Here is a 142,239-nt window from a genome sequence, read left to right as displayed (position 1 = left end):
GAATAAACACATTACCCTGCAGTTAAAAAAAAAAAAAAAAAGAATTCTGACGCCAGCCACAACACGGATCAGCCTAGAAGATATTATTCTAAGCATGGTGACAGACACAAAAGGACAGATACTGTATGATTCTATTCATACGAGGTCCCTAGAGTAGCCAGATTCCCAGAGACAGAAAGGAGGATGGTGGTTTCCAGGCACTGGGGAGGGGGGCGGGAGTCCGTGTTTAAAGGGGATAGAGTTTCAGTTTTGCAAGAGGAAAAGCCCTCTGGAGATGCTGCTGCTGGCGGCAGCGCACAGTGTGGACGCACATCACAGTTCTGAACCGTATGTTCAGGAAGGTTAAGATGGTGAATTTTGTGTTATGTGTATTTTTACCCCAAATTTTAAAAGGTTGGGGAGCACGTGAGACGAGAGGGGGATGTCAAGGTCCGGTCGTCCCATGTGTCTGTTCACGGGTGGCGGAAGCTGAGGTCGGTCCTTCCCCAGGTGCCTGGTTGGTTAGCTCATAGCTGAACTCGTCGTCAGGGCTCTTTCCTCTGAACCCCTCTGTTTATCGTTGTCCTCCTGGCTAACAGGACAGACACAGGTGACAAGGGCCGTCAGTTCAGGTGAATGTCACAGTGTCACCTGTACCCCTGTCCAGGTCGTTACCACCTGAATCCCTGGTCCCCCGACTCCTGCAGGTGGAACACGTCCGGCAGGTACTGCTACCCCGTGGCCCTACCCACACCCCGGCCCCCAAATTGCCCCTGGGTTCCCATTTTCAAGAGCAGAAGGGACAAGAAAGGGTTCAGCTTCAGTGCAACTCGGTCAACCAGGAAAGGACACGCGCTGGTTCACGTCCTCCCGGAAGCCGACACCAAGATGGGATCAGGGGTCTGGGAGGTTTGGGGGAGAACTACTGGAAGGTGGGGGGGAGCAGAAGTAGGTGGGGAGGCCTCTGATCACAGTGCCCGTCCGACACCTGGAAGAGGGAGGGAGAGAGGCGTGGGAGGAAGAGCCTCAGACCTCCCAGCCCTGAGGGTCCCAGCCAGACTGACCAGGAGTCTGAGGGCCAGCGCTGCCCAGAAGAGAAGCCCCCGAGGGCGAGGGAAGCCCGTTCCAGTCTCCCTGCCACGCGGAGTCACTGGCCAGGAGCAGCTGGAGGGGGTGCAGCGGGTGTGAGCGCCTGGAAGCACCTGAAGGTGCAGCCGCGGGGGTGTCAGTCAGCTGCGCTCCCCGCAGAACCCTCTCCTGAAGGCAGAGCTGAGTGGGCACCTCTGTGGCTGCCACAAAACACCCACATCTTTGTGTTTGTTGGCTGAGACGCATATGGATTCTGAGGCGACACTCAGGCCAGGAAGAGGCACCACAATCGATCACTGGTGTTGCCCTGGGGGGGGGGGGGGACGGGGGAGGGGGCGGGCGGGCAGTGGGCAAGCGGTGGCCCAAGAGCGCCCCTTCTCCTAGCTGACACTTAGAGACTGTTCCTCTATCTGCCAGTCAGGATCAACCTGGTTCCTGTGCCCACAGAGACGCTATGTACCCCTCAAGGCAAAAGCCAGCTCCTCCTTGGGTGTGGAGGACAGGGAACCTTCCTACACTGTTGGTGGGGATGTAGTTTGGTGCAGCCACTATGGAAAACAGTATGGAGTTTCCTTAAAAAACTAAAAATAGACTCTCCCTATGATCCAGCAATCCCACTCCTGGGCATAGATCCAGAGGAAACTTAATTCAAAAAGACACCTGCACCCCAATGTTCATAGCAGCACTATTTACAACAGCCAAGACACGGAAACAGCCTAAATGTCCATCAACAGGTGACTGGATAAAGAAGAGGTGGTCTATATATGCAACAGAATGTTACTCCGCCATAAAAAGGAATGAAATAATGTCATCTGCAGCAACATGGATGGACCTAGAGATGATCATACTAAGTGAAGTAAGTCAGAGAAAGACAAATGCCATATGATGCCACGTACACGTGGAATCTAAAAAAGACACCAATGAACTTATTCAAAAAATAGAAAGAGACTCACAGACACAGAAAACAAACGCATGGTTACCAAAGGGGGGAGTGGGGGACAGATAAATTATGAATTTGAGATTAATGGATGTACACTAATATATAAAATAAACAAGGTCCTACTGTACAGCCCATTATCTTGTAATGACCTATAACAGAAAAGAATCTGAAAAAGAAGAGATGTATATATGTATATATACATGTATAGCTGAGCCACTGTACTGGACACCAGAAACGAACACAGCATTGTAAATCGACACTTCACTTAAAAAAATAAAGTAAAAACTCCTAGCAACACGTAAACAGTAGATATGTAACATCCTTTCAGGAATAAATAAAGCGAGGAAGGCCACACTCGTGGAAGGGGAGGGGCAGTGAGACTCTGAAGAGGGAATTAGCCGCTCGGTGGTTTCGCCCTGGGCCGGCGCCGGCCCCAAGACGAACCCCAGGTCACTGAGGCTGGAGGTCGTGGCCGTTCAGCTCCATCCGCTCTTGCTGTTCCCCTGGGGCTCCTCACGGCCCTCCGCCTCCCTCCGCCCCAGGTCAGCCCTCCGAAGGGAAACGCAGTGGACCTTCCTAAATGCGCAGAACTGGGCGCAGTGGGCTGGCGACTTGTCCTCCCTTTCAGAGAAGGAAAGGACAGGCCGAGAGGAGCCAAAGAGGCAGAGCCGCTCAGGGAGACGCGCGCTGTCTGCGCGGAGGCCCGAGACGGATTCCAGAAATAACCTCCGGAGAGGAACTGGGACGCCTGCCTTAGTCACAATATTTGCTGTGCCTGAAAACACGCCGTCAGGTGAGGCGAAAGCAGACGGTTGTTCTCTGAGGGAAAAGCAGAGCTTCGTGAACAGGAAAAAGATTTTTTTCTGGAATTTTCTCTTTTTTTTTAATTGAAGTATACTCAGTTTACAGTGTGTCCATTTCTGGTGCACAGCCTAATGTCTCAGGCATACATATACATACATATATATTCATTTTCATATTTTTCTTTTCTTTTTTGTTTTTTTAATGGAGGGACTGGGGATTGAACCCAGGACCTCGTGTGTGCTAAGCGCGTGCTCTGCCCCTGAGCTACACCCTCCCCCGTATTCTTTTTCATTATAGGTTGCTGCAAGGCACTGAATGTCACCTTCTTTGCAAGACAGAAGAAACTTGTTGTTTATCTATTTTATATATAGTAGTGAATATTTACAAAACTCCAAGTCAGTTTATCCCCAATTTGGGGATAAATTGGGGAAAAGATTTTTAAATGATTTATTTTTAAGAAAAATTAGGCTCTCCTGATTTGTCATTGATCTTACTGGCCTCATTTGCTCCAGTGAGACATGTGGGGTGCTCATGGGGATTCCCCTTCCCTGCCCCCAGGCCAGAATCACCCGGCCAACCCAGCCTGCATCTCTGACCTGGTGACTGTTATTTGAGAAGGAGGACAGAGGAGGGAGGCTGAGGCCCAATCCCAGGAGCCCTGCCTCCCGGGCTGGGGAGGGGGGGGGTCCTCTCCCTCCGTCTCCCGGGGCCTCTCCTGCAAAGGCTTCTGTAACCTGTGGCTGGGACCCTCATAATAAGCAGGTGAAAGAAACACGGATTTGTTGGGACAGTTGACAAGTGGCCCCTGCGGAAGCGATTCTTAGGTGAGCTGGCTTTCAGGGGGTGGCTTTTCTGTGAAGAGCCCGGAGCGGGACACCTAGTGGCTTAGACTTTGGGATCATAGAACCAGGGCTCCAGAAAGCCTTGCGGCCCAGCTGCGTTAAGGTGGGGCTGATAGCAAGGTTTGCGGTGAGTACCGAGTCACACATTTGGGAGGCAGATCACCTCTCTCTCTCTGTCTCTTCCCTCTACTCCCTCCCCTGCTCCCGCCCCCTCCTCCTCCTTTATGTCTCTCTGTGTCTCTCTCTCCATGTATCAGGATCATTGTAAAACAGAAGGCAAACGCCCGCGTCCCTAGGTGACGCTGCTCCTCCTTTCTGACTTCTGGTAGCCCATGATTGTGTTTAGGAATCAATTCAGCTCTACAGGATGATGAAGATGTAATTTACAGACGAACAAAAAGGGAAATCGAATCCTTAAGTAACATCTCCACAGACGCTTAAAAGACACAAGACCCCTTTCCCAAAGATGTGGGCACCGACTTCCCCTCGTAAACCCCCAAACCCTTGCCCTGAGCCAGACGGAGTCCTCCCGGGGGCCCTCTCGGTCCTGACAGGGTCACTGGGGCCTAGGGGAGCCCTGCTTCATGGACTCACTCCTTTCTTTTGGATAAATCCCCAGGGGTGGAATCGCTGGGTGACTGGGGTATGTATGTTCAGCTTCATAAGAAACTGGGACGCTGCTTCCAGATTGTGTGCCTGTTGGCCACCTGTACATCATCTTTGGGAAAATGTCTTTTAAAGTCTTCTGCTCATTTTTCAGTTGGGTTGTTTTTTTTTTCATATTGAGTTGCATGAGCTGTTTATATATTTTGTATATTAACTCCTGTCAGTCATATCGTTCGCTAATATTTTCTCCCATTCAGTAGGTTGTCTTTTCATTTTGTTGATGGTTTCCTTTGTGGGCAAAAGCTTTTAAGTTTGATTAGGTCCCATTTGCTTGTTTTTGCTTTTGTTTACTTTGCCTGAGGAGACAGATCCAAAAAAAAAACATTGCTCTGATTTACGTCAAGGGGTGCTCTGCCTGTGTTTTCTTCTAGGATAATCTTTTACTTTTAAATAGATTATTTATAGTTGTTCCATAATTTGTTTCAGATAATCCCAGTGTTTGAAGTCTTTGGGGTATAAATCTCTTTGGGGTTGTCCCCTCTGACTCTCATTTAGGGAAGCCTGCTTCCTCGTGGTTTTGATATATTTATATATTTTTAAATTGTGAGAGCTTATTTGGCTGAATTTAATCTTTAGAAGATCTGAGGGCCTGAATCTGGGATGATTTCCACTAAAAAAAATTGTATTTGATTTCACTGGGTACCCGAGGTTGCTACACTTGGAACTATTTTAATTTAATTCTAAAGTAATGTTTCTCGGGCCATCAGGGAGTATAAATTCAACAGCTGAGCCAAGCGAAGCAAGGCCAGTGTTGGGGAAGTCTCAGGGCATCACTGCTGGAGTATTTCCCTCCTGACATCATGCTGGAGACAAACGTGTTTCCTGAGTGATTCCCTCATCTTGGGCAAGTGGATTTTTTAAGCTAACCCTTTCACTAAATATGTGGCACTCTGAGACCCCTAGCTTCACAGGGAGAGGTCCAGTGGTCCTCCTACCTCGCCTGTGCCCTGGGTCTCCCCCACTCCCCCCAGGACAAGCTATGAGTACTCAGAGTTCTAAGTTCTTGGGATCACCGTTTGCCCTAGAACATTCCCTCGTTCACTCACTCACTTGTTCGACATACATTTACTCAGCACTCATTCTGTCCCAGGCTTTGTCTCAAGGCTTGTGCTCCATCAGATGACTGGATAAAGAAGATACAGTACATTTATATACGGGAGTACTACTCAGCCATGAAAAAAGAATAAAATAATGCCATGGTCCTGGAGATCATGATTCTAAGTGAAGTAAGCCAGAAAGAGAAAGAAAAATACCATATGATACCACTCCTATGTGGAATCTATTAAAAAAATAAAGAAAAGAAAAAAGAGGACACTAATGAACTCATCTACAAAACAGAAACAGACTCACAGACATAGTAAACAATTTTATGGTTACCGGGGGAAATGGGGTGGGAAGGGATAAATTTGGGGGTTTGAGATTTGCAAATGTTAGCCACTATATATAAAAATAGATTTTAAAAAACCAGATTTCTTCTGTATAGCACAGGGAACTATATTCAACATCTGATAACATGAAAAACAATATGAAAGTTAATATATGTATATATATGCATGACTGAGACATTATGCTGTACACCAGAAATTGTAACTGACTATACTTCAATAAAAATTAAAAAAAAAAGAAAGAAAGAAAGAAAGAAATCAGACAGTCAGAAGTCCCTGCCTCACAGAGCTACATCCTAACGGGGGCAGCCTTATTTCCACCTTCACTGATGACACTTGATTCAACTCTGCATTTGCTGCGGGAGGGGGAGTGTAAGCTAGACTTCCGAGCTCAGGGATTCCACATGGTATTTTAAAACGTTTAAAAATGTACCCAGCATCAAGATGTTTTTCCATGGGATGTTTTCCAGAATATCTAGTCTGCAATATTTCTGGAAGCAGTCAAATATTTTATTTTAAAACCTCAGTAACTGCAGTTGGTTTTCATTATTCCACCTTCATGGTTTGAATATCCTTTCCCAGCTGCTTGAAGGTATGTATAAGCTTATTCAAATGTTTTGCTCTGGTTTACTGTGTGACTTTATGGTATTTGCATTCTTTAATTATCTCATCATTTGTTCCTCTGAACTTGTATTTCCTTGGTTCTGTCAAAGCTTGTCGTTGACCTCCTACCATAAACAATCAGAAAACTGGAAAACGAATATATTAAACAAGTGTTTTCAAACACTGGGCAACAGGCGGCGCAAGACTGAGCCCTAGAGAGAAGGAAGCGGTGATGTGAATCCTGCCGCGGTACCAGCTCTCGGCCTGCAGGCCGTTTGCAGGCGAGAGTGCGGGGAGGGCACCCGGGAAGCCCAGCAGTGTCGCTGCGCGGAGACGAGACCGGAGTCCGCGGGGAGGAGGCGGCGAGAACCGGCTGCACCGACGGCTGCACAGGAGGCGGCCGCCTGGGGCGGGAGCGCTGGAGAGCAGAGGCGTCCCCGTCCCTCGAGTCCTGGATGGCACAGGGACCTGCGCGTGTGTGGGAGAGCAGCGGGCCCAGCGACTCCTGGAGTCCCTGCGGGGCTGGGAATCAGGAGAGGCCGAATACAGAGCGCGCGTAAGACGGGGAGCTGGACAGAGCTGTTAGAAGGGCCCCCGGTGCGCAGCCGGGCCGCTCCGGGCCCCGCGGAGAAGCAGAGAAGCAGACCTGCGAGGGAGCCCGCAGTCCCCCTGCAGGGGCTCCGCTGCAAGCCGAACCCAGAGCGACGCCCCGTAAAGGAGCACAGCAAAACCCAGCACTCGCCACGCTGCAGTTCTTGCTGGTCAACATTTCAAATCTGTTTACAGTTTGTATCAGTCAACCTTGCTTGAAATCGTACATCTTGAGTTAAAAGTCAGTAAGACCAATTTTCTCTGCTAGAATCTGATCGATACAGAAGAAATGTAGAGATTAGGTGCCAAAATACTCAGCGCGATACTTGGATGTTCTAGTGTCACACATCCCAGGAGCTAGGAACAATATTCCAAGCCCGGGCTTCTCAATTACTTTCTTCATTATTGTCCCCCTAAGGAGCCCTTTTAAAAACGTTTTAAAATAATTGTTTCATGCCCATGAAATTGTAATACCACTGTCACACTGACACCTTTTTATATACCAGTGTGTAAATGTGTATATATAAAACACTAAAGTAGTAAAGTTTTTCTCCCTCCTTGGGGTCAGTCTCACCCCCGTCGAGAAGGCATCTTCAGACCTTATGTGGTGTGTTCCTTCAGTCATTTCAGGCATTGAAAGCAGCACCTTCATGGTTATTTGCCTGCATTGCTATCTTGTAGCAACTATAAATTAGAAATTAAAAAAAAAAAAGTCAAAGCAGTTATAGTAACATCTAAAATCATGAAATATTTAGGGATAAATCTGACAAAAGTTGTTGAAAATTTGGAACACTGGAAACTATAAAACATTGCAGAGAGGAATTTAAGATATAATTTCAATGGAGAGGTACACCATGATCACCCATAAGGAGATTCCAATGTTATTATGACATTAACTCTCCCCAAATCAATATATGAATTCAATATAACTCTAATCAAAAGTCCAGCAAAAATTTTTAGTAGAAATTAGCAATCTATTTCTAAAATATATATGAAAAATAAAAAATCTAGACTAGACAAAACGATTTTGAGAAAGAACAAAGTTGGGAAACTTACACTGCCTAATTTTAAGACTTAGTACAAAGCTACAATAATCAAGACATTGTGGTAATTGTGTGAGGGTAGACATATGGATCAGTGGAACAGAATAAAGGGTCTAAAAATAGACCACACACATATGGTCAACTGCTTTTTGGCAAAGCTGCCAAGGTATTTCAAGGGAGAGGATAGTCTTTCCAACAAATGGTGCTGGAACAACTAGATATCCATATGGAAAAACACAAACCTTGACACCTTATACCATGTAAAAAAAAAAAAAATCAACCCCAAATGGGACATACACCTAACTGTAAAAACTAAAACTATAAAATTTCCAGAAGAAAATCTTTGCAATCTTGAGTTAGGTAGAAAATTCTTAGACATGACCCCAAAAAGACACAAACATAAAAGAAAAAATGATAAATTGGACTTAAAATAAAAAACTTTGAATCCTTGAAAGACACTGTAAAGAAAATAAAAAGACTGAGAGAACATATATGTAATAAAGTACTAGTATTCAGCATATATAAAGAATTCTTGCAACTCAATAATAACACAAACAATACAGTTAAAAAATGGGGAAAATATTTGAGGAGTGCCTTCCCCAAACAAAATATACAATGACAAAAACACGAAAAAGATTCATAACGTTAGATCACTAGGCACAAGAGAAATGCAAATTAATGCCACAGAGATATTAACACATGCTATTAGAATATCTAACGTTTAAAACACAAACCCTGACCACACCAAGTGTTGACTAGAATGTGGAGAACTGGAACTTGCAGACGTGGCTGCTGACACTGCACAATGGTACAGTCACCGTAGGAAGCCCTTTGGCAGTTTTTTTAAATGAAGTTAAACCTATATTTTTCATATGACCCAGATTTCTGGCTCCTAGGTATTTACCCCCAAAACGGAAAACGTTGTACCTAAGTGCTTATAACAGCTTTGTAAGAGTCAAGATTTGTAAACAACTCCAAAGCCCATCAACTGAATGGCTGGTCAAATTCTGGTCCGTCCATACAGTGCAAGATCCCTCAGCAGTAAAAAGAACAAACTACCGCCATCCTCGAGGACCCGGAGGAGCCGCAAAAGCATTGATGTCAGCGAAAGAAGCCAGACCTGAAGGAAGCCATACCTCCTGATTCTATTTATGTACGTTGTAGAATTACAGGAAAGGCAAGACTACAGAGAGCAGATCTAACTTCCGGGGCTGGGTGCGAGGGGGACCGGAGGCGGGGGAGGATTCGGTACAGGGTCAGTGACGAATGTTTCGAACAGATGAATGTATTCCAGATCTTGATTGTACTGGCATTTACACGAATGTCCCCATTTGTCAAAGCGTCAGTAAATTTTATTTGATGTAAATTGTACGTTAATAAAGCTGATTTAAAAAAAAAAAAAAGGCCAAGGCCCTAGCTTTTGTGCCTCTTCCTAAATTTAGGAATGAGTGGGTGGAGGTAGGGGAAGGATCTGTTTTTACAATATGGGTTCAACAACCCCTCCCCAGCTGGGAGGGCACTTCTGTCTCCCAAGAGCTGCCCGCGGACAGGGCGGCAGCCAGTGAGGAGGACAAAGCAACGCTCCGGAGGCTCCTGACCTCCAGCTGCCGTCACTCCTACACTACTCGACCCACAGGCTCTGCAGCTTCCTGCTCTCATCTCCCACCTCTGTCCGGCTCTGAGCTGCGGCTCATCCCCCATAAAAGTGTGGGTGGTGCTGGAGAAGAGAAGGGGCGGGGCGTGACTGGTGGGTGGTGCTGGAGACGAAAAGGGGCGGGGAGTACCTGGAAAACGTGCCCACGGCCCGCCCCCCGCATCCCTGCTCTCCCGCTCTGGGGCCCCACGGCCCTGGCCGCTCTGGTCCTGTCTCCCCGGGAGTGGCTCACAGTCTTTGCTCTCAATTCCCGGAACCATCAACTCTCTTCCGGCCTTGGAGAGAGTCCCGGGGAGACAGCCGGCAGCCCGTGCTCCTCCGTGATCATTGCAGTCAGCAAATTTCAGACTGATTTTTGGCCTTGAATCTTTTTGTCGGCGTAAAACCTGGATTTGGGTTATAAATACATGAAACAGTCCCTGGCAGCTCTGCTGGAAGTCGAGGTGGGGCTGGGTCTCGGTGCGCTGCCGCAGGGGCAGAGTCCAGCAAGGTCCAGAAAGGAAGAGGAGACACCCTGGCTCCGAGAGGGGTGGCACAGAGGTGCAGGGACAGAGAGGGGTGCGACGTGCCCAGCTGGCAGAGCAAGGAACGGGGATAAAGTTGGGAAGCCGGGAGGGGGTCAGTTCAGGGGACTTTAATGACAAGGTAGGAATGCCGGCAGCTCAGAGCACTCGCAGGAGCCACAGGCTGTGGACCCCCCAACCCCTCTTCCTCCAGGCAGGGGCTGGCCCCAGGTCACAGTGAGTCAGCCGCGGGCCTGAGACCAGAATTCTGCTCTCCCGACACTCAGACCAGTCTCCCACGATGACAGCAAGGCCTTCTCATGGTTGTGCAGACTGGAAGTAGCCAGTCCTTCTGACGAGGTCTGTAAGTGGAGGAAAGGCTATGAAACCATCAGATCGTGGGGAAAGAACACCCCAGTTGGGTCTCTGCAACACCCAGTGTAAAAGAGGCTTCTCCGATCAAGTGGAATCACCCATTGCCTCTCCAACAAATTCTTGCACAGGCTTCAAGAGAGGACAGTCAACTTGGTCACTTCTCCCAGCAAGCAGCTTCTTGCCTCAAAAGCAGGTGAGCATCCAGCCAGGTAAGCACTTCGGCCCTGAAATACACAAACACTGGCTCGACCTCTGGTCCCTGTTTCTGTTTGTCAGGTTTAGTTGATGGTGCAAAGAACACACTTTCCACCAATCTGGCAAAAGATAAACTGCTCCAGGGGAAGACTTTCGAGGAGTCTTTGTGGTCTGTGTCTCTACTCTCTGACCATTAACTTTTTTAGGTCACAAAGAGGGAGAGGGAGACAGAGAAAGAGATTAAGAAATTGTTTTTCATTCTCAAACTGGGAGCCAAGAAACTTCTCTTACTAATTGTTCTGAAACATTTCATGCTGCCCTTTCTTTTCCAACACAACCACCATTAGTCACAAATCATTCATTGTGACCTGCAGAAATTACGCACCAAGGCCATTAGTGTCAAATAAGAGACTGTTAATAGACTTCTATTAATTGAATGTTTAGAGAAGAGGCCAAGAATCCTGGCTGGGTCTCTGCAGGTCTGCTGTGGAAATGAGCCTGGAGATGGAGCAGTCTACGTCTTCATTCTCAGCCAGACACCTGATAAATGACCGCAGCAGACAGTTAGCTTTTCATCTCCGTTAACAAATGCATCTCCATTATCTGCTCATCGATCTGATATCAACGTTAAAATAAAAAAAAAAAAACTCTCCTAACTCAAAGTTTTACCATTGACTTTTTCAAATCTTTGGACTGATTGGAGAAATCAAAATAAAATTTATTTTGAAAGCAGTTGGTATGAATGGTGTGGGGAGGGTACATGTGCACTAGACTTATCAGGTTAAAAAAAAAAATGAGCCCAAGTGCACTTTGTTAAGATTTGCTAATCCCTGCCCCGCCACCCACAACACACTTTTCCCCAACGTGAAACCTGAAAATATACAGTGTAAATCACCCCGGAAGTGGCTGGCGGAAAGAAAATGTACACTCGGGTGAAGAAAATCAACACACGCTGATTACTGTTTTCTACATGCTTGTCAGTGCTTTGCCTTACTTCCATCTAATTCAGTACCTGAGTTAATGACACGCCCAAGTTCCCTCTGCTACTGAAGCACCTCAATGCCTGAACATTTTTGCTTCCTTCAAGATGGGCGTGTCTGCTGCAACAATTACCAATAAATCTCTCCACATGAGAAATATCAGGGCTGATCAGCTCTGAGACAAATAAAGAGGGTGGCTGGCTCCTCTCCATTCATCTCGATAATCTGCATTGCTATGTCAACAGTGAGGTGTGATTCACATTGAGGTCACTTCTGAGCTCAACACTGATTCCAGAGAAATTCTCCCTAATAAACTGTTTAATTAGGGCTGAAAGGCACCAGCAAGAACAGTCTCCTAAGTGAGTGTGTGTGTGAGTCAGAGAACGATGGATCTCTGTGTGATAAGACCCTCGGACCAGTGGATCTAGTAAACAAATGCCCTTCTGAGAATGGTTAATCACTTTTAATTCTGCTTATCAGAATCCAGGTTAACCTGAGTTAGCAGACACCAGATATAAAAAGTAAATTCCAGATCTGGCTTTCCCATTTTAACATCCTAAAACTTACAAAAATTAAATCAACGGGATCCCTGGAGGGCTACTGAAAGGCAGGGGTTAGGTCTAAAAATATCTACAGATGGGGTCATGTTCCCAAACAAGTCCAGACGTCTCTCATCTCTGCCCAGTTGGAAGAAAATCCTCAGTGTAAGGAAACAATTCTCAGGCTGGCACCTGGAGGAATCTGAGATTGCCAAGATGTTTCCAGCGAACCGCTCTGCCTCCCAGGAGAGATGTGATGTCCAAATGCTAGAGATCCTGCCGACCCGATGAGATACGCCAGTCTGTTTCAAGCCCAGAGGAAACCAGACACTCCCTGAGGTTTCTTCCCTCCAGGGCTTCATCGGTTCTCACTGTATGGGGTTATTTTTAAACATTGGTGTAAAACGAACTATCTCCCAGCTGCTCAGCATCACAACCAACGTAAGGTCCATTTTATATAGTTGCTCTTCCTTGAAGAGCTAAGTTAAGTGACCCAAAAGGCCAACTTCCCCCGCTAGTAAAGGTATTTGTTCTTGGAAAGCTGCCGCTTTTTGTATGAAACCTGTTTCACTGTTTTACTAACGCACACTCGGAACTTTGGCGACACTGGTGGGTTTAGGTTTTATACTCTCGGAGCTTGGATTATGAAGTATGGACACAGCTCGATTATCCGCAGAAGTCAAATCCACCGAGAATCCCCAAATTGCCCAGAGCCTGGACTGACTCAAGCACACATCTTTTCAACGTGCTGTGACATCGTTAAAATGGTCAGAATTAGCATCTCACCTGTGAACTGGTCAAAAGACGGGCTGTTGCAAAATAAGACGCTGAGAAGGGAGGGACCCTGCATAGACCAGGGAGCCAGCCTCCCACAGGTTCAAAGCCAAGTCCTGCCGTGGACTGGCTTCGCCGAGTGTGCACCTCAGCCCCGTCCACTTGCCGGGGCAGGACCCTGACCGGATGTTGTGAGAACTGGATGAATCGCAGCACAGGGTGCTGTAGGAGGCGCTGCCTGGCACCTGCCTTGGGCATCACTGCAAAGTGGCAGGTGCTCGTTTTTGTGTGTTGATTGTCACCAAATTCCTGTGGAGGAAGACTCATTTTATAGAAGAAACTGAGGCTTAGAAGAGTTAAGTCATGTACTCAAGGCGACACCATTAGGGGGGAAGAGCCGGGCATGTGGCTGTGAAGTCCCGGGCCACAGAGCTGTTCCACCCCTCTGCTCTCCCGGGCTGACCAAGAGGAATCTTCCTGCTGCTTTGAATTATCCCTTGTTCTCTCCTTCCTTTCATCCCTTTCTCCTTTCTTCCCAAAAGTATATTTTTAGCATCTTCCACAGACAGAAATCCCTCCTGATCCTCAGGAGACAGTTATGCATCATTAAAACGCCAAAGGAAGCTCCCTTATGCCTGTGTCGCCCAAGGGAGACAAGGCCCTTCCAGGGGTGGCCACAGGAGCCCCCCACTTCCTCGATGTGGCAGAAAGCTTTCAACTCACTTTTCCTTGGGGCTCATTCAGTGGTCCCCCCACCCCAAGGTGCCCTCCCTGGACCGTCAGAAACACTGAAGTCACACATTCATTCGCCTGCCCACAAACGGCTCAGAAATGAAGTTTTCCCAACTCCCTCTTCTAAAAATGGGCCCCCTGTCTTTCTGAAGACACCCTCCCCGAGTTGGGTTCACCCCCTAACGAGTGTATCATTTCAACGAGACACAAAACCCTGCAGCACTGGCAGTGGCTCAGAGGCACCGAACATTCTGGAATTCCCCCAGACAGTACTGATGTCTGTGTCATTTTGTAACCAAGCAGGACCCTCTGGGGCCTTCCTGGGACAGAGCCCTCCCCATGTCCTCTGCTGCAGCTCCTCTCTGAAGCACCCAGGTAATAGTATCTCATGCAGAGTTTTTCAGATGCTACAAAGGGAAGAAATGAACTACTTGATAATCATGAACACGTGGCCCCCAGACCCACTGGCACCCAGGGGTTGATAGTGTTGACCCCCTGTTACCCCAACATCAACCAATCAGGGGATAGTGCATGAGCTGGTCACGTGCCCTACGACACCCCCCCCCCCCCGGCCTTTAAGTATTCTTTGATGAAACCCTCTGGGGAGTTCTGGGTTCTGGGGGCATGAGCCCCTGTCCTCCTTGCCCCGCCCTGCAAGTAAGGATTTCTCTGCTCCAAACTCCAATGTTTCAGTTTCTTGGGCCTCATGGTGTGTCAGACACACGAACTTGTGTTTGGTAACAATTTTATTCTTTTTGAGAAAGACAATGCATTAAATGTGAGCCCAAATGTGATTTTTAACGATGTGTAACTGCTACCTTTTCTACAGAAAAAAAGAAGAATGTGAAAAGCAACCCCTCCCTAGAATGTGATCGGGGCGGAACCATATCCCTGTACGACCAGCAGGGCGGCTCCAGGACCAACCTGGCCCCGGAGCCTAACCCCACAGGCCCGCGACGTCCGCGTGGCCAACGTGGCTCAGCTCGCTTGTTTTATTACTGCATGTGCGCATGCGTGTGTGCGCGCGCGCGCGCGCGCGCGTGTGTGCTTGTGCATGTGTGCGTGTGAGTGTGTGTGTGCCTGCGTGCTCAGTAAGTTTCCTCCCGGGGCAGGGAGCTGCAGAGACCTGTCTTAGAACAGAAAACACCTGGGTTCTCCCAGGTTGCAGGGCTGGACGGGCCGTGCTGGACGCGAAGACGGCTCCACGCGCGGATGGGGTTAATGAGCTCCCTTAGGTGACGTTTCCCGCCCGCCCGTGTTCTCCAGTAACAGCAGATGCTGTCTGACTCAGAGGCCTGTCACCTCCCCGGGGCCTCCAGCAGGGCTGGCGGGGCTGAAACCCGGAGGAAACTGTAACAAGGAAGAACAAATCTGACTTCGTATTTGATCTGTCCCTTTGGCGCTAACCCTGGGCTCTGTTTCCTGTGCTGAGTCACGCTGGTTCTGCACCTTTTGTAAAAGAAAGTTGCCTCTAGCCTGAAACACACAGGACAGCCCGTTCTCCAGGCTCTGACCTGTAAGGGTATAGCACCTTCCCCTTCATATAGAGATGAAAAGTCGCATGATGTTCTGAAGCTTATTTTTAAAAGCCCCTGCTATTGACCTGGGAATTTTATGCGTAACTCTGACAACTGTCAGCAAACTGTAGCCCTTGCAAGGAAATGAAGACAGAGTAAAATAACTGTCTTTGATGGTTTCTGGGTGGACACTCCACACCAGGGCTCATTCCTTCAGCTAAAATGAAGCGTTGAGTGGTTGTGAAGGGGCTAAATGTGAAATCAGCCCTGAGCTCTACCTGTAGTGCCTTAAAGTCTTTACAGTGATGAAATAAGTATTACTAACTCTACATACTCATATTATTACATTATAGCTATGATTATTATTAAATTTAATAGACAGCTATCAAATAAATTGCTTTATAAAGGCTTCATAATTATGGCTGTCATAACCATTAATGTAATTTATGAAATGGCAGAATCTACTGCAGTTTGCTTGATTCCTTAAAAGCGCAGGAAATCGGTAGCGAAGGCCCAAACCCTGTAATGGTGTTTATTTCAACCCAAGGAAACAGTGGGAGTATTGTCGCCTGACATTTAAATGAGGCAAATAAAGTCAGTAAAGAATTCCTCTTCATTTACAAAATCATATTTCTTCTGATTGTAAAAATAACACAGGGTCCTTGTCAAAATATAAAAATGTGAAAAAATAAAAGAAAATGAAAGCCAACCATAATCCTAAGAGCCAAAGATAATTATTACAAACATTTTGATATATTTTTCATCTTTTCCTATAACTAAATATATGGGTTTTTAAAACCAGATTTGGGATCACATAGCACGTAACACTTTGTATCACCAGTTCTTTTTGCTTACATTGTAATTAAGGTCTCCCAGTATCATTAAATATTCTTCAAAAACATGGTAGTGCTCGTTTCTCTTTAAATCCTTCTTCAGTAGAAATATTGTGGTGAGTATAAAATATATTGTGTATGTGCTCAAGATACCTTTAATTGTACATTTAAATGCAATCATGGAAACTGAACATTCTTATCTCCTTCTTGTCTCTTTTATGTAGATCTTTCAATAGACGCTGTCTTAAACGACCTTCAGTTACCTAACTTGTCGGATTACCCAACCCTCCGTTTACTCTTCCCATGGACAAGCTGACTCTTTGCAGCTAGTATCCAGCGGTGACACATGGATTAATAGGTCCCTGTGACACACAGGTTAGTAGGTCACCATGACCCATGGACACACCTCTGCCCTCACCAGTTGACATGTACGCTTACCAAGAATTTGTTCAGCTTATTCCCAAACCTGTTCATGTCAATTGTACATATGATATATAAAGAGTTCTCAAAATTCAAGCATAAAAGAGAAACAACCCAATAAACTAAAATAGGTGAAAGACATAGACAGACACTTCACCAGAGAAGCTATAAGGGTGATAAATGATCAGGTGAAAAGATGGGCAGCACCAGGAACCACTGGGGAAACCCAAATGTAGGCCACGAGGAGACCGCACCACACTCCTACTAGAACAACTAAAATTAAGAAGACTGACAATGCCCAGTGCTGGTGAGCATGGGCACAGCGGAACTCTGATGTGTCACTGAGGGAAACAGACTCAGGAAGCTGCTTTGCGAGTTTCTTACAAAGTTAAGCATGTATGTAATGTGTGGCCCAGCAGCCCCGCTCCAGTGTATCTCCCCAGAGAGACGAAAGCTGATGTTCACACAGAAACCTACACACAAACGCTTACAGCAGCCCTGTTCATAGCAGCCCAGGCTGGAAACGACCCAAACGCCCTTCAGCGAGTGACGGCATAAACAAGCTGCGGCACAGCCACACTACGGAGCATTGCCCGGCACTACGAAGGAGTGCCCTGCTTATGACACGGGCAACAGCATGCCTGAATCCGCTGAGGGAAAGAAGCCAGGCTGCAACGTTGGCACAGTCTGCGATTCTGTTATGAAACGTTCTTGAAGACAAACCATAGTGCCGCTGATCAGATCAGTTGTCAGGGGCCATGGGGCAGGGGATGGAGTCACACCCTGAAGGGTCAGCAGGCTGGGACGTGTTGGAAGGTAGAACTGCTGTGTACGCTGATTACGGTGAATCTATACATGTGTTACAATTTACAGAACTGTATACACACACACACAAAAGGCTAATTAGAGGAACTCTAATCTGACAAATCTAGACGCCTTCTGCACGCAGGTGGTTTTGAAACTGCTTTAAGTTCTAGCTCCACTTAAAGGTTGCTAAAAATGCATTATGGGCAGGGTTTATTCAAGAAAGGTAATGAGGAACTCCAATCAGCAGACCATGCAGAGAGAAACGATCTTGGCCTTACATCGAAAGATTACTGAATGAATGTTTACGTATGTTTAAATTAGATTAGAGTGTGGTCGCTCTCGTGAGTCCCTGCAGATTTTCCTTGACCGCCCGACGCAGGTCATGGTCTCACTGGATAAGAATTCTGTAAGAGACATTTTATAGCATTTATGTACTTTTTAAAGTATCTAACTCTGAGTCTATTCAAGTGAAATACTTTATTTTGGAATAAATTTGCTTAATTGTATTTTGTTACATCTTACCCTGCATCTTAAGACAAGGAAATGTGGATTTTAGGTGGGTACCACATGCCCTTGCTGCAAATGGATCGTGGGTAAGACTCAATACTATTCAGGGCTGTAAAGCATGGGCTGTGGGAGATGGTCATGGGCCAGTGCAGGCTCACGGATTATAACAAACGAACCAGATGTTGGCCACGGAGGAGACTATGTACGTGAGGGGCCGGGGGAAATGAGAACTCCCTCTACGCTCCATGTGATTTTGTAGTGAACCTTAGATTGCTCTAAAAAGTGAAGTCCATTACCAAAAAGCCTACCAATATATGGACATACATACATAAAATATGTCAGTTCACGATAAGTGTTATAGAAAAAAATTAAGCAGGAGAGAGAAGAGGACAGTCAGGGAGGCTTGTTTGGATAGCTCGGGCAGAGACGGCCTCTTTGACAAAGCACATTTGAGCAGAGGCCTAAAGGGGGTGGTGAGGGAGTGAACTGCAAGAATGACAGAGGAAGAGCATTCCAGGCAGAGAGAAGAGCATTCCAGGCAGAGAGAAGCGCAAGTGCAAAGGCCCTGAGGCAGGAAACCAGCTTTGAGTGTTCCAGGGGCAGAGAGCATGGCTGGGCGGAGTGCGGAGAGAAGTCACAGAAAATGAGTCTGCAGAAGCGAGCAGGGGCTCATCGCGAGGGAGCCAGCTCCCAGGCCGCGGCGAACTTGGGATGAACTTGGGATTTCATTCTTGTCTTGATTATTGTAAGACATTCTTTCCTTAGTTAACACCCAAGCTCAGGCTTCCCTTCCAAAGTGCTCTGCAGTTCAGCTCTGACTCGTTATACCTATAAAAGGAGGGCTAGTCTTATCTTACTCTCAGAGATCAACTCCCCACCATCCACCAATTATAGGCTGTGGGAAAGAGTAAATAAGAGAAATCTGTGCAAATATAGATTATGGTCATTGTTGGAATTACGCGCGTCGATTTGAAGAAGCCAGTAGGGTTTTTATTTTAATTAGCAGAGATAAGTCATCATTAGCCGGCTGAGAGTTCAATAACCCTTTTCAGTCAGACTGTTGCAACAGTTTGGAATTAATTCTCTGAAAGCTGAGATTTTTAAAAGAAAAAGGATTTCCTTGGCTCCAGGCCGCTATTTCCTGGGTAATTTAGTGCAGTCTTCTACTGGTTCAAAATGTTTTCAATTAAAAAAGACAAAAGCTCCCTATCCCAGATTAATCAAAAATCACTTTAAGTGGCTTAATTTAGCAACAGGAAAGGAAGCTTCATCAACTTGAAAATTAAACTAAGCAACATTCGGTTTATTATTTAGAAGTACCAGTCAAAGGAAAATGTAATAGAAATGTCTTAATGAGACAGCATGTGCCTTAACTTTCCTGTGGCAAAGTTCAACAACACGCGTCGGATTAGACTGTGTGCCAGGCGGCACGGTTCGGAAGACCCCTCTGAGAACATCCCTGGGTTCCCGAGGGAGGCAGACGGGTCCTGATGGTGCCCTCCTCCTTTGTCTGAGGAGGGATACAGTTCGCTATCTCCCTGTGCAAGCTATTTTAGCTCATTGCCATGGGTTCCTCCCCACCATGTGGCTTTGCGCATGCTGCTCCCTCCACCCAGGACACCCTTCCAGCCTCTCTTTATTTGGTTCCCTCCTCCTTGTCTTCACATCTCAGAGCTTGTCACATCCGCAGGAAGGCTCCCCCACTTCCCAGACCACAGCGCATGGTCCCTCCGTCCACTGCACTGGCCGAAGTGGCATTTGCGGGCAGGACCCCCTGCCTCCCCAGCACCAGGCACCCTGAATGCGTGAATGACAGGAGGAGTCTGCACAGTCACTGGAAGGGCAACTGCTTTGGGAGCACTTGAACTAGAAGATGCAGGTGCTTATCTGGGAATTCCGCTTCATTGTGATTAAAGCTGAATCCGCAACTTTTCCCCACTGCCCAGATGATTTTGGTTTTCCTCAACTCTAGATCCAAGGTTTGATGCTGTCAGAGCGAGGGAGAAACTGCTGAGGGCACCTCCTGTTCTGGTAAAACTCCTGACAGTATTTAATGATGCTGTAATTTACTGGTAAAAATTCCCGACAAGGTAACGGGGGCTCCACAGTGACCTCGGACACGTCCATCAGCCCGGCCAAGTTTCAGATCAGCAATTGGGGGGCCCTAAACCCACAGTTCCTATTTGCTTCTACATTTGGCAGCAGCTGTGATCCAGGGAGCCCCCCCAAAAGCACTGGTTCACCTGAGAGAGACAAGAGAGGAGGGAGGAAGGATGGGGAAGAAAGGAAAGATGCAGGTAGGAGGGTTATGACTACCTGCAGCTCCTCCCAGAACGTCTTGCGGAGAAAAATGGATACACAGCCACCTCCTCATCTGTTTCCTTTGTACACTTAGCCCTTGGCCCAAAGAAGCTCTCCTTATAACTGTTACTCTCTTAAATGTTTCCAAAGGTAATTGTGAAGAAAAGAGTGTGAACTCCCTGATAATTAAAAAGATGTTATGTCTATAAAAATAAATGGACCGCTAAAGCCAACCAGAGAGAACGAATTTAGTATCAGAGCTGGAGCCCATCAGAGACACCTGAGGCCAGAAGGCTTCTATCTGGTCCAGCATTTTCCCACCTGGAGTCCCACCTGGAGTCCCACCTGGAGTCCCACCTGGAGTCCACAGACCATCGGCATCCACAGCCGTGGGGAGATATTAGAACCAGAATTTCGGAGAGTTGCCCCAGTGGTCCTTGCCTTCCACAGGCTGCCCGGATGATTCTTGCGAACTGTTCTGTGCAGGGGCAGAACCACCGGCCCCTTGCTTTGTAGGTGAGGGCGACGAGGCACGTCCCGGGGTCACGCGGCTGCTGGGCAGTAGGAGGGAGGCAGAATCCGGGATCAGCATCAGACACAGAGCTTTCAGCCAGGCCGCCTGGGCTAAAAATACAGGTGTATTGACTGCAGACCTGCGGGGTGGCTGCTTCCTGTTCTGCCCAGTTTGGGGTCCCTGGGATGGTTAACGTCTTGACCAGCGGAACTCTCGGCACTGAAGGCGCAGCTCCGAGCCGCTCTGCAGGGAGAGGTGACTGGGGGCGTTGACAGCGTGCTCCCCTAGTGCTCCTTCATGACCCAGGACACACGAGTGGGGCGGGGGTGACGCATGGGGGCGGGGGTGACGCATGGCAGCGGGGACCCAATTCAAGAGAGCTTAAAACACCAAGGATGCGGGCAGCCCCGGGACAAACAGGCCTTTAGCAGCGATTTCCCTATCAAAACAGCTTCCACCTCGTCCCTCAGCCAAGAATGTTTTCTCAAATTTACTGCGAATTTTCACAGCCCGCCTGGAATGTCACTAGCGTTCCAGAGGCTCAGGTCCTGTGATGTGTTTGCGGTGGGCCATCCTCACAGGGGTCATCCTGTTGCCCTTTAGAAAGCAGCTGGTCTTCTCCAGACCAAGAGCCACGTGCACTGAGCATGACGTCCTGGGCAAGAGGATCACTGCTCCATCGTGGGGCTCAGGGAGGAGGAGGCAGTCATTACTCAGAGCAACCTTCCAGGCTCGACCAAGACTTACTGTAAAGGATGAACTTGAGAAGTGTCCCCTCCGGGAGCGGAACCATTCCTGACTCCAGAAAGGGGGCGGGCACCGCACACGCCACCGCTGTCCCCGCCTGCCCTGTGACCAGTGCGGACGGCCCAGTCACCCAGGGCCCGTGGTGGCGGGCCGCGAGGCCGCCCACTTGTTTGGCTGAGATGAGAGGACGCGGGGCGGGTAAGTCCCCCTGGAAACTGGTGAGCAGCCCACGCAGGGTGGGCGGGGCGACCCTCCTCAGGGCAAAGGCTGCCCAGCTCAGGGCGGCCCCCAGGCCGAGCATCACTCACCTCCTGCCTGGGAATGAATGTGCCTGGGGGTAACAGAGCTGACCTTACCCTCAGGCTGGGCGACTGGACCTGGAAGCCAGTCGCAGGCAGGGTCAGACGTGAGGTTCTGCGCACATCACCCCAAGGACCCAACCTCCCCTGTCCTTTCCCAGTACTTTCATTTTTTGTGAAATCAGGTTAAGAGGGACACCCAGAGTTCAGAGAGAAAAGTTACTGCTTCTTGCAACTTTAGCTGGTATTGAATGACCTTGGATGCAAGGTCCTAATCCTAATGAGAAAGTGTTTTCATGTTCTTTCTGGTACGTGATACAGTCACATACGTGTAAAAGTGGGTTTGCATGTTTAAGTACAGCTTCACTGATACACTGTGACTCTGCCAACAGTCACACCGGACGAGGCAGAACCAGAACTCAAACCTGGGTCTTCCCAGTGCAAGCCTGTTGCTGAGAGAAAGGGTGAGACCCTGAGATACAAAAAAGCTGAACATCACCGCAACTCCACACCCTGAGAGGACGAGAAGAGGACAAGCCCCCTGAGGGGACCCGTGGGCCCTGCCTGGGAGGCCCAGGGGCCTGGGGAGAATGTTTCTGTTTATCCCTGTGAAGGTCATTGTGGTTTTGGCTCCAGGACCTGGGGGTTTCCAGGACAATGCAGTTTGGAATGTCGGGGAAGACTGCTTCATTGTCAAGCTGCTCGGGTCTGAAATACACTCAGACAGTTGTGGGAGGGAACCATCCGCACAGAGGACTCGCTGATCTGATGAACATCCTTATCTTCACACAGAAGCTGAAAGCAGACTGCCTATGTCCGGAACAAGCCTCATTTCAGGGAATTCCCTACCTGTTTATGATAAATCCTATGGCAAGCAAAACGCAGCTTCAGTGAAGCGCAGTTTCCCTGGGGCCACTCAGTCCAAGTGTCTCATGCAGCCGGCTTTCGCGGTGGAAGGCTGGCCCTTCGGTAATGCATTGTTTAAGCTAAATGGATTCTGAAGGCCTTGTTAACCTCTTGACAACTTCCTTTCACCGAGGGTGGTGATGGTTACATGGAGATTTGAAGTGATCTCAAAATTACGATGCAGATAAAATATGACAGAACACATGGAGACGCCCTCTTGTCTCTGGAACTGTTATCTGAGCACAAACAGGGTCCATTAACAGGAGACTAATTATTTTTCTCCATGGAAAAGAAATGACAGCTATAATCCAAATGGTGGCACCTGGATCAAGACGTTCAATTTTTTGTTTAATTTTAGCATCCCACAGTCAAAATCAAAAACTATTATCTGAGGGGGAGGGTTAGCTCAGTGGTAGAGCGTATGCTTAGCACGGCCACATTCCTGCGTTCAGTGCTCAGTACCCCCAAGAGAGAAAGAGAGAGAGAGAGGAAGGAAGGAAGAAAAGAGAGAGAGAGAGGAAAGAAAGAAAAAGAGAGGGAGGGAGGGAGAGAGGGAGGAAGGAAGGAAGGAAGGAAGGAAGAAAACTATTATCTGAGAAGAGATTAAAAGGCACAAAGTGGCGACAAGAGAGGAAGGTCCCAAATACCCTGTTCTCAGCATTTTTAATGTAAATGTCTCCATTTTCTTTCATGGTTTTCCACCTTGTTATATAAGGCCATAGGCGTAAGATACAGAAAACAAACTTACGGTTACCAAAGGGGAAGGTGGGGGGGGGGGGATAAGTTAAGAGTTTGGGATTAGCAGATACAAACTACTATAAAATAGATAAACAACAAGGTCCTACTGCACAGCACAGGGAACTCTATTCAATACCTTGTAATGACCTATAATGAAAAAGAATATATACGTATATGCATAACTGAATCACTGTGCTGCACACCTGAAACTAACACAATATTGTGAATCAACTATACTTCAGTTAAGGAAAAAAAAAGACCATAGGTGTAATTTAGCTCTTTGTTGATGACTCAGAATTCTTACCCAGATTAAGTATTCTGAATTGAGATACAGAGATGACTTTGGGAGCAAATGAGGCGATGAAGGTGGTCCTGCCCCAGGGGCTTCCAGTGGGTGGTGCTCTGAGAACTGCTGGTGCCTCAGACAGGTTCCAAGTCTGAGCTAATCGTCTGTCTGCACAGCACCCTCCCTTTCCACCCGGCGGTACCTTTGCTTCTCAGGGCAGACAGATTCTGTATCCTGATTTATCAGATGGAGCTGGGCCCAGGCAGCTGAGTTTCTGGAGAAAAACCACAGGCTTCCCCGAGGACATTATCTCGTCTTGCCTCATTGAGAAAAGGTTAGAGAATGTGGCCGGGAGCCTCTGGACCACAGAGAAGCCATCTGTAAATACAGGGGACCAGGAAGGGAGGCCTCAGGGCACCCACAAACCCTTTCTCTCTGGTCCGAGGCTCCCAGACCACGACCCCGACAGCCACACCTCTCGGTCCCTGCAGCATCCGCTGGCCCCGTGGGAGGGACCGAGGTGAGAACAGCTGAAGGCAGCGACTCCTCCGAGAAGAAATGATGGGTCCCGCAGCGCCCCTGCACCCCGCACCCCTCACCCTCTCGGCCCCACGGCCTGAAGCGGCAGGCTGCTCCCTTCACCTGGAGCCAGGTTGCCGGGCTACCGGGGCACCCCTAGGGTTAGGTGATGGAGGGACACCTGTGCACCGCTGCCCGCACGGCAGGGACAGGAGTGGAGGACAAGCTCCCCCCACGATACGGAGCAGGGGTAGGGGTGTCTCTTGTGTCCTGGGATCCACAGCAGGGGTGGACAGTAGTGGGGAGGGAGGGTCCCTGAGAAACTGACCAAAGCAACCCCGCTCCCAAAAGAACGGCTCTGAGCATCTTCTCAGGAGGACTTGGGGGCAGGGCGAGCCGCGATTGGTGGAAGTCTTGGTCCCTCCTCCCGGAGGCGGAGCCTCGACGCTCCCTCCCCGGCACAAGGTGAGGAAGGGAGACACTCCCAGGCCCCCTCCACTGCGCGGGCTGGGGAGGGGCAAACATCACCTCCGAGCGCAGCCTGGAGTTTTACACATCAGACAGCGTCTTGATTATGGAATGAGACTGTTCTCCAGGCACCAGAAAAGGACTGGGACCTGGTGCGACTTTATCCAGATCCCTGGAAAGAACCAGCCCAGAGAGGGGCTTCAGGGACCCTGTGGGAAGAGACCAGTCCTTGGGGACAGTGGCCTGTGGGGTCCAGCTCCTTCCTATACCAGATGCGTTTATCCATTTCTAACATCCCCCCAACCACCACCCTAGAAGTAGGCTTTCTTCTCTTGATAATCAAAGCTCACATTCTTGTGCATTTTACTATATTCCAGGAACTGTGCTGGTCCTTGAAATGTACATTTTTAAATTTAATCCTCAAGCAACCCCATGAGGTGCCATCATCTATTTTACCAGCAAGGAACCTGACACTGTTATTCAGTTACTTAACAGGACAGACGGCACAGCTGGATTAGAACCCGGGCAATGAGTCTCGAGAGCCTGGGTCTTGAGTCCTCTGCGACCGTGGTCCTCAGCCGGGGCAGGTTTCGCCTCCCCCAGGGTCAGTTGGCAGCACCTGGAGAGGCCCTCGGTTCCCATCTGCGTCTGTGGCGGTGGGCTCCCAGCACCTGATGGGCCAAGGCCAGGCCGCGTCTGAACATCCCACAGCACACAGGGCAATGCGGAACTCTCCAGCCCCAAAAACTAGTGGTGCGGGAGTTAACATTGCCTTTGTCTGTTATTTGACTGCCCAATGGAAATCATTTTATTTTTCTGATTATGTATCATTACTAAAAACTCAGTCAATTCAGAGAACCTGACATTAGAACATGCAAATGGGGCCTTTAGGTTACTCCTTTTCCACACGTGGAATCTTACTACAGACACTGATCCTGTGCGGGTCCCCTTAGCCGGCACTGTGCTGAAATACACATGGTAGGCTTTTTTCCATGTCAGTAAACACAGGTCAGTGGTGACAGGTTCTCAAAGAGGTCACTCCGCCCCATAGCCAGAGTGTGATGGAAATCGGTGGGGGCCTTTTACGGGGGGCACCTGGCATTTATGGGTGCGGAGTATCCTACACTGTCAATCCCCCACGGGGAAGAGCACCCCTCAGAATTTTGAAACATCACTCCTGGACATTCATGTAGTTGAAAAACTTGTTTGGAATCATCTACGATCCACACTTCACTTTAAATTAGACACAAATAATTCCCTCGTGGTGTTAACGTGTACTTCAGACGCCAGGAGCATGAAGGGATGTTGAGGGTAGATGGCACCCCCGTGTTCATCTGCAGAAAGCCCACCACCAACAGTAAGGAAGCCAGTGAGACAGGACCGTCCCGGCGTGCACGGCTGGCGGGTCCGCCTCCCGGCCCGGGTGACCCATGGGGATTCGCACAGGGACCAGCCCTGTCACGGGTTTCTGAGATGTTCGGGAATCTGCAGCCACTGCAACGGGCACCCCGCTGTGACACCCCAGCCCCTCAGCTGCCAGAGCTGCAGGCAGAGCCTCATCATGCTCGCAACCCGGGGCCCCGACTCCCCAAAGAAGCAACAGGTGGGAAGGGATGAACCCCCCTCACTCGTGTGCGGCTGTACTAGTCCCGGTGCCGCCCCGGGAGGAGGCCTGGGCCCCGAACGCTGCCTGCGCCTGCATTTCTTACCCTGATGTTTCGGGGTGTCGGGTCAGGCGAGATGAAACAGGAGAGAGTGATCGGTGGGGTGCTGCTGAGTGACTTTTCTCTTAAATGTCTCCTCTTGTTCATCTTGCTAACATCCTGACCTGAAAGGAAACTTCTATTTCTCTCTCCTCCTAATGAAAAGTGGCTGCTCGGGTTTGAGGGCAGTGACGTTCCTCCCGCCACCACTGTGAACAAGAACAGAGGCAGCTCTCGGCGGTCGCGGCAACGCTGACACGGGTGATCAAAACCCACCGAAAATCTCGGAGCTTCGATTTACCATCGCTCTTGAGTTCTCTTCCCAGGCTTACCAGCACCGCTAGGGACTCGGCAAATGTTTGGGAACCTGGTGACTTGCAGCGGTCCTGCCGCTGCGCGGAGACCTAGTCGTCGGCGGAGAGGAGGTTTTGCATTTCTTTCTAGAGATCCTCTGCCTCCTGAAACCTGGCCTCTGACCTCTGCTTCCTCACCTTCTTTTCACTCCCGATCGCTCTCATTAGCAACTGCCTGCTCCTCCTCTGCTCTGTCTCTTAAATTTCTGCCTTTCTCTCCCACCTTGGTTTGCACGTTAACCTAGAATTTCACGCCCGGATCACTGCAACTTCCTTTCTGCCCCCAAGCCCCTCACATAAACCTCAGCCATGAATCTGCGCTCAGACACCAGCGAACTCTTTATCCTGATGTGGAAGCCCTCCCTCCCCTGGCCCTGGGGGCCTTGTCTTGTATCCCTCTCTCCCTCCACCATCCACCGTCCGTCCACAACCCGTCGTCTCATCGACTTACCTCGTATCTATCCATCTGTCCAACACCCGTCTGTCCATCCATCAGCTGTCTGTTACCACCCTCTACTCTCACACGTAGGCCTTTACCTGAACCAGCACCAGGCCCCCTCTGCCCCCAGAAACTTCTGTTCGTTCCTGAAGACACGCCTCTTTTGTCCAAGTCCTGCAAGATGCGTCTCGAATAAACTGGACTCCACATCCACACGTTTGGGGACCGCCCACCTCGGCCCCTCTCCGGGCTCACGATGCACTTTGACACTTTAAGGCCCTTAGAAGCCTCATAGCTAAATATGTCCTATTCTCTCTGCCTGGAATATCCCCCAGCCCCTCCCCCACCGGCTAGTTAAATCTTTGCTTACCCTTCAGACCCTGCTTAAATGTCACGTTCTCAGGGAAGAAGGGAAGCCTTCCTTTACCCCTCTTCCCAACCTAGACGAGGCCCTGTGACAGCTTCCAGCGTCTTCCGTCCCCCTGGGCCTCAGTCATCACCTTATGACCAGCACGCTGTCTGCACCTCCCGCTGGGATGCAGGTTCCCCGGAGGCGGGGCCCCCACTCTTGCTCGGCGTCTGACCCCCACGCCCAGCACAGTGCTGGCGCCGGTGGGCTCCTCCCTGCTCACTGACCCACCAAAGGAAAGTGCAACTTTGGGAAACGTTACACCAAACGCCATTCTGGATGCGGGGCCTTCTCTCCCTTGTTATCAGACAGGCTTTGCCCCACAAGGGAGACACCCGTCCCTTTGCCTGAAGTGCTTCACCTCTTTGACAGGTGACAAACCCTGCCCACTGAGATCGGTCAGGACTCCTTCTGTTGCAAGTCCCAGAAAATCCAGTTAAAACTCATCTGAATGACAAAGAGCACTGAAGACTCAGAGGCTGGGACTAGGTCCCGGCAAGGCTCCTGCAGGCACAGCAAACGTCGTCATCCGGGGTCGCGGGTCCCCCCGGCTCCCTTCCGTCCCCCAAGTCCGCGTCCCGGGGGAGGCTTCCACCCGGCGCCCACACCCCTCCACAGCCCCGGGCTCCCGCTCTTCAGTAGAAGTCTCATTCCACTCTGAGTGTCTGCAGGCGTCCTCCAAGCAAATCACAGGAAGCTTTCCTTTCCACGAAGTCCTGGGCGCGTGTGCCTCCTTGGCTCTGAACCAACCACGGTTTCATCCAATCACAGCCCAACTGGCCTGAAGCATCAACACCAGGCAGACGAGGACGGGGGAGGAGAGGTTTGTCAAAGGAGCTTTGTTCTGTTTGGAAGAAGAAGTGACTTCGGGGAGGTCACGATCTTTCAAGGCTGATTCAAGCCTGAACTCTAAGAAGTTTTCCCTGAAAACTCCAGACAGCGGTCCAGTCTCCTTTGCTGTGACCTGCCAAACGGCGCTTATGGTCTGCAGCCCAAACTTCGGGCCTTTCATACGTGGTGTTAGCTCGTCCTCTAAGGGGCTCAGCTACATACGCCTGGCCTCCGGCTGCAGGAGTTACTTACTTCTGCATGACACTGACCCCAAAACTTGGTGGGCTAAGACCATCAACTCATTCCAGCCCTGGATTCTCTGGGCCAAAAATTCAGGGTGGGCACAGTGGGGAGGTCGGAAGCCCCAGGCAAGAGGGCCAGAAGGCAGGGAGGGACTGAGCAGGCTGGGGGCAGGCGGGAGTCACCCAGAGGTGTCGTCACGCACACTCACAATTTCTAGTCCTAATGCGGGTCTAGTGAGATGTCACCTTCTCCAGGAGACCTGCCCGGACACACGGCTCTTTTCTACCATCACGAAATATTTGAAGTGCTGCCTGGTTGCTTGCTTGCTCCTCCGCTGAGCGGCAAGCTCTGTGAAAGCAGAGACAAAACCCATCTCAGTGACCATTGTGTGACCGTGCCTGCAGCGCAGGAAGCCCTCAAAGAACAGGGGGCAGCTGCCGGCATTGCCCCGCCCCCCAGAGCGCTTGTCCTTACCACTTCAGTCCAGGCGGGTCCCGCTTCCAGCCACCAGCACCTGTGTCCCTTCGCCTGAGCACTGTCCCTGGTCCCCGAAGCCTGCTCTGCCTACCCCAGCAGCAGGGCAGCAGTCCCAGGGAATTCCTGCTCTGGGAGCAGTTCTCAATCAGTGATCGATGGGGTTGGTTACAAGTACCTCAGCCCCCTGCCCTCTCGGGTGGGACAACTCTGATTCACCTGCACTGAATCCCAAAGTTTCCCAGCGTGACTAAGCCCCCCAGTGGCAGCTGACCTGACAATGTACTCTTTACTGGCAGCCGTCTTTCTCTGTCTGACTTCTTCACTTCAGCTCCCCAAGAAAGATCTTGCTCTCAGTTCCTTGACTGGGATCTGCTTCCCTGAGAAGCCACACCAGGACGGAATGTTTGTTGAATGAATAAGCGAGCCTCTGTCCCAGTCCCCGCCCGCCCGCCCACCCACCCAGCACACCACGGCTGGTGCACGAAAGCTGACTGCCAGCAGCCTCGCGTGCTCTGAGCCAGGGAGAGCGAACACCCAGCAGGGAATTTCAGACCTTCACTCCCCTCTCTGCTGGCATTTGTAACCGGGACACAGCCACGGGAACATGATTTTACCTCCAAGTGCGAAGTTGAGACGCAGAAGCGGAAGAGATGGTTAAGTCATAGACCACACGGCCCCCGAGGGTGAAATGGGCTGAGGCGGCAGAGGCCAGGGCTGGCGAGGTCACTCGCCAGGGATATTATACCACTTGCTTTCCATCTGCTCAGCACTCAGCCGGCACCACAGCGTCCTCCTTGCCTCCTGTGGCAGGAACAGAGACCAGCGCCACTCGGGGTGTGTCACCCAGCAGTGCAGGGGAAACGGGGACAGGCGCGCAGTTCGCGGCTTCCCTCCCTTCTCTCCTCCACAAGCCGGGCTTGTAACTTGGAAAGGGATTTGCAGCGGACCACACATGGCTCTGGGGTCAGCCAGCGTACCTCGTCTTTCTTTTATCCCCCCCAACCCTTCACCTACAATTCTCTTATTTCCCCCCTCATGGCACTTTAGTTGGCCATGCATAGGGAGACTGTGGCGTGGTTCTGTGGGGACTGAGCCCTAGACAGGCTGGGAGAGCATGAGGCTGAGTCCTGCAGGGCCTCTGAGGTCAGAAAAATCAATGGTCCAGGACATGCTGTCCTCCCCAGGCCACACCCCGCCCACCTCTGAGGGGGAGGGGGGACAGAAGGGAGAAGCGGTCCCTGGGAAAACAGACTTGTGCTTCCCTCTACAACTCAGAAGTAATCTTTAAATGAAATTTAACTAAATGTAGACAGGTAAAGTAATCTTAAGAAATGTAAGGACTCCAAGTATTGAAGAAGAGGGAGCCATACTGCCATATTTTAAGTGTGTGTGTGTGTGTGTGTGTGCGCGCGCACACGCCTGTCTGCAAGTGTGTGCATGGGGGGAGCGTGCTGTCAGGAAGACATTTCCCTCTCCCCATCAAAGTTCTCCTGGCTGGTCCAAGAATTAAACTGACATGAGAGATTAACAAATCAAAAGAGAAAAATCAAACAACAGTTTAATAACCACGTGTACATGGGAGAGACCCAGGAAAACTGAGTAACTCACCTAAATGGCCAGAACTCTCACCTTAAATACCATCTTCAGCCAAAGACAAAAGAGGATGTTGTAGGTAGTGGTTTGAGAACTCAAAGGGGAGGGAGGCAACTGACATGGAGATGGAAAAGCAAACACCTGGTAAACAAATGCTTGCGGGCCAGGCAGAGACAGCAGGACACAGAGAGGAAATTTAACGTACAGACTCTACTGGGCTCCTCCCTGTGGACACATCTAGTTCGTACTCTAAGTATCCATGGTGATGCTCCCTTCCTGGAACAGGGCCTCCATCTACATTCTTTAAGCAGTTAGGGGAAGGTCAGAGGTTCTTCTGGAGTCTTTTAAGCCTCAAAAATAATCAGTGCAAATTAATCCTCATGCCAAAGAGACACGTTTTGGGGTATCAAGTTTTGCTCCCCTACATGTATTCCTGTTGTTACTGGGACCTATCCCCTCCTCTCTAATGCTGACTGGCATGTCTCCCTGCTTCCGATACCTTCCTCTCACATCCAATCACCTACCAATCTTATTACTCCAAATCCTGCATTCAACTCCCCTACCTTAAAACCAGTGGCTCCAGTTGCCTCTAGGGGGCATGCTGAAGTGCTGCAGAGCCCTGTAAGGTTCCTGGGAGGCATGAGGGAATGGTGGGGACTGAGGCCAACAGAGAGCCCATGCCTGGTTTAAAGGTAGCAGAGTAATCCCACAACTGCTCACTACAGAATCATGAGTGCAGTGATGTCACGTCTTCCCAGTCTACCAAGAGATACTAGGAAGATACCGACTTTTAAAACTTCTTATAAATTTAACAAAGCAAGTTTCTAGGATTAAAAAAAATTCATCTCATGGCATCAGCTTGCAAATTCCAGCCCAGAGGATCAAGTTTAAGCCCATTAGCATGGCATCCAACGCCCTTTACAGGCCTGTCTATTCTTGGTTCTGTCCCAGTCAATCCCTTTTCCCCAAAGTCCCACAACCCCCAGAAGCTGCTCAAGTTAACATACAAGAGCAGAAGGAGAGAGCGTGGCATCCACGCGGCGAGCTCGCTGTCCCTGCTTGGAATGCTGTTTAAGGTGGCTCTGAAGGAGGTGAGGGGGCACCCAGCCCCCGGGGCTCCTTCTTGACTCACGTCCCCTCTGCTCCCACCCTGCCAGCTTGAAGACCCTGTTTCCTCACACAGGACGTGGGGCTACGTTCTCATCCGCACAGTAAACCCAGGTCAGTCTTGAACTTGGCTCAGACCTCCCTGAAGACTTGCCAGAAGGAATCCTTCCCTTCACTTCTCTACCTTGAACGCCTCTCACTATCACACGTGTCACAATGTCATGTATTTGTGCTTCTGGCGCCTGACCCCCCATCCCCCCCCCCCCACAGTGAGCTCTCGGAGTTGGGGGGGCGGTCCTGTGTGGCACCTATGTGCTCAGGGCCTGGTTCACACAGCCCTCCTTCTCCCTCTGCCTCCTGCCGTCTGGAATCATCCATCACACTTCCACAAACACACCAGACATCCAACCAATAACTCCTGATTGAAACGGAGCCAAAAGGAGATCTGAGAATTCACATGGCTGGGTTCCTGGCTCACAACTTCTCGGAGCCCTGCCCTCGCTGCCACCCGCCTAACCCACTTACTAACGCAGATTCCTGCTCCTCCGCCCGCGGGGGGTCTGCGACGGGCCCACCTGCTGCTCCGGGGTCTAGGCCGTGCGGGGGCCCAGGTGGCCGGCGGAGCGCAGTGACGAGTCTGGCCAGACTGGAAAGGGGACAGCTCTGTCAGGATGCCTGGACACACCGTGTGCCCAAACAGAAGCGACGGGAAGGAGGACGCGGCCGCTCCCGCTGGCCTAGGAAGCGGCCCTGGAAGCGGGAGGGGCATGGGATGGAGGGCTCGGGGGGGGGGGGGGTCGGCTCCCAAAGAGCGGCAGGGATTTCTAGGGAGGAGGAGTCAGGGGAAAGGCCTTGCTCAGGGGTGGATGAAAGCAGCTTCTATTTTTGGCCAAAGCCAAAGGGAGTGACTGTACTGAGATGTCGGGCCCTGTGGGCAGGAGGAGGGTAGGCGGGGACAGCCTCTGCCCCTCCAGCCCCCTCTGAGGCAGAAAGCAGGGAGGAGGCATCGCACCCCAGGGTCCGGCACCAGCTGCCCAAACCCTCATCCCCAAGTGGGCGCAGGGGAGGCGGCAAGGCATTCTGGCTCGGGGTTTGGACTGCGTCCCATGCTTGCTGGAACCACGTAAGTCCATGGGGGGCGGGGGTGGGGTGGGGGTTAGTCCAGGAGGCCTCCCTGGATTCACAGGCCTGGGGGAATGCCGCTGGGGTTGCAAAGGGTGTTTGGAAAATGTGCCTTTAACCCCAAAGGGGATCCTGTCACTTTGTTACTTTAACACTCCGGGGGAACGTCTGCTTTGTACCAGAGACTGGGGAGGGGCGTTATTTTATGTTTATTTTGCATGATTCTAATGTGTTTTTATTTGCATTACTTGGTTAATCCTCCTAACGCCCCTCGGGGTAGGCACTGTTTTCAGCCATCAGGAACTCCTGCTCCAGGTGCCCAGCTGCTGCTGCTGAGATGGTCCCCCCACCACACACACACACACACACACACACACACACACACACACACTCCTTTGCTTCAGGGGGGCTGGCGTTCATCCAGCTTCTGTCTGGCGACCTGGGGCTGAGGCCGAGGTGATCAAAGCGAAGGGAAATAGTGGAGGGGGCAGCCTTTCCCCTCCGAGCACTTCAGTCCGCCTGGAGTCAGGTTAGGGATAAAAGGACCCAAGGATTGTTCAGGAATGATTCAGGGAGACTCCGGGGCTGGGCAGAGCTGCTACAGTTAAGGGGGAGAAGACGTTCTCTCCACCTGTATAGAAACAGCACTGCTCTGCTGCCCCACAGGGCGGGGAGATTTCAATGAATCCTCCAAAACCGGAAGAGTCAGGGACCTGCCCTGATTTTCAGCCCAGGCCAGGGAAAGAGTGGGACACCGCCAAAACAACTTAGGGGCAGTTACAGAGAAGAATAAAGCTGGCTTCCTGCATCCACCCGGCGCGCCCTATTTATTCACCATCGTCCTCCTACGTTGGTGGCAGCTTAGCCCACCTCCGGCCAAGTTGAGAGATGGCATTCACTGAGCAGCTATTTTCATTCCAAATTCCCTTCTGCCACCGTTGGGCAATCCCATCTTCTTTGAGTGTGACAAACGCTAATGACAACTGACAAACTGTTCAAGAGCTTCTGCCTTCCGAGCGCTGACAACTCAGATGCCGATGTCCTACAAAGCCAGGGACAGAAGGCCGCCCTCCAGCCCCCATGACCCGGGGAAGGAGACCAACTCCAAACCAGGAGTTGCGGCAGGCTTCAGATTCCCATAATACTCCAGAGAGAACTGAGTTCAGATCCTGACTTGGCCGCCTGACAGCTGTGCGGCCCCGGGCTAGTCACTTAACTTCTCTGTGCCTCAGTTTCCTCGTCTCTAAAATGAAGGTGATAAAAGTGAAAAATAAAATAAAATGAAATAAAAATAAGTGAATCCCCAAAAGCACCCTTTCATGGCTTTGGCAATCCGATGACAGGCGCCTCCTGGAGGTCTAGCAGAAATGGGGCGGGGCGGTGGGGGATGTAGTAACTTTGCTAAAACGGAGTCATTAGGGTCTAAAAAGGAAATACACAGCTTGCCTGTTAAAAGAAGAGAATGCATTTACAAGGGCAAAGCGGTCCATTTTTACAGGTAGCTGGTGGTAATAGGAATTACTGCAGAAAAGCCTAATCATTGTTGGCTATGTGAGTTGAGTAACTATTGAGGTCTGTGGTTTGTTTTGCTTTTTAAGAGTAACACTGGCAGACTAAGCAATGTTAAGATGGCAACACTCCCCAGCCTGGTCTACAGATTCCACACAATCTTTTTGAAAGCCCCAGCTGACTTGCTGGCATAAACTGACAAGTAGAGCCTAAATCCATACAGAAATGCAAGGGACCCAAGGCCGCCAACACAATCTTGAAAAAGATTAAAGTGGGAAGACAGACTTCCCAACTTCAAAACTCACGACCAAAAAAAAAAAGGAAAAAACTAATCAAGATAGTGTGCACTGGCGTAAGGATAGACATATATTGGGAGTCCAGAAATAAAATCACTTTTTATAGCTAATTGATTTTTAACAAGGGCTCCAAGACATCCAATGGGGGAAAATAGTCTTTCCAGCAAATGGTGCTGGGACACCTGTAATTCCACGTGCAAAAGAATGAAAGTGGACCTGTACCTCTCACCACATATGAGGCTGACTTGAACTGAATCAGAGACTTAAGCGTAAGTGCTGAAACTGTGACGCTCTCAGAAGAAAACAGGAGTGAATCTTTGTGACCCTGGATTAGACATGACACCAAAGGCACAAACAACACAAGAAAAAATAGATGAATCCAACATCATGAAAATTAAACGCTTTTGTGTTTCAAAGGACACCATCAAGAAAGTGAGAAGACAGCCCACAGAATGGGAAAAATATTTGCAGATCTTTTACGTTAAGAGTCTAGTATCCAGAATATGTAAAGAACTCTTACCAATCAGTAATAAAAGACAAGTAACCATTTTAATAGGCAAAGGATCTGAACGTACATTTCTCTAAAGAAGACAGACAGACGGCCAGTGGGCACATGTAGAGCTGCTCAGCTTCCCTAACCACTAGGGAAATGCAAGTCAGAGTCACAGTGAGATGCCACTTCACGCCTACCGGGATGGCTATAGTCAAAGAGACGGACTAATAACAAGTGTCAGTGGGGATGTGGGGACGTTGGAACCCTTATCCATTGCCGGTGGGAATGGAAACCATGTTTCCCCTTTGGGAACTTGTACGGCAATTCTTCAACAAGTTAGACATGGAGGTAAACAGCAGTTCTCAGCCTAAGTATACACCCATGAGGACTGAAAACATACCCACACAATAACTTGTACCCAAATATTCACAGCAGCATTATTCATAAAGGCCAGAAAGTGGAAATAACCCACATGTCCGTCAACTGATGAATGGATAAACAAATGTGGTTTGGCTTTACAATGGACTATTATTTAGCCATTAAAAAGGAAGTTCTGATCCCTGCTGCAACATGGATGAACCTGAAAATGTTATGCTGAGTAAAAGAAGCCAGGCACAAAAGGACACGTATCTATATTCCACTTACACGAAGTCTGGAATAAGCAAAATGCTTGTCGTCTGGGGGAGGGGACCGTGGGAGAGTGACTGCTGATGGGTGTGGGTTTCTTTTGGAGGTGATGAAAATGTTCCAGAATTAGGCAGCAGTGACGGCTGCACAACTTGGTGATTATGTTAAAACTGTTGAATTGTACACTTTAAAAGAGGGAATTTTATGGTATGTTAAGTACAGCTCAATTTTTTTAAATGCTCGGGTGCGGGTAAAAACTAAATAAAAAAGAAAGCCACACTCAAGAAGTGCGGCCTGACAGTGCAGCCATCAGCTCATGCGACGTGAGGCCAGACCCTCCCAAGAAAAGGCGCTGGCCTGACCCTCGGAGAGACTCAGGGCTCCTCACGCTCTCCCTCAGGCAGCGAGCGCCTCTCCGTGAAGCCGGTGCAGAAGGGATTTCCCCCCAGTCTCCTTCAAGAATCTCCACTACCCCCCGCCCACTGACCTCCCAGCCTCCTCTGCTGCATTACTGGGGAGAAGGAGGGGCCGGGGGGGTCACGGCAGGGCTCACGGTGGGGACCTGTGGTTCCAGGACTCCTTCTGCTGGGGGAGCCTGGCCCGGTGTCGACAGGCACAGGAAAACCGTGCATCTCGGCAAGTGCCGTGAGCTCTGCGACGAGGCTGATTAATAGAGCTGACGGTTCGGGCTCTCAGGCTTCCTGCAGTGACTTCCTATTCATGATTGCCTTTGACTCTGTAACACCTGAGACCAGGACCACTGCGACCCCCTGGTACCGACAAAGAAAACAAATCTGTGTTAGGAAAGGAAACACTAGCTGTAGGAACAGACCGGCTCTGACTCAGCAGTGGCTCGGCATGATACCAGTTTATTCCCTGTTCACGTAACAGTCACGTCCACAGACCACGTCTGGCGTGCCGGCCCTTCTCCCCGTGGTCTGCCCTCTTCCAAGCGCGCAGAGCTGTCTTCCCGCCGGCAGGCAGGGAAGGAGGGGGGAGCCCGTGGCCAGCCTAGACATGGCGCACACTCCTTCTGTGTACATCCCACGGGCAAGAGCGCACCCCAGGGGCGCTGCTAGCTTCTGTGGTGTGCCCGGGGGAGAGGGGGTGATCTGAGGAAGACCACTGCGATCTCTGCCAGGGTTTGGAGAGCGCACAGGCATTGCTGGAGGTCACACAGCCAACAAGAGGCAGAACCAAGATTCTAAACCTGGGCGGAGTCTTGGTCTGTCCACCTTGTGCTTCTGCCCCCTTCCAGGTCCTCAAAGTCCTCATGCCTCTGGCATGTTCTCTGGTCTCTTAGTACTAGCATCCTTCCAGGACACTGCTGCAAGATGACCATCAGGAAGGGTGAGAAAGTCTGATGAAACCATCTGTGTGAAATACAGTTTTGAGCCTTTCCGGATCCACGGATAATTCTTGCCCAGTGTTTTTTTTTCCCCCAGGTCTGTTTTGCCTTGAGGAATTTCTCTAAGTCCCCAATCAACATTAAAAGGGAGGCAGACCCCAGCTTCAAGGCAGCTCACGACTGTGCTTATGATACACGCGGTCATTTATAGGTCTGTGTTTGCAAGAGCAGGACTTCAAAGGCTCTTCGCTGCCTCTCAGGGCCCTTCCCAGCCGGCGGGACCTGCTGCTCCCGGGGGGAAGGTGGCCCTGGGCTCCGCCTCACGTGCTGGTGGCTGCTTTCCCCAGGAATGTCTCGACGGAAAAAGGCCGAGCAGAAACAGGAACATGGTTGATCGCTCTCCATCATTAAACAGAGGGTCTACAATTCAAACGTGATTTGAAGAAATGCAGATACCTGGATATATTTAATCCATTCACAAACGTTTGTTAAAAGAAATGAGAAGGGAACTCATTAATATCCTCTTGGCACTCCAAACACATTTTCTTACCCGTCCCACACGTGGACTCTGCTGGGCTGGGCTCTCCCCTCCCGCGCTGGGTGCCACACTGGAACCACGGCACATGGGTTAGTGAGTGATGGGCCATGGTTCATCTCCTCCGCAGCCTCTGGCTTTTAACCTCCCTGAACCTACTTCTTTGTCTGTAAAATTAAGAAGGCGTAAAAATTCACAAATGCTAATAATGATGGTGATGACGACGGTGTAACGCCTGCTTTTCAGAGCCGGGGTCGTCAGTGCGCAGCCTCCGGGACGTGATGACGACGGCCGTTTCGTTTACAGATAAGGAAATGGAGGCGCAGACAGTGTTTTCTCAAAGCCGCGCAGCCGGGAGCAGCAAGGGGGCTGAGCCCAGCCTCCCCAGGCCGGGAGCCTGGGCTCTTCGCTGCCCTCCTGCGGCCGTCACAGTCTCGGAGGTGAGCGGAATCGGGCACGGCCCCCGCGGCCGGACCAGCCCACAGCTCACAGGCAAGAGTCCTGTCCGTTTAATTCACGAAACGCCTCAGTCACTGTCTGCTCAAACTCCGCCACTGTTAAACTAGCCCTTTACCCCAGCTTCTCGGACGGAAAGCTGAGTTCGCTGGTCTTCACTTCTTCTCGCCCAGGATGAATACTCACCTGGAACTTCTGGCGTTTCGGGGGCCGCCTCCTTAAAGTGCAGTGCGGATTCATCACTGTCCTCACAACGAGGACTAGAGGACAGCAGGGCAAGGGGGGGGCTGTGCCAGCTGGAGTCACGAGACTCGAGGACCAGTCCCACACGCACTGGCTGTCGTGTTCAAGACACACTTCTCCTCAGCCCTGGCTCCTCCATCATGACCTGGCGACACCTCTCACCTCACAGTCACCTCACAAGCCCACAGGACACGAGGCGGTAAAGCCCACTGCAAGTCGTGAAGTTCTGTGTGATTGTTTTCACGCCTCAAACCACAGTCCATCGCCAGGCAGCTCTTCAAATAGGAGACGGATTTCTTCTCTTGGCAACAGTCATGACTAATATATTCCAGGATGCTTTGCATTTTCCCGGCCCTAAAATAAAACTGAACCCAAACAAGAAGACAGGCTCCAGCCCTTCGGCCCACAGGTATGCCCGCGGGTCCCCTGTGTGCAGGGCTCTGAGCCGGTGCTCTGTGGAGGCGGGACAGATGAGCCCGGGCCCCACCCTCAGCTGGTTCTTGGTCTAGTGCCGGAGGCCAGACATTGTGTACAGTGCTTCATACTTTACGAGAGGAACCAAACACAGTGTCAGAAAAGCTGAAAGCAGCAGGGGTTACTTTCAGTTTAGTGAAATCAGGAAAAGCTCTTTGGAGGAGCGAGTATTCAAGTTGGGTTTGTGTTGACTTTTATTTTTGTTTTTCCCTCAGCAGAAGCACCGGGGTTGGCCCAGGACCTCGCGCGCGCCAAGCACGTGCTCTGCCACGAGGCGTGATCTTTTATTTTCCATCCTGTGGAGTCGATGCCTCACTTGCAGGTAGTAAATTCTCAACCTCTAACAACCTCTTTTTTTCTCCCACGGTGGTTACGGGCCAATTTCCCTCCTCTTCTTCCAAATAGCTGAACTCTGGATGTCCAAATGGGTTTTTATTAAGTTTTTTATTAAGTTTCTCCAAAAGACCAGCTTCATAGATACCATTTAGAACCAAACCACGGTGTCCCCGAAGCTGATGTACACTGGATGATCAAGGCCCGTGCACTGATGTATGACATAACCAATTTAATAGACCACTAGGCAGTCTTCACAAAAAGACAGGTGAATTTTTCAGTCCAAAGGGTGAGTCAACCCATCTGGTCTGACAAATGCTGTTTCTGGCTTGGTTCCTGGTTTGAGATCATTTGCCAAAACCTTTTTCATGAATCAATAGTTAAGATAATGTAAGCTGTTCCCAGTAGATTCAATAGTGCATTGGTTCCAGGCCTAAGACATCAATTTGACTTGGTTATAAAATTTAATATTCTTATAATTCACCAAGAATCTAATTCATGGACCATCTGGTTTTGGAAGAAAGACCTCTGGAAAAATTCAGGGGCTTTCAGGATGAATATTCCTCATCTTCTTCCTGATCTCACTCAAGACCTTTCCATTCTGACTAAATGGTAATCATCTTTTAAGAGTATTACCCCTCATTTCAAAACTGATAAGTTCGTTCCACCCGGTTTACTTTGTAATGTGCCCATGAATCCTCTCATTCTCTTGCCCTGACTAATAGTCTCAAACCACACCAGGTGCTCCCTGCTCCATCGCTGAGGGCTGTGAGTGAATGTACCCTGCACGTTATAATCCGCTTAAGCTCCCTAAACCTCCATTTCATCTTTCCTTACCTGGAAGGTTTACAAAACACCTTCTCTTAATGTTATCTCACTTTGTTCTCACGCTGACCCTGAGGACATCCTCACTTACAGGTGATGCCCTTAAAGCCCAGAAAGGTGATCTGTCCAAGGCTCGGGATCCCTGGTCTATGGTGTGCTTCCTGCTCGGACGTCTGACAGCCCGGCACCCACCACGGAAGACAGCAACGTTCCCTGGACCTCCACCCAGCCTCCCTGCCGAGCTGTCCGCCCTCTTCTCCTGTCTCAGCCATCGGCTCCGAAGGAGCTGGTGTTCCCAGTGTTCTCTGAGCCTGTCACGGCCCAGAGGGCCTCACCTGGCCTCCTTGGACCCACCCTGGAGTCATGGGTGGACTTCCGGGAGACCCGGTGCCCCACAAGGATGCTTCTGGAACTTGTATTGTGTGCTTATGTGAGTCTGTCTGGGGTAAGAATCCAAAGTTTTCATCAGCTCCTCAAAGAAGTCAGTGGTGTCCCCGACCCCCCCAAAAGCTTCCAAGTTAATTTCATAGCCTTCTCCCTCCCCCAGACGTCCCCTCCTCTCCTCCTGACCTGCGTAATGCTGTGCTTCATAACTCCTCTCCAGGGCTTAACACAAAGCCAACCACTGACACTGGGACTCCACAGCGCTCCCTTCCCACGACAGTATAACTGTCCTCCTCTTTCCAAGTATTCATTCAAGCAGGGAGAAGCCAGAGGATTCCCAGGGCGGCCTTCACAGATGCAGCTGGTATGTGATAAGCTGGTCCCGCTGGCAGCACAGTCGTCTGCAAACCTAGTCATTCCCGCAGGGCTGACTTAACCCCCCCCACCCCCCGCCCCGGCACGCTCTCCCTAGGAGAGAAAGAGGAGGAAGAGACAGATCTGACTACATCAATGCAGAGATGGTATCAACTATGGAAAGAAACCAGGCTGCTGTCTCTAGGGATTGCATAATGGTTATTTCCTGATGAAAAAAATAGAATCAGTGAAGTCTCAACCACTCCCCAGACACCAGACCGGGACCAGCCGCTGCTCACGGGGACTTGTGGGCGTTGTGAAGCTCTGAGAGAGCAGGCTTGGTCTGGGGGCTCCAGGTGAGGGGCCGGGAGCGGTGAGGGAGGGGGAGGGGGGGAGGGGCTCTGACAGACGATGGTGGGGGTTCTGGCTGTTGGTTCACAGCTTCAGCCTTGACGCCTGTCCAGCCTCCCAGCCTCCCAGCCTCCACACACACTCGCTGACGTTTCCTCACTCTGCTGAAAGCTCTTCTGCTCCCCTGCACTAGTCCATCTTCCAAACACGGATGCGGAGAAGAGGGGACCTTGTGCACTGCTGGTGGGGATGTGAATTAGTACAGACACTAAGGAAAACGGTAGGGAGGGTCTTCAAGAAATTAAAAATAGAACTGCCATAGGATCCAGCAATTCCCCTCCTGGGTATTTAACTGAAGGAAATGAAATTAGTATCTTGAAGAGATAACTGCATCCCATGTTCACTGCAGCATCATCCACAGTAGCCAAGATAATGGAAACAACCCAACTGTCCATCAATGGATGAACAGATAGAGAAAATATGATATACACATATACACACGATGTATACACACACTCACACACACACACGACGGAATATTATTCAGCTAAAAAAAGAGAAAATCCTGCCATTTGTGACAACATGGATAAACCTGGAGGACATGTTGCAAAGTGAAATAAGCCAGACACAGAAGGACAAGCACTGTATGACCTCACTTACATGTGGGATCAAATTAAAAAAAAAAAAACGATTCATAAAAACAGAGTAGAATGGTGGCTATTGGGAGCTGGGGGTGGGGGAAATGGGGTGCTGCTGGTCTAAGGGGACAAACTTCCAGTTACAAGATGAATTAAGTTCTCAGCGTCTAATGCAGTGTGGCGACTACAGATAACAACACTGTGCTGTGTACTGGAAACTCACTAAGAGAATAAGATCGAGAGTTTTCTCACCAATAAAAAATAAAAACCTATGGTTGCCAGGGGCAAGGGGATGGGAAGGGATAAATTTGGGAATTGAGATTTGCAAATCTTAGCCACTATATATAAAAATATATTAAAAAAAACAAATTTCTTCTGTACAGCACAGGGAACTATATGCAGTATCTTGTAATAACCTTTAATGAAAAAGAATACATATGTGTGTGTATAAATTAATTACCCTGCTGTACATAATATTATAAATCGACTATAATTCAATAAAAAATAAAAAGCATCAACTTAAAAAAAATTAGTATGCTGCAATCAGTCAACCAACAGCTATGTCCGGAGATCTACTTTGTGCCAGGCAGCCTGCTAGGACCCAAGGGCCGCACGGAAGCCAGAGGCATCACCCCTTCCAGGAAGCTGAACGCCCATCTGAAAACCAGGCTGACTCACGAGACAGAATGTGCTCATTTTCAAGAGCACGTTAGACAGTAGGCGTTGCTGGAGTTGAGAGGAGAACGGTGCGTACCCACAGGGTGACCAGGGTCAGTTTCCCAGAGAGGATGGCATTTAAATCTGAGGATGGGGAACACCTGGGAGGCAGGGACGGGGGAGGGAGGACTTTCAGGAGGGGAGCCACCTGAGCCCAGGCACAGAGCTGGGGAAGTGAAGGCTCCCCGGGGCAGCGGGAGAAGGAAATGGGCCGGAAGGAAGGAGAGGCCTGAATTTGAGGAACCGGAGGTTGCTCTTCTCTGTACCCGAAGTGATGCTCCAGCGGGTGCTGACCTGAACCGACTGCTAGCACACTTTCGCCCTGGAAGGTTCTCTGGGGGACTTTTCGGAGCCTCCTCCCCTTTCCGTCGCCGCGCAGTAGTTTTAGTTTGGTGTTGTTCCACGTGCTTAGCTTTGCTTTTATTGCCTGTTCTTTCGGTGTCATGTCCAGAAACTCGTTGCCAAGACCAACGTCAAGGAGATTTTCCCCAATGCTTTTCTTTCCTTCTAGAAGTTGTATAGTTTCAGGATTTACATGTAAGTTTTAATCCATTTCAAGTGAAGTTTTAGGAGTGGTGCAAAATAGGGGTCCAGTTTCATTCTCCTGCACGTGGGCGTCCAGCCTCCCAGCACCACGTGTTGAAGACGCTCTCTTCGACCTGCTGCGTGCTCTTAGTGCCTTTGTCAAAGATTTTAATCATACTGAGTGGAGTTTTTTCTGGGCTCTCTAGTCTGTTCCATTGGTCTGTGTACCCCTTTTGACGCTAGCACCAGAGAGGTCTGCCGTATACGTTGAAATCAGGAAGTGCGACGCCTCTAGTTTTGCTCTTCTTTCTCAAAATTGTTTTGGCCACGCAAGGCCTTTTGTCGTTCCACAAGCACTTCAGGATGGTTTTTTCTATTTTGTGAAAAAATGCTTTTGGAATTTTGATAGAGACTGTGCTGAATTTGTAGATTGCTTTGAGAAGAATGGATATTTTAAGAATCTTTATCTTCTAAACCAAGAACACAGACTAGCTTTTCATCTAATTGTGTGTTTTCCTCAGTTTCCTCCATCAATGTCTTACCGTTTCCAGTGTACCGGTCTTTCACCTTCTTGGTTAAATTTATCCCTAAGTATTTTATTGCTTTGCTGCTATTGTAAATGAGATTGATTTTTTAATTTCTCTTTCAGAGTTTAGTTTGTTGTTAGTGTATAGAAATGAAAGTTATTTTTACTACTCAGCCATGAAAAACGACAACATAATGCCATTTGCAGCAACATGGATGCTCCTGGAGAAAGTCATTCTAAGGGAAGTAAGCCAGAAAGAGAAAGAAAAATGCCATATGAGATCGCTCTAAAAAAAAAAAACAAAAACAAACAAACAAAGCATAAATACAAAACAGAAACAGACTCATAGACATAGAATACAAAGTTGTGGTTGCCAAGGGGGGCGGAGGGTGGGAAGGGATAGATGGAATTTCAAAACTGTAGAATAGATAAACACGATTATACTGTATAGCACAGGGAAATATACACAAGATCTTATGGTAGCTCACAGAGAAAAAAATGTGACAATGAATATATGTATGTTCATGTATAACTGAAAAATTGTGCTCCACACTGGAATTTGACACAACATTGTAAAATGATTATAAATCAATAAAAAATGTTAAAAAAAAAAAAAAAGAAATGAAAGTTATTTTTGTATGCTGATTTTGCATTCTGTAACTTTAGTGGATTTGTGTATTAGTTCTAACAGCTTTTTGGTGAAGCTTTTAGAATTTTGCATATATACGATCATGTCATCTGCAAACAGACAATTTTATTTCTTCCTTTCTGATCTGGACACCTTTTCTTTCTTTTTCCCGCCTAATTGCTCTGGCTAGGACTCTTAGTACTATATTAAATACAAGGGGCAAAAGTGGGCCTCCGTGTCTTATTCCTGACCTTAGAGGAACAGTTTTCAGCTTTACATCGTTGAGTACACCGTTGTGGGCTTTTCATATACGAACTTTTTAATGTACATTTCTTCTCTACCTAATTTTTGAGAGGTTTTTTTTTTTTTTTTTGAGTTTGTCAGATGCTTTAGATGCTTTTTATGCATCTATTGAGATGATCACAAGATTTTTGTTCTTTATTCTGTTAATGTGGCGTATCACCCTTATCAACTTGTATATATTGAACCATCCTTGCATCTCAGGGATAAATCCCAGTTAATCATGGTGTATGTTTAATGTGCTGTTGAATTTGACTTGCTAGTATTTTGTTGAGGATTTTTGCACCTATGTGTGTAAGGAATATTGGCTTGTAATTTTCTTTTCCTGTAGTGGCCTTGACTGACTTTAATATCCAGTAATGCTGGCCTCAAAAAGTGAGTTTGGAAGTATTTCCTTCCCTTCAACTTTTTGGAAGAGTTTGAGAAGGATTTGTGTTGATTCTTCTTTTAATGTAAAATGTAAATAATTAAATCATTTCCCACATTCCCTCTTTGTTCTCTTGGGTCCCCTGCTTTTATACGTTGCCATCCTTTCCCCAGGCCGTTCCTATCCAGTCAAATCTTTGCGGTCCTATACAACTTCTTGACTCTCTCCACATGCTAGCTGTGGCTCAGCCCCTAGCATCTGTCACCTGGACTCCTGCAGCAGCCTTTTGGTAGTTTCTTTATCCCAGGGGTCATCCTTTTCTCCAATTTCCCTGACATATGACTATTGGACTAATATTCTTGATATCTAGATTGGGTTGCCTCGATCTCTTACTCCAGAACATTCAAATGTCTCCCTGTTACTTACAGAATAAAACCAATACTCTGCAACCCAGTGCTCTCTCTTCTATAAAAGGATCTTAGACTCTTTCCACACAACAAAACTAGTGAGTTTTGACTGTATGCCACACCCTCTTCCATGTGTTTGGGGTCCATCATGAAACAAAACAGGTACACACACACCAAACCCCCACTCTGTGGGGCTTAAGGTCTCCTTCACTCCAGGCAAAATGTTCACGCAGGGCCTATCGTTTGCTCACATTTTTAATTCTTTCTGGAATATTCTTTTGGTTATTCCTTTATGACAGTGGTTCTCAACCAGGATGGTTTTTTCCCTCTATAGGAGACATTGGGCCTTGTCTAGAGACATTTGTGGTTGTCCCAGCGGATGGGGTCCTGCTGGCTCCTCGGGGGTAGAAGCCTGGGAGGCTGTTAAACATCCTACAATGTGCAGGGCGGTCCCCACAAGAGAGAACTGTCTGGTCCAAGACGTCAGCACAGCCAAGTATGATAAACTCTGGTCTAGAGTCAAGTTACTCCCAGCCTTCACGCCAGCTCAAATTTCACCTCCGCAGAACACCCACAGTTCCTTCTCTCGCTCCCGTTTGCTCTAAGCCACCTGAGTTCCCAGCTCCCCTGTGTGCAGATCTTGGCGGCACTCCACTTTTCATAGGCTGTAGAAGTCCACAAGGATGGGTTTATACCTGATTCACCTGCGTTCTCAGGGGCTAGGCCTGGCGCCTAGTCCACAGGAAAGGGACACTCGGGAGTTTGTGAGTGGGAAATACGCGCGAGTGGGAAATTCCCAACATCCGACTCTTCTCCTGGACTCCAGGTCCTAGGAATCAGGCAGACAGGAAGTTCTCCTGCCAGAGGGGCATCTGCCCGGCCCCTTCCAGCCGCACCTGGAGGAGACTCAAGCGGCACCACGCCGTAGGCAAGACTCCGCGGGCCTGGAGGGAGGGCGCAGCGGAGGAAGAGACTAAACGAACACGGCAGGAAGGATGCCTCTCTGTGCAGGCAGAGGTGCCCCGCGAGAACACTGAGATCAGGAAGCACGTTGGTTGAATGGGAGCTTGACCGGTTTTCTAAGTGGGTTAGGGCAGCAGGTAACCTCAGCTGCCCTCGAAGTCCCAGACCTCGCAGTGCAGAAACCGGGGCGCCGTGCAGCCACCCCCAGGGACTGGCTCCCAGCCCAGGGCCCTGCGCCATCCCTGAGCCAGGTCCCAGCAGAGGCCGGAGCACAGACGCCCTGCGCTGCGGGCTCAGGACCGCGTGCCGGCCACCACCCGGTAAGTCGGCTCTTCCTGCCCACGTCCTTGAGGTATGCAGGAGGCTGAGTGTCCGCGCAGGCCTAGAAAACTGCAGAATGCAGAGAAACAGCCTCGGTTGCCTCGGGCCCCCCTGAACCCAGAGTGCCCATCCCGCCGCTCCCCCCAAGCACTCAGGGCCGGGAGCTCAGCCGAGCACTGCTTCCGTCTGCCTGGCGGCTGAAGTGACAAGAAGGTCTGCGGAGTCCCAGCGCCGAATCCCTGCAAACGGGCACAGGGGAGCCTGGGGCTTCTGCAGAAGGACTGACTGAAGTCAGGTGGAGAAGGAATAAAAAGAAACAGCTCAAAGCTGCAGTCAGAGCCCCAGACCACAGAGCATCTGGCCAACCCTCCAGTCCGCCTGCCCACCTGGGAGGAGCTGTCACTCAGCCAGGCGAACACAGAATGGACCCCACAGTCCATAAAGCAGCGTACCCAGCCCACCGGGCTCACCCTCCCATCCACGGCTCCTCCTCTGTCTCCACGTGCTGTCATCTGCGCTCCATCGTGGGCTGGATGCTGGGAGAGGGTGGGACAGCAAGAGGCCTGCTGCTGTCTTTCCCTTGCCCAGATTCCCCGTCCCCGGAGGCCTGAGCAGAGAGCAGGGCGTTCTGTGAGTCCAGGGAGGGAGGGCTGGTGAGGGGCCCCAGACTCCAACACTACGCTCTAAACTGGCCTCAGACAGAAATACTGTAAAAGCCACAAACACAAGCCACACATGTAATTTTACGTTTTCTAGTAGCCACACTAAAATATTTCATTTAACCCAATGTATCCAAAACAGTATCGTTTTAAACATGTACTCAATATCAGTAATATTATCCATAAAGTATGTAATTCACATTCTTTTTTTCAGACTAAGTCTTTGAAATTCAGCGTGCTTTTTACCCTTACATTATATCTCACTTTGAACCAGCCACATTTCACTGCACACCTACACTGCAGATCTAGAATAATCCAGCACCTTCACAAGGCGCCAACTGGCACTAATGAATCGTGAATACACGCCGGGGCTGGGGTGGGGTGGGGTTAAATAGCACACGAAATATCGTGAGATGGGAATTTTTTTTATTTACTAGAACCCCCCGCCCCCGAGGGGAACACACACCACACGTGGTTGGGAGAAACACTTTGGAAAGCTCGCTGTGACCAGGATGAGGGTAGAAGCTGGAGGTGGGAAACCCCATGGAGAGTGTCAGGGTCACAACAGACTGAGGACTGAACTCAAGCCTTTCAGGGACTTCACTGACACCCGAAACTGAAGGCAACCAAGACAGAGGACACAGGGAGAGCTGACCGCAGTGACTCATTTTATTATTGGAAAAACTGTAACAACTTCGATGTCTAATGAGAGAGCATTGGGGAAATTGTGAACCACCCACATGAAAGAATGTTTTGTCATGATGAAAATACTATTTAGAAACACGGGGATATACAGAATACAGATGTGTTAAGTGGGAGAGAAAAGCAGGACTGAGTGTAACTGCTTGTCCAAGCTGATCTGTATTTAACACGTGCAAAGAAAAAAATGTGCCAACTGTCGCCACTGTTTGTTACTAGGAAGTAGCATTGTGGATGATTTTTCTGGACTTTCCAATGTTTTCTGATGAACATGTGTTACCTCCAGATCTAAGAGGAAGGGCTGGAGTGAAAAACAAAATCCAACGACTCACTTGCCAGAACTCCCCAACCTGTGTTAAGTGCTGAGTCACGCGTGTGTGTTTGCAGTGCGTGTGTCCGTGCGGGTACGCAAGCGTGCGCGTGCATGTGTGTACACGGGTGTACGCGTGTCTTCCTGAGCCGGTTCCTGAGCCCGATCCCACCTAATGCTCTGCAGATCTGGAGAGACGCAACCTTCCCCAACTCGAACGCAAGTTTTTTCCTTGGATTTTGTTAACTGGCTGAAATAGCCTTTCTGTAGCCCTTCTGGGCTCATTTCTAACCCCCAGATCCGCAACTGTTTGTTGAGAGACCATGTCTCTTATGAGCATTTCCAGCTAAGTGTAGAAATGGTTTTCCCCTACGCTTTATGTGTAAATAAGACAGTAAGTCACCTCTGATCTCCATGTTCTCAACTGGTGGCAAAGAACCCGAGACACATCGCCGTCCTGCTGTCTGCTCACAACCAGGCTGGCTGTCCAGCTTTTCAGAGGGTCATGTTTCAATTGCCTGGTTAAGAGGGAGAAAGAGAGTTGACAGTAACTTGAAAGTAGAAATTTTAAACTGTTCAGGAAAAAAAAAAATCCCCAAGTAATGATAAAAAAGCATTTAATCATTACATATTTACAGCTGCAACACACTCAGCTAAGAGAAATACGCAAAGAAGAAAGTTTATAAGAGAAAACCATATACTGTGGAAAACCTCTTTCCAGCAATGCAGCAGGATGGCCACTGCGAGCGACCCAACCAGATAAAACACTTTAAATCCTGGAGGAGGAACCTTTTACAGTCTGTTTTGAATATTAAGCTTGTGTAAAAGTATGTCAACCTCCAAAGTGAAGAGAGACCAGGAACTCTGGAAGTGCCAAAGCCAGCATCCGGCCTGGAAAATTCTGGCAAAACCTGGCTTCCTTGTGTGTTTTAATGACTTCCCCAGGTACAGGGGCAGAAGGGAAAGCCTGGAGCGCAGCCAAGGCAGAAGGCAAGTGGGACTCATACAAGAAGAGGGGACTCCAGAGGCCTCTGCCTGCAGGGGGCCCCACCGAGCAGAGGGGAGCAGCAAAGAAACTGGCCATCTCAGTTTTAGGGCGGGGAGGAGTCAAGTTAAAGTGCTCCCCGGGGAATTATTAACCACAAGTTGGACTTTACGTGGACTTGGGTTCCTGTTACCTATGAATCTGTAAAACTTCAAAAAGAAAGTTTACCGCGAGGCAGCCATGGGTTGATAGGCCTCCAAAAGGACTGAGGGGGGAAGACAAGTCCTCAGGTTCAATCCAGGCCTCAGGGAATCTCCATAGATACATTTCTAATAAAATAAGTAGTTTACACAAAAAAAACCCACAAGAAAATGAGGTACATGCTAATGCCTTGAAGTGATGGTTTAGCTGTCTGGACAAAGCCTCCCAATGAAAAACAGTTAAAAATCTGGCTTAAAAAACACCAGCAGAGCTATATATAAAACTAGATTTTAGAAAAAAATTTTCTTCTGTACAGCACAGGGAACTATATTCAATATCTCATAATTACCTTTAATGAAAATGAATATGAAAATGAATATATGTATGTACATGCATGGCTGGGACATTGTGCTGCACACCAGAAATTGACACACTGTAACTGACTGTATGTCCGTTTTATAAAATTTAAAAATAAATAAATTTTAAAAATAAAATAATCAATTAGAAAATAAAAACATTGGCAGAATCTCTTGCAAACAACACTGAGTTCATTAGAAAAAAAAATCCTCCCCACAAAAGTGTTTTTGAGAAAGAAAACGGGAGTGAGGACACGAGGAGGCGCAATAACAGGGATGTAAGGGGCTCCCGGGGTGCCCAAGTGAGGACGGTCAGAGGCCGCAGACATAAGGGGTGGCAGCTCCCGGGAGATTTTACTCTTCTGTCAGTATTTGGTAAATTAAGGGGAAAAAAAACAAAGATACAGAATTCTAGAACAGCACAATAAATATGTTTGCCAAATAGGCAGCACATTACATTCAAACACACATGAAGCATTTATGAACATTTATCACATGCTATACTTCAACGCATGTCAAAGAACTGGTATCATACAGAGCAAATTTAATGATCACAATGTACTCAGATCACGAATGAATAACGTGAACATGATGCGATTACGTGCTGCTTACAAATCTGGAAGTAAAAGGATGGGAAAAACATGCCATGAGGACCCTCACTGAAGGGCAGCTGCAGAGGCTCATGTTAATGTTAGATGCAGTAGCATTTACGACAAGAGGTGTCAATCACTAGATGAGGAGGAATATTTCATAACGATAAAAGGATCAGTTCAACAGGACGACGCAGAAATCACACACCGTGTATATGCATCTAATACTTAGCTGCAGATATAAACAGCAAGCCACAGAGCTAAAAAGGCAAACGGGTTCTCTCTCAATCCCAGCTGCAGATTTACTTTTCATAAGTTTAATGGAGTTACAGAGCAAACACACCTAGCTCAAAAAAAAAAAAAAAATTACCTGCCCCACAAGAGCTCCTTTCAACTCCTTCCCAGCCAACTCTCCCTCCTCTGACTGTCTGAAAATAGACTTTATTTCTTAGAGCAGTTTTAGGTTTATAGCAAAGCTGAAACAAAGTAAAGGGATTTCTCATATATCCTCCTGCTGCACACAAGCAAAGCCTCCCATATCGTCAACGTTCCGCACCGGAGGGGAACACCCTGTTACAACTGACAATGCCACTGATGCGTCACCATCCCCCCAAAGTCCACTGCCTCCATCAGAGGTCACTCTCGGTGCTGCACAGTCTATGGTCTGGACAAACGTGTAGTGACAAGTACCCATTACAAAGCACCGTACAGAGCAGTTCCACCGTCCCCCAGGCCCCCTGTGTTCTGCCCCTTCATCCTCCCTCCCCTCCAATGCCCGGCAATCACTGATCTTCTTCCCGCTCCAGAGTTTTTTGCCTTTCCCAGAGTGTCATGTAGTTGGAATCATACTGTATGTAGCCATTTTAGATTGGCTTCTTTCACTTAGTAAAACGTATTTAAGTTTCCCCCATGTCTTTCATGGCTTCATAGCTCATTTACATTTAGCACTGAGGACTACCCATTCTCTGCCTGGACCACAGTTTACTTACCCATTCGCCCACTGAAAGACATCTTGGTTGCGTCCAAGTTTTGACAATTATGAATAAAGCTGCTGTAAACATTCACGTGCAGGTATTTGTGTTGAATAACTGGAGATTTTAACACATCTGTCTCAGTACCTGATAGATCAGGAAGGTGGAAATGTCAGCAAAAACACAGTAGATTTAAACAACATAATTAACTTATTGACTTACATAGCACACAAAACCCAGCAAATAGAGACTATGGATTCTTTTCAAGAGCGTGTGGAACATTGACCAAGATGGACTATACGCTAGACCATAAAGCAAGTCTCAACAAATTTCAAAGGACTGAAATCACACAAAGTACTGAATTAAACTAGAAATCAGTGGGTTTGTTTTTTGTAAGGTCATTAGAAGATACCCAGAAAGTGGCCAAGGGATCGTACCTTTTTTGAAGGATGAACACCTTCAGTCTCCTTTTATTCTTGTTTTCTTTTGAGTCTATAGACATATTTACACACACACACCTTTATAGGCCACTGACTTTCTTCCCAGGGATGCCACGTTTCAATAACATCTGCATTCCTTCCTGCAGATCAGGATGTTATCCTACATCAGACCACAAAGCCGATTCGACCTCAGGTCTCTGCATCCCAAAAGGAGCTGCAGAGCAAAGGTTGTCCTTTAGAAGAGTTGCGTGGACACGGCCTGGGCCCTTGTCCCCTGTTTTGTCTCCATCACTGGCTGGGGGTGGCCCTGAGAAGAACCAGCGGTCAGCTATCCCTGATTGGTTCAGACAACGCCCGAAGATTTCCCCATGAAGAGCATCACCTTGACTTGAAACTGGAGCAGACCTGAGGGAGGTGACTGCCAGAGGCTGATCGCAGGGGGGGGGGCTTTTTCTTGAAGGCTTGTCTGTGCCTGCCACAGCCCATACTAGAAAAGAAGAAAGGCTGAAACATCAAAAATATCCACATCAAGAAGCTACGAAAAAATAACCTACGACACGTCCACTGATAGAGGCATAAGTGAAGAAAAGATGATGTGGTATTATATATATGTGTGTGTGTGTCTGCGTGCGTGCGCACAGACACACACACACACAGTGCAATATTACTCAGCCATGAAAAAGAAGGAAGTCTTGCCATTTGCAACAACATGGAAGGACTTTGAAGGCATTATGCTAAGTGAAATAAGTCAGATAGAGAAAAACCAATACTGTATGATCTCACTTATATGTGGAATCTAAAACACAAAAACAAAACCAGAGCTCACAGATACAGAGAACAGACTGGTGGTTTCCAGAGGCGAAGGTGGGGAGAGAAGTGGGGAGAGGCAGTCAGAAGGTACAAACTTCCAGTCATAAAACGGATAAGGCGTGGAACTATAATGCACAGCATGGTGGTTACAGTAATAATGCTGTATTGCATGCTTCACAGTTGCTTAGACTGTAAATCTTAAAAGTCACAGGAAAAAATACTTTTTTTAACCATGCATGATGCCGGATGCTAACTAGGCTCACTGTGGTGATCACTTCACAATGAATTCAAATAGCAAATCATGATGTCGTACCCCTGAAACTGAAGTTATATCTCAATTCTACCACAATTAAAAATGAAAAAGAAGCTAAGCAATGAACTAGAAAGCAGTTGAAAAGAGAGAAAATCCACAAAGTCAAAAGCTGGTTCTTCGCAAAGACTGATAAAATTGAAACCACCCCACCCCAGTGAGACTTGCCAAGAAAAAGAAAAACAAAGAAAGGGAACATAAACTGACAATATCAAGATCCAATGTGGCGGGGAGTGTGTTACAGCTCAGTGGCAGAGCATGTGATTTGCTTGCAGGAGGTCCTGGGTTCAGTCCCCATTACCTCCATTTAAATAAATAAATAAACCGAATTACCTGCCCCCTACAAAGTCTGTTTTAAATAACTTTTTAAAAGATTCAATATATATTAAAAAGGTAATAAAAAGATATTATAAAGAATTTTATGCCAATACATTGGGCAGTGTACACGAAAAGGACAAATTCCTCAAAAAGCACAACTTAGTGAAATTGTCACAAGAAACAGAAAATTTAAGGAGCCCTAGATCCGTAAAAGTAATTGAATCCATAATTTAAAACCTTTCCACAAAGAAAACTCTAGTCCCAGAAGGCATCACTGGTAAATTCTTCCTCACATTTAAGGGAGAATTCATACCTCTCTTAACGCAAACCCTTAGAAAACAGGGAATGAGGGAATACATCCCAACTGGTTTTATGAGGCCCTGGTATCATAACCTGTCAAATACATTATAAGAAAGTAACATTATAGGCTAATTTCTGTCAGCCTAAGATGTAAAACTTCAAAACCTAAATAGAAACAAATCAAATCCAGCAAGTGCAGTTTATCCCAGGAATGCAAGATTGAGTTAACATTCAAAAATCAATCAACGCAATTCACCACGTTAACAGAACAAAGGACACACATATAATCATCTCAATAGATTCAGAAAAGCTATTTGATGAACTTCATACTCATTCATAACAATAACATTATTTTTAAAAAAAAAAAAACCTTAGCGAACTAGAACAAGAAGGAGATTTCCTCAGTCTAATAAAGGGAAGATCCAAAAGCCTGCACCAACGTTATACATAAAGCTGAAATACTGAAACACTCTCCCCTGACTTTCAGACTGAACCAGACAAGGACGTCCCCAACTGTCACTCCTTCCAGCTCTGCATTGGTGGTGTTAGTCTCTATAATCTGACCAGAAAAATACGCAAGGCACAACATTTCTGTATAAATAAATAAATAAATAATTTTTTTTTTAATTTTAAAAAGATAAAACTCTCATTTGAAAATAATGATCGTGTACATAAAATATTCAGAACCATTCACAAACTATCAGACTCAGTGGCTGAATTTAGCAAGGCTATTTGGCACATAGCACACAGAAACCAAACCACACGTTCTAGAAGCTGGCTCAGTCTTCCGGGCCCTTGGCAACTTACTTTCTCCATCCTAGTGCAGATGGGAGAGTGAGGGTGCTCCCGGAACTTGGGAGTGGGGCTTCTGTTTAGGGAAATAAATCTTTGGAGGGTTATTGGTTATGAACGGTGAGACCCCATGTACTGGCTACAATGGGAGGTCCATTAAAAGGGAACCAAAGTTCTGGTTATAATAACAGAAAAGGTCAGTCCCTGGGATGTGGATGATGATCTAATTTTAAATGACTTTCAACTCCCACTGGAAAAGGGCAAAGGAGGAAGTAAAAAGGGCCCAGGCTGGGAAAGGGGATTTCCGAAATATGGTGAGAGGCGGGGCCAGGGGAGCATTCTGAGCTGTTTCCTGTTTCATATCTTCATTTCTCTCTGTTATCCGCTAACGGTCTCAGCAAACATTTATTAACAGCCGGAGTAGTGCCAGATGTATTTAGCACTTTCTTAGGAAACACAGGAAGGGCTGTGACGGTGCTGGCAGGTGGGCTGGGCCACAGGAAGACAGGAGGCAATGCAGAGGTGTCTTGGAAATGTCACTGAAAGGCAAACAAAACACATCTGTGAGCCAATCGGCTGTGACCTCTGCACAGACGGGTCCCTTTCTTCTCATATCCACTACGGCCAGTGGTCTACAAGAATCCCTCTTCCAGACCATCTGGGGCTGTCCCTGGATGCCTCATCCACAGATTATTTTTCTGTCCTGTTTCTGTGGTTGGAAGGCTCTCTCCCAATCTGTTGATTCAAGCTCTCCCAAGATCTGCCTTTCAATTCATCTCTCTTGGCTTGATCCAGTGCAGCCTTCAGGTGATTAATGTTTCAGCTCTGTCTTTGACCTTGGCACCCAGAGAAGGCATCCCAGATTGGGTCTGGCATCCCTACTACTGCTTGTTATAAACAGAGATTCTGCACTAGACTCTGTGTGTGTGTGTATGTGTGTGTGTGTGTGTGTGTGTGTGTGTGTGTGGCCGGGCGGAGAAGGATAAGTAATAAGAACACTCAACTGAGTTGGGAGAAAACACAGGTTGGAATATGAATAGCAGGGAACACTGGGGACTTGACCTTGACAAATCAAGACTATTTCCTCAGCCAGGCTGGTTACTAGTAACTGGCAACAGCTCTCAACCTGGCTGCACGTCACAATTACCTAGGAAGCCTGTGTAACACCCGAACGATTGGGCACCACCCCCAGGGAGTCTGACCCAATTTGTCTGGATTATATGACGTGGCCTCGGTACTTTTTGAAAGTTCTCCAACGGTCTTAATGTGCAACAGAGTTGCGAACCACAGAGTGGGGAAAAGCCCCAGAGCCTAATGATTCCAAAGGTGGATTTTACAGTCAGCTTTAAGGTGACTTTCAGTTCTGGCTTTACACCCGAGACCTCCGTGACCTTGGCCAACATGCCTCGGATGTCTGAGGCTCGCTTGGTTACAGAAGACACAGAAACACAGCACTGGCTTCCCGAGGCTGTGATAATGAGGCACTGTTTGCAAAGTGCTTAGCAAATACAGAATGAATTATGGCTGTTCTTACTACCAGCAGGTGTGAGGGAGAATGGGATGACCATTCATTATTTAACAGAATCTTAAATAATCTTATTTTAAAATAACATGTTAATCATCCACATAAAAGCCGACTCTGTGAAAGGTGCACTCACTGAAAACGCTGTTTAACAAGTCATTTTGACGATGACAGACACTGCAGTTGAAGTCCTTCAAGCGCAGCGAGGGTGGACGCCTGGGAGGAGGAAGCTGCTCCCACTCACGGCAACCACGTGCTGGGAAGTGACGCAAGCTGACATGCCGCCTGCCAGCTGCCGCGCCTGCGAGAGGGCACTGACCACCCTGGGAACACACACAGTCCACATTCAGGATGCAGTGAAGTGCTCTGTGGTTTTTCAAACTGGCACTAACTTTCCTTAACAACCGCATGAAGAAATTTTGAATTTTATGTGCTGATGGTACACTAGCAAATCGGTATGCAGTTCTTCGAGAAAAATTTAGTAGCATGTATCAAAAGCCTTAAAATACGGACATCCTTTGGCTCAACAATTTCACTTCTAGGGATTAATCCTAAAGGAAAAGAATCAGAGATCATGACGATTCATACACAATTATCTTTATTTTAGTGCTATTTATAGTAGTAGGAAGGTTGGAAAACAACTTAAATGCCAATTAAAATATAAAAATAACTTATGGCGCATCCGCATAACAGAATACTATACTATCATTTTAAAACCATGCTTTCCAGGATTACCAAATGACGTGGGGGAAGTGCCCACCAACTATAAGTAATGTGCATCAAAACTTTTTAAAATTTAAGGTGAAAATCCAAAACGTACTAGTGATTATCGTTAGGTGGTGGGGATTGTGAGACTTCTGTATTTTTCCAAATTTCTTATAATAGGCCTGTATTGTTTGTATAATAAGAAATTTATGTTCTAAAGCTTTTAAATATTACATTGTCAAAAGAAAGGAAAACAAAATAAGCAAATTCCTTAAAAGAATTCTATTTTACTAAAGTTTATTTGTGTCTCTAGACCAATATTATAAGTAAATCCTATTCCAGATACTTGGGGACAATGAGGGAATCTCTTGCCAACAACACTGAATTGGTTCGAAAAATAAATTCTCCCTGAAGAAGTACTTTTGCCAAGAAAAGAGGAACAGGTGTGAGAGTATGTGCGAAGGACAGTAACAGGGATGTAAGTGTGAGGTGCTCCTGGGGCATCCAAGTGAGGATGCTCAGAGGCAGGAGAAAGTAAAGGGCTGCTGCTCCAGGGAGAGGTTGGGGCTGAAGATGTGGTTCTAGGAGTAAAGGGTTTCTCAGAATAAAAGCAAAGGGTGAAATGTGTTTACTCAAAATATACATGGAAAAGGAATAGATGGTCAAGTACCAAAATCTGGGGAAGACCTTGGGAAACGGCAATGGGAGAGGAAAAGGCAGCAGTGGTGGCAGCGTATTTGTTTACCTCCTAAAACACCTCCATAAAAATAATTTACAAAACTAGGATGGTGAGACCAAGACCCACAGACAACACCTACAACACAACAGGCTGACAAGATGTTCCACAGAGTCCAGAAGCCCAAGCAGGTGCAAACCTCTGGCAGCTACAAGATCTGCATAGCATCAGCACCTCTACCAAGGGACACGACAGGCATCTGAGGGACCCAAGAACTGCAAGCAACCATCCACAGCCACCTGAAAAGCTCAGCAAGCCAAACTGGAGAACAGGAGGTGAGGCTGGCAGGGGTCTGCCCACCCCAGAAGCAGGTGAGTCCAGGGGTCCTAAGGAAGGTGGCAGAGGCTGAAATAGTCTATGAACTCTCAAAACAAAGTAACTAAATGCCCCCAGGTCATGTCCCACACTGAGGAGAAACAGCTGAAAACAAAATCCAAACAGGACAAGAGACACAGGGAAAAAGAAAGACAGACCAGCATGGGTAAGAGGAACAGAACCAGGAAACATCAGGAGTGACTTGCCATCGTTTCTTTTTTAAATTATTTATTTTTGTGGCAGGGGAGGTAATTAGGTCTATTTATTTATTTACAGAGGAGGTACTGGGGACTGAACCCAGGATCTCGTGCATGCTAAGCATGCACTCTGCCACTTGAGCTAAACCCTCCCCACAACTTGCCATATTTTTTTAACATTATGTAAAATCAATAGAAGAGGGGGGGTCTGTGGGGTCAGGAAATCTCTCTTGAAGCCCATCTCATTCTAAAAGTTCAGGAAAACTAATTTCACATAAAAATGATCAATTAAAAGTGGTCAAGGTCAAAGAGACAAAGAAGCAAAATCACATCCCCGAGACAGAATCCCACGAAGACAGAAGAAAAGTATAACCTAATATTTCAACATGAGCAAAAAGACAGCAAAAAATGGTAATATACATAAAAGGAAAATACACAACTGGAGTAGAAATCTCAGAAAGAAAGTGATAAAACTCGGCAAAGAATTAGAAATAGAGAAAAGTCATTTCAGAAATGAAAACAAATTAGGAGGAAAACACAAGAGCAAATAAACATAATGGGTAATGCCTTAATGAACACAGAACATCAAAAAGTTAAAATGCAGAAATGAAGACAAAGGCACACTGGATTAGGCAGGAAGCGGGGAATGCAGAAGACAGGTAAAGAACATGCAAAAAATAAACAATAGGAGTCCCTGCAGAAGAAAAAGCAAGGCAGGAAAGCAGAACAAATACTGAAAACTGTCATTCAGGAAGCCCTCCCTGAAATGGAAAGAGATCTGAAACTCCCTACATGTTGACAGGACACCTCACATGTCCGGGAAGACTGATGCAGACTGATTAAGATCGAGAGAGATTCTAGTAAAATTATTAGACTTTAAAGAAGATAGAAGTTAATTTACATATCCAGGTTAAAATATCAAGTCACACATAAGGGAAAAAAAATCGATCACCATCAGATTTTCTGACCACAATACTCTTTCTTAGAAGAAAATGTAGTAACATATTTAAGGTCCCCAAAGGAGGGGAATGCAAGCCAAAACCTTTGTGCACAGGCCAATTTATTTTCAAGTGTAAAAGCAGCAGACAAATTGTCATCATTACACAAGAACTAAAAGAATATTGTTCTCATGAGCCCTCCCTTAGACTCTGTTAGAGAAAGAGCTACAATCAACCAGAATGCCTTGGGAGGCAACACCTTAAACACTCGCACCGAGCATTAAATATACATTTAAACGTACAATGGAGGCCAAATGAGAGATCTGAGGGAGAGAGTATAAAACGTCTCTATTCTCTGACAATGTAGATTGCAGTATAACTGTAAAAGATGCAGAGCATATGCGAAAACTTTTTTAATTTTAATTTTCTTCCATAATCCTAATGGTAAAAGTGTTGGGGATATTATTCTGAAAGTGCTTTGGAAAAATCAAATTAATAACTTTGTGATAGCTAATTCTCTCATCTACACGTCCCTGGGAATCAGGATTCCTGGTTTGGGAACCAACAGATACAAACGTACGAAAGAGGAGATAATCATCCTAGAGCCGTGAATTTGAAAAGGAAGTGACAGCAGGAACTCATGAGGTATATCTTTTAATCTGTGAATATCCTAGTTCTGCCCACTGAAAAGGCCTGGAAGTGGTGACCTAACCAGCAGCAGGGAGCGTCGCTGGTTTCCAGATCGTGATCTTGGAGACATGGCTGATTCCAGGGCTGGGGCAGGGAATGTACCACATGAGACTGGAAGAGCTTCCGGGCTGACGAATGCATGGTGTCCTCAGAGAGAGCATGGACTCTCCACGCTCTTTTCCATACCTTGCCCTGTGCATCTCTTCCATCTGGCTGTTTCTGAGTGATATTATTTTATAACAAACCAGTAATCTAGTAAGTAAAATGCTTCTCTGAGTTCTATGAGACTAACTTGCTGCTGTAGCAAATTAATGAAACCCAAGGAGGGAGTCACCGGAAGCTCCGATCAATGGCCAGTTGGTCAGAAGCACAAGCGATAACATGGGCTTGTGACTGGCTTCGGAAGGGGCTGCAGGCAGGGGATGGACTTGCAAGACTGACCCCTTACCCTGTGGGACCTCAAGCTATCTCCAGGTAGATAGTGTCAACACTGAGTTAAGTTCTAGGACGCCCAGCTAGTGTCTCAAAGCGTTGCTTAGTGTGGAGAAAAACCCTCACAGTTGGTGACCAGAAGTATCAGAAATGAAGTATTCTGTGTGATCAGTAAAGGAGACACAAGAGTTGGAGGACTGAGTTTTTCCAAAACAAAGACTGCTTTTACCAAGCAGTTGAAACCACACAATCCTGAGCGAGAAGGAGCGTGCGGGGAGGAAGGCTGGGTCGTGTAAAGCCCTATCATCAGCTAAGGTCTTACATTTTATTCACTGAATAGATCTGAGCAGTGAGTCGTCAGTCTGCTCTGTGGAGAACGGACTGGAGAGAGTAAGACTGAACACGTGTCGATGGATTAGGAGGTTACTGAACTGTGTCCACGTGAAAAATGACAATGACTTGGATCCAAGATGGTGGCTGTGGAGGTGAATAACTGACTGGATTTGAAGTGTATTTTAAAGGTGAAATCAACAGGACTTGGCCATGGAATAAACAGGGAAAAGAGAGAAAAGGAGGTGTCAAAAGTTTTGGCTTTAAAAATATAAAAGCTTGTATTTTTTACACAGATTTTATACTACAATAGTTCACATGCACTATTGCTTTGATTGCCACAATCACACAATGGGATCAACACTATTATCCCCTTTACAGATAAAGAAAAGAAGGCTCAAAGGAGTCGAGGGGACTGCCTGTTGTTAATCTAGTACATGAACTGGAAAATCGCATCTTTCAGCAAGAAAGCCATCAAAGACCGTGAGGGTTGGTCAAAGAACGAAGGAACCAACTAGAAAGACTCCCACGGACCAAAGAGAGAACAACTTGAGCGCTAATAAAGATAACTGCTGTGGTGAGTTAAAGCACATCAAATATTATCTGCTCCCTGAGTCTCTAAATTGCCCTCCACAGAAAACACCCTAACCATAATCAGTTGCCGTTAGAGGATGCTAGGGACCTGACTCTATGTTGAAAACCAGCAAATACAGAGAAGATTTCAAGCTATGATCCTGCCTTTCCCTTGAAAACTCTACCACTGGGTAATCAAATAGTAGATGAGCCCAAGTTTCTCTTTGTAGAAGTATTCCAGCTAGTAAATAAAGAAGAAATGATGAATAGGACTGTTACCATTCCACAGTTTCTAATGAAGTGAAGAATCTAGGCACTGGTTGTCAGTGGCTGCTAGCAGGACAAAAATGACAATCAGACATTCTATGCTTCTCAGTGAAGAACAAAATACCACTTATGGTGAGATTTTTCCAAAGAAAACTCTAAGGGACACCTAGGAATTAAAATAGACTCAAAAGACATATTTTGAAATAGAGCAATCCTCAACAAAACACTAACAAACCAACTCCAATGACACAGTAAAAGGATCGTACACCACGATCCACTGGAATTTATTCCAGCGACGTGAGGACTTTTCAACATCTGAAGATCAATCAGTGTGATAGCCACATTAGCAGACCGAAGAATAAAAACCACATGATCATCTCAAAGACGCAGAAGTCAAGCAGACAGGCAGGGTTGACAAAACGATAAAGAAAAGTAGGTACGTGGGAAGGACTAGAAAGATCAGAGAGTGGTTGCTCACGTGAGAAGTGCGGGGCTGTTCGGGGAAAGGTGCTGTCAAGGTCCCCTTCCTTGACCTGGTGCTGGTCACAGTGGTTATGGCCTCGTGCAGGAGAGTCTGTGGCTTCCAAAAAGAAGAGGGCTCAGAACAGGACCCCGGCAAGAGCATCGATACCGGAGGAAAGAGTAGAAGATGAAAAAGGACCAAGAGGATGGAAACGCTGTGGACCAAGATCCAGAGGGAAAGCGGGAAAAGGTGCCTCAAACCCAAAGGGAGAGAAGGAAGGGGTGAGCACGTGGGGACCCAGCGAAACAGGTGATTCTCGTGGGAGGCCCTGGAACACATGACCTCTCGGCAGCGTCTCACAGGATTAACCACCAGCACCTTGAGAAGCTCTCCTTGCCTGGCTTGGGTCACATGCTGGTTCTCATTCTCACCCTCTGCCTGGTTCTTCGTTGGCACCTTTTGCTGTTCAGATACCATGAACGTCGGAATTCTTCCAAAGTTCTGGCATTACTTTCTTTTTCCCTTTTATCCATTCTTCCGCGCCATGCCAATTACTAGTGCTCTCGCACGTCTGAGGTAGTCAATCTGTGCGTCTGGTTCTAAACCTTCTCTTCAGCTCCGACTGCTTGCTGAGCATTTCCACGTGGACTCTCGTTGGAACTTCAAGCTCGATATGTATGGAACCCACCACCAATTCCTTCTCCCTGACCCTGTACATCAGCCACTGTTCTTCCCTCCACGCAGGTCTGAGATCCTGTGATCATCCTAAGAAGTGCCCCATCCCATCAAATCTGCACTCAGAATGTCATCCCATCAAATCTACCCTAGAATGTCTTGTGAACCAACAACCAACCTCTTCCTTCTTCCCCCGCCACTTCCCCAGCGTAGGATCTCCTTGTGCCTCCCCCATCTTCCTGCGATAAATCCCTCAGCCCACGAGCCCCTGGTGCACTCCGCCCCGCCTACCACCAGGCTGATCTTCCTCAACAGGAACTTGACTGTCAGGGGAAAACAGGATTTTCCTAACATTTCTAAAATCACACCAAATAAGTAACTCCTCATCCCTGCAACGAACCATCCATCACTCAAACAATGGAAAACCAGCAGTATGTGACGTGTCATGGCCGATGCTGACCACCAGAAAACAAAATAAACACAATTCTCCTTTATGGCCTCAAGTTTGCTCACGACTGTCAGAAAATGGAACAAGTTCTCCTCGTTCTGTTAAACTCCTGTCTTTTTTTTTAATGGAGATTCAGAAGGAAAAGCATGAGTGCAAACAGAATGCAGGAGAAGAGGGCCGCAGGGACACTGGCCCAGGGAAAGGGGAGAGCAGGGACATGGGGGACAGTGTGTGTAACTGACACCGGAAAGCCTGCTATGATTTCATGACCCTTGGCACAGACACATCACTTCACTCACACTGGCTCAGAGTCAGGATCACAGCTGGCTGGAGGGAAATTATGTCGCAGGTGCCCAGAGGCACCTGTTAGAGCCTCAAGGTAAGTCTTTCCCACCAGCCATTGCAACGGTACGCCTCCGGCCACGGCACTCTCCTCATTAGCATATTAAATAGATAGTTGAATCTTGGTATTCTGAAATCTGTCCCTCTCCGTTTAATATTTAATCCATTTTCTACAAAGCTGAGAATTATAAGAGCAAGGGCAGGTGTGTGTGAGTGTGTGTGTGTGTGTGTGTGTGCGCGCGTGCGCGCTGGGGGTGTCACTGAACCCGGAGGAGGAAAGTGATGGGAAAAGGATCCTCTCAGTGGTTCTAAAACTTGGCTGGGCACTTGGGTCATTTGGGGAGACTTTGTAACTCCCAGTGCACAGGCCCTCCTGCCCTCCGGGGTGGGGGTGGGGAGGGGGCAGGCACCAGTGCTTTTTGCAACACCCCAGGTGACTCGCACGGGCAGCCAAGGTTGTAAACCGGTGTCCTCTCCCCCAAGTCATCCAACTAGGCCTCTCCCCGGGATCACCACCAGCACTATAAAACCACGCCTTCCTGTTTCCAGTATTTACTTTAAAACTTCTCCTTTGAGGGGGCTGAGAACCAGGGCTACAGACGGAGCTCCTCGGGGCCGCCCTGGAGCAGCTCTGTCCTCACTGCTGATTTTAGTACAACAGAGCAGCCCAGTGAGAACAGACTGGCCCCCAAAGTGATCTGAGCGGCCTGAAGTGAGAGTCGTTCGTGCCTCCTGCCCACTGATGCTGGCCCAGTTCGTTTGGTGCCTTCATGCCTTGCTCTTCTTTGGTGTGACCACCTGTGCGCACCGAGGCTGCAAGCCCCCCCGCGGGCAGGGTCACATCTGACCCCGACCCCTCCCAGCGCCCTGCAGCACGCCTCGCACACGGGAGGGGCTCTACGTATGGCCTTCTGATTCTTCTAGGGTCTTTCACTCCCATTAAATAGAAACGTTGTTAAAACATTTTACATTTTAACAAGCTTCCTCTGCCTTTGACTGTGTTTCTGTTCACATCTCTAATGTGTCCTCTCCCCTCACCTCTCTTGTGGTTTCCGCCACACTTTGCTTGACAAACCCCGCTTCTCCAGAGGGCTCCCTCTTGGTTTGGTTTCCATGGAAACCTGTCTCTGGGGGAGAAAAGTGTATTTGCTGCAGGTGAACCGTTAAGGCCCACTGCCTCAGGATGAGGAGGTCACCGAGGGAGGTGGAAAAGCGTTGGGAGGGAGCGTCCCCAACTCCAGGGCGCGCGAGCACACTTCCTGCCGGCCCCATCCTGTGTCTACAGGGCGGAGATCGTTTTGAAAACTCAGCTCGAGCCAGAAGCAGATTAACAGGGTCGCCTTGCCACACGGAGTCAGGCATGCCACCTCCACGTACTGCTACTCCGGAACGCTTGCCCTTCAGGGCATGCTGTCGAGAAGGCAACCGGGAGGCTTTCCGGTGCAGAAGAGAAAGCAAAGGCGGCCCCCTGGCGGGACGGCAGGACCGGACGGGCTATTACTCAGAACAGCCCAAGGCTGGGATGCAATCCCAGCCAGGCCCACAAGGGGTCACAGTGATTCTGTGGAACCTTATTCCTCATCATCTTCACCAGGAAAAAAGTAACTGCCTTTTCTTATATAAATTTTATCTGCTTACGTATTTATTTTTAACGGAGGTGCTGGGGACTGAACCGGGACCCTGTGCATGCTAAGCACGCGCTCTACCCCTGAGCTACACCCGCCCCCACCAAAGGAGCTGCCTGGTAGCTAGCTGGGACGCAGCCTCCCAAGACTCAAGGAGACTCTCAGGAAATTCGCGAATGTTGGTCCGTTGAGAAGGCGGCTATGCCAGCAGGGACAGGGACCACACAAACAGAGCCCCCAGTCCACCCCAGACACTCCTCCCACTCAGTAGGACCCACAGTTTAAGATGCAGCGCGTGATGGGGACTCTGGGCACTAGTTAGCATTTACTCTCAAACAAGAAACCACAGGAGATGCCCATAATTTCGGGGAAGCATCTGAGGAGGAAAAACCACTTGTCTTTAGGTGATGTCAAGGTTCACAGGCTCCACTCTGACGAGAGGGCTGTGCTGCTCCCACCAAATTGCTCTGTCCTTCCCGCAGCATTCCAGCGGCCCACCCAGCAGGCTGAGGACCAGGACGGGCAGCAGCCGAACCGGTCAGGCCTCACTGTCTGAGCCCCCTGGACCATTTGAGGCCCGAAGCAGGTGAGGAGGATGAAGTTCATAAATCAAAATTCTATTTGTAAAAAACAAAAAACTCTACTTGTTAGGGCATCATAGTAGTGTTAACCTAAAACCATAAAACAGCCAGTTGTTTTTACCAGCGTATCGGGTTTACACGGGAGCAGTAAAGAGTATCAACTCGGGGCCATGCAACTATGGTGGGCCACATGCAAGTCTGGTAGAGCCTGGGAGGGGAACTCTTTCCTAGAGGAGACGAGGGAGTTGGGAGGGGCTGTTATAAACAATAAGATCATTGGGGGAAACTGGGAGTTTGAAGTATCGTGGCTTTTCATTGGCTGAGCTGTTGCCAGGTGAGGCGAAATCGTCCCGCTTCCTGCTGGGTGGTAAGGCAGGGTCACTTCCTGCAGGAGGTGCAAGGTCCGTCTCTTCCTGGTGGGATCTGTGTTGACATGGAGTGACACATGCACGAGAGCGCCCTTTCTGGCCTCCAGACGTCAGTTTAGTGAGCTTTCCCTTTATTAATTTTCACAGTCGTCCACTGGAACAGGCCTCAAATAGGTTGTAAACCTGTTAACACTCAGATTCCAAGTCCTAATCTTAGATTTTAACATAATTGACTCCGCCTCTCTTTGATTCCTCCTCTTGCTTCCTCCTTCAACTGCCTTTTCTGCACTTCTGTTCTGTTTTAGTTTCTTATATCCCATCTCTTCCATTACCATCTCATTATTTGACTGTTGTGGGGATGTTTCCATGGTGATGCCAAGACACATCTGCATAGAGATTTGGCTACAAGAAACTTCTAGGTTCTTAGCATGCCATCAAAGTCTGGCTCATCCACCTGTGGGACCCAAAAGTCCAAAGGGTGGCTGGGTATCCGTCTTCTGTCTCCTGCACCTGTGTGTTTTATGGCTGAAGGAAAGTCGAATCAACCAGAGATAAGCACTTAGCAACACGTGAGTCAGGAGCAGGACTCCTTGAAAATATTCCTTTCACTGTCATGAATCTGCCTGCCCATCATATCCATGAGGGCTTCAAGTCTAGAACCTTGGGACTGGCATGCAGGGACGGTCCTGGGAGTGACCCTGGGTGGTGCTACTCAAACGTCCTCCAACCCAATGTCTGAGAAGACACACGGTGGAGGGACCCACCCCAAGGAGGGGCTGCTAAATGAGACTACTTTGTGGGACCCGTCCTTGCCAACCTTTCTGACCAGCCACGATTCTGCTAGAAGAGCTGGACTTCTTGATCAGGGGTGAGAGCCTGCCCCTCACCCAGCAACCCTCGTTGTGACAACGGGGGCAAAAAGAGAGAGAGAAAGGATACCAGAACTCCTTCACGTAGTTGTATTTATCGAGGGCCAATCAGACACCGGGCACTGGACAGGGGGGCAGAGCTGTGAGACGTGAGAGGGGCCAGAGCAGAAAGTCAGTGACATCAAAGCATCATCAGAACCCAGGGGTAAAGGAAGGACAAGGAAGGGCACCCACTGAGCAGGGCGCCACTGCCCTGCGTGTGTCCACGGGGCCCCAGGGAAACGGGAGACACCCAGGTATTTACAAGGCAGTGGGTGGGCGCGATTAACAGAGGCGGGAACAGAGTCATGAGAACAGAGAAGTTTCCTCCCGTCCTCTGGGGAGAGAGCCAGAAAGGAAGGGGCTTTGGATGTATTTATTTATTTATTTCCCTCTTCTCAGGGTTTATTTCCAGCCTCGCCCCTCTGAGGCTAGCCGTGCCCTTTCTGTGGCATGACTCCACCCTCCGAGGCTGGCTGTGCCCCCAGGCCTGCGCCTTGCAGGTGCAACCTTACGTTACATGGCCTGCTTGTGACGGCAGTGGGCTCCTGTCCAGTCCACACCCGCGCTGGCAGTTCCATGTGGTCTTGGGAAGTATGACCCACGAGCCACAGGTGGAGCCACACGTGTAGCCAGTGACGCTGAAGCCTGAGGAGCAGGTGGCCAAGTTTCCCCTGGAGGGGACACTCCGGCAGTTCAAGCCAAGATTCCTTATTACCTCAAGAATTAGGGTCTATGTACAACAGCCAAGACATGGGAACAACCCAAATGTCCATCAACAGATGACTAGATAAAGATGTGGTACATATATGCAATGGAGTACTATTCAGCCATAAAAAAGAATAAAATAATGTCATTTGCAGCAACATGGATGGACCTGAAGATCATCATTCTAAGTGAAGTGGGCCAAAAAGAGAAAGAAAAATGCCATATGGCATCACTCATATGCAGAATCTAAAAAGAAAAAATAAGGACACAAATGAAGTCCTTATTATTTATAAGTTTTACATGATTGATTTCTTGAGAATGTGCAAGCACATTTGACTGTCCTTTATGATTGAATTACTGCATTCTGTTGATTCTTACTTTGTGGTTGGCTTTATTCCTTTGATAACTATGTAAGTTTAAAAAGCTAAAGTTCTAAACTGTTCTTAGAAACAATGATCAGTACACATGTGTAAACTAAAAACAATATGTGCAGTATATTGTCTATAAATATCTACATGAAATATAATGTGTATGTGCAGTCAAACTGTAATAATTCTACCTAATAAAACTGAAAAAGGAAAAAAAAGAACTAGGGAGCTGGTGACATCCTGGATCTCACATTGATGGCTTCATCCACGGGGCTCCGTGACTTGCCACACAACAGCAGCCCCAGGACCAGGAGGAGGAGAAGGGAGGAAGCCTCCAACCTGCAGGACTCAGCAGACCAAATCCTGCTTCGTTGCTAATGGTGACTCCTGGTGGCCACGTGGAGCCCCAGGGGCAGGTGGGAGTCGCTGAGTCAGACCGCGGAGCAGGTGCCAAGTTGCACCATCCGGTTGATCAACCGTGCAGAGGTCTCAGGTAGATCCAAACCATTGCTTCCACTTACTGAAACTGCTCGTGGTCATCCAGAAATGAAGCAGTTGCAGGCAAGGAACAGATTTTAAAGACGAAAATGTGCAGAGAAATGTGGTCTAAAAAGTATTTAACTCCGAGGTCTCTGCCACCGCCTTTCAATTATCTCAGAAGGAATCCCTTGCTCCTTAATTACAGCTCTTTGGAGCCCACGGGGCTTTCAGAAATAATCACATCACGTGGTGGGAACCAGGAGCCCTTCCTTCGGGTGAAAGTGTAAATTCAAGCGCTGGGGACAGGGAGAGGAGCCCGGGCAACTGCGTCCCATCCCGGCAGGGCCTGTGGCTGTCGGGAAGCCACCGGCTCCCCACAGAGGAAGCCAGGGGCAATCAGCCCGAGAGGGAGATCCAAGCACTCAGCGATTCTGATGTGCGTAACACCGAGAACGCTGTGTTGAGAGCCTCAAAGCAGAAGAAGAAACTGAAAGTTCTTTAGCTGAAAATCTGAAAACCACTGTGGGAAGACGGACTAAATGGAGTGGTAACGCCACCAAAATTTGCAGGAAAAAAAAAAGGAGGGAGGTTAGAAAAAGCGTGAAGTTAGCCTTGGAAACGTGTGTGTAGTGAGTAAAAGCCCCGTGTCTGCGTCACAAGAATACCGTTTACTGTGGATGAACAACGACGCAGCCACCGACACAAAGCAGTTAGCAGAGAAGCTGCAGAAGTCCTGCAGGTCCCTCGCCCGATGTGGAATCATAGCTTCTGCTTCTGGTCCTCGGTGGAGTCCGACTGAGCTCTGCTCCGGGCGCAGAGGGATCAGGTGCCAGAGCCCAGAAAGAACAGAACTGGAAACAGAAACTGGGCAGAGCTGGAGTTCCGAAAGAACACACTGCAGCTCTCTCAAAGCTGGACCAAGGACCAGACCAGGAGACTCTTCTTGACCCTGAACTTTTCTCACCCTCGTTGTACCAGGCCCCTCCCCAACATCCGCGCCCTTTTCTGTAAGTGTGTGGTCACCTCCTTGTCTCAGAGTTGCCGCCTGTACTGCTGCAACATGCAGTTCCCCCAACAGGAATACAAAGGGTTAAGAATTCTGCGCCGGGCTCTCTTCCTGGTTTTGCTCACTCTGGACTTCAGATGCTTAACTAGGACTGTCCGCATAGCGTCCAGATATTTACATATACTATTTACAGCAGTGTTGTTTAAAAAAAAAAAAAAAAGACTTTAAGAAGACTCCAAAAGCATTAGTTGAGAATGACTACACTCAGACTGCAGAAGAATGACATTCAAATCATGACGTGATTATAAAGGATGAACAGTGGGCTCTGAGGTCCATTTCTAATTCCTCCAAGAAACCAGGGATAAGGAGGCGGAGCCTTCCCTGGAGCCGCACGAAATCCCGAAGTGAGGTGCAGGAGTGGAAGGTGAGGAGGGGCGTGGGAGCCTCAAAGCCCACGGAGTGAGATGAGCGCAGTAAATCGTGCAGTCGGCACCTGCTTCTGCTCGCTCTATGAAACCGCAGCTTTTTCTTCGCGACACACAATGAAGACCCAAGGAGGACCCCAAGGGGCTCCGTGTGGAGGACTACGAGTCACCCACACTCGCGTCTTTCTCCCGCCTCATCTTCTCATGATAGCTGTGTGTCACCTACCCACGCCCCAGACCACCGGCTGAAGGGAGATGCAGGTCATCTTCAGCCGGTCTAAAAGCAGAGAACGGGTGCTGCCGAGGGCCAGGGTAGGAACCAGGGGGGCGAACTACGAGGGCAGAGGCCGGGAGCACCAACAGGAAGGCCAGCGGACGAGAGCCGCAGCAGAGGGCAAGGTGAGGCCTCGGGGGCCTGTGCTCGGGTCAGCCTCCTCTGCGACACAGGGGCGAGGCCACCAGCTTCCAGAAGCTGAGGAGGGGTAAAGCGGTAATCTGAAAAGAATACTTAGAATACACCGTCTATACCATCTATTTAAAGGTTTCCAACAAACGAAAACCCGTGTCATTGTTTATGGATACCAAGCGGCCAGGACGTGGGCCGGAATGCTGATGACGCCTGGAACTGGGCGGGGAGGGAGGGTCCAAGAAGGAAGGGATCCGTAAGGCTTCTTAGAAGGATTCGCTTCTAAGCAGAAATGGCGAAATCTTCACATACCTTTAAGCCATCAGAGGGCCTTGGAAGTGCCTGTTAGATTTCTGTGCTCCTGGGGAGGTGTGAAATCATTCACAATTTAAAACGTTTTTTTAAAAAGTGTCACTAAGTCAGAAGCAGCAGCTGTGAAGGCCCAGGAGGCGTCAGCCCAGGGTCTCTCCCACGGATTTTCCCATGCCAGGTAGTCCTTACCTCGGGGACGTCACCGTCACTGAGACAGTCCTTGATATGCATGTCCCAAACCTTCCCACAGATCATTCTTTTTCCCCAAATGCTATTGGTTTCTATCAGGTTGATTTGTTAAGCTCGGAACAAGCCAACCTTCTGACATACTGTATGATTTCATTAATAACCAAATGGGGGGGATAAATTAGGTGTTTGGGATTAACAGACACACACTACTGCATATAAAATAGATAAACAACAAGGACCTACTGTAGAGCACAGAGAACTAAATTCAATTTCTTTTAATGACATATAATGGAAAAGAATCTGGAAAGGAAATACATACGTATGTGTATGTATAGCTGAATCACTCTGCTGCACACCTGAAACTAACATTGTAAATCAGCTAGACCTCAATAAAAAAATAAAATTTTAAAAATAAATAATGGAATGATCATAGCTAATATAACTCCTCTAGGCAATTATTGTATTGATATTTACATATATACAAAGTTATATATAATCATATAACATTTTATTTTATAATTGCACCTATAAATTATATTCACATGATCATATTTATACTTCGTACTTTAAAATACTTTGTATGCTATGCTTTCATGTACAGAATTAGATGTGTGTGTGTAATTATTGTAACTACTCTTGCTCCTAGTTTTATAGACAAGTAGACTGGTGCTGGGGCGTGACAGAGCTTGGTCAGGGTCTCACGAGCACTAGGGGGCAGAGATGCATTTAGACCCAAGTCTGTCTTGCTCTGAAGCCCCTTCTCTGCCTGGAACTGCTCTACAGGACACAGCGTCCACAGAGAAGGGCACAGTTCCAACCAGAGACCTCCAGCTTTTATCACTTTATGTTTTTGATTTTGCGGGTGTGTACTGGAGGGGAAAGGCAATAATTTTCAGAAGAGAGATGAAGAGATCACAGGGTGTGTCTCAGTTTCAGTTGAGAACAGTGTCCACTGGTGTCTTCATCAGCGGGCGGCATCCTCTGGTAAAATGAGCCGTCAAACAGCTGCTCCCGTGGGGGTCACTCTGGGCCTCGGGGCTGGACTCAGGTTCCCACCACAGGCCTTCCCCCACAATTAAACACAGCAGGTTACTTGGTAACAGGATCGGCGGAGCTCAGAAAGCCAGCAGGCGCTGGGCAAAGGTGACACTGCTGGGCCGGGAGAGAGCCCAGGTGGTCCCAGCCTCATCATAACTAACTACAGTTGCAAGGACCCCATTTCCAAATACAGTCACTTTCTGAGGTCCTGGAAGTGGGGACTCCAACCCGTAACACAGCCCAGGATTGAGATGGATGACAGGGTGTCTGGGCTCAGCCTCAGCTGGGGGCGGGGCACAGCAGGGCTCCAATTTCAATGCTCCAGACACACTAGGAGAATGGAGGAAGGAATGGCAGCCCCCACTGGGTTTCGGATGTGGCCTGAGTGCATGGCACAAAGGAGTCACTGTTGCCATCACCGTCGCCATCACCGTCGCAGTTGCCATCACCATCGCAGCCGACAAGGGCTGAGCACTTCCGGAGTGTGCTGTTGTACAGGACCGGACACGGTGAACCCTCCACTCAGACCTGTGGGGCAGGTTTGAGCATTATCCCCCTTCTGTAAAGGAGGACACTGCAGCTCAGAGAGGGGAGCAGTTTTGTCCAAGCTTCCAGCCATCAGTGAAATAACGCAGGCTGCACTCAGTCCGCAGACTCCGAAGTCCGCGCTCACCTTCCCACGCTGCCCGTGCTGACCCTGCTGAGCACGGGGCTGCCTGGGTCTCCAGTGGGAGAAGAAGAGGTGGGTCCAGTGGGAACCGCGTGGCACTGGTGTGCTTCCCGCCGCAGGCGTGCTGCAGGCGGGGAGTTAGGGCGCGCTGCTGTGTGTGCTCCCCAGTGGGGAGGGCGCCTGAGCAGGGAGCCTGGAGAGCTGGGTTCTAGGTAGCTCTGTCCCCGGGCTGCAGGTGTCACTCATCTGTCTGTCAGTGGCCTCACCCATGAAACAAAACCCATCAAATGATTTAACATTTCCCTCTTGCCCTAAAATTCTATCGTTTCTATAAAGAATATAATTCAAACATTCTCCCTGCTGTCTCCTGAAGCACAATTTGTAAATGTGTACATTTACGTTAACTGTACATTTGCACATAAAACAGGAGTTCCTCCGTCACTTGCTGTTGGCTTTGGGGATGGGTGGTCTTAGGTGGAAGGCCATCTGCATTCACCTCAAACCATTCATCCGGGGACTTCACTTCACGGTTGGGGGTGGGGGTAGAAGGATTGACTGGCCGTTTAGCATTCATACAGCATTCGTCATCCAGAAGAAAAACGCCATATACACGTAAGAGCGTTGGCAGCCTGGAAACAACCTTGTCTCCCTCGCTCCTTCAGAACCTGCCAGCAAACTCCCTCTTTGTACAAACGCTGTCATGCTGCGGTGAAAGAATTTCAAAGAGAAGCCATGGGAACATCTCCCACCCTTTCCCCTGCTATTCACCACCGTTCCCAAACAAACGTGTCTTTATGTCTGACGTGCTCAGACCTCGAGAACTCTGGGCAGAATCTGACCACGTTTTTCCACTTGGAAGTTGGCTCAGCCGGCAGCCTTCGGGCAGAAACTCCCCATGCGGGAAGAGCAGATTTCTTCTCCCACACGCTCTGCTCTGTCCTGAGGTCTGTCCTGAGGTCCCCTCTACCCTCCCAGGGTAGAGGAGAACCCAGGCGATATATGGGCAGGGAGCTGGAGGTGGGGGAAGCTCTGCACCTGGGTGGCTACGAGCACACCGGTAAGGAGCCAGCACCGATGAACGTCAAGACGTCAGACAGTCCTTCAGCAGTTCCGAGAGGGTGGGGTTGGCATGGGCCAAGGGAACAGGAGGCAGAATGGCCCAAACAGCTCTGAAAAGGAAGAACCCAGTTAGAAGGCCAACTCTACCTGATTTCAAGACGTATTATGGATCTACAATATGTAAGATGCTGTAGTTTTTAGTGTAAAGATGCAGAAATCGATGAACAGAAGAGACTAGAAACAGACCAACATAGATGCGGTGAATTAATTTTTGACAACAGTATCTCGGCAATTCAAGGGGGAAAGAATGCTCTTAACAAATGGTCCTAGAACAATTAGGTGTCCACGGGCAAAAAAAATCAACCTGGACCCTTACCCAACACCATAGACAAAAGTTAAGAGAAATGCAAACATTGTAAACTGACTAGACTTCAGTAAAAAAAAAAAATAAATAAGAGAAATGGATCAAACACCTAAATGTAAGAGTTAAAACTAAAACTTGTAGAAGAAAGCAGAAGAGAAAATCCTACTGACTTTGGTTTTGGCCAAGATTTCTTAAACACGAAACAAAAAGCACAAAGTACAAAAGATAAAGCAAATAAATTTGACTTTGTCAAAATTAAATTTTTGCTCTTCAAAAGGAAATGAAAAAAGAAATTTCAAAAAGACATAGATAGTGAGAAAACATACAAAACATAGATGCAACAAATTCCAACAAAGACTCTTACAACTTAGTAAGAATTCATCTGAACCAGTAAAAACATACCCTAAAGGTTTGAACGCACACTTCATCAGAGGTCCACTGCTAACAAGCGTGCGCCGAGACACTGACCATCCAAAGTCACCGGCGGGCAGATGTGCGTCAGAGTCACCGTCGGGGACTGCCGCACTCCCACCAGAATGAATAACGTCTAAGGCCGACCACACCGTGTGCTGGTGAGCCACACGGCGCAACCAGACCTCCTAACGCTGCCCGCTGTCCGTGAGAATGTGAAGTGCTGCAGCCACTTTGGAAAACAGTTTTTTCTTGGAAGATTAAACACACACATACCATACAAGCCAACCATTCAACTCCTAGGTGTTTACGCAAGAGAAGTGAAAGTGTACATACAGAGGAACATAAGTGCACAAATACGCATGAATGTCACAGCAGTTTCACTGGTAATAATAGCCCAAACTGAAAACAGCCCCAATGCCCACCAACAGGTGATCGGGACACCTGTGCAATAAATGCTGCTCACCAGTAACAAGGGGTTAAAGCACTGACACAGGCAGAAACATGGCTGAATCTCAAAACTCACAGTGCTGAGTGGAACAAATCAGACAGAGCACACACGGTGTGCTTCCATCTGCGTGAAATTCTAGAACAATACAGACTCAACCACAGCGGCTTGGTGGCCTGCCCCAGGGGCTCGCCCGAGGCCTGGGGCACGAATGCCCTCGGGCGCCCCACTTCCCTGCAGCCCTTCTGCTCCCCTGCAAAGTCTCGGCAAGCACACAGGCAAGAGGCGAGCTCGTGCGTGTTTGGACAGTAACTGTGAAACACCCCTTCCTTGCACTAGGAACGCGTTCCGTGGGCTTCCTCCGGCCGGCCGGGGGCACTGCCCCTTCTCCGCGGACGTGGCGAGGCGCCTGCCCCTCAGAGCCACCCCGTCTGGGTTTGGCAGGGCTGGAGCGGGGGGCTGCCTGCTGTCGCGGCCGCATGAGGCGGGTCCCCCGACTCAGACCCAGGCGCCAGCCCCCGGTGAGCCCTGCCAGGGCTTCTGCGGAGACTTTACAACCAGCCTTGCCGACTTCTTTCAAGGGGCGTTCATCCTCCGGCATTTCCCCCGACTTTTTAGGACTTAGCCCAGCCCCACGCTTTGTTCATTCAGGGCGGGATCCGCGCGAGCCCTTCCCGGCTGTTTCACTTCCCTCCCTGCTGCGCCGGCCTGGGCGCCGGCCAGCCCGCTGACGGCCGTCACCCCAGAGGGGACCATGCAGCCTTCCCAGCCTCCGGCTCCCCTCACCTCCCAGAAGGCCAGCCTGGCTCTATATTTAAAAGCCACTTCATCAGAACACCTTGTCTTATCTCCCCTCCAAATCTCTCTCGGCAGGAAGAGAATTAAGGCAACGACCCAGAGCCGGGTAAGCATCCGGCGGCCCGGGGGTGCAGGGGGAGACAGAGGGCAGGTCAACGTCTGCTAGCCTCACTTTGCCCATTAAGGTCCTTTCCAGAAAACCTCTCCAGAAGGGGAGAAACCTCTTCTGTGTTTTAGGATGGCTAGTGCCTGCAAAGGAACAAGGGAGTGGGCGTGGCGTTCTGCCTGGGCGAACGTGACCGCTGAAGACCTGTTCAGCTCTGCGCTTTCGGAGGGAAGTGTCTCTGATGACCTGCGGTTTCCTGACACACTCAGTGCCTCTGAGAGGCGTGGGATGGGAGAGCCAAGTGCAAGGACAGAGGCGACGCTGGCCTTGAAAACTGGACTGGACTTTGCTCCCACCATGAGGATCAGAGTCCACGCTTTTGTTGAATTTTGTCAGCAACTGGGACTCAGGGCTGAGCCCCAACTCTGGGCACAGATGCTCGTCCACAGACGCCTGGGAAAATCTCCTAATGAGGACTGATGGAAGTCTAATTTTCCCCGGACCACACCAGCCTTGGGACATTCAAGGACGCGGATGACAGCCCACGAGGGTTTGGCCCCAGGAGATTCCCAGAGCCCCGGCTCTCCTCCTCACCCCCTCCTTATGTGCTCCAGACGCTTCTCCTCTTAGCTGTTTCTGCTTCTCACTTTTCAGAGGTTTCATCACCATCCCTTGGGGCCTGCTGGGCCTCAGCTGTCCCTCAGGTTCGGGATGGTTGCCTCAAGTGATTACAGGTCTTTCAGTCACTGAGTGTCTGGCTGGTCCTTAAGAAGTTCCCACACAGGCTGGCCCCCTCGTGGCTCAACAGTCTCTTTACGTTTTCAGCTTGGACATAAGAAGTCAAAACTCCAGACTCCAGAGAGTGGTCATTTGCTAGCAAACGAGTAAGCACAAAATCCAAGGCTGCACCACAGAGAAACAGGCTGCGGTCCAGGACTGAGTCAGCAGCACGCAGCGCTGGCCCGGACGAGGCCGATGTGGTCGCCTGAAGCCAAGGGCGGGCTGAGATCTGTGGTGACAAGGCCCAGAAGAGGCAAAGGCAGGCGGGGGCTCCTCCTGGGTGGCCGGTGCTCGGAACTAAGCGTCTGACCTTGATGGTCTGTAAGGAGCCAGCCTGCGTGTGACTGTAGCCTCCAAGGTGGCTCTGACAGCTGAGACTGACAGCCCCACCTGCTCACAAACGTCAAGCACTGCGCACGGGAAGACATTCTTCCAGCAGGCGGCCCACTTTTCGGTCCTCCCGTCCCCGGTGACCCCCGGCCAGTGAGGGTCTCAGAGATGAGGGCACTGCATGTGCCAGGGCTCTTTTGCTTATAAATTATTTACTAAATAATTAAGACTGTATCGGGAAGTACTTGAATGCATCATGGGATCCAGGGAAGGCGCGACCAGCAGGCTGTAAGAAAGACAGGGCTGATTAGAGCCAGCATCCGGCTGTCCCCGGCCCTCCCCCACTGTCTGTGCCTCCCTTTGGTAGCCCCATGCTCCCCCCACGGCCGTGAAGCTTCTCAGGGCAAGAAACAGGGGCGTCATCTTGCTGCTCTGACCTCCAGGAAGAGACTTTCTCCCAGGGACAATTCAAATGTTCCAGACGGGGGAGGACTCTCAGGGCGCCCTCCTTGACTTGCGGTCAAGGAGATGGGGCTCCACTCAGCCCACCCATGACAGCAGGACTCAGGGGGGGGGGCAGGGAGGAGCACTCCGTGAACACAGCAGCACCCGGAGAGCCCCAGAGCTGAAGCCAATCCAGGAGGAAGGGAGGCGTCCCCGGACACCGACCACCACCCAAGTCCAGAAAGCCCTTCCCTGGATACAAGGCTCACCTTCAGGAAACTTCCTCTGACCGCCTGTCTGGATGGCGAGCCCTGCACACGTGCTCCCGGCGGAACATCTCTGCCTATTCTGAGTTCCTGGTCACCTGCCTGGCCCCTCCCCAGATGGTGCTCTCCTACAGAAAGCAGCCGTGGCCACATCTCTGCATCTCTGATACCCACCCAGGCTTTCCATAAAAACGTGAAATAACACAGCAAAGGAACATTGACAACTAAGGGCTAATACAGCAGCAACAGGAGAGAGGCTGCAGACCCAGCGGAGGACAAAGCCCTTCAGGGGGTGCTGAGGGCGGAACTGCACGCCAGCGCAGAGCAACCGCGGGGGCTGCATAAGTCATCGAGAAAGGGCTGAACCCTGCTCAGGTTGGGCTGCTTACAGCAGAGAGTGTATACATTGTTTAAAGATTCTAATTAAAAATGGTGGAAAGTATCTATTCCTGGGAAACTGCGCCTCCCCGACTGCTCTGTTTATTCTTAGTGAAGGGACGTAACAAGCACGTATCACACGCCAATCACGAGGCAGAGATGGTGCTGGGCATCAGGGCCATAAAAGCCGTTCGCGGCCCGCTGAGACCAACCGAGGAGAGAGGGTTCTCAGCCAGGCTCGGGGATCTGGAATCTTCCGGGAGCTGCACTGCATAGGGTTGAAGTGGGGTTGATTTGGGTTCTCTTGGTTACAAGCCTGGAATCTGACTCTGGCCAACTCAAGTTAAATGAGATCATATGAGAAAGACTCTGCAGAGAGACTCGGAAAAGGCAGGGACAGAGCAGACCCAAGGGTCCAGGGGTCCAGCCAGCAAGGACTTACGGACCATCAGTCAGAGCCTGAGGGCTGGGTACAGAAGCTTTCAGCATTTCTTGCCCTTCCTTGTGGCACATCAGTGCCATTTCCAAACCCTGAGGTGAGGACCCAGAGGCCCAGCCTGAGCCCCACATTTCCAAACCCTAAGGTGAGGACCCAGGGGCCCAGGCACACTCGTCTTGTCGTCAGCAGCACCATCTGAGTTGTTTGCCCCCAGGACCTGCAGTCAGCCGCTGCTGCCCCACATCCTGCATGGCCTCCAGAACCTGTCACTTTGTGGAGCAGAAGGAAAGGGGGGAAAGGCTGGGCAGCCCACCTCAGGCTCTCAGTGCCCCTTCTCCACCCTCTGTGCCCACCTCAGTCCACCTGTGAGAGGCAGGGCTTCCAACTAGGCAGCATTTCACTCCAGAAAATGGTAGGGAGAGACAGTACCAGAAAGTTCTGATCCCCTCGGACCACCGACAAGGGCCCCTCCCACACTCATCAGCATGTAACCAGCACCTACTGTGACGCGGCCATACTGGAACAACAGACAGAGATTAACACGACACAGCCACGGTCCTTTCCCTTTATTCTCCCTCATAACGGGAAACATCACACAGACATCAGAATTGCAATCACTCTTTAAAATCCTTTCAGACACCACCCAGAAAAAGCTAGACAACCAACTGGGGACCAAGTTCCACAGCCCCTAGCCTTCAGATGGCTATACCCAGGGGTATAAAGGAATTTAAGTGCTCAAGAACCAGAGGCATAATTTTTTTAGATAAATACAGCAGCGTTTTTAGAGACTGCTGTTAAATTCATCTTCTGTCTAGTCCCTGAATTGCTGACAAAGCTTTTAGGTTCTTGAAAGTGGTAATTTAATATCTTATGGTGCTGGTTTTAAACATGCATAAGAATTCTTGAAGTAAAAAATGATTGTTAGTTTTGGTCAAGACAGAGCATTAGGAGAGGACTACAGGCTTCCTTTTGGAAAGACGGATGTGGATCAAAACTAGGTGTTCACAGACTGTACCTCTGGGCAGTCGTATTCACGCCGCCACCACTAGGTGGCAGCAGAGGGACTTCTGCGACGTCCGTCTGCAGGCTTTGGTCACAAAAGCACTGACCTTTATTTTGGCCGCGGTGACGGTGCTGCTTCTGCTCTTGGCCTCAGGTATGTCATGCCACCTTGGCATCTAGTGGGATCGAAAACAACTACCCCACAGCGTAGAACCGGTTTGAATACATCATGTCAATTAAACACCCGGGTAGGAATTTCAGGGCAGCAGAGAGTTTGTTAGACCCCAGGTGTCCCTTGATCCACTTGCGTGGCCTCCCCTTGGCGTTCCTGAAAGGCAGTGACACCCCCGCTTTAGAGCGGTTCGTTTTCTGAATGTGCATTCCCCCACTGTCCCAGGCACCCTCGGGCCTGATCTGGGCTCACGTGTTCCTTCTCTCTTCTCAGATGGCCTTTGCACAGCCAGGTATCTATCCCAACTTGCTGGCCTTGTCCCGAGAGGCCGTACTCAGAGAACGTGACACCGTTAGGGATGCGGTAGATCCCGCCTGGAGGATGGGTATCAGATCGAAGACACCAAGGTCCTTTCTCAGCCTGGGATCCATCACTCACACAAACGCTGGGCATTTACGACAAACACACGCTCCACAGCGCCCCGGAGTGAGCGCTCCCCGGCGTGGGCCGCCGCGGGGCGCTCAGGCAAAAGCAGCCGCCGCCACAGTTCACACCACGAGCCTTGGGCAGAAGCTGCTACTTCAGCCATTCCTCTCGCCTCCACCCCTGCAGCCACCCCTCCTCCAAGGCCTGGAATTCACACTGAGGTGTGTGCTTACTTCATCCAGGTCGGCCTCCTTCCCCTTCCCGAAAGCTACAACAGGCCAAGACCGGGTCTGTCTGCGCCCAGAGCTTCATCTCCAGGGTGTGCACACAACAGGCGACCCACCGTTGCATGAGTGACCACGTGAGCGTCCGTCTCGGCCCCATCGCTCTTCAAGGGTGAAGCCACGTGCAGGCCTGCACGTCCTGCTGCCCAGTTCTCAGCCCGCAGCTGGCCCCCCTCTCTGCGCCTCTCCTTGTCTCCCACAGGAGAGCCTGGGGCACCAGGTGACCCGTTCTCTGAGCAGGGCACAACCATTAAAAGAATGACACAGCCATTGCGAACAGGACATAAACTGGTTAGCACCAAGACGGCGGGAGATCCCACTCCCGTGGGCCTCGAGGCCCAGGATGGTAGGAGGCTTGACCTCAGCAGACTCTGAGCTTCATTTTATGCTCACTGTAGTATATTAGCTGCTAAATGGCACCCTATTTTGGTAACTGGGTCCCCTGGGTGGGGTTCCATGTCACTGACTCTGCAGTGTCTCTGTAGCAGGATGAGTGGGCAAACGCTCTCCTAGATGAATAACGTCTTATCCTTCTTTTTACCGAGGTCCTAATCAGTACACAGCACAACACAAGGCATCAAGGAAAACAGGAAAGAAACACAACGCTACTCACGACCCAGACGAAACGGCACGTGAGGAACTGAGACCAGGACATCACGAAGCACCGTCTTCCACCCCCAAGAGCCTCACAGCCTCGTAGACATGATGTGAATTCAGGGACTGGAGGGCACGTCAGAGAAAGTACCGGGGCGATACTTCAGTGGGTGAAAACCCTGGGGCTTCGACAAGGGGGCAGGAAGGAATTTTAGACGGAGGAGTGGTGTGCACACCAGGATGAGGGGGCTGCGTGGCTACATGACAGACATTTACTTCTCACAGCCCTGGAGACTGGAGTCCCATCAAGACCTGGCAGATCTGGTGTCTGCAGAGGACTTGCCTCCTGGTCAGACAGCCATCTTCTCACCATGTCCTTGCTTGGCAGAAGGGGGAGGAGCTTCACCCTTGAAGAGCGATGGGGCCAAGACAAACGCTCACGTGGTCACTCATGCAACTGTGGGTCGCCTGTTGTGTGCACACCCTGGAGATGAAGCTCTGGGCGCAGACAGACCTGGTCTTGGCCTGTTGTAGCTTTCACGAGGGCTGCATCCTCGACCTAATCACCCCCTGAAGGCCCAACCTCCAAAGACCACTGCATCGGGGGTCAGGTTTCAACACAGGAGTCTGGGGAGGCACAGACATTTGGTCCAGAGCACCTACTGAGAGCTCAGGGGCTATAAACGTGTACTTTTTTATTCCTTCACAGCTCTGAGTACACATTTTCACACAGAAATGAAATGTGATGACTATGAGGTTAGGCCTCACTATCAAGGGTTTTGAAGAACACGTGCAGAGTTTTTCTTTTGTGTGTTTCATTTTGAAATCAGGTGTCTAGACCATCAACCAAACCCACGGCGATGATGCTGTCTCACTCCGCTAGTTCATATTTCAAAGACTGTTTTAATGCCATTTGTAGCAACATGGATGGACCTGGAGATGGTCATTCTAAGTGATGTAAGCCAGAAAGAGAAAGAAAAATACAATATGAGATCACTTATATGTGGAATTAAAATTGTAAAAAAGACAAATGAACTTATTTACAAAACAGAAACAGACTCACAGACACAGAAAACAAACTTATGGTTACCGGGGGCGGTGAGGGGGAAGGATGGGATAAATTGGGGATTGGAGGTTTGCAGATACTAATATATACATACATAATAGATAAACAGCAAGTTTATACTGTAGACCACAGGGAACTAACTATATTCCATATCTTGTAATAACCTATAATGAAAAAAATATGAAAACAAATACATGTATGTATACGTATGACTGAAACATGATGCTGGGCACCAGAAATTGATACAATACCGTAAACTGACTACACTTCAATTTTTTTTTAAATGTACTAAAAAAATAACAAAGACTGTTTGACTAATTTCTACATGTCTCCTCCCTCTCCCTGCTTCCCCAGCCCGTCCACACACACACACACACCCACATACGTTCATGCAGAGCAGCACTCCTATTTCTTATTTAATTGAGGAAAGTCACTGGCTGAGTGATCAGTGTACTTGAACGAGGTCCTGCTCTGGCTCCAGTCATGGCAGCCGTGTCCTCAGACCAGCCCCTCCCCGCCTCTGGCTCTAACCTTCCCACCTACAGAAGGACTGAGCGCGCTCTTAGACTTCTATCACCACGTGATTTAACATCCTTCAATACGTGCGTACGATGAACAGAGAACCGACTGAACACAGAGTAGGTAAGCATTTTAGAAGGAACGACTCACAGCAACACTGGGCACGTGGGCCACTGTTACCTGGTATGAACAGCCAATCGGTTCATGGTGGAAGCCTAGCATTCGAGTCAAAAGGCCCAATGGGGCTCTGATCTGACCAGACGTGCTTGGATCTTCCTACCCAATTATCTATACTGTGTGTCTGTCTCTAGAGATAATCCTACGGGTGAAAAAAGAAAAACAAGATTTCCTGAAGCAACTTCCACTCTTCCAGCTGTAAATTTTACACCAGATCTGGAGGCTGGAGGCTCCATGGTTGAAAACAAACAAAATTCCTTCTCTCATGAATTCGCTCCCTTTAAGCGAGACCTGTGTATAGATGATACTAAATACACGAGTTCCCACCTAGGAACGATGACGCTGCACGTGCAGCCGTGAGTCTGAGCTTGGTGTCTTCCCACTGAATGAGCAGGTCTCGGTGGTGGTGGAACAGGCCCACCCAGACCCGGGAGCCTGGAAAGAACAACTCATCTCAAAGGAACAGAGTTCCAGGCGGAATCCTGGCCCGGTAACAATGCCTCACCAGACAGGGCGTAACTTTTTGTCTGTTGATAGAAACTTCTGCGGCCCCACCCACAGTAGAACTGAGTTTCAAATGATTTCTGAGCGGGGAGGGTAGAGCTCAAGTGGCAGAGCACATGCTCAGCACGCACAGGGTCCTGGGTTCCATCCCCAGCACCTCCTCTAAAAATAAATAAATAAACCTAACCCCCTCCCCCCAAAAGAAAACCTTAAAAAAATGTATCTGTGAGCACTAAGATTGACACAGGGAATATCAATGCAAACTAGTATTCTTTTTTAACTAGATAAATATTTTGGTCCAAGAGTGGCAATGAGTTAATTAAAGAGGAGAATTTCAAGAAGCAACAGAGTCTGGGGAGTGCCAAATCCAGAAGGAGCCCAAATTAATCAAGACTAATGGAATGGTCTGAATATTAATCTTTTCAAAGTGTCAGGTGTTATTTAATTCTGGAACTCTTAATGATGGAGGGTCCCACCAACATGAGGAGGTTCGTACCAAAGAAGATAACATAAAAGAGGCAAGAGAAGAAGTGATTTTGAGGAAGACTCAGCATCCAAATGAGTTACACGTGGGCAGCGTGTAGGCTGGTTCCATCTCTCCGGAGGATGGTGGCAGCATGGGACTGGTTTCCGGTGCTGCTTCCCCGTGAGCCAGTCGTGTGTAAGGAAATCAGCATGCAAGCCGCAAGGGTGTGGCTGCACGCCAGTCTCACAGACTTGCTTATGCAAAAAAAAAAACAAACAAACAAACAAAAAAAAACTAAATCTCAGCCCAAAAGTCAAACAATAGGATGAAAGCCTTTCAGCAATCACAAACAACAGTGGCTTCCTAAATAACTTACAGCTCAGCCACTCAATTAAAAATGGTTTGTGGGAAGAAAAGGAAGACGTCTACTTCCCGACAAGACGGAGTAAGACCAGACTTACAACTGGGAAAAACAGACGAAATACACGAACCAGTGGCTTTCAGACACTGGGTAACGGGCAGCACAGGGCAGCCACCCCAGAGAGACGGGAAGCAAACAAAGGGATGCCTGCAGTGACCCACAGCCCCGCCCTGAGAAAGTCCCAGAGCCTGGCACAGCGAGGGGGGACCGGTGGGAGCCCCGTGGTCTCTCTGAGCTGAGGGGACAGAGCTGGGGTCCAGGGAGCCCCAGGCAGCTCAAGTTCACAGGGCTGAGCAGCAAAGAGGGGAGAGAGCCGGACAATGAAACAATTCCAGACTCCTGCCTCCCTCTTATAAGGACACCTGCGAGTCCACTGGGCCCACTGGGACACCCATAGCTTAGTGGATGGAGGAGCCGACAAGTCTGAAGCTCGGTCCTGGAGCAACTCCCCACAGGGAGCCGGGCAGCACAGGGCCGCAGTCTTGGCTCCTGGGGGTGGGGGGCAGTGAGCAGTCATAGGGGGAACTGATGTCTGGTTGCCTCATTTTGATACAGGAAGACGGATGTGGGGTGTGAGGAGGGCCGAGTCCCAGGTCCTGCTTGAGCCTCTGGGACGCGCCCCTCCAAGTGTGGGTCCTTGGCTTCACGCAGGAAAGAATTCAAGTGTGAGCCATGGTCGGGTTAAGGTAGATTTATTTAGAGAGACACACACTGCACAGAGTGTGAGGCAAGAGAAAGGCAAGGAAAGCGCTGTGGGAGTTGGGTGCTCAGGTTAAGGTGAAAGAAGGTACACACTCCACAGACAGAGTGTGGGCCCTCTCCGAAGGGGAGGGAGTGAAAAGGGCGGCCACGAGCTGCCATGTTGCTGGTTTTTATGGGCTTGGTGGCTTCATATGCTAATAAGGACCAGTCTAAGTAGCCTGGGGAAGGGGCTGGGATTCCCAGAAAGCTGGCCATTTCCCACCCTTTGACCTTTTGCGGCTAGCCTCGGGGCTGCATATCATTCACCATGTTAATATTACAGTGGGCGTATAATGAAGCTCAAGGTCTGCTAGAAGTTAAATCTCTTCATCTCAAGGCCTTCTAGGGGTTGAATCCTTCACTATTTTGCTGTTAACTGCTGTGGCATTCCTTGCATGGCTGTGCCCTGCCCCCTTGCGTGCCGTCTCAATTTGTTACCAGGGAAAGCAGCAGAAGGGCACGCCCCTCACCCCCTCCTCTGATTAGAACAGGCACTAGCTGGGGTCTGGGGCGAGCTGTAGGAAGGTGTGAGGTGAGCAGGTGTAGGTGGGGCAGGCCCTGGTCGAGCAGGGGACGTACAGAGAGCAGGAGAACAGCTACCGTGACTGGCCTGAGCATGCAGACACGCGGTCTGGAGCTCTCCACCTTCCATGGCGTTCCCAAGGAAGATGTATACGCTGTGTCTGTCACACTCAGTGCCTCCTGCCCCTCTAAAGGCCTGCTGTTTGCTGTGTAACACCGGCTCTGGCCCATCAAAGGAAGAAGGCAAAATACGTTCTGAAGATAGAGCACCTCTCCCTGCCTGCCATGTGTCTCCATCTCCCCACGTTCCTAAGTTCCCCACTCCCGACCACTCCAGCCCACAACGGTGGCTCCCAAACCTAGCTCTCCCGAGTCTGCCAGCACGAGTAGATCCTTGCTATTTGCTGATCCAAACAACCAGGCGCTTTGCACAATGAACAAGCATTTACTGTCTCACAAGGCACCTGGCCCTGGGGCCACCACAGTGCTTCTAAAGAAGCTTGGTTGTGCGGGGATGTTTGTTACCTCAGAGCCCCTGGGAAAGGGACAAACAGAGGTCAAGCCAGCTCGGTCTGCCAAGCCAGGCTCTCGGGGGCTGCCCTTTCCAGGGTTGTTACGGAAACGACAGGCCAGCCAAGAAACAAGCACCACTCGGAGGGTTGGAGCACTCAGATGTATCACGCCAGCGGGCTCAGAGGGGCTTCTGCTCCGAAGCTCTGAGCGCCTCCAAGATGTGCACATGAGGTTTTATAGGGTAAAGTACAAGCTTGGGGTATTTGGCCAATAGGCATGGAACAGCTTTAGCAGCATCATTACCACAAAAGTGGAGGCAGGGAGGCAGCAAACCAACATTCCAAAGCCAGATATATATCTTTGAAAATCCAGCTGGCTAGCAAAAAACATGAACAGCAAACCAACACTAATTAACTCAGATTCAAGAGTTAGTCCAGCAGAACTCAGATCAGTATTCCGATACTTAGATTTGTAAGTTATCTTGCTAGCCCAGCCCAGCCTCTCCTTCACATTCCTAGACTTGTGAGTTACCTTGTTAGACCAGCGTGGCTTTTCCTTCACAGGGTAAATAAACGTGTGCGAGGATCAGTGATCACCTCGAGCCTCTTCCTGAAGAAAGAAATGGGAAAAAAAAGATTCCCCTACTCTCCTAAGACCTGCAGAAGAAGGTGGTCTCTCCTTTCAAATTGATTCTTTTTATTGAAAAGAAATGGAAATTTCAGGATAGCAGAGGGTTTTTCTGGTCCCTTCATTCCCAAACGAAGGCAGGCAGTGGCCACGCTGCTTCCGGCCTGTGGCCTGAGGGGGTGTGCTCCACCAGCGGTCTGGATGGTGCTCCTGTGTGTAACTAAGAATTGATAATCAAGGCGGCAGCATGTCTTCCGGCTGAATGTCTTCACTCTGGTGGGACGCCCACCAGAGCAGGAAGGTGCTTATGGCCTCCTGACGTGCTCTGGGGCGAAAGTTACGGGCCCGCGGTAACAGCTACCAGTTGGTTCAATGAAGGGCACTTACTTTCTAGTCTTATACTTTTCTAGGAGAAAATGGAAAGCCAATACGGTACAACTACTATACTTCAATTCTTAAAAAAGTTAAAAAAGGAAATGGAAAGCTAGCTCATATAATTTGTGAACCAAGGGAGATTCTGTTTCCTGAGAAAATTTGCAGAAATAACCTATTCTTCTTCTTTATTACAACATACAGCTTATCTTCTGAGAGATTCACAAGTATTTGGAGAATATTGGTTAAAAATGATCAACAACTGGTGAGGGAGGGTACAGCTCAGTGGTTCAATCCCCAGTACCTCCATTAAAAAATAAATAAATAAATATACCTAATTACCTTCGCCCCACCCCCCAAAAAATCAACAACTGGGCATGTGCCCAGAAGAACTGACAGTAGCGCACACTTATATTCAAACACTATCCACGTAGCCAAAAAAGGTGGAAGCAACCCAAATGTCCATCAACAGATGAATGGTTAAACAAATGCTGTGTATACATACAACGGACTATTGTTCAGCGTTGAAAAGGAAGGAAATTCTGACACCGCTACAATATGGACAAACCTGAGGACATCACGGTAAGAGACAGAACCCTGAGACAGGAGCGAAGGGGAAGGGGCAGCACCACTGAAGGGATGACACAGCAACCGAAGATAGGACGTACACTGGTTAGAACCAAGACGGTGGAAGATGTGACTTCCAGTGGACCTTGAGCCTCATGGCACACCCACAGGCGCCATGACAGTTTCCAGGCTGATCCTGAAAGGCCAGAAAGCAGGCGGGGCCCGATTCCTGGAAATCTCTGCCCACGTACAGTTGGAATAATCCTCCCACTCATTAGCACATGAAATTCCTGAGCCCATCAAAACCAACAAGTCCCAGACCGGCGGCCAGTCTCTCTTTCCTCGAGGACTGCATGTTCCGGGGCCACCTTGTGCCTCTCGTTCTTGCCTTTTGAGACAGCCTGGACTCTGTCTATAGAGAGATAAATCTACCTTCACTCAGCTATGGCTCGCTCTTGAATTCTTTTCTGTGCGACGCCAAGGACCCCGACTCGACAGGCTGCATCCCAGGGACCGCCTGGGGCTAGGGCCAAGGCCACGCGCTCATGCTCCATCTTCCTGCAGCAATCCAATTGAAAAAGACAGATATGCTATGATTCCACTCAAATGAGGTGCCTAGAGCAGTCAAATTCACAGAGACAGAGAGCAGAACAGTGGCTGCCAGGGGCCGGGGGGGAAAGAGTGAGGAGTTACTGCTTAGTGGGCACAGAGTTTCCCTTTTGTTAGATGAAAAGAATTTTGGTGACTGGATACACAATGATGTGACTGAACCTGAAACCACTGAATCTTGTACTAAAAATGGTTAACAAGGTAAATTTTATGTCATGTGTATTTTATCATAATTTTAAAAATCAATGATAATTACAATTCATTAATTTCATCTGATCCTTTAATAAGAATCTCCACATATTAATGTCAGATGGTCTTAGACTCTTAAATACATTTTCCTGTGAATTTTCCATCATACCTCTCTAATCTTTAATCCTTTTCCATTTAGGATTTTTTTTTTTTTTTGGTTGGGGGTGGGTAATTAGGTTTATTTATTTTTAGAGGAAGTACTGGGGGTTGAACCCAGGGCCTCATACATGCTAAACATGCGCTCTACCACTTAAGCTATACCTTCCCCCAAGTCCTTTTCTATTTATATCAAATTCATTTATCCAAATTCAATTTAACATGGATTAGATTCACCTGGATTAAAATAATAAGGTGTTTGACTTTGGACACAATATTTGTATTTTCTGACTTTAGAAAAAAGTATGGCTTACCTGAAACTCTGTGGGTATGTGTTCACCATTATCCATGTCCCTGGCTCTCTGACCACCAGCAGAGGAATCAGCGAGAGAACGCCGTGGTTGAGAGTTGGAGCTTCCAGCTCGATCAGCCACTTACTAGCCGGGGGACTTAGGGCAAGCTTTCAGGCTCTCTGTGCTTCAATTTCTTGATCTGTGAAATAACAAAAATAGTTGTACCTACCTCTGTGGCAATTTTGGATAAAATATGTGGCACATTGTGGCTTACTGACACTGCTGAACTAAAGTAACTGAACTTAAGAGTTACTGAACTCCTATTGATGCTGTTTTAGCAAACATGGGTCCTGAGACCCTCCCTCCCTGGTGGCTTCCTGGACCGGTTCTGCTGGAGTCTCATCCTCTCTTCTCTGCCTCAGCACAAAGAGTGGACACCTGCCTTTCCACAGCTTCTCCCCAACAAGGTGGTCACTTGGTGGGCGCCCACGGCTCTGCCCAGAAGCTTCAACCACACTACAACAGCATCCTCTGCTATGCCAGACACATAATAAATGATCAAAAAATGTCTGCCGAAGGAAGGAATGACTCACTTGACCAACCAACTAATCAGTCAATTTTCTGGCCTTGCTAAATGCTGCCAGTATCTTAATGAAGCAGGTGACCGTGGTAGATGAATGGCAGGCCATTCCTTGCACATCAGTCATGTTAGTAAATGCTTTGTCTCAGCTTCCTGTGATTGACAACACTCTAATGTGTTAATTCCAACTGGCCTGGGTATCCATGGAGTCTCTGCAAAGTACAGAATTATACTTATGAGAGCTGCCTGCAACTATAATTGGGCTGAAGATATAGGGCGACATGGAACGTGTACCACATCTCTTCCCTGAAATTCCACAGGTGCTTACAATGAAGAGAGTTATTTGAGATAATAATCACAGAATAATAAAGTAGCACACTGGCTGGGCTGGACGTGTGACTTTTCTGTCAATGAGCCCACTCCCTTCACTTTAATTCAAATTGTCCAGCAAGATCAAAGACACTGTTGAAGGAGGCGGTCTAAAATGAATCATTAGTCCTAACTAATCAACAAAGATCTAATAGCCTAGCTGAGAAGCCAAGACATACCTCAGACATGGCATTGTCAAGTACAGGACTGCCCGACGCAGGACTGGGCAGTGAGGGTGGGGGAGTCCAGCAGAGTGCATCAGGACCAGAGAAAATCCAAGAGGTCCAATGCAGACCAAATACATGAGGCAGTGTCAAATAAAACCAACAGAAATCGATGATTTGAAGCAACCGTTGTAACCTTCCTCTATGAAGTAAATGTGAGTGCTTCTGAAATGAAAATAAATTGTCAGCAGAGGAGGAGAAACCATAAGGAAGAGCCAAACGGACATTTCAGAACTGAAAAACAGAATGTCTGGGGTGGGGGGAGTATCGGGGAGGCTCAGCAGCGGAGCAGAGATGACAGAGAAAAGTGCCCGTGAACTCGAAGACGGATCGGCAGGGATTATTCAGCCTGAAGAACAGACGGAAAAAGGACTGAAGCACACACAGTCACGAGGACCTGTGGGGCAAAACCCCCATCACTGGATCCCTGAAGAAGACAAAGATACTGTGACTGTCAAAACATTTGAAGAAATAATGACTAAAAACCCCTCAAATTTGGTAAAAGACAAAAATTTATAGATTCAAGAAGTTCAGTGAGCCCCAAACAAGATAAGCTCAAAAAAAACCAAAAAAAAAAAACAAAACTAGAACAAACCCATGTTACACAAAAGACAATGAAAACCAAAAACTAAGAAAGAATCTTGAAAGCAACCATAGCAAAATGATGCGCTCCACCCGCGTAGGGGACCAGTAATCCACACATCACAGACGCTAGGGGAAACAAAGGGTTCCTCCTCAGAAACCATGACAGCGCTGGAGCAAAACCTTCCAAGTGCCGAAAGAAGCCCCAACTCGGAATTCTACATCCAGGGAAAACATCCTTCAGTGGTTAAGGTAAAGCATGGGTATTCACAGAAGGAAAATGAAAGAATTCACTGCCAGCACGTTTGCTCTAAGAGACATTACTGAAGGAAGTCAAGGCTGGAGGAGAATGTTCTCAGAGGGGAACACGGAACTTCAGGAATAAAGAAAAAAAGGTAGAAATGATCGACGTCTGGTTAAGTGACAGAACTTACCCAGGAACTCGCATGTGCGAAGCACACGCTCTACCCCTGAGCTATACCCTCCCCCAAGATAGAACTTTTAACTTCTTTCTTGTACACAGAGGACAGTCTGGGTCACCTTTGCCAGTGGACAAGGATGCCCTCTGCTCTCTCAGCCATGGGTGCCATTCTCTGACCTCCTCCAAAGCCTTGAAATCAATGTAAATTATATAACATTGTGCTGAATACACAGCTTACGATTTTTTGTGGCTCTTCTCAGCTGCCTTTTTTTTTTTTTTTTTTGCAGGGGAGGTAATTAGGTATTTATCTATTTAGATATTTATTTATAACAGAGGTACAGGGGACTGAACCCAGGATCCTGTGCATGGTAGGCATGTGCTCTACCACTGAGCTACACCCTCCCTACTTGGCCTGACTTTTTATAGTAGCCACTGCCCTTGTTCTTTTCTATGCATGTGGACAGGTTGTGAGCAAAGCACTGGTATAAAGAAGAGAAACTGGGATGACTGGAAAAACAGTCATTTCACGCACAATAGTATCTATCAGTTCCGATCATTCTCAGAGGCGGTGCCTAGGGGAGATTCCTTTGCCAGCTGAGAAGCAGTGAAGGAGAAGTAATAAAGTGGCCAGGCTTAGGCTAACTCATTCTTGGCCTTGCACTTACTATCTGCTTTCAGATGGTCAGCAAGTCTGACTGCCGGGACACTGCTCCCAGCCCCAGGCCCACCGAGGCCCCTGTTTACCTTACTCTGGTAACTGAAATCTACAGTCATGTCTGGATTTTGAGTCACTCCCCCAGGAAGGGAGTCACAGGATGATAATCTCAGGAGAATGGCCAGAACGCTCTGAAGTTCCTCCTGGCACCTGAGGAGTCTGATCCGATAGAGATCAATAGAGATCAGCCTCCTGGCACGGGACAGACATGCCAAGATTTCAGAGGAAGATTTACCAGAGACTTTGGTTAATTAACATCCCCTTTTATGCCCCAATTTGTTCACTATATAATCACTAAGCCCCAGCCAAGACGGGTTCCCAGTTTGGCAGGCACTAGCTGTGAGTCCCCTCTGCCCAGGAAAGTAACAAAGCTGCCTCTTAAGCTCCGAGACGCGGTCTCTGAGTTATTTGGCTGTCAGGGACGGGAGCTGATCTTTCAGCAACAGTAATCCGCGAGCACGTGGTTGCCCTAATGTTTGTGCAACACTCAAAACATGGTTACAACAGTCTTGGGCGAGTGAAGATGTCACATGGGCACAGGGAACTGAGGCAGAGGTGACACGGTGAAGCCAATGTTCACTTCTGAAATGTCTTTCTTCTCTAAATTACAATTGGGAATAAGGAAAAACACTCAAAGGCATATGATTCCAGAGCATTATTACTAATACCTCTGACATGAATATATAAGACTGTGTAGGGGAATAACACAAAGCCTAACTAGGAAAAAAAAAAAAGGATGAATTTGGGAAAGAAAGCACAGCAGAAGCAGAGGTTTAACTGATCTCAAGAAACGTCGCAGGGAACAGTTATGATCCAGTACACGGAACATGGACAAATAATCTTCAATGATCAATAAAAAAAGACAGTGTATTCTCCCCATGGAAGTTTACAGAGTTAAATAAAAGCACGGTCTCCTTGGTACCACTTTTTCCAGTTTGCTTTACTGCAGGAACCTAGCAGCAGAGAAATCCTTTCTCCCTGAGTACCACTCACGGCAAACGAAGTATTTCAAAGCGCAGAAACACTGATGCTGATTCCTCTGACAACTTAATAAACAGGTAGCAATGCGCTCACAACATATTGTCAAATGTGGAAAAATACAGCCTAGATAGAAACTGTCAGCACACACGCACAGAGCATTCTGTGTCAAGTTGTGTGTCAGGAGAAGGCACACGGGGCTTCCTGGAAGGGGAGACGTCCCCCCAGGCGTGCCCTGGGTAGTAAAGCGGCAAATTACTAACCAGACACATAGCCTAGTGACAGGTACTCTGAGACAAAGAGAAGCCTGGGGAAATCACAGGAGCTCAGTAGAGGACAGACCCAGCCAAGGGTCAGAGGGGACTTCCCAGGTGACACGGGGCCTGGACCAAGAGAGCATGAGAACACAGAGCTTCAGAGAGACTGGGCGTCCCAAGCTCACCGGGCACAGAGGGCTCATGCGCAGGGGCAAGCGAAGCATACACTGGCAGTCAGGGCCAAGTCGTGGGGACCTTACAGGTCAGGCTAAGAAGTCTGGATTTGTTCAAAAGACAGAGGTCCCCCTATAAGATTTTTAACCCTAGAGGAAAACGAGGGGAGAATTCTGAGAACCGTGTCAGGTTTACAGTGTGGGGCAAGCAGTCAGGAGGCAGGACCAGAATGGACTGCAGATGGGGGCCGAGGTCAGCAAAACTGGAAAGTGGCTGTTCCAGTACCCCGAGCGACGGCAGCCCAAGCACAGCAAACCAAACATGATGTGCACGTGTGGAAGACAGTGGTAGAGGGAAAAGGGGGAGAAAGACGACAAAAATATTTAGGAGACAGGACCACCGTGACTTGGCAACCAGCGGAAGTGACACATCAGTGAGACTGAGGGGTTTCGGGCACTTCCCAGCTTCGAGCTTCCACTCTTAACTGAACGATGGCGTCAGAGTGGTTCCTCGTGTGAACGCGGCAGACTTTTCACATGTCCTAACAATAGCATCTGATGGTTTCCATGTTGGAAATTAAAATCATCACTGTGACTGACGGAGAGTCATCAGTGAGATTCTACTCTGCGATCTTAACAAATAAACATTTAGCCCCAACACTGAAAACAACTGTGAAGTGGACATAACTGGCCCTTAAGATTCATCTCAGCACGGGACAGCTACCCCTGGGCACCTGTGACCACAAGGGGGTGCGTGGGATTCTCTGCACGCACAACAGGATCAACTCCCCTCTGAGGCAGACCCTTCTCCTACAATCAATACTCTAACTTAGGATCTAACCCGCCAGGGCATCCCCCCCGCCAAAGCCTTCAGAAACACAGGGAGAACCTGATCATATAAGAGGGTGGCAGTTAGAGCTTCAGATGAGGTCTTGGCTGGGCTTCTGCATTCCTTAATCCTACCTAGAAGCGTTATACTCCCGGGCACATATGACCGCGCTAAAAACCGAAGAACCAGACACATGGGTTTTATCTTCGGTAGGCCTCCACTGCCCTCTACACAGAGTCCAACCTCCTCAGCATCCATACAACGATCCTCACGATCATGTGGTGCATTACACAACTCTGGTCTCCAAACCCAAGGCCACAGTAACCACGTTCCACTGGCATGACCTGGATCCTGATAACAATAGACCAAAGGTGGATCCAAGATGAACTCTGCCAGGAATGTCTGTCTTCTCAACCATCTCCCTCACTCAAACACTGGCAGAGAATGGGTCTGCAGTACATGACAGCTAGTAGAAATTCAACTGATTTGTCCAATAGGAAAAAAAAATTCCCCAGAGGCTGTCTTACTGAAGGACAGCAGCTAGTTTTATACCTAACCCTGCAATCTAGTCCTGCATTCTTTTTTACACTCACTGTATAAATCAGTCTGTCAAATTCTTTTTTTCTGCCATCATGCTGTTTCCCTAATTAATGAGTTAAATAAATCTTGACACACGCTCCTTCTACATTTTTTAATGGATACTTTCACCAAAATAGCAAATTTCCCATATCGCGTTTTTCTGTGTGAAATACAGTAGGTATAAGCCCGAGAAGAAAGAGTTCACTTATGAAGTTTCACAATCCAAATATCCTTACCAGTCAGACGTTTTTTTAAATTAATATTCCTATGAGAAGTGTTTCATCATCTGGAACCTAGTGAATCTTCCAGTAGCTGCAAGTTTTGCTAAGCATTTCCATTACCTCCCAGGGTTACTTAGGTCAGTCTGAGAGTGGGTCCCCGTATTTTGAGTCTCAACTCAGCCTACCAACCATCAGCTTGTAATAGCTGAAGAAAGGTTCACAGAATGAGTCCAAATTGTTCTACCAGGACTTCGATCTTGCCCCTACCAACACTATTACTCAGACCTGCCTGAGGAGCGCAAAGAACATCAGCACAGAATCATGAAACTACTTGGGACTCTGAGGACTTACCAAGTCTTTGGGTAAGTTTTGGACCTCACATTACACATCAGCAAAACAGGGCAACACCATTTTCCCTGCAGGGTTGCTGAGAGAATTACAGTTAGGCTGGCTCCCTACAGGTGGAGAACAGGCGTCAGCTTCCTTGACTTAAAAAATCAGAGTGGCCCCGGGCACCCGGTTCGAAGCAGTTAAGGTTTTCCCTCCTGGACCTGGGCGAGGTGACGGCCAAAGGCCCCTCCAACCCTCAGGGTGCCTTCCTCCGCAAAACAGTTTGTTGAATGCTTTGGCAGAACTCAGCCTTTTCCGATTATCTACCCGAAAAGACGGGTTTACACTGTTCGACAAAGCACTTCCGATGCCCGGCGCTGTACCAGGTCTGAGACCCGCTCATCTTGCGGGGTGGACACGTGCTTTTCACTCGCCCTCAGCTGTCTCCCGGCCTCCTGCCTCCAATGCGGGCCGTCCACTCGGGCTCCCCGCCAGCCCGCCGGCCCTGGGGAGAGCCGCGCGTCTCCGGCAGCCCGGCCTTCGCAGAGCTCGTGTCTCCCTCACAAAGTCGCTCCTCCCAGGGCGCCTCAAGGCGCTGGGATACCCGAGGGACGCGCGAGCATCTCCCGCCCCATCCGATCCCCTCCGCGCCCTGCGGGTTCCCGTAGCTTACAACGGCTTCCAGAGCCTGGGCGCCGGCCCCGCCCCGCCCCGCCCCGCCCCGCCCCCGCGCCCCTCTCCAACCTATCACGTCCTGCCCCCCCCCCCCGGCATCGCACCCTGCATGCTGGCCCCGCCCCACAATGGCCCCGCCCATTCCCTTTCCGACCTATCACTTTCCGGCCCGGACCTGTTGTCGGGCCTTCACTTGGGGCCCGGCTCCCAAGACCTGCCCACGTCCCATGACCACAATGGCCCAAGTGATCTGCGGGCTGGCGCGGCGCTGGTGCTTCGGCGCTCTGGGAAGGTGAGTTCCCAGCGGGCCCAAGGTCGCCGGGGGACGCTGCCGTCCTTGCGGGGCGCGGCCCTGTCTGTCTTCGGGTCTCCAGGAGAGAGCGACGTCAGGTGTCCTTCTCCCGCTCGCGCTCCCGCGGGCCGGGAGGGTCGGGACGGCGGGGTCCGGCCTTCCCGCGCGCGGTCCCCGGCCTTCCCGCGCGCGGTCCCCGCCGCCAGGCGCGGAAGCGCTTTGCTCAGCGCAGGGGCGAGTGAGCCGCCCTGCGGGCTCGTGCCCGCCGCGGGAACGCGCGCCCTGTGGCCGGGCCGGGTGCACCCGTCAGCTTCCTGGAGACCGTCCTGCTCTAGGGCTGGTGGTGGGCTGCGCAGTCGGGCTCCCTGACACCAGAATCGAGCTGTGCACAGGGGACGAGAAAACCCCGCCGCGTGCTGGTTGTGAGTGATTTTCCCGATTTTATGCATTAAATGGTCGTGTTCTGTAATTTTTTAAAATCAATTTATTTTAAAATAAGTTTGCACCATATTTTGTGAGAACTTGCACTTTTAGGCCTTTATGGACATTTTGCATTTTCCTTTCGTTGTCCACTTGGAACTTGCCAGGTGCCAAATTCGTGTAGGGTGCAGAGTTTTTCCCTTTTAGGGCGAAAAAACTAACTCAACTATTTAATACTAAACTTATAGACTAATTTTATCGAATGACACACTAATTCAAGGTTTGAACCTGGAGTTCATTATACTTTTTGAAAGTCACATTATTGTAGCGGAGGTGACACATCTGTCAGGCTTGTAACTGTATTTGTGACTTATTTGCAGCTGTATCATTTTAATCATCTTTGATGCCATTAACTTTGTTACAGTCATGACTTTGTACGTTGTTTGCTTGTGACCTCGCTATTGTGCGTGGAGGTTACCCTCCCCTCTGCTTCCTGTGTGCGCTTAAAAACTTTCTTACTCGGCAGTGCTTGCTGTTACTGCTCTGCTTTTACCTGGCTGGTTAAATGTCACAGGGTGAGGATTGAGTGGGTCTGCTCAGCCGGCTTCACAGACTAGCATCCAGGGCAGGTAGATTTCCCCCAGGTCAGTACCTCTCCATAAGAAAGCAGCGCTCTGGGTTTGGAATGCCAGCTACCACTCATCTGTTCTGAAAAACTGATTGTGTCTTCATCCCACCCTCTTTTCATCTGTGTGTGTGTTAGGAGACACATTTTTGCTGAGCAAAGAGAAAGAAATTGACCTGATAATAGTTTATACTTTGTTAATCAGTGACTGTGTGACTGAGCAAAGGACTTGTGTACCCACGGGGCAGAAAGCCAAACTCTGACAGCAGGTGTTTGCAGCAAAGGAAGGATTTGTTACAGGGTGCCAAGCAAGCCAGTGGGAGAGAAGCCTCAGATCCACTCCAGCTTGGTCTCTCATTAGGGATTTGTTTGTTCGTTTGTTTATGGAGAACAGCAAAGAAGTTGGGGTTACTCATCCTCTTGTGACACATCTTAATTGGCTCTAGTTTACACCTCTCAGGCCAGGTGATCCATGGCTCTAGGGTTCATCAGCTCGTCAGCGAGGATGCACGTTAACAATGATGTCTGTAATAGCAATTTTCGTGCAAAAATGATGTAATCAACAACAGCAATTTTAGTTGTCTGACTCTGGTTAGTGTTCGCTTAGCACAGGATTGAAGTCCGAAGGGACCAGAAAGGGCATAAAGTTTTGGACAGAGATGAATCTTAAACTCAGTAAGGGAACTGTTGCCAAAAAACTGGCCTCTGTACCCCAATGGCCAAATTGAGACTTGGAGGCAGAGTTTTGGGAAAATGAGAAAAGAGCAGCTTTATTGCTTTGCCAGGCAAAGGAGAGTCACAGGCTAAAGACCGTGAATCCCTCTTGGGGTTGGTGTCCTGAGGTTTTATAGAAAACTGGATGGCACAGAAAGGCAGCAGCAATCGGTGTTTTCTGGGCTGCTGCTTGCTTCTGGATGAATCCACTTGGCATCACGGAGAAACCCTGGAGGGTCTGTTCATTCTTTGAGGCTATCAGCCCGTGATCACCTTTCTGGAATAGAGCTCCTGGGTTAAATGACAGCTCTTCCCGATAAAGAATGCATAGGGAGTGGAGAGTGTAAAAAGCTCTTCAGCAAGTGAAGCAGAGATGGGGGTTTGTCAGATAAGAGAGAAAAACCGGTTGCAAGCATTTTACATCCGAATGAATCGGCAAACAGCTTTAGCATCAGAGAAGCTATTTTGTTAGTCTCCTGCTCGCGCTCTCAGGACTTGGTTGTGGGGAGACTCAGTTTTCAACCGCAGAGACTGTTTCTGGATTTTGGGACACAAATGCCTGAATCCTTTCTGTGCACTTTACCCCCTGGTCTCAGTATCCAGGTTTTGTTTGGGGGGTGGGGCAGGCACATTGTGCTCAGAGACCAAGATTGTCTTTGCCAATATTTCGTTTAACACTAATTCACCATGGGAATTATCATAATTTCAGAAGCTAGTAGCACACAGGAGAATGTCTCTTAATAAGCCAGTGAAGAAATCATATCCCCCAAACAGATGATAGATACTACTGTTCCAGGCAAGGGGTGATGACAAACATAAAGTCCAAAGCTGATGCAGGAGAACAGACGTGGGGCATGAGAAGGGCCATGTCCCTGGGACGTGCCCCGCCAAGTGTGGATCCTTGGCTTCGCGCAGGAAAGAATTCAGGTGCGAGCCACAGTTGAGTAAAGGTAGATTTATTCAGAGAGATACATTGAAAGGCAAGAGGACAGCCATGAGGTGTGGGGGTTGGGTGCTGAGATTAAAAGTAGGTACACACTCCATAGACAGGAGAGAGGGGGTCAGCTGCCAGGCGAGTTTTTATGGGCTTGGTGGCTTCATATGCTAATAAGTGGAAGGACCAGTCTAAGTAGCCTCAGGAAGGAGCTGGGATTCCCAGGAAGTTGGCCATTTCCCACCCTTTGACCTTTCGTGGCTACCCTTGGCACTGTCATGGCGCCTTTGGGTGTGTTATTCACCATGTTAATATATTACAGCGGGCGAATCATGAAGCTCAAGGTCTACTGTAAGTTAAATCTCTCGTTATCTTGAGCCTCAAGGCCTATTGGGGTTGAATCCTTAACAATTTTGATGCTAATTGCTGTGGCATTCTTTGAGTAGCTGTGCCATGCCCCCTTCCATCCTGTCTCAAAGCCAGTTGAGATGTGCCTTTTCTAGGAGAAATGCACGGCCACCCCCTCCCCCTCTCACAGTTCTTCCGTGCCGGGGGCAGAGTCACAGGGCTCTCCAGCTTCTGAGTGCTTTTACCTGTTTCATCGTAATTGCTACAAATGCCGCGCCAGATTGTAGCTGCTGCTGCTGTTTTAATTTAAAAATGACCGCATTTGGCTTCTGTATTGATTCCTTATCTGGGGACTGTTTTGGAAAGCACTCAGCAGGTCGCTGGGCCAGCAGAGGGAGGATGTTTCTGGAGAGATGCAGTGTGTTGGTGTGGAGGGTGGGAGGGCGGGAAGCCAGCTCCCCTTTTCAGTCCCCTGCAGGTCCCCTGCCTCCAGGCGCTGCCCCTGCACTTGGGCAGGACAGCAACGAGGGCCAGCCAGAGGGACCTGGAGAACGCAGTGCATCAGGTGAAACTCTGGAAGAAGGACCCGGGAAACGAAGTGAAGCTGAAACTCTACGCGCTGTATAAGCAGGTGAGAGAGGTTCTGAGCAGGTGGTTCCTCAGATCGATGTGCTGTATGTTTTCCTAGAATGCAGCCTGAATGTTTCTAGGGTTTGTGTCGCTGCCTTTCCTCTAGAGAGTTTCTCACAATAGACCTCAAAATACTGTTGAGGCGAAAAGCAGCCCCTCGGGATCACTTTAGAGTAAAAGAGACTGAAAAGTGTAACAACCACGTATCTAGACCTTCTTTGACCCCCAGCTCAGGAGCCCCCTCAATCCTGCACTTGGTATCAGAAGTGGGGGGCAGTTTGACGGCCAGTGTTGCCTCTAGTTTTCAGATGGTTAACTCTTGCAGGGTGACTCTTAACCTCTTTTTCATTGGAAAGTCTTAGACTCCTGTGCTGCCTTTGGCTTTCGAAGCCTCTTTCCTCTTAGCTAATTATGTCATGAAATTTAAATGTTTAAAATGTGATTATTAAACGGAGTGGTAAGTTGCCCTTTCTGAAGAGTAATTGAGTACCTGTTTTATTCATCTCAAAACACTCACTCCCCTACCCTCAAACGTGTAAAATTTAGTTGCTTTTTGTTTTCTGTGCACGTGGCCTTCAGTTAGGTTTCCTAAGGGCCAGTGGCTCTGAGGGCCCCCCTCGTGCTCCCCCAGCTACAGCTCTGTTGCTCAGTTACCAGAGATCCAGCACGAAATTAGTGGGTGATTTGTAGTACCTTTAAACAGGCTTTAAGAATATACTGTGTTTTCTACACGTTTGTCAGCCAGTTACCTTTGAAGATCGTTTGCTTGAATATTTCAATTGTGCATGAAGACTGTGGTCGTCAGTGTAGGACTAATGAACTATTTGGATTCTTTTTTAAATACTTTCCCTGAACCCTTATCCTGCATTGCTTTCACATGCAGGCAGTTATAACTTACTTTAGGGACTGATAGCCTGTTGCATGTTTTGTCTCTCTAGTCTTTTTTTCCTGTTGTTTGTACATTTTTAGCAAGAGCATCAAAGAGAGGCCAAAGGAGGGGGGAACCCAGGTCGGCTTATGTGCCTTGTGAGACTGCTCAGGAGGGGACGGTGGACTCACACTCATGTGCGCTTCCTGGGTTGTAAATATCCAAGGCTCCAGCTTGCGTGGGGGTTTGACCAATAATTGCCCCTCTCCTTTTCTCAGGCCACCGAGGGACCGTGTAATTTGCCCAAACCAGGTATGATGGACTTGGTCAATAAGGCCAAATGGGACGCGTGGAGTGCTCTTGGCAGTCTGCCCAAGGTGTGTTCACGGGTGACTCTGCTTTTATTTTACTTGCTGTGCTCCTGGGGGAGGTCGGGTACGTCTGATGACTAAGCTGTCACACGCACACCTTCTAGATCTGGAGGTCCCTCTGCTGCACCAGAACCTCTCTCCTCTCTTCATCGCAGCTGGCTCCTTGTTAGCACACGGAGTTTCTCAGCCTGCTGCTTCGTTGACCAGGGACTGAAACAAGTTGTTGTGTCTCCCCAGGAAACTGCCAGGGAGAACTACGTGGATTTGGTGTCCAGCCTGAGTGCTGCATCCGAGCCCCCCAGCCCGGCGAAGCCTGCAGCGGACGGGGAACAAGCGGGAGGTGACCTGGTGGTGACCTCTGAGAACCACATCACAACGATCACGTTCAACCGGCCCGCCAAAAAAAATGCAATCACCACTCAGGTAGCATCACCTGCCCGGGGTTTCATCCCGCTGCTCCTTTCCTCCTCTCTCCAGGTCACTCAAAGCCTGTCCTGCTACATTCCTGTTTTTGTGACACCTCTTTTTTGGTTCATTCAGGAAGATCAGTAATTGTGGCTGCTTCGTACAGCCAGGTTGGGCATTCGTTATTTAAACTTGTGAGTTTCAAGTAGGTTTGATGTGTCCGGAAGGCACTGCAACTTTCCTAATGATGGAAGCACAGATAAAGGGCTTAAATGTAAATGAGACCCACGTTGCTGTTACAGAATATACACAGAGGGTCTCTAAGGTTGGCATTGACACCCCGGGAGTATCTTCGTGTCATTTGGGCTTGAGAGTGAGCACTAGTCTACTCACATGGAGCCGTATCTTGTGCATGTGGAAGGAAGAAGCAGAGAAGGACTTAAATGGATCATAATCCAGCTCTGCTTGAGGGGGCTGCTTCCCACAGGCAGCAGGAGTCTGCGAATCTGTCCTTGAACTAGAACGAACAACAATAAAAACAGCCACTCCAGCAACCTAAGTGTCCATCGGTGGATGACTGGACAAAGGACATGTGATACGCACACAGGTTTACACACGTATTCATGCACACAAAGTGGAATACTATTCAGCCATAAAAAAGAATGAAATCTTGCCATTGGTGACAACATGGATGAACCTTGAGGGCATTGCTGCCTTTTAGTGAACTCAGAAAAGACAAACACCATATGATCTCACTTAAAAATATGGAGAACAACAGATGGGTGGTTGGCAGAGGTGGGGCGGGGGCAAAATGTACAAACTTCCAATTATAAAATAAATCAGTCCTAGACAGCACGGCAACTAGAGTTAGTAATACCGTATTGCCTGCTTGAAAAGTGCTAAGAGAATCAATCTTATAACTTCTTGCCACAAGAAAAAAATTGTAGCTGTGTGGTGACGGGTGTTAATTTGACTTACTGTCATCATTTCGCAGTGCATACAATTACCAAATCATGCTGTCCACCTGAAACAAATGTTAAATGTCTATACCTCGTATTTTTTTAATGACTCACAGTTTAAAAAAAAAATAGCCACTTCAACTCTTTCCCCTTGAAAGAAAAATAATAGGGAATTAATTGGGTGCTTGGTGCTGAATTGGGGGGTCAGAGTCAAGAGTGCTGAACCTCCTTTCTCTGGGTTTATCATCTCTATTGTGGTAGGAAAAGTATGCTAACTTTTGTCTTAAATAAGAATTCCATGAAGTTGGCTGTGTGCTGTTCAGTTAACAAAGCGTTTGTTTCCTTTCCTCCTGACTCACTTCTATGTGATGGTGATGGTAACAGTAACAAGTTCGCTTCGCCGAGTGCCTCGGGCGTGTCAGTACTTTCTAGACGGGGGATTGGGGGTCTCTTTAATCCCCGCAAGGAGCCACTGTTACTACTACTTAACAAGAGAATGACTAGGTTGAGCACTGGCTCGCTGCAGTTCACATAACCAGTACACAGGAAGACCCGAGTCGGAGCCCTGATCTCTCCCATCTCCGCATCCAGGCTCTTAAACTGTCACCCCGTCCTGCGGTGTCGTTGTAACTGTAGTTAATAGTGGGATTAGCTCCTTGCTCCCTCTCTCAGTGGAAACGACTTCCCCTTTGCTCATACATTATTTTTTCAATCAAGAACGTGTATCTGTAAATGCCAGCCTTCCATCACCCTCTCCCGCACTGAAGTCTCACCTAAGGTAGAAGCTGCCTCGATTTTAAATGCATTAAAAGCTATACCAGCTGCACATCCAGGATTTTCAGAGACATTGCTGATTTAAAATACTGGGTCCGCTGTTCTTGACAGAATCCGGCCTCTGACTCTCATTAACATTCCCGGACTGCCTGCCACACGCCTGCTGTCTCTCGACGTCCCAGGTGGAAGACTGCTCTGGGGAAATCTTTCTCTGGGCACCCCGCATCCTACCCTCCCAGGAAAGGACCAATGCCTCCTCTGAGCTTTCTGCTGCTTTATGCTTTATACCCGTTTTAGAGCTACCCACCTTTGTTCATTCCAGAAGCTCAGGGACTGTGTCTTACTTGTTCACGTTTGGGGAAAAGTGGACGTGTTCCCCAGCGTCTGGTATTCCGCACTTGGTGCATCACACACATCAGGTGATTGGGGGAGCACTGGAAGTCTTTGTGGTGTCTTGGGCTGCCCTTTGGGTTCTGTAAATACAGTCAGTGTGTTTAGCACCTTACAGAAAGTGGGCTTCATCTGGGATCCACCGGGTGATGGTCATTGTTTTCAGAGTTTTTTTCTTTTCCCTCCTCCTCCCCCTGTCACTTAGATGTATCAAGATATCATGCTTGCACTTCAGGCTGCCAGCAAGGACGACTCGGTCCTGACTGTTCTAACAGGTAAGATATGTTCTTGGGTTTCTTAATTAAATCTCTGTTTGGGGGCTTTTCCCACGAGTAAATAAGTTCTAAGATCTTTTCCAGTACTGAGGCACTCTAATTCTGAAGTATGTAAAAAGTATGGTAGAGGATTGATATCTTTATCATGTAAAAAGCAGGTACAAATTGCTAAGGAAAGTACTGAGACCTACTAGATGAATTGGTGAAATGAATAGGCAGTTTATATGAGAAAGTCCAGGAAAACGCAACCAGATTAATAACCACAAACATAAATCAAAATGATGAGATACCATTTGATGCTTTTCTAAGTTAGCAAAATTTCAAATTATAGCCACCTTTGACAAAATGATGGTAGAATTGATGCCTCTTAATACCTCACTACTAACATTATGCCTCTGAATCACGTCTTACCGGCTGTGTCTCGTACAGCACATGGTTGGGTCTCGCCCCTGCGGTCCAGTCTGAGTTTTCTTGTAAAGGAGCGCTTACCTGCCTGGACTCACGTACGTGACAGCTGCGGCACATCGTAGTTCGAGCGTCTTACGTGCTTTCTGTTTGTAGTGCTTCCTTTGATTGTTATTTTTCACTTCCTGGTCTGTGTTTTTCTTGTTTCGCTTTGTGTGTTTTATTTCTCATGGTTTGGAAGTGTTTTTTTTTTAACTGCTTTTAGTAATTACTTTTATAGGCCTATGTGGTACCCATCAGCATTTGTCGTACGTTACTCCCTTTGCACTGTAGTTGCCCCTGTGAAAGGCAAGGAAGTTAGTGTGAATTCCACCTCAAACCTCTCTTCCAAGTTTAGAGTCTATTAAATAGAGCTCCGTTGTCTTCTAGCATCAGATGTTGCTGGCGAGAAGTTCGAGGCTACCGTTAATTTTGTTTTTAGCACCCTCATAAGGTCATTTTTTCCCCCCAGAAGACCATGGGGTACTTTTCCATTCTTTATCACTTTTTCCTAGGAAATAACATATCCTTTTTAAACAGATTATGAAGACATTGTTGGAAGTTTTCTTTGATAATATCTCTGAATATTTTTGTTTCAGTTGATCTCTTTGAAAAATTCTGATTTTGAAAAAGAAACGTCTGGTCTGCTAGGACCATTATCTGTTATTTTCTCTGACTTCTTAACTCTTCTGTTTTTCGTGTGTTCTGCTCAGTTCTCTCGAGTCCCTGGTCGCCTTCTCAGCACTGCCCCTTCCCCCTTCCACCGCTCCTGGTAGCGCCGTTTCTTTAGTGGTTGCGGTTTCCGCTTGCATTGTCTCCTGAACCCTGCCCGGTCACTCTCTGTCGCCCATCGCTTCTGTTTTGAGCCACTTCCACAGGACAGCTCAGCTCTTAGTTTGGAGAAGAAGTCTCATTGTTCATGAAATTCCTGAAAGTACTGTTTATGACACTGCTCTCATCTGGCAGAAGCACAGGGAAAAACTTAAGGAAGAGACTTATCATGTACAAATCCTAGCTCAGTCGTACGTAGCTCGTTGTTCCTCAGCGCCCCAGATACAGCTATCTCGAGCCAGACCACAAACACGTGCTCAGGGTTTTTCCTTTGAAACTTGCCCTTGAGCCCATTCCGGTGTGTTCCTCTGCCCTTTGCGTGGGTTCCCACTGAGCTTTGTATCATCAGACCAGGGACACGTGCCAGGCCTCGTCTGCCTCTCCCTCCTTGGTGAACCTTGCTCTCCCAGGGCACCAGCGTGTCTCCCCCACGGTCCCCCTCCTCCGCCCTTGTTCTCCTGTCTCTGGCCGCCCTCTCTGACCTCCTCTGCAGACTCTTCCTCCGTGTGGCCAACCAGTAGGTGAGTTCCTGAAGGCTCAGCCCTGGGCAGTCTTCTGTCCTCACTCAGTGCTCTCCCTGGCCCCCTGTCATCCACGCCCACCCTCCCCCAAAAGCCCGCAGGCCAGTGATTCCCTCGTCTGCATCTCCAATGCGGGACCCTCCACGGGGCTCCTGGCTAGTCCCCCACCTGGCACTCCCTCCTGGTGTCTCCTCCTCCATCTCTGTCTCTCGACCCTCTTCAGTTTCCATGTCACGGTGGTTGCTCCGTATCTACCCTGCTGTGGAGACCAGAATCCTAACATTCAGTATTGACGCCTGTCCTTCCCTCACCTCCCATGTCCCCTCCAATCCCATTCACCTCACGTCTCTGGACTCGGCCCTCTGTCTCTGCCTCTGGTGCTGGCTTCCGTGGGCTCCTTGGTCTGTCTGGTCCCGTTGGCTGCTGACACCCCCCCGTGCCCAGTCCAGTCTCCTCTCTACATCCAGTGTTATCTTTCTCCAAATAAAAATCTTATTCCTCGCCCATTTAAAACTCTTCAGTGACAGCAGGACAATTGAGTGGGGAGAGAAAGCTCTTTTCATAAATGATGCCAGAGCCACTAAATATCCACGTGAGGGAAGGTGGTCTTCAGTCACATCGCACACCCTGCATGGGCTTTAAAAGTTATTTAAGCATAAAATCCAGAAACAGAGAGCTTCTGGGAGAAAACATAGACTGCTCTGTGGCCTTGGGGGAAGCAGAGGCTTCTTGCGCAAGACAGATGCATTAACCGTAAAAGAAATGATTGACAAATTAGACTTCATCAAAATGTAAAATGTTTGCTTATCAAAAGGCAAGAGTGAGAAAATAAATATACAAACCCCAGCTAGGAAAAAAGAAGCTGCCGTATGTAAATCTGATTAAGGACTGAAATCCAGAATGCATGAGGAGCCCCTGAAAATTAGTAAGATGAGCAACCAGATTTCAAAGCTGGAGAAAAGACTCGGACACTTCAGAAGAGAAGGTATGTGAACTGCCAGTAAACACATGGAAAGGGGCTCAGTGCCACCAGTCAGCAAAGAAATGCCAACCCAAACTACAGTGAGGTGTTCCACCCACCAGAACGGCTAAAATCCATTCAGAAGATGCCAACACTGGTGGCGACGTGAAGTAACTGGACCCCTTGCACATCTCCCACGTGAGAGCACTTCGGAGAGTTGCTCGGTAGCTTGTGGAGTTAAATGCACATGCGCTTGGTGGCCTGCCTGGCCACTCCAGGCAGGCCCTCGGGAGAAGTTAAGCATTATGTCCACAGAGCCGCTCTTCGGGAACTCGTGGCAGCCTGATTTACAGTAGCCAAAAGCTGGTAACAACTCAGCGTGTGTGTTAACAGATGGGCAAATAAACAAATTGCTGACTGTTCATACAGTGGAATGCTACTAGTGATAAACAGGAGTGAAAAAAATGAGACAGGAACACGGGTGAATCTTTAGAACTTGATTTAGCAAAAGCTTACAGACCCATAGGGGCACATAGCGTGTGGTTCCACCTTGGTCACATTCTGAAATAGGCAAGACTAACGCGTGGTGATTGAGGGCAGAAAGCAATCGCCTGGCGGTGAGGTGGGGAGGCCTGGCTGGTGAGGGGTGCGAGAGCCGGGGGGATGGAGGGGCTGGGGCTGGTTCTGGGTGGAGAGCACGTGCAGGGTCTTTATAATCAGAACTCACTGAGCCGAGTGTTTAAAACTGGTCATTTTAGTGTATGTAAAGCATGCTTTAACACAAAGCAAAACACCTTCCATGGCTCTTAGAATCAAGACAGAGCTTCTACAGGGAACTGTGTTCAATGTCTTGTAATAACCTTAAATGGAAAAGAACATGAAAACAAATACATGTATGTACATGCATGACTGGGACATTGTGCTGCACACCAGGAACTGACACACTGTGATTGACTGTACTTCAATTTAAAAAGACAGAGCTTGGACCATGAAGCCCCACGTGGTCCCTTCTGCTCCAGCTCCATGGTGCTTTCAGCCCCTCATACACTGGGGTCCCCCTTCCCCAGGGCCTTGGCACATGCTGTCGCCTCTGCATGAATATTGTCCCCACTTCCTTTTTCTTTTCCTTTTTTTTGAAGTCTGGTTGATGTACAGGGTTGTGTGAGTTCTGGTGTGCAGCACAGGGATGCAGTTTTATGTGTATCTGCTCCTTTTTAGATTCTTTTCCATTACAGGTTATTACCAGGTATTGAATAGAGTTCCCTGTGCTGGACAAGCAGGTCCTTGTTTTTTACTTCACTCCCTTTTTCTGTCTCACCTGCCCATCCTTCACATCTGAGTTCAGCTGTCCCTCCTCTAGCCAAGCTCCTCCCCAAACTCCCCGATGCGAGCCAACCCCGCTGCACGCTCTCCTGTCCTCGGGTACCCCCTTGGGTATCGGCTGCATTGCGCACACTTAGTTACGTGTGTTTCAGTCCAGGTCCAGCTGATGCCCTAGTGTGGGCGTCAGGGCAGGGGCCGTAGCTGGTTCACCAGGGTGTTTGCTGAGCGCAGCACCGGGCTTGGCTCGTGGCAGGAGCAGCAGGACGGATGAGTGGTGACTCATGGACTCTGTTTGCAGGAAACGGTGAGTATTACTGCAGTGGGAATGACCTGACCAACTTCACTGACATCCCCCCCGAAGGGCCGGAGGAGAAAGCCAGGACTAACGCCATTCTGCTGAGGTAGGAGGGGCGTCCGCTTGTCCCGGAGGCTTATCCTTGTTCATCAGCGTGGGAGGCAGCCGAGCAGAAGGGAAACAAACAGCCCCTCGCGCGTCAGCACTGTCAGCCGTGACTTTGGACGAGCCTGTTTGTCCAGGCTGCTCCTGTCAATGGGTGGGCGTCCGCCTCATCCCTGTAACTCCTGTCACCCCTTCTCCCTGCTGCTCCGCACGAGACTTGGTGGGAAAGCATCAAAGTAAACATGGTTCTTTGCTATTGAGGCACAGAAATTCAGCCAGTTTTCTCCCAGCCAGAGGAGAGCATGACTCCCATGGCTGGGGGAAGAGGAGACTTGAAGTCCTCTCAGCAAACACAGAGGACACGAAGGCTTCTCTCTGACACTCTGATCTGTCCCCGCCGAGCTGCGACACGGCACGTGCTCAGGCAGCCGGCCTCACTTCTGAGTCTGTAGTAGATGGGACTCACGGCGCAGACCGCGCTGCCTGCCACACACGGCCTGAACCAGGGTGCACCTGGGGGACTCTGTGAGTGTCCCTTCAGTGCCACTAGATGGGGTCCTGGAGGGGTCTGGTGTGGGAGGCCAGGGAGGTGGCGAGACAGGGAGGCCCTGCTGGGCGATGCGGAGGCCTGGCCTGGCCAGAAAAGGGTGTGATCTCAGACTCGCCCCATGTCGCCTGCACTTGAGGAATGATCCTTAGAAACGTTTACACATACTTTTATCTTTCCATGTCCATAGGGAATTTGTAGACTGTTTCATAGATTTTCCTAAGCCTCTGGTCGCAGTGGTCAACGGCCCAGCCGTGGGCATCTCCGTCACCCTTCTCGGCCTGTTTGACCTCGTGTACGCATCAGACAGGGTGAGTCCGCTCCCAGAAGTTCAGACGTCATATGGGTAAGAATGAGATCCTCTGAATTCTCCTTTGCTGCTGCGAGCAGCAGGCTGATGACGGGCGGTTCGCGGTAGAGTGGACTGCGGTTACGTATTTCCCAGAGAATGAGTCTAATTCAATTCGTTTTATTTTCCTTTCACTATTAACCTGAGTTTTCCTAAACACCAGCATTGTGAGCATCACCCCAGCGCCTTCATTCTGTATTCTATTCCTGTTACACAGCAGTTACTCCATTTTATTCCCAAATAGTCAGGAGTCCTCGAAAGCTCGTTACTGGCATGGGGGTGTGGACAGCAGCTTTGGAGGTTCTGCAGATGAGTTATTTGATCATTTTTTCCAACTAGATGAGTTCTGGAATTTAATTCTAGAATACAAAAGGACTTCCAGGCATTATGTATTCTCACTCCCTCCTTTGCAGGTAAGCAAACCAAAGCTCGGAGAAGTTCCTTGCCTCCTGTTCACCATCGAATTAACTAGATTTTAATTTCTATTCATCCTCCATGCACGAATACATGTCATAGCAAATACATGTCGTAGAAAATAAAATTTTGAAAAATATGGAAAAGTACAAAGAAAAGTGGGTCAATTGGAGAGTCACTCGCACCTCACCATTCAGAGACAAGCAGTGCTACCATTTGGGCAATTTATCTAATTTCACCAGTCCCTGACACTGGCACACTAGGGTATTTCCAGCTTTTGTCACCGTAAACAAAGACGTGACGAACATTTGTCTTGGAGCTCTTGCCCTCGAACCTTTGCTGCAGGACTAAGAACCACCTCTCAGGGTTAATGGCGCCTAGAGTGACTCTCACTTTTGCCTCGTGGAACTGGCTCACGTGAGCCGGGCAGGGAGCGTGTGGTTTTCCCCGCTGAAGAGGTCCCTGCTTTTGTTCGGAGGCATTCCCTCCACTAGTAGGACCCTATATTAGGGTCCTTAACTTTTTTGGTTCGTCTTTCACTGGGTCCCATTCAGTCAGATCGGCCGTGTTGTCAGATCTAACTCTTGTTACTAAATAACTTTTCCACAAAAGTAGCAAATGGGATTCTCGATGTGGGGCTACCTAACCTTTATAGGATGGAAGTTTCCTCTCAAAAGCAGAAATTAGTAGTCTTTGGTCACATTCTGTATGTTAAATGATCAGTGAAGTGAGCTGCTTTGAACCGGGGTGGGGTCGGGAGGTCCTGAGCTGGGCTGGGAGGCCTCAGTCTTAGTGCTTGGAGGCCAGATGCCATCACACTGGACTCTTATCCTGACTCTCCCACTGAATTCAAAAAGGGAGTCGTATACATTGTCTTTTTAAAGACTTCTAGGACTTCCATCTTATGATAGAATTTGAATTAAAATTGAGACGAGGAAGATATGTATGTACTTAAAATATATTTTTTTAAATGCTCAAAAGATTTGGCCCAAAGGAAAAATCTGACAATTAGTGACCACTGCTAAGAGTTCACACAACTGAATTAAACCAAAGGTCAATTTAAAATCAGGGAAAGACACAGAAGAAAGAAGCTGTGGAGAAGAATTGCTTTTATAGGATTTATCATTCCCGGCTTCATGAATAAATACTGTAGTAAATGAGGGTTAACATTTAACCCATGTGCCGAAATTCTTCTTCACTGTGGGCAATAATGAATCCTTATTAGCTTTTGTCACTAATTGGCACATGTCCTCTTTGGGTCAGTAGAAAGGCGGAAATCATAAAAACGATAAATATTTGGGTGCGCGCTGCGTGGCAGGCACTGAGGTGACGTGCACTGAACGTGTTCAGGGCGTGCCCGCGTCACTGCCCCGTGAGACAGGCGCTCCCGTCCCTGTTCTGCACAGGGGGGCCTGTGGTCCAGGGAGGTCAAGGAACGCCAGGGCCACCAGGGAGCCTGACGCCAGTCTGACCCTTAATTACACCTACTGCTCTGTTTCTTAAAATAGGCTAGCTGTTTATAATAATGTCTATACACAAGTTAAATGCTGCTCGTTAGCAGCTTGGTACACACCTGCTTGTGGCTCCTTACCAGGGTTGGCTTTTTTTTTTTTTTTTTTTTTTTTTTTTTTTTTTCAGTTTTCTGTTTCTGTTCCTTAGGCTAAGACTTCACAGTACATTTCCTCAAAGTTTTCTTTTAGGGGGAAAAGAGACAATAGGTGACATTAATGACTGTTTACATTTTTATTATTTTACTGTATATGCTTCCTACATTATGTATGTACGTCTTCTAACAACATTCATGAAAAGTAACACCAGGTGTGGTGATGGGAAATGAAGTCTCGATATTCTGTTTGCAGAACCGTCAGTTATAAGCTAACTTCCTTTTGTAAGAATTTTTCATTCATCAAGAAACAAAATATTTCTGAGATCTAGAAAAAAGCTGAAAATGACTATATTCTAAGTAACAATATTAAAGTAGTTTCTGACATTTAAAGCTGATCAAAAAACTGGGGCAAAATTAAGACAAATGACAGATTGGGGAAGTAGTTTTCAGCTCACATAATAGAGGCTAATCTGAGATTTAAATATGTCTGTGACGTGATGGATCAACAACTTGATACAAAGTTGAGCAGTTCAGAGGAATGAGTAGCCCACAGAAAATAAAGCGTAAATGACTCTTAAATGCACGTGAGAGAGACACCCTTAAGGAAAGGACTTGCAAACGGGGTATACAAAGAACTCTTACAACTCAATCATAAAGACAGCTAATCCAATTTTTTAAAAGTGGGCGAAGTATTGTAAGCTTCTTCACCAAAGAAGACGTGCAAATGGCTGGTAAGCACATGAAAAGATGCTCCCATCCTTAGTGTGAGGGAAGTGCAGTTTAAAACCACAGCGAGACACAACTGCACACCAACTGGTGGTTACAATTTAAAAGACTGGCGGGGAGGGTATAGCTCAGTGGTAGAGCACATGCTTAGCATACACAAGGTCCTGGGCTCCATCCCCAGTCCCTCCTCTAAAAATAGATAAATAAGTAAACATCACCACCACCACCACCCCCGCAAAAAAAATGTAAAAGACGTAATAAAAAGGTTTGGGGAGGATGTGGAGCAGTTGGAAGTAAGGCACTGCCGGCAGGACTGTTAAATGGTGCGCCTCCTTGGATGGTAGTTTGGCAACTACTTAAACAGTTAATCCACACGTTTCCTGCACAGCCCAGCAATTCCACCCCTAGGTATTTACCCAAAAGAGTTGAAAACATATATTCATAATAACCTTATTCTTAACATACAAAATACTAGAAATACCACAGTGGTGAATGGATAAGTTGTGACACATTCGTGCAGTGGACTACTGCTCAGAAAGAACGGGGAACAAACCCTAATGCAACAACTTGGTGACTCAGGGACAGAAGCCCACAGAAGGACAAAGGGCAACAGAATGTATGATTCCATGTATGGAACATTCTGGAAGAGGCAAAACCAGGAACAGAAAACAGTTGAGTGGCTGTTTAGGGGTTAAAAGGAGCAGATTGACTGAACGCAGCGCAAGGGAACTTCGGGGGGACGGAACTAGCCTGTATCTTGGCGATGGCGGCGCGCACGCAACCGAATGCACCTGTTAAAACTCCGCACACCTCGTGCTGTGAGAGGGCGGATCTTGTGCGCACACGGGCAGACCTCGGGGTGTCGCGTCGCGGGCAAAGCACGTCGTCGCAGTGAAGTGCGTCGTGGGAGTTTTGTGGTTTCCCGGTACATACGGCGTGATGTTTGCGTTATGCTGCAGTCTGTTAAGTGTGCGATCGCGTCATGTCTAAGAAAACCACTAGACATTAAAAAACAGCTTTAATTTAAAAATAATGCTGTTGGGAAAACGGCACTGATAGGCTTGCTTGACACAGGGTCGCCGCAAGGCTTCAGTTTGTGAAAAGCGTGCCGTCTGCGAAGCACGGTAAACCCAGGTCTGCCTGTGTAGTCAAGCCACAGCAATAATTGTTTTTCCTGTTCTTCAATTAAGTGTTAACAAGGATATAGACAAGTAGTGATTTTTTTGAACTGATGTATGAAGTGATTCTCTCTTCTCGTGTTTTCCTCCTGAAAGGCAACGTTTCACACTCCGTTCGGCCCCCTGGGCCTGAGTCCGGAAGGCTGCTCCTCCTACACCTTTCCGAAGATGATGGGCCCCAGCAAGGTAATCTTTTGGAAGCCTTACAAATGAATGTTAATAAGTCACCTCTGTTCCAAAAGCAACCCCCACACTCTGTTCTTCCCCTGTCACGCAGACAGAAGAGACGGAATTACTTACTCACCGAGTCTGAGTGTTCTAAACGTCGGGGACCCAGGCTTGGGAAATGAGGCAGGAGGGAATTAGGAACTCTGCAGCCCTCAGACTGGGGTTTGCTCTCAGGGCTGGTTTGCCTGGTGATCACAGCGCGTCCAGCCTGTCACCAGCCTGTCAAACGGGGCGGGAAGTCCTCCCGAGTGGTGCTGTGGCCACTCAGGTCTGACCCTGCTGTTTTTTCTAGTTTTTTTTTTTTAATGGAGGTGCTGGGGGTAGAACCCAGGGCCTCGAGCTGTCTTAGCACGCGCTCTAGCACTGAGCTATACCCTCCCCACCCCATCCCTGTTGTTACCGGGACCTACTGCCCCCCCTCTGTGTGTGTGACCCCAGGGGACCATGGCAAGACCGAGAGCCAGGGCCCAGGGAAAGGTTTAGCAAACATTCTCCGAGACCCAGAAGAGGGGAGTGGGAGGTGCGCCTCTGTTCTCTGCTGTTAGGTTTTCATAGTAAATATATATATGTATTCAAATATATATGTAAATATAATGTATATGTGAATATATATATATATATATATATGAAATCTGTTTATTCTGCCACATACCCTGAACTGTGACACTGATTTTAACTTTGAAAAGTTGGGCAGAACCAAGTCTAAGGCTTAGAGCATTTGGCTGTGAGACAGTCTTTGCTTCCGCGGAAGAGACGTGGCAGACGTGGGGAAGCATCGCCGCTTGGGGCCCCGTCCTGTCAGGCACTGAGCCTTGCTCTTCCTCGCTTTCCTTCAGTTGAGTAGGACCAAAGTGGGCAGCCGTGCAGGGGAAGGCGGCTGTCAGAGCCAGGCCACCGTGAGTCTCCAGGGGAGGGGACTTGGACAGCTGGTGTTTCTGAAGGTTAGTTAGCATTGCCTGTGACCGTGATTTTTCTCTGTTTTTTTCCCTTTTTAAGACAATTGTTTATAGTGTATAAAACAGAAGCTCACAGCTGCCCTGTGCTGTAGAATCAGCATCTGATTCCGCAAGGCTCCTTCTCCCCCCCCCCCCCCCCCCCCCGACACTGACAAACACAGAAGCAGCAACCTCTGCAAACTTAGAAAGCCTCGAAGACAGTCTGCAGATCACTGCCTGTGGGACCTGGCTTCTCCCTTACGGAGAAGTACTGGCAACCTCAAAGACCAGGAGTGAATTTCCCCGCGGACCTGGAGGCCTCGTTTCCTTGCGTTAACGTCTCAATCTTGCTTTTCCCCTCAGGCAGCAGAGATGCTCATTTTTGGGCGGAAGCTGACAGCTCAGGAAGCCTGTGCTCAAGGACTTGTGACCGAAGTCTTTCCTGACAGCACTTTTCAGAAGGAAGTTTGGACCAGGCTGAGGGCCTACACTAAGCTCCCTCCAAACGTTAGTATTTGGTTGTTGTTGTTTTTTAACTCATAAGAGACATGGAAATAATTTACCTGCCTTAGGATAGCAAGCAATTTAAAATCAAGACAGGGACAGGGGTGGGGGGTGGGTATAGCTCAGGGGAAGAGCGCGTGCTCAGCATGCACAAGGTCCCGGGTTCAATCCCCAGTCCCTCCATTAACAAACAAACCAAAAATTTAAAAATAAAATATAGGTTCATCGAACAAATGTTTCAAAAATTCTTTTAAAAAATAAATGAAACCAAAATATATCTTGGTGGCTTTAAGCACGTCTACATTTCTGATTAAATGTGGCCGTAACAGTTGCTAGAAATACTGATCTTTATAAAACTTAGCGGAGAGGCCTTCCGTTTCTGTGCTGTGAAAACAGAGGGGCAGCCCTTCCTGGGCTTGCCTCTGCGGAGGGGGATGGGCGGCACTTGCCGGCATGCCAGACAGGCTGGCTGACGCTCTTACCAGGCAGCACTTCTGGTTTTGTATGTGAGAGCTGCTGAGTACCTCATATTCCTACTGCTTGGAGTGGTCCTAGAACCAGAAGCTTTAATTTCTTTTTTTTTTTCGGGGGGCTGGTGGTTAGGTTTATTTATTTATTTAATGGGGGTACTGAGGACTGAACCCAGGACCTCGTGCATTCTCAGCACTCAGGCCACCACGGAGCTGTCCCCTCCCCCAGAAACTTCAATTTCTACGCGCAGCTTCTTAGAGATGTGTGCTCACGAGCCGCGTGTCCCCGCGCCCCCCACCATGGTGCGTGCATTGAGAGCTGAGAAGCCCCGTCTTGTGGGCACACGTTCTTCAGGTAACAGGATTAAATGAACAAGGGAGACAGGAATCAGGATGGCAGGATAACCCCACTCCTATGAGAGTTCCTCTTAACCTTCTGGCTGCTTTTGGTTTTTCAGGCCGTGAGAACTTCCAGGGAGGTGATGAGAAGCAAGGGGAGGGAGCGGCTGCACGCCGTCAACGCCGAGGAGTGCGGGGCCCTGCAGCAGCGCTGGCTGTCCGAGGAGTGCACCAGCGCTGTCGTGCGCTTCTTGTCCAGGAGGGGGAAGCTCTGAGTGGCCGGAGGGGCTCCTGTCTCCGATTTCCAGTTCTGAACTAAGTGAGCCCCCCTGTGCCTTTTGGAGTGCTAGGATGTAGCTTGTGATGGGTGTACCCGCCTAGGGCCCTGCTGAATAAAGAACCATGTGAAGATGAACTTTAAGGATTTTCGTAGGCATTTTGGGTCGCAGGGAGCCTTACGTCTCTCCGCATGAACCGCTGTTGCCAGGAGCACTGAAGCATCGTGCCCGGGGCCCTGTTCTGGAAAGCGTTCGTGGCCTGACAGGCCGAGACCGTGTCCTCGAACACCACGACCGCGCTCTGCCGTCCACACAGGGTCACCGACTTGATGGGCCCAAACACCACCAGCCTCCGGGTGACCGAGTCCAGGTCTTCGGTGGGCCCCATGTTCTTTTTCAGCCATCTGCAGGGCAGCAAACCAAAGGGGTAGTGTTCCTACAGAATAAATCATCTTAGTTTCATCTCTCTCCCCCACCCCAAACCATAATCTAATAAAAAGGCACGAAGGAGAACTGGCTCTTTCCGATGGGAAGTGATGTGTCTGCGATCACTTCCTCACTTACCGTGTAGTCTTCATTCTCACTGAACGTGGTGGTATTTGATAAAAGGCAGACCTGAAAGCTGCCCCATCTGTCCTCGCAACTTTCTGTTTTGATGGCTGCTGTATGCATCGCTTGACAGGGACGAGGGCCCTTCCAGTGGCTGCAGGACTGGCCCGGGATATTTTGCCCTTCTGTATAAACCCCTTCAAGCACCAGCATCCAGGTAGCCAACCCATCGAACCTGTAACTTCTTAGTTCTTATTTTTTTCAATTCCAGTAATCCTAGTTCACAGTGTTCAGTCTTATAGAAAGTATGTTCATAGTGACATCCATTAATGTTCATTGAGCACTTCCTGTTCCTTTCTAGTGCTCAGTGTCCCTCATCACATTTTATTCTCAAAAAACAGTGCCAGGGGGAGGGTGTAGCTCAGTGGTAGAGCACGTGTCTAGCATGCACGAGGTCCTGGGTTCCATCCCCAGTAACCCCATTAAAAATAATAATAAATAGACCTAACTACCTCCCCCGAGAAGAAAAATTTTTTAAGTGATCCTTTAAAAAAAAAAGAAGCCAGAAATTAAAAATAGAGTAGGTACTGTTGCTGCTCCCATTCTACGAGTAGGGACCCCGAAGTACGGAGGTGTAAGTAGCTTTGCCCACGTCAAGAGTCCCAGCCCCGCTGAGGCCCTGGGAGCCAGCGGCCGCCCGTCCCTCCTACTGCCTTCAGCTAATGGCTCTGGACAAAAGGAAAAGTGCCTGTTGGAAGATGCTGAAAGTAAACAGGCCAGGCAGATTGCGGTAGGGAGTCAGAATGTGGAGAGGCACCTGCACAGGAGCTTCTCAGGCCGTGGGCATTTAGGAAGGAGTCGCTGGGGCCTCTCACGACCATGTGACACCTCAGAGGTGACCCCCATGGGGAGCAGTGCAGTGGTGGCCGTGGTCTCACTGGCAAAACAGAATTTGAGGCAAAGAAAAACATCTTCCCAGGAAGAGGGATACCCCAGAGCTGAGAAAGAATGAGGCATCCCCCTAGTTCTGTGTACAACCCCACATGGTCTCAGGGTCACGAGTGGGACAGGCTCAAGGCAACATGCTAAAGGCTTTGAGAAGTAACAGACTTAACCGGACCCACAGGAGATCAAGACAGACCTTGTCTGAACCTAAGAAAGCAGCATTCTCCAGATAATTTCAGCAGAACCCAGGGGCCCTGCAACCTAACATACATGGCATCCATGGAACAGTCCAAAGTGATCTGATGTACAAGAGATCAGGAGACTGTGGACACACACTCAGGCGAGAACAGACCACCCTTGTCAAGCCTGAGGTGACTGAGATGTTGGAATTGTCACAGAGACTTTAAAGTCATCCTTAGAACTGTCCTCCACGGAGGTAAAGAAAAGCACACTTGTAACAATCAAAACTATATGAATTCTCAGCAGAGAAAGAAACTACCAAAAAAAAATTAGAACTGAAATCAAAAGACAATTCTCTGGAGGGACTCGCTGGCAGTCTTTAGATGGTTAAGGGGAGGAGCCAACAACCCTGGAAGGTAAATCAGTAGGAATTAAACTGTGTGACGTACAGAGAGAAGAAAACCCTGGGGAAAGATGAAGAAGCAGAGTGATGTCCGCAAGATGCTGACTAGGACGTTCCAGGCACCCCACCCCCTCCCCCCAGAAACATCAGGTCAGCTAAGGAGACCAGACACGTACAGCGAACAAGTGAATGTCCAGTCAAGAAAAACATCACACTAAAAATGATAGGGAATTTTGTGGCGTTTTTACTTACTTTTGCCCCACTCACCCCTGCATGGTTAGAGGGAATTGGACTCATTCCCGCCTCCCTCCCTCAGGACGGAAGGAGCAGCAACTTGCTGGCCTGTCCGTGGGCTGCGGACGGGCTGGTCCGCAGTCAGTCTTTCCTGACTCGAAGTTCCGGTGGGAAACATTGGCAAAGTTTGGATCTCAGGCTAGAAGCCCGCGAAGGCGGTGGCTGGCAGTGGGACACGTGAAAAGTGCAAGCTGAATGCCGACCCCGGGATGCACAGAGACTACACGCAGGGAAACACGGCAGGACGTTTGAGGCCCAGAGAAGAAGCCGGAGTGAGTGCCTCCCATCGGACAAGAAGAAGATACCACGGTTCTGATTCTTTTATAACATCTTCGCCTTCTTTGAAAATAGGTTTTTTAATCAAATTGTCATTTACACCACTGAGGACACTTGGGGGGGGAAGTAGACGAAAACATCACTTCATTTGGGCAGAGCTTCCCATCCAGGCGAATGAGTGAGCTGGAGTTCTCTCCCAGGGTCTGTCACCTTCAAAGGAGAGAACACCGTCCAGATAGCAAATCGCACATTTCAACTGTCAGCCTGGCAACAGTGCTTTCTGAATACCTGCTATGTGCAAAGTGCAGACACTATGAATATGAGTGACCAGCAATACGTTCGCAATACTAAAGAAACATAGAAACACCGTCTGTCTGGCATAAGCAGGGGCGGAGTGAGCAGCAGAGATGATTTGCCCAGGAACCAGAGCTTTTAAGTTTGAGTGCCAGCAGCCAACTAATTGCACATCCCCACTGTTAGCACCTGGCCCACGGCCCCGCATCCCTCTCCGCCTCCACACTTGCTCCCCTGGAGGCCAGGGAGCATTCACATCAGATGGTGCCACTCCTCTTTTTAAGACGCTGCAATGGCCTCCCGCTTCTATCCGTGTCAGATCAGGCGGACCAGGTGTAAAGGCCAGGGCCCCACCGTTCGCGCGGTTGTGCTCTCGGCCTCTGGTCCCGCAAGGGGCGGGCTGGTGCTTTCTGGCACTCAGGCAGCACAGAACCCCTACAGCTCGAGTGCTTGCGTCCCTCTCCAAGAATCCCGCTCCAGCCCTGCCAGGTCTCTGCTCGCTGACCTGGACCGGCCCATGGGGAGCCCACACACCTGCTCCTGCCTCCACGCGTTTCTCTCCCAGCGAGGGCTCCACCAGACACTGAGGGTGTGTGACAATGGGGCTCGTGTGCTTTTATACCGAGCAATGCTTGCTTTCACACTCACCGTGAATGTCAAAGGCCACATTAGGTCCTTGTCGAGCTAAGCATAAAGAGGGTTTGTCGTCATCCTGTACCCCTCTGAGTATGCCCTCGTGGGACCACAGTCAAACACCTACCTGACAACTATGGTTGACATTGGAGGCTCGTTAATGTTTCTGCTCCACAAATGGCATTTCTTCCACCCCTGATTTGCACTGTTGTTGACTTTCCTTCTCCACAGGGGCATACTGCTTGGTTTGGGGGTCAGATTAATCTCTTTTGGAAATTGATGTCTTGCTAAGATTCTTTCTAAGCCAGAGAATTCAGAGTTCTCACCTAGTAAGAGGACAAGCATTAGTGCAATTCAAAGTTCCTTTCCATCTTTGCACGGCAAGCGTAGCATGGGATCAGTTTGAGAAAGAACATTCATGCGACTTAACTGTGATTTGGCTCTGCCAGAAATATCACTGAGCAACATTTAGACCTTGGCCTGGTCCTAGGCATCTAGCAGATGCACTGCAGTAAATGAGTGAACGAACAAGCAGATGTGCTGGTACCGCTAGGGCTCCTGAAGGTTCCTTGTGTGATCTGTGCATGATTCTCAAACGAATGGTCAGTAACTGTACAATTATTTTTAATCTTCAGTAATATTAACCACGCTCTGTTTTGACATCACGTCCACTGCTTCACATTGACCTCAACTGGCCCCTAGCCAAACCGCTCATCTGCTGTGAGATAAAGAGCTTATGCCAGAATGTAAGAAAGGAAGGGATGGAGGGTGGGCGGGGAGGAAGGATGGAGGGAAGTAAGGAAGAGGGAGAGAGGGGAAGTCAGTTGAACTCCACAGGGTGTTTAGTGACGTGGCTGAGTCATCTTGTGATGTAAGCTGCTTATCTCTGCCAACTTTGAACAACTTGAGAAAAAAAGCTGGTTTGCAGGCTGCGCTGTGAGCAGCTCTGTAATCCGTTTGGGTGGGTAGAAGAGTGGAGCGCTGTCCCAAACCTGAGGCAGGAAGAGAAGCGAGCCGCAGACTCTGGGCGATCCTGCTTGAGATTAGGAGTTAGATCAGAGCTTGTCCAGCCCCCGTTCCTTCTCAGGCTGAAGGCCTGAAGGTCCCTCCCAGGCAGGGTAGCTGGCAGAGACCCCAAGGAACAAAGAATTGGCTCAGGGAAGCCTAGCTTGGCATTCTGACTGGAAGGTACATAATGACTTTATGATTAGATTGATCCTTGGGGGAGAGGGGAGGGATAACTTAGGAGTGTGGGGTTAGCAGATACAAACTACTACATATAAAATAAATGACAAGCTCCTACTGTAGAGCGCAGGGACCTATACTGAGCAGCTTGTAGCAACCTATAAGGAAAAAGAATATGAGAAAGAATATATTATGTATAACTGATCCACTTTGCTGTACACCAGAGACTAACACGACATTGTAAATCAACTAAACTTCGATTTGAAAAGGAAAGTAAGATGAATGGATTGATCCTTAGAGACCCGAAAGCCCTCCACGTGAGTCAGGAGCAGGCCTGGAACACACGCCGTCTGGGCAGCCGTTTGTCAGCTCAGTGACCGCACAGCGCCCCCCAGGAGCCTCACAGGCACAGGAGCAGGTGGTTCGCTTTGTCGTCAGGATCTCAAACTCGAGCGAACTCGTGGCTGGCTTACGTGTCGGAAACGCTTACCAGAGGTGTTTCCGTGTCCGTGAGCGTCTATGCGGGGAGGCTGAGAAAAAAACCCCAATCAACCTGTAACGGGAATGTCCCTGGGAAATCAAGACCTGCTCCTCCAGCCTCACATAAACGCTCACTGCGCCCTCGACTGTAAAACTGCATTTTAATCACAAAAACACATGGAAAGGCTTACATTGGAATCAATGAACTCAAACGACTTAAAGAAGGTGCACGGAGTGTGAGAAGTTGATGAGCAGAAACCTGGGTGAAACGGAGTGGGGAGACCAGCAGGGGGCGCTCTCGCCCCCGGGGGCAGCCGAGCCCTGCGGAAGACTCAGCCCAGGAAAGACACCGAGTTTACTATAGTTGTTACTCTTGCCCTCCCAACTCCCTTTCCCTCCATAATCGTGTTCTCCTCCCCTTGCCACGGGGAGACCTGCCCGGGGCCTGCTGTGGCTGAGACCCCGAATTGCCATTCTCTGCTGATCCGAATAAACCCATCTCTGCTGGAGAGTATCTGGCCGTCTGTCTGTCTCAAGGCAGCAACGGTCAAAGGGGACGCCTTCCTTCCTCCAGCCTCTGCCTTTCCTCCAGAGGCAGGCACCGTCCTGAATTCGGTGTGTGTCTGTCCAGAACTCTCCCTGTTGCATTTAGAGACATATTTGTATCTACAAGTACACTGTCTTCTTTTGGCACAAATGGAATCATCGTTTCTTATCTTGCATCTTGTTTGTTAAAACTCTGCAGTGTGTTTTGGAGACATTTTAATGTCAGCGTTCTCTTTAATAGTATTCCATGGTATGGATGTATCAGTTTATTTAGCCATTCTGCCACTGAATGATATTAGGCAGTTTTTAGTTTTCCACCATTAGAAAACAGTGATTCAAACGCACACTCTTGTTCATGCCTCTGTGTGCACAGGTGCCAGTCTCTCCAGGGCGCTAACTAGAAGTGGGGTTGCTGAGTTGAAGGACAGGCATGTGTAAAGGAATGTTAAAACATGAACTGTCCTGTTGTCTCCAGTGGAAATGGAGGCATTGTTTTAGGATTTTGTCCTAAGGCCACAGAGTCTGAAAAAAATCCCAGTGGCACCAGATACCCATCTATGAACAATGTGCTTATCTATCTAAAAAAGACTAAACATTCTTTAAGGCACGTGAAGTTTCTTTAGGCGAGTACGATAGCATCTCCCCGCCTCCTGGCAAAGGGAGGTGCTTTAAGAGTTCGAGCTGAGCTGGGCTGTGGCCCCGACACCTGAGGTATCAGTTGCCATAACAGTAAACATATTGTCTCACAGCTCTGGAGGCTCAAGTCCAAAGCCAGGGTGTCGTCAGGGTCGTGCTCCCTCTGAAACCTCTAGGAGGGGGTTCTTCCCTGCCTCTTCCTAGTTTCTCAAGTTTGCTGGGGATCCCCGGTGCTCTTCGGCTTACAGATGCCACGCTCTGCCTCTCCCGTCCCATGGCCATCTCCTCCCTGCGTCTCTGTCTTCTTGGAAGCACCAGTCCCATTGGATTAAGAACCCACCCTGCTCCAGTATGACCTCATCTTCACTTAATTACATCTGCACATCTGTAAGGACCCTATTTCCAAATAAGGCCACATCCCAGGACACTGGGGGTTAGGACTTAGACATCTGCGGTGGGGGTTGGGGATGCAGTTCAGCCCCTAACACCTGGAAAAGTCTCATGGTAAGTGCCTGGGACTACAGCTGCCTGTGGCCACAGAGAAAAGGGGTCAGTGCTGGAAACCAGCTGCACCTTCGCCAGCTGGGTGAAGTCCAGAGGACAGGGTTCACATTTCCTCTGAGCTGTGAGTTCCCCCGAAAGGAGTCAGCTCTGGGTCATCTCGAGTAGGATCTCAAGAGGACTCTGAAAGGGTGAAGCAGCCGTGATTGAACAGGATGGAAGCGTATCATACAGATGCCAGGGAGGGGGCGTCAGCAGGAGGCTGTGCCATTGAGACCCCCCCAGCCACAGAAGCCCCAAAAGAACCCACAGAAATGCCCCGGAGGGAAAAGGTCAGCTTCTGAAAGCGGCCACCCCCGGAGAGCACAGAGGACAGGGGACAGTGCGATATGTCACCAGTCAAGGAGAAGCTTTCCAGTTCCTCCCACCCTCACCCTTGTCAACCTAACAGGAGCCAGCAAGGGAGGGGACAGAGCAAGAAAAAGACACCTGCCCACGGCCAGCCCACTCCAGCTTCTGAGTCTAAATCAGGTTAGTGCGGTGGGGAGCAGAGAAGCTTCAGACTGGGTGGGGGGTTAGAGTTTGGATAGTAGAGTGGACTTTTTTTTATCTGAGTATGCCCAGGACAGCTATAAGATCTGCTTGTAATTGCACCCCAAGTTGATGAGCAAAGATCAGCAGAAGGGACCAAAGGGGGCAGTCATAGAAGAGAAGAAAACTGTGTTCTGCTTGCTTTTTACCAAGTTCAACTCGTTCAATATGCCAGCAGCGTGTATTTTAAATTTTGACAGAGAGAGACTGCCAAACTATCCTCGAAAAAGCCTCCATTGATTAGCAGGGGCTAGATTGTGAGGGTTTCACTTCCCCACGTTCATCATTATGGGTCTCACTCACTGTGACCACTATGACGGCCTGAAAATGTCTCCTTGACTTTCCCGGTGTGTGCTTGGTTACCAGCGTGCTGGGACATCATTCATGCTCACTGATGGTTTGTATTTCATCTTGCGGATTGTCTGTCTGTAACACTGATCTCTTCTATTAGATTACTTATATATTTTTTGATGATTCTTATGTAGTCTTTAGTGTAATCTGGATATTGGGATTGATTCGCAATACTTGGATTCAGGGATTAGGGGTTAACCAGAACACAAATGGCCAAACTTGCCATAATGTTTTAAAAATTGCTACCCCGGTACCCACTTCCTACCCGGGACTTGTGTCTTAATTGCTGCGGCAGCTGCCATTTTGCTAAATTCCTGGGCACACGTGGCTGCCACCTACCTCTGCCCTTCACTTAAGCGTGAACAATTCAGGAGTCAGGCTCCAGCCAACCCTGCAAGTCGGTCCAGTTAGCCACCTCCGGAACTGAATCCAGGAGGGGCCACGCCAAACTGCAAAAAGTGAAGTTGGCTTATGACCCTCTGGGGAATTAGCCAGCGTCTCTCTGGTTGGTGCAATCCTGGCGATAGGAGGAAGGAGCAGTAGGAACTAAAGCCAAAGAATAGACTTCAAAGCCTGACCTTCAACTTGGAAGTTCTCTCACTGATCTTGAAAGTCAGACCTAAAGCTGAAATCGTAAATTGTCTGGCTTGCATCACTGAGTCCCCTGTCTGTCTCCTCACAGGTATACTTTGCCTGAAGAAGATTGGATGGCCTATCTTGGTTCATAAAAGACTAACTTGGACTAAAGGCACAGGAGGAAGCGATGGTGAGGTCAGTGCAGGTGCGTAAGCTCCCCTCCCACTCTGTGCACCTGGGCCCTACAGCATAATCAGAGTGGACGGGCCGTGGGTCCCAAGGACCAACCAGACCTGTGAGACATGAGGAAAGGGGGCGGGGCACCGCCATTCAAAGATTGACACAACAAGTGGGGGAGGGTACAGCTCAGTGGTACAGCACGTGCTTAGCAAGCACGAGGTCCTGGGTTCGATTCCCCAGTAGCTCCATTAAATAAAAATAAATAAGTAAACTTAATAACCTACCCCCCCCCCCAAAAAGACACAGCCATTAGCACCAAGATGTTGGAAGAGTCAGCTCCCAGTAGACCTTGAGCTTCAATACACGCCCACTAAAATACAGTACCTGCTGACCGGCCCTCCCAGGGCGCCAGGACAGCCCCCAGGCTGACCGTAGAGGTCAAAATGTGGGTGAGGGCCCAGCTCCTGGGAATCCCCGAAGTGGCTGGAATAATCCTCCCACTTGTTGGCATGTGAGGTTACTGAGCCCATAAAAGCCACCAGCCCCCACCCCCGTGGCCGCCCTCATTCTCCCTGGCCGCCCCCGTGCTCTGAGGCCGCCACGCTCCCTTCTGTGGAAGACGGCCCGCACTCTGCCTGTGGCGTGTGTATCTCCCAGGCCTTTCTTCCAGGCCTTTCTTCCCTTCTGAGACGCCCGCACTCTGTCCTCGGAGTGCGCATGTCTCTGAATACATCTACTCTCACTCAACCATGGCTCGCCTTGAACTCTTCCCTGCGCGAAGCCAAGGACCCCGACTTGGTGGGGTGCGTCCCAGGGACTCACGACACAACCGTCCTCTCACGCCCCGTTTTTCCTGCATCACCTGCACCGTAAGAATAAATTCGCACTCGTGACTAACGAAGGGGCCATGGTACCACGATCAAGTGTAGGCTGACTGAAGAGCCCACCCCCAGCCCCCACCCCCCTCCGCCGCTCACGTACACTTTTTCTTGTCCTCGTCACTCTTGTAGGAATGTAGCAGCTCCATCAGATGATTTGGAAGCAGCTTGTGGAGGTTAGACAGGCTCTCAAAGGTGTGGCGGAGGACCTCAGGATGGCCGTAGTCCTTCGGGGTCTTAGACTTCTCAAGGAGTGGGAGTTTCAGTTCAATCTGGTTGTTCCTGGCTGTTCCCATGATGGCCCGTTAAGTGACAGAAAAGAGCAGACAGAGGATGGGGAGGGCAGAGTCCCCTGCAGCTGCTCTCCTCCCAGGCTTGCCTTCATCTCCAGGAAGGGACCATGGGTCCTGTTTTCTGGTCTCTGACTGCCTCACATTCTGAGGGTCACAATGGCCCGGATCTCAGCCTGGAACCCTGAGTGTTCATTCCACAGCTTCAAACTAGACGAACTCAGCCCTTCAAAAATATCCCACCGAGTCTTACAGGGACTTTAGGCAGAAGCCCAGGTTTCCTGTCTGGACATGGACAATATCTGAGGAAGACAGAGTGCTTTCCTAAAGGAAGAGGGGTCCCCGGAGTGCACGCAGCAGTGCTATTTTCCCATCTGGCCCCCAGGGGAGGCCATGCACCCTGTGTGTACGTAGCTAGGGCTCCACAGATCTACGAGGCCCTGAGGGAGCGAGGTTACATCAGCACAGTCCTCGAACTGAGGGAACAGCTTCCTCTTCTAAAACTGAGGAAATGTCCAGGCTAGCCCAGGTAAGACGCGCACCTGCGGCATATTCGCTTAAACAAACTAGCACCCAGGAGACAAAAGCAAACAAACAGAAATCCTCAGTTCTGGCTTTAGTGGAGAAGCCATTCTTCATTGTGGATCACAAACAGGACAGGAGAAGTTCTAGAGAATCTTAACCCTCCACGCTTGATAGCACAGACCCAAGCAAGACGGAGCTGCCAAGAGCTACTCTCAGAACTGGGGCAAAGATGCAAACCGTGCGGCTTGTAGCCACTCCTGAATTTCAGCATGCGCCTTCAACGGAGCCGAGCCCCCCATTAGGGCTCCCTCCCGTGAACGGGCTGCGCCATCACACTGCAGAATGGTGAGCATCAGGGAAAGTCACGTGAGCCAAGCATGCCATGGCAAAAGCTCACAGTTCACCAAACTTAAAAACCCTTCTCCAGGACTGTAAAAAAGAAATCATGATGATTTTACGATCCATTAGTGCCCAGCACAGGAGACAAAACTCCATTTCTTAATGTCCCACTTGCAAACTTAAAAAGTAAAACTTTAAAAAATAAATAGAAAGCTATACTTTAAATAGAAATATATTTTAAGTATGGTGTAGGACTAACCAGAACCATTTGGAATATAATGTGATTCTCATAATTTCACGGGTGTCTTTGGAGAGAGAAAGGAATTGGTGGAAGTGAGGGGCAGGCAGAATTATTCTGATAGCCAGAGGTGTTTTTCTTAGCAAGTTTGAGTGTATCACTCTAAATCCTCATTTACATAAACAGGAAAGAACACACTATGTTTTAAACCATTCAACAGGCTAAGGAAGTGATCTATTAAAATTGGTTCTTTTCACTCCATGTAAATTGACCCATATGTTCTTTGGGGGTGGTGGTGGTGAGTAATTAGGTTTATTTATTTATTTAATTTATTTTTTAAATGGAGATGCTGGGGATTGAACCCAGGACTTCATGCATGCTAAGCATGCATTCTACCACTGAGCTATATATACCCTTCCCCCAATCTATGTGTTCTCAATCTCTTATTAGCGAATGTAGGAATCTTCCTAGCAATCTGAAGTTCATTGACCATGGCTGAAATCAGGAGGCCACAATTACTACGTTTTATTTTTAAATAAACTATCTGGTGGATAAACGTTTTCTTTTTTTAACTGAAGTATAGTTGATTTACAATGTTGTGCTAGTTTCAGGCGTACAGTATAGTGATTCAATTATACATATACATACTTTTTCATATTCTTTATTATTACAGGTTATTATACAATGTTGAATATAGTTCTCTGCGCTAAACTGTAGGACCTTGCTGTTTATCTATTTCATATAGAACAGTTAGTGCCTGCAAATCCCAAACTCCGCCCCCCACCCCCCCAGCTTTCCGTCCTGGTAACAGATGAACTTATTTACAAAACAGAAACAGACTCGCAGGCTTAGAGGACAAACCTACACAGATGAGCGTTTTCTGCCTTGGGTGTGTCTTCTTCAAGGAATCGAGCTCATTCATCTTCTCTGATCCTTGTGTGTTTGCGCGGGGAGGTAACAGGCTTAGAGAGGAGGGGCCGCCGGGCGGGGCCCAGCTGCTAACCAGCTGTGCGGTCGTCACCGCAGCCACCCGGGTCTCCCCTGCGCTGCTAACGGTCTTTGGTGGGACAAATCCTCCCGCTGTACACCTTGTGTCCTGTGCCTCTTGTTTACAATTCTATTCTTCAGGGACCGATAGATTTACCTTTCAGACCCGCGTTTGTCATAGAACGGTATTTTCTCCCACGGGGAGACCCCCGGGAACCCTCCTCGCCGGCCCTGCCCCCTTCCTGTGATGCCGCGCTGCCCTGCAGGACCCGCCGCTCGCCGGAGGCGCCCCGTGCCGCCGACCAAGCCGACCCCACAGCGCGGCCGCTGCAGGCTCTCGGCCGTCTTCTAGGCGGGCTGATCTCTCACCCGTGACTTCTAGGTAAACGGCAATTCCTCTTTTCGTTCCGAAGAGGGCCGTCGCGTCTCCGGAACTCCTCCCCCTGCCCCTCCGCCACGGCGGGCGGACGTGGCAGGCTCAGCTGGCTTCCAGAGGCAAAGTGTTCAGCAACATCCGAAGAGAAAAGGTCATCTCCAAGTTCCTTAAAGAAAGCGTTCTCAAGAGAGTGTTCCGTTCCAGGCAGATGCGGTGGGAAGGGCCCACCCTCCCGAAAGAGGACTCCAGCTGCAGCTCTCCCGGCGCTGGAAAGTAAGTTCTGACCCCGAAACCCCAACCGAAATTCAGAGTGTGCGCGTGAGGTAAGGCTGAGAGAATGCAGCTGCGGGCGCTAGGGATCTGCAGCGCAGGAAGACGTATAAAGCAGCTCGAACTGCAGAAACCACGTCTTGCAGAAAAGTCTAAATAAAGGTGCAGGTCTGTTGAGAACCCAGTCACAAGTGCGCGCTGCCGCGCGTGCAGACCGGAATTTACTGCTGTGTGTGTTTACCGTACGTTTGGAACTATAGCCACATACAACACTCTCTCGTTCATTGTAGGAATAAGTAGATTTTAGACAAGATTTCTTGTATTTTTGCAACAAAAAATACAGTAGCCTCCCAAATTTACAGGCTAAAATAAGGGAGAAAAGTGTTAAAGTTTAATTTTTAAAACAAAAACACAATTTCTAAGTAAAAATATTTCCATGTGTATATCTTACAGCAGAATTATACAAACACAAGAGAGTTAGGGGGTTTACAGTAAAAACTCATAGAACTGGAGCCCCGGATCAGGCATTCATATAATTGATCCTGACTGAAAGACAAAGCAGAAACTGGAAAAGGGGAAAAAAGACCAGTTATCTAAATAAAGTAAATGCAAATTGCTCATAATTGAATTGAAAACTTTCCCACAGACTCAGCATCCTATTGTTTGAGAAAATGCACATTATTAATTAGAAAAGATTGTCCTGACTTTCTGAAAACATAATTTACCTAGTTACGCTGAACAAGAGTCTAGGGTAAAACACGACCAGCCATGAACTTGGCCATAGGCTGGGGAAAATCAAGGGGGCAAATACTCAGGAAATGTGAACCGTGAAAGGTATTCACAGAGGGAGGCTGAACTAGGGACCTTTTCTCTCCAGAATAACTAGAAACTGAGTGCTGTTGCTACTGACATTTCTGTGCATAAACGTGGACAATGAAAGGGAATGTCTGTCAAAGTGCTTTCCAGAATAGCTGTCAGTGGTCAGTGCTGCCACCTTTGTCACAGCAGGAGAAACCGAGGTGGCTGCAAGGCATCTTACCCACTAGGTGGTGGGCCCCAGGATCTCCTTCCCTTCCGCCCACTCAGACCACCTCCTTTGTAACTGATATCAGAGCGAGTTAAATGCCACGAGACAAAGTGTCTACTTGGCTCTACTTCATTGGATTAATAAAGAGGTACAGGTTGAAGGTCAGGCAAGTTGGGCTACCACTCAAAATGGAAGCCCCTCAGTGGCCTTGGGATGATCAAGAAAGAAGAAGCATTCTTAAGGCTGAGGATTGGCTTTACGCGGCTGGACCAGCCTGAGCTGCTGTGGAAAACAGCCTACCGTTCAACCTGTGACTCGACTGAAGGCTGGCCTAGAGCCAAACCAGACTCGAACCAGCCTCTCACTGCAGTCTGGCTCTCCACGTCGGTGCCCGGGATCCACCACGTCCACCGCGTTTCACATCTGGTCCTCCTCTCTCCTAGCCGTGTCCCCTCACCCCTCTGGCTGGGTGCTCCCCGTAAACACTGTGCAGGGGTTATGCTGGCACGATAGTGTTAAACACGTGACACTGTCAGTTCAACCGTGATGTGGATGGGGAAGGGGAGGCGATGGTCCCCCAGCCAGAGGACAGAAAAAAACCTTTCTCACCTTGAGTTATTTGTAGGAAGTGTTAGCTGGGAACACGTGGGCCCCACGTTTACCCAATTCACTATTTTTCAAGTCACTGTAAGTTGGGGAAAGTCACTTAATCTATTTAAGGCCCAGGTTACTCATTTATAAAATAGGAATAAATAGTAGTAAGGACCTCACTGTGGTGTTGAGTATCAGACTGGGTCGTCTGAAGTGTTCAGCACAGGCCTGGCGCAGAGTAACCACACCATATAGTCTCGAAAATGTAATTTTCAGAGCAATTAATTCGACTCAAACATTTATGGAGTGGCTACCCTATGCCAAGTACTCTGCCAGATAGAAGGCCCATCTTGCCTTCAAGGTGTGGAAAAGAGAATGAATAGCTATAATGTAGCAGTGAGTAAGAAAGTGTAAACAAATCACTAAAATATAACCCAAAATAGGGATCTTGGAGGAGGTAGCCTTTTATTCTTTTTGAGGAGTCAGGGAAGATGATTTAGGAGCTAGATCTATGTGAACAGAACTTTGGCAGATAAAAGGAAGGAGGGGATAAAAAGGAGGCTCTATTATAGGGAAAATAAAAATGATATATGTCCTGGAGGGGAAAGAGTGTTTAGGAAAATTGCAAAAGGTCTGATGTATTTGACATGAAGTCACCCTGGAAAGGTAACGAGCAGATGGACACTTACAACCTGGCTACAGAATGTGGAACTTCAGGCGTTAGGGGGACATGGGGGCAGGTGTGTGTGGGGTTTGTTTTTGGGATGTTTTTTTGGTTTTTTTTTTTTTTTTTTGGTGGTGGGGTAATTAGGTTTGTTTATTTAATAGAGGTACTGGGGACTGAACCCAGGACCTCGTGCATGCTAAGCACACACTCTACCACTGAGTATACCCTCCCACTAGGTGTGGGTTTTAGACCCGCGGTGTAGAAACCAGTCTGGAGGAGGCCAGCGCCCGGGAGGGAGACCTCCAAGGAGGCCTATGTTCCTTCTATATTAATGCACCTGTATTCACCGGGCCCCTCCGCGCCCAGCAGTTCTAAAGGGATGGGGATAGAAACGAACTAGAAAAGCAAAAGGCCCCTGGCCTCACCAGGGTTTGCAGTCGGGTGAAGAGACAGACAGAGACGCAAACACAAGGGTGAGGCGTGCAGGGAAGAAAGCAAGACGGCTGTGCGACACACAGAGGGCTTCTTTATTTTTACTGTGTGTATATCTCCCACATAATTTATTTTATTTTGAATATTTATAATTTCAAAGAGCACTGCTTAAGGGCTTCTTGAAAGCGGAGTCGGGGATCAGACCCCTGAGGAACCTTGAGATGTGTTCAGCATCTGGCGTGCACGCAGTTTTCCGGGAAGACACTCCGAGGAGCGCAGGACTCCTTTCCCCCAAATGTTAAGAACCAGTGCACTTAGATGCTTAATGGAACATTGTGGGGGTTGAATCCAGAGCAGGGTGTTGTACCAACAGGGTGCAGTGGTAGCACCGGCAGAGGGGCCCATTTCTTCCTCAAATGTCCGTGTTTGCTTTGGTAACCTAATCTGGCCTAATCCGGACCTGACTGGAGGTGGGCTTGCGCTCAGCGGGGACACCTTCCCTCTACGGAACTTAATCAGTTCTGTAGACACTGCAGGTCAGAAGCGCGGACAAACTTCACACTCAGCGCTGCGGCCGGGCTGGCCGGGCAGGGGGCGCACGGAGCGCCGCGAGTCGAGGTCCGAGCGGGGGGGGCGGAGTCAGGGCTCGGGGCGGGGCGGGATCAGGCTCAAGGTAGGGGCGGGGGCAAGGTCGGGGGCGGGGTTAGGGGTCGGGGTCGGGGATCTGGATCCGGGTCCGGGTTCGGATTCGGGGCAAGGTAAGGCTCAAGGTCTCGGATGCAGGCCGTGGTCGGGACCGGGGACGGAGTCGGGCGCGAGGCCGGAGGTGAGGACGGGGCCGAGGTTAAGGTCGGGGCTGGGGTCGGGGTTCGGGTGAGGGGTGGGAGCGGAGTCAACGGCGGGGTCGAGGCGGGTGGCTGGGGACAGGGCCAGGGCCAGGGCCGAGGGTCGGGGATCGGGCGCGGGGCTGCGGTTCAGGGGTCGGGATGGGGGGCTCTGGATCTGGGTTGGGGGCAGAGTCGGGGCCTGGGTGCTAGGTGAGGTCGGGCTCAAGGTGGGGGCGGGGGGCGGGGTCGGGACCAGGGACCCCGTCGGGCTCGAGGCCGGAGGCGTGGCCTAGGTCCGGTGTCGAGCGCACGGTCAAGATCGGGGGCGTGGCCGGGGGTCAAGGGGCGGGGTCTGGATCCGGGCCCGGGACCCCCGAGGATGTTCGGCCTCCCGCTGCCCTCTGTCCTCCCGCTGCAGGCCGGTCAAGTCGGAGGCTCTGCGCGCGGAGCGGCCAGGACCTCGGGGTGGCAGTGCCCGCGGAGACGCCGCCGGGGACCAGCCGGGGGCCAGCGGCGCCGAACGGTAAGAGGCGGCGGGCCCCCCCGCACCTGCCAGACACCCACCTCCCCGCTCCCCGGCCCGACCGCTCTCCCAGGGCCCTGTCACAAAGGCCGGGCCGCACACCCGGTGGCGCCGGCGGCCCTCCCGCACCGCAGCCTCACCTCTTCCAGCCGGTGCCCGGCGTCTAGGTGGGGGCCCGATAGGTTCAGATGCAAAACTTGCTGAGCTGCCTTTCCTGTCTCTTCAGGACCCACCTTTCCCTCCGGGAGACAGTTGTAAACGACTAGCAAATACACTGATTACCGCTGGCTTCAGTTTGTGGTTTTTTCCAGGTAGCCATGCCTTAATCAATGCCTGAATCCATTTCAGCGGTGCCTCTCCCGTGTCCTCACGGCTCTCCGACACCGCTGCCTTCGCGGTAGTGGGCTTAGACGCCGTGGTAGTTTGGGGTGGGAGTGGCGGGCCTCTCCGTGCCCCTGCAGCATGTGGGGGGTGTCTGCTCTGCCCGTGTGCGAGGTTAACCCTGCTTTCAAACGGAGCACCTGTTCTAAATGGTAAAAAGCAGTTTAGTAAGTGCCAGATGAGTCACTGTGTTTTTTCTAATTTGTGTCTTATCCTCCTATCCGACGGTATCTCTTTTCTCGCCTTGGGCCTGAATTGTGTAATCTTCTGTCACTTCGATCTTCCAGTTTGCTTTTTACGGTCTGGCGTGCCCCTCGTTTCTAGTTAATTTCCCCTTGTTACCCCGCCCGCCCTCGTGGCACCTCTCTTCCGCTTTCTGAGCCTTTCCTTAACCTCCTGTGGCTGAGAGCCAGAGCTGTGCTTTCTCTTAAATTGGCGCTGGGCCTTACGCTCCGTGTGCCTGTCCCACTCCTGTGTAGCACCGCCAGGAAGCAGAGGAGCAAGATGGGGAGAAGAAACGGAGACAGCAGCGGCACCAGCCTGCGCGCGGCCCGCAGCTCCGGGGAGGTATGGCCGCGCGGGGAACCGGTCCGGCGTCGGAGCCTCGCCCCACGGAGGCGCCCTGCCCACGGCCCTGCTGCTTCCTCTCCGGGAGCGGACTGGCCTGGGATTTGGGCTGTCCAATGGAAAGTTTTAATTTCTTTTAACAAAGGAAAACTCACCCAGCTTCTCTGTACACCTCGAAACATTTCTAATTGCAATTGGGTGTCGTTAAAGATGCCACCTTGATCCACGCGGCAGGGCTCACCTTTTCAGTCTTCTTACACAGGCTTTGTGAAGAATATTGGTGAGGCCCGCGGGGTATCAAAAGGTATAACCAGTGTCCACCCCGGGGAGTTTGCGACCTGTCTGGTTCGGTGGGACAGCCTTCCTTACCAGCTGACCAATTGGCTACGTTAGTTCTACTCTTGGATCTCAGCCGCACGGTTTTCACCAGCTTCTCTGTCGTGTCCCTGTAAAGATATTTCTCACAGGCGTCATTTTGTGCCTTAGTGGACCCTGATTACAGAGCTGAGAGAACCTTGAGAATCCATCAAGGAAGCTTTAAAAATACAGATAAGTTTGGGGGTGGGGTGGGTATAGCTCAGTGGTAGAGCACATGCCTGGCACGCACAAGGTCCCGGGGTCAACTCCCAGTACCTCCATTAAATAAATAAAACCTAATTACCCACCCCCCCAAAATAAAAAGCTTAAAAATTTTTTTAATTAAAAAAAAAAAGAGCTCCCCTGGTGATTCGAATGCAGAGACTAGATCCAATGCACACAGTCTCAGAGAGCAGAGACGTTTGTGTAGCTGGCAAACATATACTAACTATTGCGGTGGCTAAAGTTTGCGGATTTTATTAACTTTATGTTCCCAAAGCCTCCAGAGGAAGACAATCTGCAGCCGCCTTGCGGCGCTCCGCCGGCCTTCCTGTCGAGGTGACTTCCTCGTGGGCCTGTTGAGCCCGCACCCTGTTTCAGGCTTGCTTCTCCCTGAGCCTCCTCAGTGTGGGGGTGGCACCTGGTACCACCTGTCGTTTCATTTGCATGTTGCTTAGAGGGTAGTTTGCAAAGGATTTTCTCACTTGAGAGAAAAAAAGTGAGTTCATCCCCCAAATGTTACTTTTTAAAAAAATAAACTACTCACCTCTTCACTTTCCCTTTTCGAGGATAAACTGTTACAACAGCTGTCTCCTCGCACCACCCCCCATGGCCCTCAGCACAATGTCTGGAACATAAATCCTCAATAGAGATTATACGTTTACTCAGTCCTTTTTTTCGCCTTTAAAAAAATATTTCCCGAGTGTTTCTCAGCATCTGGAGACCAGGATGGTGGGCTGGTCAGTGCTGTGTGTGATGTGAGGGTCAGAGAATTCCACTCTGTTGGTGGAAAGACGTTACAGACTTTCGGATCTGGTACTCAGATACATGCAGTTTGGTGAATGTGCTGAACTGGACAGTTTATCATATGTTTAAAGTCAATTTTGAAAACGTGTGTGCCATTATTTTTAACAAAATGAGAACGAAACCATCAGTTATTGGGAGGGCCTCTCCCTGCCTGCCTGGGTGGTGTTAGCAAGCTGACAGCAGGGTGAAGAGAGCAGGACGGCTCCTCAGGCGTGCTGGGTGGGCCTTGCAGGAGGGAGGGCGGTCCCCAGGCCTGTGTCTTTTGTCCTGCTTTACCCAAGGAACATGTAAAATTATGTGCTTGAGCTTTCACGGGTTTCTCTTACATTAAGTTTATCCTAAAACAAATATTGTTTTAGAACTTATCTCACTGGAATTTGGATGCAGAAGTGCCTGTTCCTGAAAATAAAAACCTCCTGCCTGGAAGGGACAGTGCCGTAGGTGGTGAGAAATCCTAGATGTGTGTGTTGATACTTGTATTTATAAATATATGGAAACTTAGATTCATATTTATAATATGAACAACTGCTCATATTAAAGGGGGCTTGTTTATAATATAACATGTTTTGTGTAACTATTGTCATTTTTTTCATACACATTCTTTCAGGCAAAGTTAACAAGGTAAGGATAAATGCTTGGTTTTAAATAATTCACAGAACATTTTAAAATTATATGTATGTTCCTTAAAGAGAATTTCTTTCCTCAAAGTTAAACATTAAATTTTATTTCCATAGAGTTCTTCAAACAAGTTGAAGCCTTTATTGACTATTTTACAAGGCTGCAAATTGGTCATTAAATTCGTATCTTATTATATTATTTTTTTCAAGTAACAATATTATAAATGGAAGTTAATATTGTAATGTATGTAATGTTTTCTAGTCATTTCTAGTCATTGACAAAAGGGAAGTGGTCTCAGACCTTAAGATACCTTGAAGCCACTGAAACAGTTGCTATTTTGTTTTGAAGTGGTGAAAAAATTAATCTTTCATTTACTTTTTTTGATCGAAGTATAAAATAGTTAACTGTTAATATAATGAAGACAGTGATATTCAAGAGTCATTAACACTGTTAACACTGTTTAGCTGGTATTGGTAAACAGACTGTCCTAAATCCTGCTGAAGTCAGTGGAGACGAGCATCTGTATGTAACGAGGGACTGTTATATAGGACTTTACTGTGTATTGCTTGCTTAGAACAAGAATTATACATTCTTAGAACAAGAGTAGGGACCAGAGACGCAGTGTGTGTAAAAGTCTTTGTAGAACCATTTGGAAATTCCAGCAGAGTAGCTGATGCTAGAATTTAGTTTGTCAGGAGCATACTCCCAAAAGAACACGGGTGGGAATTTAACATCATACTTCTAAAGTATTATTTAAAAAATAAAAATGTATGCAGTTACTACCTAAAATGTTGTCACGATTTTTCTGTTGCCAGAACGGTAAACAAGGGGTATTCCAGTTACGGAGTTTTCCTCTTGACGGAAGAAGCATCGCGGAGGACAGGTGAGAGCATACATATTGTGTAAACCCTGAAATTGGTGAAATAACCCTAAGTGCAGGTGAGTTAACTAGTCATCTCAAATACAAGGACGAAAAACATCCAGAAGAAAACAGAACTGTGTGTGAATAGTGGGAAACGACAGAAATGCACCCTAAAATAGGAGGTGGCCGCGGACACCGGGAGGGGTCGGTGTGGGGTGACTCAGAGTTGACTGTGCCCCTACCTGCAGCGTTCAGGTGGAGAGAGTTTGGACTTCTTGTGGGAGTGACAAGAAACCGTCACAGGAAAGTGACAATCCGTGCTCCAGGAACGATGTTAATTCCTTACGTGTGTTAGTTCTTCTAACCCCCGACGTCCTATAAGGTCTGTCCAGTTGCCATCATCCCAACTTCCCAGACGAGGATGTGGCGCCAGGTGACCAGTACTGAGTGGCAGAACCGGGCTGTAAGGCCTTGGTTCATGCTCCAGCCACCACGGGATGTTGCTTCCCAGATCCCCATCCCTGGGTTTGAATTCTTACTTTTTGGTTCTTAAACTGTGTGCATGAGAACCAGCTAGAATGTCTGAAAACGCGGGCTGCTGCTCTCTGGAAACGAACATCTGTTGAACACTGCTGTGAGTCACTCTTACGTGGAATGAGTTACTTCCCGGTGGCCCCGAGTTCTGCGCCTTTGTTTTGTCCCCGGCCTTGACAATCGGTGGTTCAGTTAGCAGTCCCCGTCGGAGGACCTGCCTCTGTGAGGCCCAGGACGCAGCTCACCTAACACTACGACCGAGGGATGCTGGGCTGTGACTGCCGTCCTGAGGGACGAGGTGCTGGGGGGCGGGGGAGGCTGGCTTTTACCAGAAAGAGCTCGGAGGGAGGGGCGAGCCGGGTGCGCGGCAGTCAGCGGCGTGCGCGGAGCGCAGAGCAGGGCTCGGCCGCGCGCCCGCGCGGGGTTTGCCTCCCAGCGCCGCCCTCACCCGCCGCGCCGTCTCCGCGTCCGTCCGTAAAAGGCGGAGAACGCAACCGCCGGCCTCCTGCGCTGCCGTGAGGACTAAACCGAACCCCGTGCTTGGTGGGCGGGGCAGGGGTGCTGACGCTGCGGCCGAGTTGGGAGCTGGGTGTCAGGGGAGCGTTCACGAGGGGCTTCAGCTCAGCCTGCCGTCAGCAATTCAGAGAATCAAGGTGGTGGTAGCTGTCACTCCGATGAAGCCTGCAGAGCACGTTCATGTCACGGGCTTGCTGCTCGGAGCCCCTCCGAGGGGGCGTGGATGAGAGTTCGCATGTTGCTCGCTGGCGGCAAGGGGTCCAGGCCTGCGCCTCACGCGCGGATCCACGCCCTTTTCCCCAGACTGCGTGGCTTGTGTCTGTTATCCACTGCAGACGTAAAGTGACTTTCCTGTGGCTTTTCAGAGGCAAGTCAGTATACCTAGCATTTAGCTAAATGAGTAAGTTTTTACCGTTTTGTATCAAAATGAAAGTAATTTTCAAAATTCTTCAAGGCTACTTTGCTGTCTCGAGTGTAAGTGAGCTTTAAAAGTAAGTAGAGAATGTCTATGTGTCGATTAATGCATCAAACCCCTCAATGTCAGCATCTCTAGTAAGCGCTAAAAGAACTGTAAACTCAGTATTCTAAGGCTTTTTTTGCAGTTTTCCTTTTAATACAACACCTAGAAGTATTACTCCAAAAAAAAAAAAAAAAAAAGCACCGTCAGGTGACAATTACTGTGGACTAGATCTGGGGTAGTAGTTGTTTGATAGACATTGTTTTACTTCCTTTTTTATTAGAATAATTTTAAAACCACAGTGGCTTTTAAAAGTAGAAGTCTTTATTAAGTAACCTAACTATGTTCTTTACGAGTTTCGTCTGATCTAATTCTGAGTCAGTACACACTTCACTGTAATTTCAGTTTGAGAGCCTCCTTTTCAGACATCATAACTGCACGTACAGTATTTTTGTAGGCAAATGGAAACACCTGGCCACTTCCAACCTAGTGGCCATTCATAGCCACAGCTAACCATTTGCAGGCACGGTGATCTGGTCTCCTGTGATGTACAAACAGATGTCCAGCTAATATTTTAATCTACACTGTAATTTTCTGTTCTTTTCTTTCTTTTTTAATTGAAGTATAGTTGATTTACAGTGTTGTGTTAATTTTTGGTGTACAGCAGAGTGATTCAGTTATAAATACATATATGTATTCCTTTTCCTATTCTTTTTCATTATAGGCCATTGCAAGATATTGAATATACTCTACAGTAGGACCTTGCTGTTCATCTATTTTATATACAGTAAATATACTTTTTTTTTTAATGGAGGTACTGGGGATTGAACCCAGGACCTTGTGCACGCTAAGATGTGCTCCACCACTGAGCTGTACCCTCTCCCCCAATCTATACTTTAAAAAGTGTCTATAGTTGTATATAATTCGAGCATATTTGAAAGTTAACATGTTTCTGTTACAGAGACACACTCAGGCCACTGGGAACCAAAGGTTAGCTAGTCTTTGATAAGGCTTTCTTATTCATTATCATTTTAATAGCATTTTAATGCTAGTCAACCAACCATTCATTAAATACATCATTTTTTAAGGGATTTCAGAAGATCTTCGATGGAGACGGGCTATCACGTGACCAGTAGTCCCACAATGCTGCTCGCCGAGAGCCACTCCCGAGCAGCTGCCTTGGTGGGCCAGCGGGTGAGCGCCTGCCCTGGCCTGGGGGCGCCGGCAGGTCTCTGCTGGCCACACGCCGACGGAGACTTTTGCAAAGACAGAAACGAGCCTCAGGTGAATTTATGCTCAGCTGTAGAAAACAACAGTGGGGACATTTTAACCACTCCGACTTGGGATCTGAAGTGTGGACGCAGCAGTGTGGAGGAAGGTTCAACAGATGAAAGCGACTTGCCAGGAAACGAGAGAGCAAACGAAGCTTTACTCAGCTATTTTAAAAAGATGGGCCTGAGCTTAAAGCCAGAAACAATAGAAAGTGTTGATGACTTTTTCACCGAAGAGCCGAGCGCCGCGTTCCCATATCCTGACCTGCTGCCCCCGCCTTTCGGCGCCCTGGACCTGCACAGGTTAGCCTTCTCCAGGTCTGCAAACTGGACAATGACAGCGGCGCTTCCAGAAAGCTCCCTGGAGCCTTTGATAACTCTGTTACTGGAAATGGAACGACTGCAGCATGTGACAATTCAAAAAGAAAGGCCGAGACTGCAGACCCCGCGCTGCACTCCCGGAGCCCCTGAAAGACCCTCTTCTTCCAAACCCGTTCCCAAAACGAGGCAGCCCAGGCTTTCTGACTCTTTGAGTCTTCAGACAACTTGTGCAGATAAAAGTCATGAAAAAAGCAAGAGCGATCCTGGTTCTTGTAAGCTTGAGTGCAGCACATCCAGGTGGGACTGGATGGAGCAGTGCTGGTAGGTACAGGTGGGGTTCTAGACCATCTCTGAAAAGCTCCTCCACCACAAAGCAAGTGACGGCCACTTATGACGACTCTAAGAACCCCAGAAGTGCCACTTTAAACCCAGGCCAAGAGCTCTCAGCCAAGCCTGCTCCTGCCCGGGCAGCTCAATTGCTGGTTAAAATGGTCCCAACCCGATGTCTGCCACCAAAGTCTCCTATACCAGTTGCACCTATATCTCTGTCTTTTCCCGAAAATGAGAGGGAAGGAGCTAAGGTACCAAGGACCCAAAAGAAACTTTACCGAAAAAACGTGGTGTTGAACAAACCATTCTGTGCTCAGAAGCTAAACTGTCTGTCGTCTTCGTTGATAGAGAAGGACAAGTGCTCACCCATCGACCAGAAATAACTCTTTTCTTCCCTGCTTCTCAATGTGAGCAGGTCTACTCCAGGAATCCCGGCTGAAGCATGGTCACTCACCCTGAGCTACGGGCCAGAAACACCCATGCCCTCCACGCGGTTCCTGGCTGCGCCGGGGAGTAGAACTTGAGACCCAGCTGAGATGTCGACAGGGAAACCTGGGGGCTTCCCTGCCGACCCCCTGGACAGCCTCCCACATGTTACGTTTCAAAGGTAGTTTCACTGAGAAAACTAGTCAAGATGGTCCTTTTGTTGTGATTGTTTTCCCGTATAATTCCATCAATAAATGGTGCCGTCGACTTACTGCTGGTACAACACCCCTTTATTCTGCTCTATTATACAGCATGAGAGTCAGTGTTTTTTTTTTAAATTGAAGTATAGTTGATTTGCAATACTGTGTTAGTTTTCAGGTATACAGCCAAGTGACTCAGTTATACATATATATTTCAGATTATTTTCCATTATAGGGTATTACAAGATGTTGAATACAGTTCCTTGTGCCATACTGTGAATCCTTGTTGCTTCTCTATTTCACACGTAGTGTGTATCTGCTAGTCCCACACTCCCGGTCTGTTCCTTCTGTTCCTCCCCTCCCTTTCGCACCCTGGTAACCATAGTTTGTTTTCTATGTCTGTGAGTCTGTGTCTGTCTTGTAAATAAGTTCCTTTGTGTCATTTTTTAGATTCCACATGTAAGTGATAGCATACGGTATTTGTCTTTCTCAGTGGTTTTTTTTTTTTTTTTTTTTTTTTTTTTTCAGTTTTTTCCACTGGTACCTTTTTCATTTCCCTTCCCATCTCCACAGATCTCCTTTGTCTGTTATTCTGACCTAGCCTTTGGGTGTTTGCTTGGCCATGAAAAGCTGAAGTGCTATTTTGTTAAACTGACACACAGAGTCCTTTGGGCCCCCCCATGAACCCTTAGAGCCTTTCCCTTTCCGGGGTCCTTGGTCAGACACAGTAAAGCAAGGTCGGTTCTTTGAGGGCCTAACTACGGGTTTGGGCATGAAACCACCATCCTGCCTCGGATCTAGTAGCCTTAGGCCGTTGAAGGAAAATGGGAAGAGGTCACTGTACACAGAGCAGCCCGAATCTTAGGTTAATGGGGTTTTCCCAGGGCTCCTTGTTGCCGGAAGTCTTAACCCTGGTTAGTTGAAACTCAAACAGCGAAAGCTTAACTCGTTAACTGGTGAGAAAGGAATACTATGTGATTGTCACACTTTACTGCACCTAAAAACCAGGGAAACTAAAAGGCAGAGTCCTGGGTTCTACTGGGGGCCTGTGGAAACAGAGTCTTTGGGAGTGGGGCGCGGGGATTCAGAGTAAACAAGCATCCCAGGTGATTTTAACGCAGGTGGTTCTTGGCTCGCACTCTGAAAAACATTATCAAGGGGAAAACCTGATGTAACATGCATAGAGCAGAGTTTGGACGTTTTCAGGGGTAGTGGGTTTTGGTTTTGGTGGATGGTTGCTGAATTCAAATTAGTTATCCTGTCTTTTGGAATTCTGGCCTTTAATGCCTTAGAGACAGGGAAGAGCAATTTCTTACTGAAAACACAACCAGGCTACGTTATTGAAAATGCCGTTAGACCTAAGGGTGGAAGGGGGAGATAGTACAAGAAAACAACAACCGAAACCCCTACCAGAGGTTTCCATTGAGAGTCCCCAGTTGCATTTTTTTTTAAAACACCAAGTTGCTTTAAATGTAGTTATGTAACAAATGTGTTAGCACCCTGCCCGACTTCAATTATGAGGCCAAGGGACTATTTTTTTTTTAGGTTACCAATCTGTTTAATTTCAAACAAAAAAATTCAGCATTATATAAACAAAAAGGAAGCTTTGCCTCAAATATCCAAGCCAATAATAAAATCTGAAGTCGTTCACCTCACTAAACTACAAGAAATTTGAATAACAGCAACAAAATGGCACATAAAATGAACTTGCCGCCTGAGGCAGAGCTTTAAACAAAAAGTTCGATAAAACATTACAAAATAACCTTGTCAATAGCCAGTTGCTTCGTCCCAAGGACTCTTCGACGGCCTGAGTACTTGGTCCTTTCCCCCAAGTCTTCCTTTATATCCCTCGAGGGACTAATAATTTTAACACACGATCACTTGGTAAAAATACACTTGTTGCGATTCTTTGTAAACCGAGTCCCTAAATTGAGGCTGGAAGTGGGGAGTATGTAGGAAACACCAAGAGCCCCTCGCACAACTTGGGGGCAGCCAGGCAGTGGATGCAGACCAGGGGAGAATGCACCACAGGGGCGGGCGGGGTGGGCATATAGTTACAAATGCTGATTTTGCTATTTGCCGGACCTGTTGGAAGCCAACTTCTACCACTAGTTTTGAAGAAACATTTGGCAAAATTTGCAGCAGCACATATAAAGTACTTCCGTTCAGAGGATTTTAGTTAAGCTGGGCTTCTCGGCCGCTCCCGGTCCCCACGCTTAGCTCCCCAGCACTGATGCCCTTTCTCGGCTCGTCTGGGATCTTAACACAGGCAGGTTCTGCCACGTCAGGAAGCACACGGGAGAGGCCTCTTAGAAGTTTGTACCAACCCAGTACACCCTACACGCTACTTCCCCCGTGACCTGCTGTCACGTTAGGTGAGCTTCAGGTGACAGGATGTAGCTCTTAGTCTTCAGGCCTAACTACGACTGCGCGTTTACGAGAAGGCTGCCCGGAGCCCCCGCCCCTCCGCGCCCGCTCCACGGCTGCCCCGGCCCTCCGGCCTGCGGTCCCGCGCTGCACGTGCGCAAGGTTCCCACAACCTGTCTTTACCATGTATTTTAATCACTTTTTTTTTTTTTTAAAGCTGGAGACATTTCTTCAGGAGAAAATGACGGGTGGCCGGAGGATGAGTCCAGCATTCGTCGGGCTTCCCCATCTGCAGTGAACCCGTTTCTTCAAGTCTGTACAGAAACAGGGATTCTCTCATTACTTCCTGTGTTTATCACTAGGAAAGTGAAGTCAAATACATGTCCCAGGAACGCGAACACAGCACACTCTGCCGTGTGCCCTGCGCTGGGTCGCTCGGTGAGTCTGGCCGCTGGCGAGGACACCTACGC

The 142,239-nt window shown here is 48.8% G+C and overlaps 3 protein-coding genes and 3 long non-coding RNA genes across 16 annotated transcripts; 3 read left to right on the top strand and 3 right to left on the bottom strand.

Moving 5' to 3' along the window:
• Positions 1-23,429: 23,429 nt before the first annotated feature.
• Positions 23,430-32,548, bottom strand: LOC106731122. 4 transcript variants are annotated; one of them, XR_004313358.1, is made up of 5 exons: positions 32,237-32,548; positions 29,626-29,812; positions 29,283-29,388; positions 29,009-29,134; positions 23,430-28,882 (listed from the first exon to the last, which is right to left on the bottom strand). It is a non-coding gene; the product is annotated as an uncharacterized LOC106731122 (long non-coding RNA). The 4 variants fall into 4 exon arrangements; XR_001367544.2 differs by lacking the exon at positions 29,626-29,812; XR_004313359.1 differs by lacking the exon at positions 29,009-29,134 and having other exon boundaries at positions 32,237-32,501.
• A 61-nt stretch (positions 32,549-32,609) lies between these two features.
• LOC116658163 lies at positions 32,610-41,479 on the top strand. Its single transcript, XR_004313350.1, has 3 exons — positions 32,610-32,834; positions 39,030-39,136; positions 40,066-41,479. It is a non-coding gene; the product is annotated as an uncharacterized LOC116658163 (long non-coding RNA).
• A 29,024-nt stretch (positions 41,480-70,503) lies between these two features.
• Positions 70,504-95,201, bottom strand: LOC106731123. 5 transcript variants are annotated; one of them, XR_004313355.1, is made up of 6 exons: positions 95,042-95,179; positions 87,976-88,153; positions 87,140-87,265; positions 85,673-85,750; positions 76,921-81,160; positions 70,504-76,493 (listed from the first exon to the last, which is right to left on the bottom strand). It is a non-coding gene; the product is annotated as an uncharacterized LOC106731123 (long non-coding RNA). The 5 variants fall into 5 exon arrangements; XR_004313356.1 differs by lacking the exon at positions 76,921-81,160; XR_004313357.1 differs by lacking the exons at positions 76,921-81,160; positions 85,673-85,750.
• ECI2 (enoyl-CoA delta isomerase 2) lies at positions 95,034-115,459 on the top strand. 4 transcript variants are annotated; one of them, XM_032462427.1, is made up of 11 exons: positions 95,047-95,179; positions 98,689-98,851; positions 99,997-100,095; positions 100,327-100,512; positions 102,823-102,892; positions 107,271-107,373; positions 108,110-108,230; positions 112,289-112,378; positions 113,257-113,361; positions 113,719-113,862; positions 114,788-115,456. In XM_032462427.1, exons 1-11 carry the CDS (start codon positions 95,115-95,117, stop codon positions 114,941-114,943), a joined length of 1,302 nt encoding a protein of 433 aa, XP_032318318.1. In that variant the 5' UTR covers positions 95,047-95,114; the 3' UTR covers positions 114,944-115,456. The 4 variants fall into 4 exon arrangements, with proteins under 4 accessions (XP_032318320.1, XP_032318318.1, XP_032318319.1 ...); XM_032462428.1 differs by lacking the exon at positions 114,788-115,456 and adding an exon at positions 114,524-114,667; XM_032462430.1 differs by lacking the exon at positions 95,047-95,179 and adding an exon at positions 95,462-95,601.
• Positions 115,460-116,878: 1,419 nt separating this feature from the next.
• Positions 116,879-124,793, bottom strand: C20H6orf201 (chromosome 20 C6orf201 homolog). Its single transcript, XM_032462431.1, has 3 exons — positions 124,548-124,793; positions 118,648-118,846; positions 116,879-117,803 (listed from the first exon to the last, which is right to left on the bottom strand). Exons 1-3 carry the CDS (start codon positions 124,738-124,740, stop codon positions 117,800-117,802), a joined length of 396 nt encoding a protein of 131 aa, XP_032318322.1. The 5' UTR covers positions 124,741-124,793; the 3' UTR covers positions 116,879-117,799.
• A 2,549-nt stretch (positions 124,794-127,342) lies between these two features.
• On the top strand, positions 127,343-139,746 carry FAM217A (family with sequence similarity 217 member A). Its single transcript, XM_032462426.1, is given in 8 exon segments — positions 127,343-127,472; positions 131,432-131,536; positions 132,397-132,484; positions 134,227-134,311; positions 134,475-134,488; positions 135,301-135,368; positions 137,943-138,747; positions 138,749-139,746. Coding segments are annotated over 8 exon segments (1,641 nt in total). The 5' UTR covers positions 127,343-127,407; the 3' UTR covers positions 139,160-139,746.
• The last annotated feature ends 2,493 nt before the right edge of the window (positions 139,747-142,239 follow it).

The sequence above is a fragment of the Camelus ferus genome, chromosome 20 (assembly GCF_009834535.1).
Source record: "Camelus ferus isolate YT-003-E chromosome 20, BCGSAC_Cfer_1.0, whole genome shotgun sequence".
In the NCBI taxonomy this organism is placed as follows: domain Eukaryota; kingdom Metazoa; phylum Chordata; class Mammalia; order Artiodactyla; family Camelidae; genus Camelus; species Camelus ferus.
Note: the sequence above shows the minus strand (reverse complement) of the source record. Positions and strands in the feature narration are given on the sequence as shown.

Bases quoted from the DNA above. Each gene is read 5' to 3' on its own strand.
- ECI2 (XM_032462427.1), top strand. From the start codon at position 95,115: ATGACCACAATGGCCCAAGTGATCTGCGGGCTGGCGCGGCGCTGGTGC. The intron at 112,379-113,256 runs GTAATCTTTTGG...GCTTTCCTTCAG, and splicing joins AGATGATGGGCCCCAGCAAG to TTGAGTAGGACCAAAGTGGG. The intron at 113,362-113,718 runs GTTAGTTAGCAT...TTTTCCCCTCAG, and splicing joins GACAGCTGGTGTTTCTGAAG to GCAGCAGAGATGCTCATTTT.
- C20H6orf201 (XM_032462431.1), bottom strand. From the start codon at position 124,740: ATGGGAACAGCCAGGAACAACCAGATTGAACTGAAACTCCCACTCCTT. The intron at 118,847-124,547 runs GTACGTGAGCGG...TCCTCTTACTAG, and splicing joins TGACGAGGACAAGAAAAAGT to GTGAGAACTCTGAATTCTCT.